Source organism: Macrotis lagotis, chromosome 1 (assembly GCF_037893015.1).
Source record: "Macrotis lagotis isolate mMagLag1 chromosome 1, bilby.v1.9.chrom.fasta, whole genome shotgun sequence".
Lineage (NCBI taxonomy): Eukaryota > Metazoa > Chordata > Mammalia > Peramelemorphia > Peramelidae > Macrotis > Macrotis lagotis.
The window spans coordinates 134,542,380-134,670,897 of NC_133658.1; the positions used below are offsets into that span (position 1 = coordinate 134,542,380).

The 128,518-nt window shown below is 33.6% G+C and overlaps 1 pseudogene; it reads right to left on the reverse strand.

The window, feature by feature from the left end:
- Nucleotides 1-58,602: 58,602 nt before the first annotated feature.
- On the reverse strand, nucleotides 58,603-99,938 carry LOC141516231 (small ribosomal subunit protein eS25-like; annotated as a pseudogene).
- Between the last annotated feature and the right edge of the window lie 28,580 nt (nucleotides 99,939-128,518).

The window sequence follows — 128,518 nt, forward strand, 5'->3', positions numbered from 1 at the left end:
TCAGACAAAGCAGCTGCAAAAATAGATAGCCTTAAAAGAGATAAGGAAGGAAATTGCATCCTCCTAAAAGGTACCATACACAATAAATTTATTTCAATACTAAATATGTACATATCCAATGGTATAGCATCCAAATTATTAGAGGAGAAGTTGAAGGAGTTACATGAAGACATAGATAGCAAAACTCTACTAGTGGGAGTCCTCAACCTCTCACTCTAAGATTTAGATAAATCTAAACATAAAATAAACAAGAAGGAAGTTATGGAGGTTTAGATTGTTAGAAAACCTAGACTGATAGTTTTATGGAGGAAACCGAATAGGGATAGAAAGGAATATACTATCTTTTCTGCAGTACATGGCACTTACACAAAAATTGAGTATGAACTATGGCATAAAACCCTAATGGATCATGGTTTCCATAGCCAATGCCTCTGTGGCTAATCCTAGGCTAGTCTGGCTCTCACCTGTCTGGGCAGTGTCTCTGCTCTCTGCACCCAGCTTAAGCATGATCCATGAAGACCAACCTTGACATAGATGGTCTTCTTCTAGTTTCTTTTTCTGGGCTTATTTTGATCGAATTTCTGTTAAGAGGTCTGTTTCATATTATATATGAAGGAAGATACAGAGACTTTAGCACAGTACCTGTCTTCTCTCTACCATCTTGGCTGGAAGTCACATAAGTGATAATATTTATAAAATATTCTTCAGATTCAGGAGAGTTGTGTGTGTATGTGTGTGTGTGTGTGTGTGTGTGTGTGTGTGTGTTTTGTATTGTTTTGTTTTTCTTCCTCTGGATGGGGATGATAAAGTCCATAGCCAGTCAAATACAGTAGCTCTCTGGACTGTTGAGAGAGCTGAATCCATCAAGGTTGTTCATCTGACAAAGTTGTTTTTGATGAGTACATTGTTCTCTTGGTTCTCTTTCCTTTGTTCAGCATCAGATCCTGTAAGTCATTCCATGGTTCTCTAGAGTCTGACCATTTATGGTTTCTTATACAACAATACTATTCTATAGTATTCAGGTACAAAACTTGGTTAGCCTTTCCTCAATTAATGGGCATCCCCTCAGTTTCCATTTCTTTGCCACTACAAAAAAAGATCTATGATGAATATTCTGGAACATGTGGGACTTTTCCCTTTTTGATATTTCCTTCTGGATATAGACCTTGAATTGGGATTGGTAGGTCAAAGGATACAAATAGTTTTATTGCTATTTGGGCATATTTCCATATTGCTTTCCAGAAAAGTTGTATCTGTTCACAACTCTACCAGGAATGAATAAATGTCCTACAAATGTTTTTCCTTGCATTTTATGTGAAATAACTTACCTCTATTCTCCCCTTTCTTTCCCTTTCCCCCAATAGATTCCTTTCTCATCCATTAACTCCATCTTTTTAATATATTACCACTGCAAATTAAACTCCCTATTGTGCCTTTTCCATATGTACATATGTGTGTGTATGTGTGTCTGTGTGTGTGAGCATGTGTATAATCCTTTCCATTGTACTAATAAATGAGAAGGTTCATATAAGTCAATAGTATTATCTTCTCATGCAGGAATACAGGCAGTTGAACATCATTAGTTTCTTTAATGATTTACTCTTTCTGTCTACCCTCTCTGTTTCACCAATCCTGTAATTGAAGATCAAACTTTCTGTTCATCTCTGGTCATTTCATCGGGAGATTTTGGAAAGTTCTCTATTTCACTGAATATTCATCTTTTCCCCCTAAAGAGTATATTTAGTGTTGGTGGGTAGTTTATTCTTGCTTGTAATCCAAAATGTTTTGCTTTTTAAGAATATCATATTCCATATTTTGCAGAACTTTTTACCAATACATTTGACAATCTAAGTGAAATGAACAAATGTTTATAAAAATATAAGTTGTCCACATTAAATGAAGAGGAAATTAAAAACTTAAATAATGCTATCTCAGAAAAAGAAATTCAACTATCCATTATTGAATTTCCTAAGAAAAATTCTCGGGTAAAATGGATTCACAAGTGAATTCTATCAAACATTTAAGGAAAGTTATTTTCAATTCTATATAAACTCTTTGGAAAAATAGGTGAAGACAGAACTCTGCCTAACTCTTTCTATAACACCAATATAGTGCTGTTACCTAAACCAGGAAGGTTTAAAATAGAGAAAGAAAATTATAGACATATCTCCCTGATGAATATAGATGTAAAAATCTAAAATCAAATCTTAGCAAAATGATTACAACATGTTAACACTAAGATAATACATTATAATCAAGTAGGATTTATCCTAGGAATGCAGGGTTGGTTCAAAAATAGGAAAACTATCAGTATAATTAATTATATCAATAACATACCTATCAGAAATCATATGATCATATCAATAGATGCTGAAAAAGCTTTTGATAAAATGCAGCACACATCCCTACTAAAAACACTAGAGAGTGTAGGAATAAATTGTTTGTTCCTTAGAATAATAAGCAGCGTGTATCTGAAACCATCAACAAGAAATATATACAATGTGTGCAGGCTAGAGGCATTCCCAATAAGATCAGGGGTGAAACAAGGATGTCCATTATCACCACTACTATTCAGCATCATATTAGAAATGTTAGCCTCAGCAATAAGAGAAGAAAAAGAAATTGAAGGAATTGGAATAGGCAAGGAGGAGACAAAACTCTAACTCTTTGCAGATGACATGATGGTATGCCTAAAGAATCCAAAAAAAGTCATCTAAAAAACTACTAGAAATAATTAGCAACTTTAGTAAAGTAGAATAATATAAAATGAACCATCATAAATCCTCACCATTTCTATATATGACTATCAAGATCCAGCAGAAAGAGTTAGAAATAGAAATTTCATTCAAAGTAGCCTGAGACAAAATACAATACCTGGGAATCTACCTGCCAAGAATGACTCAAAATCTTTTTTGTAAACAATTATAAAACTCTTCTCATGCAAACAAAATCAGATTTAAATAACTGGGCAAACAACAATTGTTCATGGATAGGTTGAGATAATATAATAAGAATGACAATTCTACCAAAACTACACTGCTTGTTTAGCACCTTTCCAAAAATTACTTTAATGAGTTAGAAAAAGTTGTAAATAAATTTATATGGAGAAAGAAAAACTCAAGAATTTCCAGGAATTCAATGAAAAAGTGCAAAAGAAGGTGGCTTAGCCTTACCAGATCTAAACTGATATTATAAAGCTTTGGGCCTCAAAACAGCCTGATATTGGGTAAGAAATATAATCATGCATCAGTGCAATAGACTAGGTGCAATAGCAGGAAAAGTTTATAATGATGTGCTGTTTGGTAAACTCAAAGAGTGCAACTATTGGGATAAAAACTCTCTCTTTGATAAAACCTGTTGGGAAAATGGGAAGTTAGTATAGAAGAAACTTAGATTAGACCAACACCTCACACCCTTTACCAAGATGAGATCCAAATGGATACAGGATTTAGACATAAAAAACAATATTATAAGCAAACTAGAAGATCAAGGAGTCAATTACCTGTCAGATCAATGGGAAGGGAAGCAGTTTATGACCAAGGAAGAGATAGAGAACATCATTAAAAACAAACTAGATAATTTTGACTACATTATATTAAAAACTTTTGCACAAAGAGAACAACTGTAACCAAGATCAAAGGAGACATAGAAAATTGGGAAACAATTGTTGCAACCAGTATTTCTGACAAAGGACTCAATTCTAAAATATATAGAGAACTGAATCAAATTTTCATAAAAAAGAAGCCATTCCTCAACTGACAAATGGTCAAAGGATATGTAAAGGCAATTTACAGCTGAGGAAATCAAAGTAATCCATAGCCATATCAAAAATTTCTCCAAATCATTTTTATTAGAGAAATGCAAATTAAAGCATCTTAGTGATACCACCTCACACCTCTCAGACTGGCCAATATGACCAGAAGGGACAATGATCCACATTGGAAAGGATGCGGGAAATCTGGGACAGTAATACATTGTTGGTGGAGCTGTGATCCCACCCAAACTTTCTGGAGAGCAATATGGGATTATACACAAATAGTAACAAAAATGTACATACCCTTTGAAGCAGCAATACCACTACTGGGTATATACCTTGAAAAGATGATAAAAATGGGTAAAAACATCACTTGTAAAAAAATATTTATAGCAGCCCTGTTTGTGGTGGCAAAAAATTGGAAATTAAGTGAATGTCCTTCAATTGGGAAATGGCTTAAGAAACTGTGGTATGTGTATGCCATGAAACACTATTGTTCTATTAGAAACCAGAAGGGATAGGAATTCAGGGAAGCCTGGAAAGTTTTGCATGGACTGATGCTGAGCAAGATGAGCAGGAACAGAATAGCATTGTATAACATAACAGCAACATGGAGGTGATGATCAAAACTGATGGAATTGCTCATCCCTTCAGTGCAGCAATCAGGTACAATTCTGAACTATCTGTAATAGAGAATACCATCTGCATCCAGACAAATAATTATGGACTTTGAAGAAAGATCAAAGACTATTACTGTCAAATTAGAAAAAAAAACTTATATTATTATATAATTAATCTATCTCATAATTTATTTTTCTTCCTTAAGGATATGATTTCCTCTGTCATCTCATTCAGCTGAGATCAATGTATAACATGGAACCAATGTAAACATGAACAGAATGCCTTCTGTGTAAAGAGGGGGGCAGGGAGGCAAGAATGGAGGAAAAATTGTAAAACTCAAGATAAAAATCTTTCTTTAAAAGAAAAGAAAGTGGAAAAAAGAATATCATATTCTGAGCCTTACAAGTTCTTTTTGCAGAAGCTGGTAAATCTTGTATTATCTTGACTGCAGCTCAATGATATTTGAATGGCTTCTTTCTGGCTGCTTGTAATATTTTCTCCTTGACTTGGGAACTCTGAAATGTGGCTATCATATTCATTCATGGCAGATTTCATTTTGGGAACTCTTTCATATTCATGGCAGATTTCATTTTGGGAACTCTTTCAGGCAGTGATTGGTAGATTCTTTCAGTTTCCTTTTACCCCTCTGCTTTTAGGCTATCAGGGAAATTTTCCTAGTAAATTTCTTGAAAAATGAATTCGAGGGACATTTATTTTGTCTTGACTTTCAGGTAATCCACTTATTTTAAAATTATCTCTTCTGGATCTATTTTCCTGTTCACCCTTTTGCAGTAGAGTTTACCAAATGTCCATCCTAACTGGACTGAATCCATGGGCTGAAATGTCTTGAAACCCTCACTGCTTCCATGCACCTAAGCAACCCCAGGGACCTAGGCATCTTGTTGGATGTTCCTGTATGATTCAAGCAAATTTACTCTGTGAGGCTGCTCTGTAGGCCCTTTCTAATAGTGGTGTAATAGACTTTTCCCATGGATCTTCTAAGTTCTCTTGTTCTAAAAAGTTGTTTGACTCAGTCTTTTTGTGGGCTTTGCCCATCTAGAATTCACTTAGAGTAATTATTTAAAGGTATTTGGAGTGGTCTGGATGAAGGACTTATGGGAACTCCTAAATTTACTCTGCCATATTGGCTTTTCCCAGAAGACCTATTTGTATAAGAATGATTTTTTTCGTGGTAACAGAGAATTGGAAATTAAAAGACTATCCATCAATTGAGTGATGACTGAACAAGCTGTTATATATGAACATATCGTGCTATAAAAAATGACAAACAATATGAGTTCAGAAAAATCTGGAAAGACTTACATACATTGAAGCATAGTGAAGTGAATAGAACCAGGAGAACATTGTATAAAGTAACAGCAATACTGTTTGATGAAGAACTATGAAAGTTTAATTATTCTCAGCAATACAACAATGTAAAATAATTCCAAGGTGTAATGATGAAAAATGCCATCTGGCTCCAGAGAAATAAATTATGTTGACTGAATAAAGACTGAAGCATGCTATTTTTTACTTTGTTTCTGTTATTTTTGTCTTCTTTTATGAAATGATTAATATGGAAATGTTTTACTAACTAAACATGTATATTCTATATCTGATTACTTTATCTCAGGGGAAAGGGAGAAAAGGAGGAAGGGATATAATTTAGACATTAAATCTGGAAATAAAAATGTTAAAAAAATGGAAAAATACGAAACACAAAACAGTAGCATTTTATGTAGAAAAAAATGAAAAATAGGGGGGATATGTCCTATTTAGAATGCACAATATAAGCATTTCATCTTCGAAGTAGGAAAGTAGGTCGTATTCTAGGTAAGGATGAAAAGAAAATTTAATAAAAGGAAAAAAATATGAAACCTGAATATTCAAGTCTGAAAGCCCTAGTATAATAAGTGCAATATTCAAATGGGAACTACTTCTGTAATAAGATTAATGTAAATACAAATATAAACATGCTTGGTTGCAAAAATCATAAGAATGCACACAATATAGATAAACTATCTTGCTCCTTAGCAATATATAAGTTGATAAATGTATGTAAACACTGCCTTCTTTCTGAAAGAATTTTATGAAAACACTGCATGCCATGGTTTTACTAATCATAGGTTTGATATAAAAGATATTTTTTTTCAAAAAATGAATTTTATCATAGTTCTGAGGATTTATAGGTGATCAATATATTATTTTGATTGCATTCTTGATCTGTGCATATTGCTATCAAATTTATTGAGTACCTAAATTATGCAAATCACAGTGGTAGAGTCAGAGTAATACACGATCTCTTCCTACCAAGAACATAGCCATATATATATATATATATATACATATATATGCATATATATATATACATATATATGTATATCAGAATATACTAATATACAAATTCCACCCCTAATTGTTTCCTCCTTCACACCATACTCTCATTTCAAATTATTGTCAGTTTCCATTGCTTCAGCAAGATTAACATTTCATTTAGACTTTTAAGGAATCTAAGTGCTTCCAAATGTCATTTAAACAATCAACAGAAATATTCGGTGACAAAACGAGGAAAAGAGAATAAGAAAGAAAAGAAGGCAAAAGTGAATACATAGGCTTGTATTTAATATATTGTTTGTTTTTATCCTTAATATCTTCAAGGAGAAGGCAGGTAACCCACCTGTCAGATATAATAAAGAATTTATCCCTGAAGTACAGTACGAAATAGAGAGCTTCTGAAATCCCTTTTTTGCATGATTCTGTGTAAGTGAAATTTGTCTAAAGGAAGATGACTAGGACCTTGAGTTGTCTTAAAAGCCTATTATGTGAGGAAAAATTGAAATAACTAGGGCGCTTTTGAGAAATTTAATATCTATATTCAGATATTTGAAAAAGAAATGTCATTTTTGAAATGTATGTGGCTTATTCCTTTTTTGTTCTATGGAGCAGAACTGGGACCAATAACATTTCTTCATCTTAAGATATAGATACCTAATGTCCTACCATTTTTATAATCTCAGATTCTAGGAATGACTATATTTAGAAATATAAAAATTTGCATTCTTTTCTACCCCAACAAAAACTGCATTTCCTTATTTTTAGATACACACACATACACCCCCACACACGTATATATGTGTGTGCATGTGTGTTTGTTTATGTTTATTTATTTGTTTCTGTAATTAAAAATCATTTGACAACAAAGTAGGTTCACAATTTATTCTTTACATTATAAACATGGAGCAATGATTTAGAATATTGTTTCATAATTTGACAAAAGCCACATTGAAAGAATTGTACATGTTTCCTTATTAGTGACTCCGTAAGTGTAAATGTAAGGTCTTCCTAGATATTCCTCACAGTGATGGGCCCATTAACATTCATTGTTTGCAAGTTTTTGGTGATTAAACCTATATCCTTAGGGAAATTTCTTGAACCACTTTTTTAGCCTCCCCCCACTCAGTTCCTCCATCAATGAAATGGGAGTGTTAATATTAACCTAGTAACTCTAGAAAACTATATTAACTATAAAACATTATCCTAGCAGGCAAGCTATGATGAGTACACAAAACAATTGCAAAACTAATGTGGGTTATACTGGGTCAAATTGCCAGCAAGAAAATGTTGTTTACTGTAGAACAAATTTCATTTGTTTTTGCTCAGTGCTAAAGACAATTTGTGTGGCATAACTTAGGGGATAAGATGGCCCTAATGATTTTAAGAGATACTCAAATTTTCTAGTAAAACTAAAGAAAGCAAGAAAAATAATAACATTTAAGAGATGAAATTAAATGTCCAGAGGGCATAGCTGCTACAGGATTCTTATCACAATTAATTCTTAAAATGCAGGAATTTTCTAGTATTCCTATTTCCTTGTCTACTCCTGTTAGATAGAACCATCTTAATATTTGCAAGAGAAACTGCCAACTGCTAATAAAATAAACCCTTCTGTATGAGTTCAAGTTCATAACTCCATCTCCAGCTGTATGTGTGACTTTGAGCAATTGTGTTATTGCTGAGCTTTAACTTCTCCCTCTATAAATTGGGGAAAGGGATGATTTCCCAGGTTCCTTGCTTTAATTATTTATGTTTCCAATTATATGTAATTATAATTCTCAAAAATTGTTTTGTAAAGTTATCTCCTTCCCAAATTTTCCTCCCCTTTCTAAATCCTAGGGTAGTACATATTTTGATATTGGTTATACATGTGCAATTTTGCTATACATATTCCCTTATTAGTCACTCTAAGAGAGGAGAATTATTTTTGATCACTGTCATCTCACAATGCTGCTGATAAGGTGGACAATCTATTGATCTGCTCACTTCATGAAGCTTCAGTTCATGACTTTCCACATTTATTTCTGAAATCTTCCTGCTCATCATTTCTTTTAAAGAAATAAATAAGCTATTTTATTCAGATACCACCGCTTGTTCAGCCATTCCCCAATTGCTGGATAACCCCATAGTTTCTGAATCTGTGCTACTGCAAAAAGAGCTGTTTCTCAAAATTCTTGTATATGGAGGTCTTTTACTCTTTTTTGTGATTTCTTTGGCAGACAAACCTAGTAGTGGGATTGCTGGTCATGGACAGTTTATTTGTCCTTTAGCTATAGTTCCAAATTGCTCTCCAGAATGGTTGAATCAGTTCACATTTCCACCAAAGTATATTAATGTTCTAATTTTTCTACATCATCTCCAATATTTATCATGTCCATTTTCTGTTATTTTAGTCAATCTTATAAGGTATAAGGTGATATCTCTGAGTTATTTTTAATTTGCATTTCTCTAAGCAATAATGATTTAGGGCATTTTAAAATGACTATACATAGTCTTTTCTTCATCTGAAAATGGCCAAGTAATACATTTATTAATTGAGGAATTACTTGTATCCATCTAAATTTAACTCAGTTCTCTAAATATTTTAGAAATAAATCCTTTATTAGAAACACGTGCTTAAAAATGTGGTTTCTCATTTTTTTGTGTGTTTCTGCTAATCCTGGTTGTATTGGTTTTGTTTCTACAAAATTTTTCAATTTAAATTATCAAAATTATTCTTTTTTTATTTCAAAATGTTTTCTTTGTCTTCTTTGGTTACAAATCCTCCTACTCTCCATTAATCTGACAGTTAAAAAATCCTTTTCTCCATTAATTGGTTTATGTTATGATATGACCCTTTAAATCTAAATCATGCACTACTTTTGACCTTATCTTTGTTTTGGGTGTGAGACATTGGTCGATGCCTAGTTTGTGCCATACTGTTTTCCACTTTTCCCAGGAGTTTTTGTTCAATAGTGAGATTATAGCCCAGAAGTTTGAGTGTTTGGATTTACCAAACAGCAGATTAGTATAATTATTTACTGCTATATCTTGTGAACTGAACCTATTCTACAAATTTACCACTCTATTTTCTTGGTCAACACAAAGTATTTTTGATAACTGCTGCTTTATAATGTAGTTTTAGATCTGGTACAGCTAGGTGACCATTAATTGCCTTTTTTTCATTGATTCCCTTGATATTATGGATCTTTTGTTATTCCAGATAAATTTTGGCATTTTTTTGAAGATGTAAACAAATCAGTAGTTTGATTGACATAGCAGTGATTTAAGTAAACTTGTCCTTTTTTCCATTAACTTTACCTACCAATGAAGATTTAATTTTTCCAGTTGTTAAAATCTGATGTTATTTGCTTGAAAAAGCTGTTTTTAATTATATCTGGATTTGTCTTAGATTGTAGACTCCCAAGTACTTTATGTTGTCAGAAGTTATTTTGAGTGAAATTTCTCTATTTCTTGTTGCTAGACATTGTTTGTAATGTGCAGAAATGTTGATTTCTATATATTTATTTTAAAACCTGCGAATTTGCTCTAGTTGTTAATTGCTTCAAGCATTTTTAATGGATACTCTAGGATTCCCAAAGCATAGCATCTTAACCTTTACAGAATAATAGTGTTATTTCTCATACTCTATTGTTATTCTTTTAAATTCTTTTTTTTCTTATTGCTAAAAGTAGCACTTTTGCACAATATTGAATTATAGCATTGATATCAATTATTCTTTTTTCATCCTTAATCATATTGAGAAAGATTCTAGCTTTGCCCTTTACATATGATGTTTGTTGATGGTTTAAAAAGATACAAATTATCCTTTTAAGGAACATTCCATTTGTTCCTATGCTCTCTAGCTTTGAAATATGAAAGGATAGTGTATTTTGTCCAAAGGTATTCAGCACCTATATACATTATCATATGATTTCTCAATAATTTTGCTAATGATATAATGAATTATTCTGATACATTTCCTAATATTAAAACATCCCAGCAATATTGTTATAATGTATTAACCTGATGATAAATTGCTGTAATTTCTTTGCTATTATTCTATTTAAAGTTTTATATCAATATTCACTAGAGAAATTGTTTTGTAATTTTCTTTATTTTTGATCCTACTTGTTCAAGTATCATCACCAAAGGCATATCACAAAATAAATTTGATAGTACTCCTTGCCCTAATGCTCCATATAGTCTATATAGTATTATATAATATAGTATAGTATTTTAGTATATATATATATATTTATACATATATTATATATAATATATGTATATATATATGTATATATATATATATATATATTATTTAAGTGTTTGAAGAATCTATCTGTCCATAGATATTTTCTCCTTATGTATTTCATTGATGATTTACTCAATTTATTTTCCTGAAATGGAGTTATTTAAGTATTTTCCTGACTCCTCTAATTCAGGCAATTTATATTCTTGTAAATTTTCATCCATTTTATTAGTTTGTCATATTTATTGGGATAGAGTTGGAAACAATAGCTCAATTTTTTTTATTTAATTACTCCTTCATTGTTGGTAAATTTACTCTTCATTTTTGATACTGGAAATTTGGTTTTTTAATCAAAATAACTGAGATTTATATATTTTGTTTTTTTATAAGACCGACTCAGTTTCATTTAACAATTCAAGTTTCCTATGACTTTTATTAATATGTTCTTTATTTTTGAGATTTCTAGCTTGCTGTTTAATTGGGGATTTTTAATTTTATTATTTTCTATTTTTTTAGTTGCATGTATAATTCATTGATTTCTTTAATTTATTCATATATTTATTAAGGTATATTAAATTCCCTTATAAATGGTTTTCACTGCATTCCAGATGTTTTGCTATGTTGTCTCATTATTGCCATTCCTTTGGATGAAATTACTGATTATTTCCATGATTTCTCTTTAGATTCACTCATTCTTTAAGATTAGGTTATTTAATTTGCAATTAATTTTGTTCTGTATTTCTATGGACCTTTGTTACCTAAAATTTTTATTACATCATGATCTGAGAAAATAGCATGTATTATTTCTTCCTTTCTGCATTTGATTGTGAGGTCTCATTATGCCTTAATCCATGATCAATTTTTGCATAAGTGCCATGTACAACTGAGGAAAAATTCATATTCCTTTCTATTTCCATTCAGTTTTCTTCAGAGGTCTAGCATAACTAATTTTTCTAAGATTCTATTCCCCTTCGCTTTATTTTTATTTCTGGGGTCCATAAAAATCTAAAATTTTATGCAAAATTTAAAATATTTATGTCCTTCTCCTATATATTTTGTGCTGAAACTCTTGATTTAATAGAAGCAGTGGGACTTCCAGCCAATATGGTGGAGATATGACAGGCACTGTGTTAAGTTCTCCTTGTTTCCCCTCAAAAATAACATGAAAGAACACCTACCAACAAGGTCTGTCTCAGGGGAATGTGGTTGAACTGTGAATGAAGAGTAGAGCGAGAGCACAGGGACAGCAGCAGGATGAAGCCAGAGCACCTAAGACCCTGGAGGCTTTGGTGAGTGGTGGGTCTGAGGAAGAACGTTAGCTGCGCAATCTTTGGTGGGAGGCAGAAGTCTGGTGAGTCCAATTCGAATGGAAGAACAAGTTCCAGCACAATGAGGTGCAGAGCATACCTGGAAATCAATCAACTGGGTGCGGGATATGAGCTCCATACTTCTACAAGAGCACTCTTCTCAGAACAAACCATAACTGCCCCTACCCCCCACTTCAGGATGAAGTGTGGGCAACAGAGCTCCCTCAGCTAAAAGGGAGATTAAATGCCTCCCCCAGGGTCCAGCACATTGTTCAAAGTCAACCCAGATTCTTTTGTACTTCCTCATTCCCTTCAGGAGAAGGGAGAGGGCCTCAAACATTCCAGAGAAAGCAACCACATACTGGCCAGTCCACTTGGAATTACTAAGCCATGTGAACAAAGCCTCCAAGGTTTTCAAAATAAATCCTTTAAGAGTCAGACCCTCCCCCAACACAAAATCCTAGGAAAATGAAGAAAGGCCAACAGGAAAGGGGACCCATGGAGAAATACTTAGAAGGGACAGATTCTAACCCAGATATATATGTAGATCTTCTGAGGAGAATAGAAATTTGTCTCCAGCCCAGAAAGACTTCCTTGAAGAAATCAGAAAGGTGTTTAAAAATTACTTGGACAAATTGGGAAAAGTAACTCAAGAGAAAATTAACATGTTGCATGAGAAAATTAACATCTTGTAACAAGAAAACCAAGCCTTAGAATATACAATTGGACAAATACGAAAAGAAAATAATTCTCTCAAAACTGCACCTGGGCAAATGGAAAGCACCATCAAAAATAGAATTGACCAATATGAAAAGGAATTGCAAAAGATAAAAAGTTAAAAAAATAGAATGGAGTCTGTGGAAACTAATGACATCATGAAACAATAAGATTCAATTAAACAAAAAAAGATAAAAAATAGCAGAAAATGTAAAATACCACATTAGCAAAAACACTAACCTTGAAAATAAATTGAGAAGGGATAAAATGAGAATTATAGGTCTTCCAGAAAACATTGAAGAGAAAAAAAAGTCAGGGCTTAATATAAGAGAGTTCATGATGGAAAATTGTCCTGAAAACAGGGAACCAGAGAGCAAAATAGTTATCAAAAGAATAGATGAATCCCCTCCAGAAAGGTATCCTAAATTGAAAACAGCACAGAAACTTGTGGACAAATTCCAGAACTATCAGAAAAAAGAGAAAATCGTGCAAGCAGCCAGAGAGAAACAATTTAAATACCAAGGAGCCACAGTAAGGATTTCACAAGACCTGGCTGCACCAACATTAAGGGATCAAAGGGCCTGGAATGAGATATTCTGAAGAGGAAGGGAGCTTAAAATGCAGTCAAGAATCCACTATCTGGCAAAGCTGAGGCTTATCTTCCAGAGGAAAAGATAGACATTTAACAAAATGCAAGAATTCCAAAATTGCCTGATGAAAATACCAGAGCTAAACAGAAAATTTGAAAATGAGGATTCTGGGCAATATGGTGGAGAGAAGACAGGCACAGAGCTAAAGATTCCTGATCTTCCTTCATATATAATATGAAAAAAATCTCTTAATAGAAATTCAATCTGCAAAATCCAGAAAGAGAAAGTAGGAGATGAGCATCTACCTCAAGGTTTGTTTTCTGGGATCATGGGTGAGCCCACATAGAAGTCAGACTCTGCTGGGAGCACAGCACAGGGTGAGAGCCTGAGAGCCTGAGGGCATGACTAGACTGATCAGTGGTGGGGCAAGAGCCTAAGAGACCAAGAGCAGGGTTATCCTGATCAGAGGCAAGGTAAGAGCCTGACTGCTGGACTGACCTGATTGGTCACAGGGGCATGGACCAACTATTGAGCAGAGGCATTGGTTGTGGCACTGACAGTCTGGAATTTGCTGGCAGGGCTCAAGAATGAATTCCAGTGCAGGAGAGTTGTGGACATGAATACCTGGGCTCCTCTGGTCTGGAGGAACTCAGAGTCCATAGCTCCATTTCAGTTAAATCCTCTTCTCAAAAGAAACACTATTACAGCCCACCTCTGCCCTAAGCTTGGGTTTGAGCAGCAGAGCTCCCTCAACTGTGAATAGAAGGAACAATAATCATAGCCAGAAGTGATGGACACTCATGACGCATTCGTGAGATTGTTATGCAATAAGATGAAACTGTCTACATTCCTACCTGAGAGAAAAACTCCAATAAGTCCCGAGAATTTGTAACTCTATTAGAGAAGAATGTACTTAGCCAGAAGTGAGTGACACTCATGAATTTTCTGTGACTCAGAATGATTTACAAACATTACCTCCTTAAAAAGTAGGACAGAAAGGAGACAGGAGGAGGGAGGAAATTGAATGTGGCAAATCTAAATGCATTAAGAGTTACAAAGGACATATTCAATGGGAGGGGAAGAAGGGAGGAGCTCAGAACCACCTAAATATTCCTCTCAGGAGATTTGGCTTAAAGTTAACTTAAACACACTCAGTTAAGTAACTTATGTTATCTTTCAAGAATTAAAAGGGAGACATGGAAAGGGGAGGAGGCAGAAGGGGAAGGAAGGAAAGGAAGAAGGGGAAAAGGGGAAAGAAAGGGGAGGTGGTGATATAGAAGGGCAAACACCCTGAAGATGGCAATATTCAGAAATAAAATACTGAGGAATAAGGATAAAGAGAACAGAGGGGAAAAGTACAAACAGAAGGAAGGTAGCATGGGGGGCAATAAAAAGTTAGTAATTATAACTTGAAATATAAATGGGATGAACTGTCCCTTAAAAGGAAAGTGAATAGCAGAGTGGATTTAAAAAAAAAACAGAATCCTCTAATACACTGCTTACAAGAAACTCATTTGGAGCAGAGAGATACACATGGAATAAAGGTAAAAGGTTGGAGCAAAATATATTTTGCTTCAGCTGAAGAGAAAGAAAGCACAGGCAGCAAAACTTATTTCAGACAAAGCACCTGCAAAAAATAGATATCACTAAAAGAGATAAGGAGGAAACTATGTCCTCCTAAATGGTACCATAAACAATGAAGTAATTTCAATAGGAAATTTATATGCACCCAATGTATAGAATCCACATTCTTAGAGGAGAAGTTGAAAGAGCTATAGGAAGACATAGACAACAAAACTCTACTAGTGGGAGACCTCAACTTCTGGATCTCAGATTTAGATGATTCTAATCATAAAATAACAAAGAAGGAAATTAAGAAGGTAAATATATTGATAGAAAACCAAGATATGATAGAGTTAAGGAGAAAATTGAATGGAGATAGAAAGGAATATACTTTTTTCTGTAGTACATGGCACTTATAAAAAATTGACCATGTACTATGGCATAAAAATCTAATGATCAATTACAAAAAGGCAGAAATAGTGAATACATCTTTCTTAGTTCATAATGCAATACAACCATATGCAATATTGGTTCAGGGAGATATAGACCCAAAACTAATTGGGAACTAAATATCCTCATTTTAAAAATGAATGGATCAAACAACAAATTACAGGAGGAATTTATTATTTCATCCTAGATAATTACAATAATGAAACAACATACCAAAACCTATGGGCTTCACTCAAGGAAGCTGTCAGGGGATATATCATATCTTTAAATACTTACATGAATAAATTAGAGAAAGAGGAAATCAATGAACTAAATATGCAACTAAAACACTAGAGAAAGAACAAATTAAATCCCCCCCAAGTAAATGCTAAATTAGAAATTATAAAAATTAAATGAGAAATTGAAATAATTGAAAGCAAGAAAATTATTAAACTTCTAAATAAAACCAAGAGTTGGTTTTATGGAAAAAACAATAAACCTGATAAACTTCTACTCAATATGATTTTAAAAAAAGGTGAAAACCAAATTTCTGGTATCATAAAGGAAAAAGGTGAACTAACCAGTAATGAGGAAGAAATTGAAGTAATAATTCAGAATTATTTTCCCCAACTCTATGACAATAAATTTCACAATCTAAATAAAGTGGACAAATATTAACAAAAATATAAGTTGTCTAGGTTAAATAAAGAGGAAGTTAAAAACATAAATAACCCTAACTCAGAAAAAGAAATTTAAGAAGCCATTACATTACTGAACTTGCCAAGAAAAACTCTCCAGGACCAGACTCATTCATAAGTGAATTCTTTCAAACATTTAAGGAATAATTAGTTCCAATTCTATATAAACTCTGAAAAAATAATAAATGAAACAGAACCCTGCCAAACTCTTTCTATGACATCAATATGGTGCTGATACCTAAACCAAGGAGAGTCAAAATAGAGAAAGGAAATTATAGACCTACCTCCCTAATGAATATAGATGCAAAAACCTTAAATAAAATATAAGCAAAATGACTGCAACAAGATATAACTATGATAATACATCATGACCACATAGGATTTATCTCAGGAATGCAGGGGGTGATTCAATATTTGTAATACTGTTAGTATAATTTTTTTATCAATAACAACCCTATCAGAAATCAAGATTATATCAATAGATGCTGAAAAACATTTTGACAAAATATAGCAAGTATTCATAATAAAACACTAGAGAGTGTAGGAATAAATGGATTGTTACTTAGAATAATAAGCAGCATCTATCTGAAGTTATCAAAAAGCATCATATTCAATGGGAATGGCCTAGAGGTATTCCCAATAAGATAAGGGATGAAATACAGATGTCCATTATCACCACTACTATTCAATATTTTTTGGAAATGATAGCTTCAGCAATCAGAAAAGGAAAAGAAATTGAAGCAATTAGAATTGGAAAGGAAGAGACAAAACTCTCACTCTTTAAATAGGACATGATGATAGAGATGGTAGAGAATTCCAAAAAATCTTCTAGAAAATTACTAGAAATAATTAGCATCTTTAGCAAAGTAGCAGAATATAAAATAAACCCTCATAAATCATCACCATTTCTGTATATGACTAGCAAGATACAGCAGAAAGAACTAGAAAGAGAAATCTCTTTAAAAAGTTACCTCCGACAATATAAAATACCTGAGGGTCTACCTGCCAAGGATGACTCAAAAATGTTTGGAAAACCATTACAAAACACTACTCATGCAAATAAAATCAGATTGCATTAACTGGGCAAAACATCAACTACTCATGGATAGGTCAATTTAATATAATAAAGATGACAATTCTAACAAGACTAAGCTAGTGGTTAGTGACCTACCAATCAAAATTCCAAAAAAATCCTTTAATGAGTTAAAAAATGTTATATGTAAATTCATATGGAGAAATAAAATGTTCAGAATTTACTGGTATTTAATAAATAAAAGTGCAAAAGAGGGTGGCTTAGCCTTACCAAATTTAAAATTATATTATAAACCAATTGTCCTCAAAACTGTGTAGTATTGGCTAAGAAATAGAGTGGTGGATCAGTGGAATAGATTAGGTGCAATATCAGGAAATGGCTATAGTAATCTGTTGTTTGATAAATCCAAAGAGTCCAGCTATTGAGACAAAATGTCTCTCTTTGATAAAAAATCGTTGGGAAAATTGGAAGTTACTATGGAAAAAACTTGGATTAGGCCAAAATCTCAAACTCTATAACAAGATAAGGGTAAAATGGATACAGGATCTAGCATAACCAAACTAGAAGATCAAGGAACAGATTATTTGTCAAATCTTTGGAAAGGGAAGAAGTTTATGACCAAGGAAGAGAGATTGAGAACATCATGAAAAAAGTAGATGATTTTGATTACATTAAATTAAAAGCTTTTTGCACCACTGTAGCCAAGACCCAAAGAAATGTAGTAAATTGGAAAACAAGTTTTGCAACTAGCATTTCTGATAAAGGACTCATTTCTAAAATGTACAAAGACTGAGTCAAATTTTCAAAAAAAAAAAATCAAACCATTCCCCAATTGATAAATGGTTAAAGGATATGAAAATTTTACAGAAGAGGTAATCAAACTATACATAGTCATATGAAAAATTGTTCTAAATCACTCCTTATTAGAAAAATTCAAATTTAAGCATCTCTGAGGTACCACCTCACACATATCTGACTGTTCATTATCACAAAAAGGGACAATGATCAATATTGGAAGGGTTGTGAGAAATCTGGAACACTGATACATTGTTGGTGGAGTTGTGAACTCATCCAACCTGTCTGGAGAGCAATTTGGAATTATGCCTATAGGGCAACAAAAATGTGCATACCCTTTGAACCAGCAATGTCAATACTGGGTCTATACCCTGAAGAGATGATGAAAAAGGGTAAAAATATTACTTGTACAAAAATATTCATAGTAACTCTGCTTGTGGCAGCAAAGAATTGGCAATTAACTTAATTTCCTTCAACTGGGGAATGGCTTAACAAACTGTGGTATATGTTTGTCATGGAACACTATTGTTCTATTAGAAACCAGGAGGGATGGGAATTCAGGGAAGCCTGGAAGGATTTGCATGAACTGATGCTGAGTGAGAAGAGTACAACCAGAAAAAAATATTTGTACACCCTAACAGCAACATGGGGGTTATGATCAACCTTGATGAACTTGCTCATTCCATCAGTGCAACAATCAGGGAAAATTTTGGGCTATCTGCAAGGGAGAATACCATCTGTATCCAGAGAAAGAATTGTGGAGTTTGAACAAAGACCAACGACTATTGCCTTTAATTTAGGGGGAAAATGGTTATCATGTTATACGATTTTGCTATTTCTTATATTTTATTTTTCTTCCTTAAGGATATGATTTCTCCTTCAACACATTCAAATTAGATCAGTATTTACCATTAAACAATGTAAACCCCAACAGATTGCCTTCCATGGGGGGGTGGAGGGAGGGAAACAAGATTAGGGAAAAAAATTGTAAAACTCAAAAAAAACCTTTCCTAAAAAATAATATAAGCAGAAATTTTCTTTCGCCCAGCTTCATGCTAAAGGAGGATTTTGCAAAAAGAGGAAAGATATATGATGTTCTCCTTTTAGGAAATGATTTTTCAAATAATATTTTAAAAGATCTAAAAATCACAATCTTATACATGTATTCTAAAAAGTCATTTAATCCTACCCACAAATTGACAAAGTGTACCCTCAACTATGTGTCTGAGTTTTAGTTTGTGTGATGAATTTTTTTATATGAATGCAGTGGAATTAAGAAGAATTCACTATCTATGAAGCAAACCATTAAACTTTTGAACAAATGTGATTATATTTCCTTTTTTCTTTCAAGTTGAAATGGGTGCACCTACAACTTCTAATTGCTGTCAATTCTGCCCTGTGGATCCAATAAAAATGTATTATGTGAAGGTTTTGAATACTCATTATTTGCTCTTATACCCTATAAATCTTCTATGATATAATTCCTTCAACCAACATTAAGTAAGTTGTGCTTTCATTTCTCTTATTCTTTTCTTTTATAAAATCCTAGTTTATTTATGTCCTTCCAAACTTATCACATACTAAAATATTATCTTTTGTCTATATCTCCTTTAAAGTTAAAATCTAACTATAAAATTAATGAGGACAAGGGTTTTATTATAAACTTCTTCAACTCAAGTGACTAGATATCGCTTCAGGCATTAAATACAAACTTCCCTATTTCTCATTTAAAATTTGTCACAATCCATCTCCTATTTATCTTTTGATTTAGTCATGCATTACTCCCCTTCTCTGAAATGTTAGTTCAGACAAACCAGTTGCTCTTTTCTTAAATTTTTTTAAATGTTTCTTCTTAAGCAGCAAAGATGGCAAACTATTTTAAATGAAGTTTCAAAATAGACCCTAAATCAACAGAAACCACAGAACAATAGTGAAATAACATTTCAAATCAATCTATCATGGAGGAACCTCAGAAAAGGTCAGTCTCACATTAATAGAAGGGGAATGCAGTCCAGCATATGGGACAGATGGGAAGCTAGTGGGAGATTTTTAGCCACAGTGCATCTCAAAGCCCTGCCTAATAGGCCAGCTATACAACAGGCCAGCAGTGTGGGTATCAATTCCAGTTCATAAAACAAAGTTCAAATCCAGCATTACTGGTACAGCAGTTGAGCTACCCTAACATGGGGGAAAAGCCATAAGCACTTGAGATAGCAGAATAGAAATCCAATGAATAGACACCAAGGTCCCAGGACAAAATGCTTGAGACAATGCATTCTGTATCCTAGGAACAAAGCTCACTATCAAAATGAGGGAAAAAAAAACAAAAAAAAGAGTACCAACCAAAGAGAATTATTATTCTGATAGGGACAATAAAATAGATTTCAAAATGACTATATATATGAAGCTCAAGGGAATTTATGAATTGGTTATCAAATTCAAACAATTTCTTAGGAGAGTAGAAAAAGGATTTTAAAAAATAAAGAAGAGAGAAGAAAAACTGAGAAAATAAATGAGTTGTTCAGGAGAATTTTGAAAAACTGAAGAACACAATCAATACTTTTTTAAAGGTTTTTTTGCAAGGCAATTGGGTTAAGTGGCTTGACCAAGACCACACAGCTAGGTAATTATTAAGTGTCTGAGACCAGATTTGAAATCAGTTACTTGTGATTCCTGGCACTATACTCTATCCACTGTACCACATAACTGCCCATTCAATAAAAACTTTTAAAAGATTGGACAGCCTTGTCCTATAACAAGAAGATAAAATATAGTCATGAAAGAATCCATCAATAAGCCCCCAGAATGAGATGCCTAAATAAAAACTCCATGGAATGTTGCAGGCAAATTTCAGAATTCCCAGATAATGGAGAAAATACTGCAAGTAGACAAAATGAAGCAACTTAAATAATATGTAGCCAAATTCAGGATGACTCAGGACATCTTAGTTTCAACATTAAAAGATTAGAGGATTTGAACTGTGATATTCCAGAAGGCAAGTCACCTTGAATTAAATCAACTACCCTTACTAGTCAAATTACCAAATAACTACTTTGCCAACCAAGAAAAAAATTATAACAAAATTCATCTGGAGCACCAAACTGATGAAAAAATGTAAAGGAGTTGGCATAGCTCTACCAGACCTCAAACTATACTATAAAGTGGCAGTCATAAATCCTGTCTGGTACTGGTCAACAAAAAGAAATCACAATAAATGACTAGAGAAATCTTTTATTTGACAAACTCAAAGACATCATTTTCTGAGATATGAACTAACTATTTGACAAAAATTGTTGAGAGAGCTGTAAAATAGAATGACAAAAACTCAGCGTATCCCCACATCTCAAATCCTATACTAAAATATGGTCAAAATAGGTATAAGATTTAGACATGAAAGAATGACACCATAGATAAATTAATAGATCAAGAAATACTTTATCAGATCCATGGAAAGGGAAGAAATTTGTGACCAAATAAGAATTAGAGTACATTATAAAATGCAAAATGAATGATTTTGACTATATTGCATTGAAAAGGTTTTGCACCAAAACAATCAATGCTGCCAAAATTAGAAGGAAAGCAGAAAATTGGGAAATAATTTTCACAATTAGGAATTCTGATAAAGGTTTCATTTCTAAAATATATAGAGAATTGCATTAAATTTTTAAGGTTCAAGTCATTTCCCAATTGATATATGGTCAAAGGATATGAACATATTTCAAATGAAGAAATTAAAGCTAAATATAATCCTATGAAAAACTTATTCAAATCATTATTTGTTTAGAGAAATGCAAATTAAAACAATGAGGTATCATGTGCCACCTATCAAATTGGCCAAGATGAGACAAAAGGGATAATGATCAATGTTGGAGAGGCTTTAGGAGGATTGGGACATTGATGAATGGCTGGTGGAGTTGTGAATGTGTCCATCCATTCTTGAGAGCAATCATACTATGCACAAAGAACAATAAACTGTTCATACCCCTTGACCCAACAATTCCAATTCAAGGTCTATACCCAGAAAAAATTATAAAAAATAGGGAAAAGTCAGGCATGATCCAAAATATTCATAGTAGCCATTTTTTGTAGTGGCAAAGAAGTGGAAATTGGGAATGGCTAAACAAGTTAGGGAACATGATCACTATGGAATATTATAAGAACAATAATTGTTAATATTATAAGAAATCATAAATGACCAGAGTCTAGAGAGAAGCATGGAATGAATTATGTTATCTCTTGCTGAGTGAAGGGAGTATAATCAAGAGAACAATATTCACATTAATATCAACATTGTGAGATAAACAATCTTGATGGAAGCAACTCTGCTCAGCAGTTCAGAGACCTAGGACAACAATATTAGACCTGCTATAAACAATGTTATCCCCATCCAGAGGGAAAAATCAAAACAGAACAAAACACATACACACACAGACACACAGCGAAAATAAAACAACCCTTCAGAATCCAATGAATACTTTATAAAAATTATACTTTATGTATCTCTTTTCCTTAATCCTAATTCCTCATACTGAAAATAACTAATCTATAAACATGTTTATCAAAAATATATGTATATTCCCCATTCAGCAGAAAAAAACAAAACACACACATACACACAAACAACTCTTGATGATCACTTGAATTTTTTTTTTAGGTTTTTGCAAGGCAAACGGGGTTAAGTGGCTTGCCCAGGGCCACAGAACTAGGTAATTATTAAGTGTCTGAGACCGGATTTGAACCCAGGTACTCCTGACTCCAGGGCCAGTGCTTTATCCACTGAGCCATCTAGCTGCCTGATGATCACTTTATAAAAATCATGTCTTATGTATCTCTTTCCCTTAATCCTAATTCCTCTTAAATTACTAATCTGTAAATTTATCAAAATATGTGTGTACAATGCTAACTTGACTGTTTGCTGCTGAGTGGAGTGTGCTAGGAAGTGAGAGTAGAAAGAAATTTTGTAACTTTAAAATATACATGTGCATATGAATGAAAATAATTAAATAAATAAAAACTACCCTTCAAAATCCATCATTTTCTTTCAGGAGGAATAAAGTATTTTCAATGAAATATAGGATTGTCAAATTTACCTGATAAGAAGACTAAAAATGATCAGAAAATTTGATGTTCACATACTAGATTCAAAAGATGCATTAAAAGTTTAAAAAAAGATAAACATGTTAATCAATATAACTATACTTTCTACATCCATACATCAGAAGACAATACTTATAACTCTTGAGATTTATATTACCCTTTGGATCATTAAAAGTAGCATACTTATGACATATGAGCATAAAATCATTATAATGCAATGACACTTTAGCTCATGGGAATTTTATTTCTATAGGGACATATGAGAGTAAGGTAATATACTTGGACAGTCTTATGAAATGATTATGATGTGTTGAAGCTTATAAGACTTGGGAATTGTGCTTCTATTATGGCATTTGAAAGGAGATAAAATATTTGGTATATGGTATGGGTATAAGACAGGTATAAAACATTTAAGATATAAAAAAAGGTTATGCTGGGAAAAAAGCAGAAGTCATAGAGAATGAATAACATCACATGAAATGGCACAAATGACTTATTATAATAAAGATACAGAAGGCATGGAGTGAACACTGAGTAAATCTTACTGTTGAATATTTGCTTCAAAGAGGGAATAACACATTCCCAATTGGAATTTGATTTAGATTATTGCAGGGAAGCAGGAAAGGAAAGGGACCAGGATGTGGAAAGAAGGACTAATAAAAGCTAGAGGAAAGTAAAAGTAAATACAAAGTAACAAAAAAGTTTTAAAAAAAAGGAAAAGGGGAAAGAGAAAGGAACAAGGAAGAGGATTGAAACAAGAAGGCAGATTGAGGGTAGAAACTGTAGTAAGTAAAATGTTGAAGAGGAGGGCTTAGGAGAAAGATAGGAAGTGGGGGAAGATAAGATAGAGTGAAATATATAATTAGTACAAATAACTTCAAAAGTGATTGATTTGAACTCTCCCATAAGAAGAAAGTAGATAGCAAAATGAATTAAAAACCAGAATTCTATTATATGAAGTTTATGAGAAACACACTTGAATCAGAGAGATATGCACAGGATAAAGGTAAAAGGCTAGAGCAGAATATATTATCCTTTAGATGAAGTTAAAAAAAGCAAGTCTAGCAATCTTGATCTCAGACAAAGAAAGGGCAAAATTCTGTATAATTAAAAATAATATGGAAGGAAATTATATATTCCTAAAATGTACCATAATCAATATTAAACATATATGAACAAATTGGCCCCTCACCCAAATTCTTAGATCAGAAGGTAAAGAAATGACAGAAAGACTGAGACAGTAATACTATATTGGTGAAGGAACTTCAAATTCTCTTCCTTAGAATTAGATAAATCCAATCACCAAATAAACAAGAAGGAAACTGAAAAGGTGAATAAAATTTTAGAAAATTGAAAATTATAGATTTCTGGAGGAAAACTGAGTGAAAATAGAAATGATTACACCTTCTTCTCTGCAATGCATGACACCAGACAAAAATTGACCATGTTTAAGTGTATAAACCATTAAATGAAGAAAAGCAGAAATCTTAAATTCAGATCATGATGAAATAAAATTCACAAGCAATAAAGGACTATAGAAAGATAAATTAAATTTATTTTCAATCTAATTACCTAATTTTAAAAATTGAATGAAATAACAAATAAGAAGAACAGATCAATGAATAGGCATGCAACTAAAAAAAGGTAGAACAAAGAACAAATTAAAATCTCTAATTAAATACCAAATTAGAAATTTTAAAAAAATCATAAGAGAAATTTATAGAAATGAAAGTAAGAACGTTATTAATTTGATTTACAAAATCAAGAGTTTGTTTTATGAAAAAATAGAAAAAACCTTTGGTTAATCTGATTTTAAAAAGTTAGAAAAAATCAAATTAACTATCAAAGTGAAAAGGATAAACTCGCTACCAATGAGTAGGAAGTTAAAGTAATAATCTGCAACTATTTTGCCGAAGTGTATGCCAATAAATCTGATAACATGATTTAAAAGGATGAATATTTACAAAAATTTAAATTTCAAAGATGAACAGAAGAAATAAAATACTTTAAAGTACATCATTCCTGAAAAAGAAATTTAACAAACCATCAATTAACTCCCTATGAAAAAATCTCCAAGTTCAGATAGATTTATAAGTGAACTCTATCAAATATTTACATAACAATTCCAATTCTATTTTATCTACTGGAAAAAAAATAGGTGAAGATGATGTTACTATTATGACACCAACATATGAGTCAAAACAGAAAAAGAAAATTATTATCTCTTTAATGAATGTTAACGCAAACATTTAAAAATATTCACAAAGTGATATGATTACAGCAAATAATCAATTGATTAATATATTATGTTTAGATAGCATTTATATTAGGTATGCAGAGATAGTTCAAAAAAAGGACAACAATTAGAATAATTTGCCATATCAGTAACAAACATAGCAAAAATCATATGATTATCTCAATATAGGCTCAAAAACGTTTGACAAAATATAGCACTATTCCAATTAAAAACACTAAAGAGTATAGGAATAAATGGAGTTTCCTTAAAGTGATAAGCAGTTTCTATCTAAAACATTCAGCAAGCATTAAATATAAGGGGATAAATTATAAGCTTTCTCAGTAAGACTGGGAGTGAAACAAGAATACCCATTATAACCATAATTATTCAATATTGAATTAGTAATGTCTGCTTTAGCAATAAGAAAAGAAAAGGAAGAAGTAGAAATTCGAATAGGCATGGAGAAAATAAAACTCTCACTCTTTGCAGATGATATAATGTAGTCTTAGGGAACCTTGTAAAATCAACTGAAAAACCACTCAAAATAATAACTTTAGCAAAATATACAAAATAAAATCACATAAATAATCAATATTTCTTTATACTACCAATAAAGCACACCTACAAGTGACTGAGAAAATTCATGTGAAGCAATTGCAAACTACATAAAACACTTGGAAATATATCTGTTAAGCCAACCCAGAAACTTTTTGAACACAATTACATAAAGTCACATCTAAAAAGATGAAAAAGTGTCAATTGCTTATTAGTTAGATCAGAGTAATATAAAAAATGAAAATTCTTAGTAATTTAATTCCTTATTTGTTTATTCAGTGTCATATTAAACAAACTACCAAAAATTAAATTATATAGAGCTAGAAAGATAGTAGAAAAAAAATCTTCTGGAGGAACAAAAGTTCAAGAATACCAAGGAAATAAAAAATGAAAAATAAATGCAAAGGAAAATGGCCTAGCTATACCAGACCTAAAACTATATTATTAAGTGATAGTCATCAAATTGTCTGCTACTCACTAAGAAATAGAGAAATTAATGAATGGAATAGATTAAGTACAAAAAATAGGAAATGATTATTGAAATCTATTGGTTGATAAATCCAAAGAATCTAGCTTTTGAGACAAGAACTCTCTCTTTGACAAAATATGCTTAGTAACCTGGAAAACAGTGTGATAAAATTTAGATTTAGACCAACATCTCACACACTATTTGATCATGAGATCTAAATAAGTATAGAATTTTGTCATAAATGATGATATTGTAAGTCAATTAGAACAACTTGGAATCATCTATGTGTGATTTGTACAACTGGGAGAAGTTTATGACCAAAGGACAGAAAACATTATAAATTACAAAATGATTAATTTCAAGTTGATTAAATTAAAATTTTTCCACAAATAAAACCAATGCAATAAATATTAGAAGGAATACAGAAAGCTGGAAAATAATTTCACATAGTTCCTCTCAGCAATTCAGTGATCAAGAACAATCCATAGAGACTTCTTATAGAAAATGCCATAAATATCTTGAGAAAAAAAAAATTATAGAGTCTGAATGCACAGCAAAGCATATTATCTTAACTTTGTAAAAATTCTTTTATGTTTTTCCCCTTAGTTCTAATTCTTCTTGACCAATGTAAAATATGTTAATATGCATATGTACAAAATAGGATTTTATATGTACAATCTACATCAGATTGCCCAACACTAATATGTAGGGTGGAATGAACATAGGGTGATATAAAAATAAGAAACTCAAAAGGTTGCAAAAGGATGAATATAAAAGGTTACCTCTACATGTAATTGGAAATAAAATAAAAGTGAAAAAATGTTTTAAAAAAAGAATATATTGGGGCAGCTAGGTGGCGCAGTGGATAGAGCACCAGTCCTGGTATCAGGAGTACCTGAGTTCAAATCTGACCTCAGTCACTTAATAATTACCTAGCTGTGTGGCCTTGGGCAAGCCATTTAACCCCATGTGCCTTGCAAAAATAAACCTAAAAAAAAGGAAAAAAAAAGAAAATATTTCTCAGAAAACTGAATGTAATTCTTCTTTTTCTCCAAAAAGATGAAGAGGAATGTTTTTTTCTCCAGCCATTATCTCTCTGTTGCTGAGAATTATCATTGTCTTTTCATAAAAGTTGACATTTTGTATTTAGGGATTCCCTGGGATGTGCTGAATGATAGATAATCAAATTCTAAATTTCCAGGAATTCCACTTTCTAATCTCAGTCCAGTATTCTTTTCCTTTCTTCCTTAATTATCTCGATTTTTTATGGGTAGAAATTATAGTCTTCAGTTTAAGTATAAGAGACCCGAAACAGTCAAATAATCACTAATGAAGTATGAATGGGTCATGAAGTATCTGTAGTAAGGTACTATTTTTCTCAAAGACTGTGATCTCAAAGTGCTAAATTACAGTGCCAAAGATCATATTCTTATCTAATTGAGAGAGTAAAGAATATTGTAAATAAATTTCTCACTCTAACTTTGTTAAGTTGTTCAATTTGCTTCTGATGATTAAATGGTTCAGAGTAGGAGGTGAAGAAACTTAGGAACACTTTTGAGGGCTCCTTAATCTTTCTTCAAAGTGTTTTTCTTTTATAAAAAATGTCTATTTTCTTAAATATTTCTTTTTTTTTGCAAGTCAATGGGGTTATGTGACTTGTCCAAGGTCACACAGCTAGGTAATTAGATTTGAACTCAGGTCCTCCTGACTCCAGGGTCAGTGCTGTATCCACTGCACTATCTAGCTGTTCCAATAGTTTCTTTTAATGCAATCCAGGCCTCAAACTAAAGTTGGTCTGCATAGACATAGACTTGAATTCTAAACCTTCATGAAAATACTTGTTAATCTCATGATGATACATTGTATGATAATAAACAGTGAGATCAGGATCCATCCTTTTTTAGGCAAGACCCGATCCAAACAGGACTGATATTCCAGGTTCATCTAATAGTCACCAAAAGCATATTTGGTTATCTTTGGTGAGGAAAGAATAAACAAAAAGATATCATAGTGGGTGTCTTCTCTCTGTGGGTCAATCAAGTCTCAGATATAAATTCTTTGCCTTTTAGGGAAAAAAGAAAATTAATACTTGTTTTCCTTACATGGTATGTGTCCCTGATTGAAAGCAGTCCTCTTTTTTAGGAATTCCATAGTATCTATGCCTAAACATTGTAACTATAGAGATTTGGCAAAACTGTTGACTCAAATTGTATCCTTATTAAAAAAAATTATTTATTTTTTAATCCATATGCACAACTTTATTTTTAAGTTACAAAATTTCCTTCCACCATCCATTCTCCTCCATCAGTGGCAAACTGACAAGTTTGCATTGTACATATATTTTATAAGCATGTTTACCAAATAGTCTTTCGCATTATGAATAATTAGGATTGAGTGAAAGACATACATAAGAGATAATTTTTTTATAAAATGTCCATCATATCCTGAAGGGTTTTTTTTGTATTTTTTTTTGTATTTTCTTCCTCTGGATGGGGATAACATTGTCCAAAGTCAATCTAATAGGGTTGTCCTAGCTCTCTGGACTGCTGAGAGAAGCTGCATTCATCAGGGATGATTATCTCATAGTGTTGTTGTTAATGTGTATATGGTTCTGCTTCCTTTGCTCAGCCTCAAATCCTCTAACTCATTTGATGCTTCTCTAGAGTCTGACCATTTATGGTTTCTTATAGAACAATAGTATTACACAGTATTCATGTACCATCACTTGTTTAGCCATTCCTCAATTGACTGGCGTGTCCTCAATTTTCCATTCCCTGCCAATATAAAACAAGCTGCTATGAATATTTTGGATCATTTGGGAATTTTCCAATTTTTTTATTATTTCTTCTGGATATTGGCCTAGAATTGGAAATGTTGGGTCAAATGGAAATTCCTTCTTACTGCATAATTTTTTCTTTACATTGTCAAGTTTTTGCTATGATTTTAAATTTAGTTTGAATTTTAATTCTGTAGTTGTTTTGTGTATGTTTAAATATTATTTTTTCTAGAAAAAAGTGCTCATTCATTACTGGAGAAATGGAATTATATGAATTTCTACTGAACTATGTTTGCTCTTTAAGATTAGGTCACTGCTAGACCCATTATTCATGCTAGTAGTGCTGGGCAAATGAGTTGATGCACTAAATTGACAAAATGCCCATGATTATTACAACTTTTACACATGGCACAGGTCAAAGCTCCAAACAGATTATATCAGTTTTGATTTATAAATGAAGAGACCATCCAAATAGAACTGGAAAACACAAATTTCATTGATTGGACTTGGGGATAGCTTACAGTTTTTGAATCTGTTTTATCTATAACTTATTGAGTTGTCTCAGTGACTGTAAGGTAAATCATAGGATGGGAGATTTATAATTAAAAGTATTGGAGAGTATATTTAGTTTTATCTTTTTGCTTGATAGCTGAAACATTCAAGGTGATGAGGGATAAGATGACTTACACAAATTTTCACAGATTAAAACAGAAATTCAAATCCTAAACTTCTTACCTTAAAATCCTGTCTTCATTTCATTATTCCAGTCATGACAAGTTTTGTTTTCCTAATTTTACTTGTAATGTAGGATTCAAGCCTGAGAATTTTCATAAAATTCCCTTCTTTAGTGGACAAAATTATTATAGCTAAGTATATGAGGGGAAAGCCTGTTGAGAGCTTATGAGATCTAACTTTTCTTTTGGATATAACTTTAGATAAGTATACATGAGCCTCTAGGATAATTTCAAAAAAAGACCACCTGAGGAATAGAAGGGATTTGGGAAGAAATTAGAATAGGTATCCTATCATGTTTATCAAAATCAGCTTGATGCAATATAGAGTTGATGGAATTTACCTTGAATGAAATCAGAGACTCTCTAACCTGTATAACTTCACACATTATTTTCTTATAGACCTAATTTCGATTAGTATTTGGGGGTAGGATTTTTGTGAAATTAGCATATGGCAACAAAGTAGTCAATCCTTTAAATACTATCTTGGGTCTACATTTAGATTGCATTTAAAAAAAAGATGGTATAATTAAAAGAAGAACAACCAAGCTCTATATCACAGCTATGCTACAAAAATACAGAAAATGTGTCAGACTGAGTTGTGATCAGAAAGTGCGATAAAAATATCACCAAAAGAGAATTTCCAATTTCAATGGACAGAAGGAGGCAAACAGAGAGATCTGCAGGGTCTTGTGATGGTGGTGGGGTTCTAGCCAGGAATAGGCATGAGGAGAATTCTATGGCAGCAGGAGACTATGCAGAAGAGCAAAAAGAGGTCTGAGAAATATCACATAAAATGCTTGTCCTTTTGCAGTGGGCAGGAATAGCTATCGATTGGCATCTATGTTGCTCCCTATACAATCACAGGTCATGGATACATGTACTAAGGAGAAGTCCTATACTTATTAATAGCATTCCATTACAAGAAGTGGCTGGAATCCTATACTATATTGAGTAAGGAACAAGTTTAGAAAGTAAGTAGAGGTATATGACTCTGAACATAGAATCAAAGGAAGGTTTAATTCCAGCCTCTAGTTTTATTTGAAACAAGCATAAAAAAAATACAAACAAAACAAAGCAAAAAACTAGGGCAGGAATTTCAAATAAAGGGGAGCCTGCAGTTCTATAATTCTGATGCTGTTGAACTTTCCACCTAATTAATAATGAATAAGTCCAGAATCAGTCTATTGGAATTCCAGGCAAGGCCAATTTCATGGACATTGTACTTGGATTCAGATCCATATGAGGGACTAAGAAAGACTAAAATTATTTCTAAATGTTGAAAAGGAAAACTGAAGACAGTATTTGGTATCTTATGATTAAAGCAACTGACATGCAAAACAGAGAGAGAGAGAGAGAGAGAGAGAGAGAGAGAGAGAGAGAGAGAGAGAGTATTTAAGAATCATTAGACTACATGAAAGTCAAAGTCAAAAAGGAAAAGCCTAGAAATCATATTTCAAGAAATCATAAAGTGGGGGGGGCAGCTAGGTGGTGCAGTGGATAAAGCACCTAGCTCTGGAGTCAGGAGTACTTGTTTCAAATCTGGCCTCAGATACTTAATAATTCCCTACCTATGTGACCGACCTTGGGAAAGTCACTTAACCCTATTTGCTTTGCAAAAACCTAAAAAAAAAGAAATCATAAGAGGAATTGAATCTTAGAATCAGAAACCATGGTAGAATTAAAATTAATCTACAGGTCACCTCCTGGAGAAAAACTGAAAACTCTCAGGAACATTATAACCAAAATCCAAAAAAAATCCAAAAATAAAACTTCTGAACCAGTCAAGTAAGCCTTAATAAAGAAAAAATAAAAAAAAAAAAACCTTGAGGAGTCACAGTGAGCATCAATAAGATTCAGCAGCCACCTACAAAGGAACAAAGAGTTTGAACCCATAAGGCAAATTTCCAAAAGACAAAATTCATATATGTTTACTATGAAATAACAATCTACTCAGATAAAATGAAATGTAATCCTATAAGGGAAATGAGACTTTATTGAACTGTATTTATAAGAACTCCTTAGGGGAAAAAAAACTTATATGAAAAGAGAATTGATAAATGAATTTTAAGCCTTAACACCAGTCAAGAAATAACATTAAAGGTATGAAATACAGCCTTAGAGAAGTTAAAGAAGATAATTTTGCTTTTTACATTATAATATGGAAAGTTGATACACATGTCACCACAGCACCCTATTATCCTCAAATGTGGATGAATGTAGTCTAATTAGGCAAGGTGTCATATTTTGATGAAAGAGGGAAAGAGGGAGGTAATATATACTGGAAGGAGAGGGAAAGGATTGTCAGGGGAAATTATTTCACAAAATGAAAATTTTACAGTAGACATTAATATAAGCAAGAAGGAAGAGGTGGAAGGTGTGTCTGACACTTGAATATTATCTCAATGAAAGTTAGCTGGCAGAGTAGATGGAGAAAAAGGCCTGGAGTAGATGGAGAAAAAGGCCTGGAGTCAGGAAGACTAGAATTTAAATCTAGGACAAACACTAACTGAGTGATCTTGAGGAAGTCATTTAACTTTTATTTGGTCTCAGTTTTCCCATCTGTAAAATGAAGATCTTAATGAAATATGTGTTGGGTTAATATGAGGGTCAAATGAATTAATGTCTGTAACAGTGGTCAGCACAGTGTCTAGGGCATGGTAAATACTATTTAAATATTGCTGATCATCATCATCAAAGGAGAGAAGAATACACATACAGAGAAGAGGAAAAATAGAGTTGGGGGAAAGGGAAAAGAGAAAGGGGAAATTGAAGCAACATAAATTATTTTTAATTTTTTTTATTAAAGCAACTTAATAAATAGCACACTTCTCTCAAGGGGGAGAGGGACAAAAATATTTATAGTAGTTCTCATGGTGGTAAAGACTGGAAACGGAGAGAGTGTCTAACAATTGGTAAATTCCTGAAATCATTATAGTATGTGATTGTTAGGAAATGCTATTACATTTTAGTTATTAAATGATGAAGAAATTATTTTAGAGCTACTGGAGCTAAGACTATTTAGCAATAAAAGGGGTGCCAGTAGATATAATTCTATTCCAGTGTCACTTCTATGAAGAGAGCATAAAGAGCTAGACTTTTTTCTAATTTATTGCTCTTCTAATAGGATTTAGTTTCCCTAGACAGGTTTGAAAAAGATTCACAAGATGTTTATTTATTTAAAACTCTCTGCAAGCCACATTTTGACACATCCATGTCAAACTATAAATGGTCTACATAGGCAGAATAAATTCCTGCCCCCTAACGTGTATGCACACACACACACACACACACACACACACACTCACTCATATTCTGAGATGGAGATGCTCAGAAATGGTGTAATGATGACTGGATCAAGGTCACACGCAATTACCAATGAAAGAGTCAAAACCAGAAACCTATACTTTCACCTCTAAACATAGTGTTTCCCAAGTTTTCCTCTCAACATATTTAGAGAACAATAAAAGTAGAAAATGTTCCCACCCAAATCATTTCAGAGGAAGAGGTCTCTGACTATTGTTATCTTTTATTCTCTATAGCATGTAAATTATAGATGTTTCTACATCATAAGATATCTGAAATAGTTGTGCTTTAAAAGATAATTTTGTTTTTTGAATACATTATTGTTATTAAAAGATTGAAATAATTACAGCTAAAGGAATAAAAAAGGTAAGAAAAATTTTCCTTTGAATTCTCCTAGTCTCCTTTTTTGTTTGCCTTCCTTCTCATGTCAGGTCCCCAAGAATATGTGTATTTTCTTTCTTTTCTAATACAAATCTATTAAGAGGAAAGGAGTTTGCTACTGTCATTTATGATTTAGCATGAATTTCACAGAATTTTAGAGTGGGAAGAGCCCTCAGAGTTTATCTAATTGAATCCTTACTTTTCAGTTTCACAATGATCCCCTCATTTAATAAGGTAAGGATTTTATTATTTCCCTTCTTGACCCATAGGTTTGGAGGAAAAAAAATGCCTTTGTGGATATAAAGACTTCTATTACTTCAGAGATAGTACTGTATAGCAAAAAGTGAAGAGAGGGGGCAGCTAGGTGGCGCAGTGGATAAAGCACCAGCCCTGGAGTCAGGAGTATCTGGGTTCAAATCCAGTCTCAGACACTTAATAATTACCTAGCTGTGTGGCTTTGGGCAAGCCACTTAACCCCGTTTGCCTTGCAAAAGCTTTTAAAAAAAAGAGGAGAAAGAACTAAAAATAAAGTTATCTGGATTATAGTCACAGCTATTTCATTATCTAGCAGCTGGGTCTAATTTAAGAGAAATAGACTCCCAGGTTTTTAATTACTCATTTATACCAATTTATAAAAAATATAATTTCTAAAATGAATAATACCCATTCTACCTGTCTCACAAACTCCTGTGAGACCAGAAAGAGCCAAGAGATGTCTAAACTTTTTGAGAATTTAAAAGCAAAATCTCAGACCTATTGAATGGAGGTCAAGATGGCAGAGACATTAGTGAATAATAATCACAAGAGGTTAGGGAGTTTGAGCTATTTTGCCATTGTACTTTCTCCAAACCAGGAGCAAAAAAAGACAAAGTGTAAAGCAAGGTTCTTTCTCCTGAAAAATATCATAATACAACACTTCTGATAAGACTTGCAATAATACTGGCTGTGGTTGCCTTGTATTTACATTCCTTCCTTTTGTTTATTTGCAGTATTTTCTCCATTAGATGAGAATTTTGAAATTTAGTTTCAATATTTCTCGAAGCTTTTATTCTGGAATCTCTTTTGAGGGGGAGTGTGATGGAGTCTTTCAAGGAATATTCTATCTTCTTGTTTAAGGATATATAAAAGCAGTTTTCCTTGATAATCATGTTTGATATTTTCCAGGCTAAAGTTAGAAAAACTGAGTTCAAACCTGGTCTTAGAGATTACTAGCTGCAAGTCATTCAATTTCTATTTTCCTCCGTTTCTTCATCTTCAAAATGGGAATAATAATAATACTTACCTCCAAGGGTTTTTTTAAATATTGACTGTAAAGAACTTAGCATTATGTCTGGCACAAAGTAAATACTTTTAAAATGTTATTATCATTACAATTATTATTATTTGGGAAATGTTTAGTGCTACTTTTCTTTTTTTTAGGTTTTTGCAAAGAAAATGGGGTTAAATGGCTTGCCCAAGACCACACAGCTAGGTAATTATTAAGTGCCTGAGACTGGATTTCAACCCAGGTACTCCTGTCTGCAGGGCTGGTGCTTTATCCACTATGCCACCTAGCTGCCCCACTATGCCACCTAGCCGCCCCTACCTTTCTTAATATGCTGTTTTACATTTTTGTTTTGATCTAATTGTTATAATTTACTAATAAAAATAAATGTCAGTGGGGGGTTCATCATTTATTTTAGTCAATGCACACTCACAAAATGCAAATAATCTGAGGTAATCTTACTGAAGATCACCTATGAAAATGGAGGAGGGATATCACACCTGCTTTAAGTACTGTCTATAGAGTTGATCATTCACATATTATTTTCTAGGGGCAATAGGAGTTTCTAGATAAGAGATAGGCAATCTTATTTTATAAATATTTTATATAAATATATTTATATTTATATAAATATTTTATGAATAATCAAATTAAATCCCAAAGAAATTTCTTCAAGATCACAAAATTGGTTGATAGCTATTTCAAAAAAAATTGACAAAATCTTTTAACTTCATACCCAGCCCTTTCATTAGACTGTGCCATGTTTTGTGTATCTGTGATTCAAGTTTAGAGAATAAATAAAATAAAGCTATTTCCTACGATATTCTATTAGATCATATTAAGTAAGTATGTATTGAACTAACCTCCTCCAAAGATTTATCCCAAATATGGGCACATAGGAATGGGCTTTGCTGTGATTAGGACAAGTTAGGATGTAGTTTAAGTAACTGGAAGTGTGGGTAGGAAATCTTTTGAAGCTAAGAACTTAGATAGGAAAAAGAGACAAAATGTAGATCAAATGTTTAATTTCTAGGGTCAGAAAAATAGTAAGAAAATATTTAATGTTAAACCTGCCTAGAATTCAAAATATAATTGACATTATATAAATAAATGCTGAGATGAGGACTTCTGGGGCAGAGCCAAAATGGCAGTGTGAAGATAGCATGCTCCCAGAGCTTTTCCCTATAAAATGTTAACTGAAGCATTTACATAGACATTATAACTACAGAGTCTACCAAAAAGAACATCAAAACAAGCTTTAAACTGTAGATATTGTGGCGGTCTTCAGTGAAAGTCAGCCTCTTCTGGGCTGGGGGAAACAGAAAGCAAAGTCCAGCTAGGTGGGGATAGGAAGAGACTTCTAGCCACAGTAAAGCCCAGTAGGGTGGGTCCCATCCCCAGACAAAGTTTGAACACTGGGAACACTGAGTAAGGACAAAACATTGTATAGGCAGAGTTTGGATATAAAAGTAGAACAAACTGCACAGGCATCATTTGTGCATCATAAGCAACATGATAGCAAGCAATAAGTCAAGCATCAGACCTCAGCCTTAACACACACACAGAAACACACAAGCCCTCAGGACTATATTCCCTAGGCTCCAGGTGCAGAAAATGACTATTCATATATAGATGATAAGAATGACATCTCAGTAGAAGAAAGCAATGACAAATTACCTATGTGGGAATTCTGAAAGTAGTTTATGAACTGGATTCAAGTCCAAAACCCCATGGAAGAGCTTTAAAATATTTTAAAAACCAAAGAAGAGGAAGAACTAAAATGGTAAAAAGGAATGAACACCATGCAGGGAAACTAATGAAAAATTGACCAAATAAATCAACTTTTTTAAAAAGAAAAAAAATCAATCAACTGGAACTCAACAACAATAAAATTCAACAAATAATATCTATTATCTGGAAAAGGAATGTAATTCATCTTAAAGACACGTCACCATCTGTAAAACTAAATGCAACTCATCTAAAGCTTCAACTGACCTAGTGGAAAAGAAGTACAACTCAGTGAAAGATAAAATTAACCAACTGGAAAAGGAAATGCAAAACTAACAAAGAAAAAATTCTAAAAATTATAGTCAGGCAAATAGAATCTAACATATCTATGTGACACCAAGATTCCCTCAAACAAAAGCAAAAGGTTGAGAAAATTGCAGAAAACATCAAGTAGTCTTGGAAAAAAAATGACCTGGGAAAATAGATTCAGGAGAGATAAATTGCAAAAGTTAGATCAAGTAAAGAGTCAAAAATATCTTTCAAGAAATTATTAGGGAAAGCTGTCCAAATGTAATAGACAAAGGAGACAAAATAGTACTTGAAAGAATAAATATATTAGCTCCTGAAAAGACCCCAATAAAACCTTCAAGGACTATCACTTTCAAATTCCAGGATATGCATATAAAAGGAGAAAATGCTAGAAACAGCCAAAAACAATGTATTCAAACACAAAAGAAGGAAAATAAGCATTACATCAATTTATCAACTTCAACATTAAAGAGATGTAACACTTGGAATATTATATTTCAGAAGGAAAAGGACCTTGAATTACAACCAAGAATTTACTACTCTGCAAAATTCAGCATATTCTGTAGAGAGAAAAGATGGATGTTCAGTGACATAGAGGACTTTCCAAATTTTCTGATAAAAAGACCAGAACTGAACATAAAAATTCAATATTAAAATAAAAGACTCAAGAGATGCATAAAAAAGGTAATTGGAAAGTGGAACAAAAAGAAATGCTAGTCAAGACTCTCAAATTGTGATTATTGGAGCCAAGAGGGCATTGTGAGGACAGGCTTTCCCAGGAGTTCTCTTAAAATATTCCAAAAACATTAAAATAATTATTCCAACTAAATTTTCAAGTGACAGAATCCACAGAAAGATACAGTGAGGTAATTCTCCAGTCCAAGGTAACCTGGAAGATCATGGGAAGATTCTGCTCCATAGAGTTGAAGGGGGCAGAAGCACAGCCAGGATTACCAGTCAGGAGTGAAGAGCTCCAACATTCTGGGAACAGCCCATGAGGTGACTGAGTCCCTGGAGGTGCTGGCTCATGGCAGCAGAAGCAGTTTCCAGACTTGCCAACCCACATTCTAAGCATAAATTGCAAGGTCAGCAGAAAAACCTCTGCCAGAGTGAGCACAGAGCCCAGTGCAGCCAAAGCCCTAAGCATAGTCCAGATCCCTGGAAACAGAAGGAGGCCTGTGGAACCACCCAGCAAGGAGTCTCCCAGCAACTGCTCCCAGAGTGCTAAGCCCATAGAAGGTAAGGAGGTGGTGGGGAGACAGTCAAGGTCTCTCCTCTATCCCTGGGAAAGAAATCTGGTGCTCTATCCATATTCAGGCCATGGTTGCAGTTTAGAGGCACCCACTGCCATAGAACAGGGACCCTCCTCACAGCTTCAAGATAGAGGGGAAAGTTTGCATACCTCCATAGACTAGAGTATAAGTAGGAGAGTAGTCAGAGCCCATCATAAGACTCTGTAGCAACTGAGGTACTTGCTGGGGTGCCCCAAGAATAATTTGAAAGTTCCAGAAGCATCTCAAAACAATGGTACATGTTGGGGAAATGAGTAAACAGAAAAAAAGAAACCTGACGAGGGACAGTCACTTTAGTTCCATAGAGGAACAAGACATATACAAAGTCCAATCTTCTGAATACAAAGCTTCCATGAAAAATAGGAACTGTGCTCAAGCTATGGAAGAACTCAAAAAATATTTTGAAAGTCAAGTAAGGAAGGTAGAGGGAAAAATTGGAAAGAGAAATGAGAGCAATGCAAGAAAACCATGAAAACCTAGTCGACATCTTCGGCAAGGAGATACAAAAAAAAAATGCCAAAGAAATCAACATGTTGAAAACCAAATTGTGTCAAATAGAAAAAAAAAGTGCAAAAAGTTAATGATGAGAATACCTTAAAAAATAGAATTGGCCAGATAGAAAGGGAGATAAGAAAACTCTTTGAAGAAAACACTTCCTTCAAATATAGAATGGAGCTTAAGGAAACTGATGACCTTGTGAGAATCAAGAAATAATAAAACTATACCAAAAGAATGAAAAACTAGAAGAAAATGTGAAATGTCTTATAGGAAAAACAAGTGACCTGGAAAACAGGTCCTGAAGAGACAATTTAAAAATTATCGCTATACCTGAAAGTCATGATCCAAAAAAGATCCTTGACTTCATTTTCAAATATTTTTTTACAGAAAAATTGTCCTGATGTCCTGGAAGTAGAGGGCAAAATATAAATTAGAGAACCCTCCAATCTTCTCCTGAAAGAAATCCAAAAAATAAACCCCAAAATCCAGATCTCCCAAATAAAGAAAAATATTATAAGCAGACAGAAGGAAATAATTCAAATATCGTGCCACTACAGTCAGGATTACACAGGTCTTAGCAGCATCCACATTAAGCGTTCATAGGGTTTGGTATATAATATTCCAGAAGGCAAAAGAAGGGAAAAGATGAAAATTGAATGAAAAGGGGATTTCAATCATCCTTGTTGAAATTGTCAAAGATGAACAGAAAGCTTGATCTTCAAGTACAACAACTCAGGTGAAGCATAGAGAGGGCAATCATGAAGGACTAATTATAAGCAACTTAATTATGTTGAACTAGGTGTGTTCCTTAATGGAAAAATGATACTGATAGTTCAGATTAGCCTTCTCATTTATTAGAGAAGAAGCATGGAAGGGGGAAAGTTAGGGGGAATAAGTGAATCTTTATTCTCATCAGAAAGGGTTCAGAGAGGAAACAACCTACATAATAGGTATAGGAATATTTTTCTCTAGAGGAAAAAGGAGAGGAAATGGATGAAAGAAAGAGGACAGGGGAGGGGAGGTGGGTGTAGGTGACAGAGGAGATGGTGGTCATATACAGCATACTTTTTTGTTTTTTTGAAAGCTGGTGGGGTTGAGTGGCCTTCCTGGACCATGGGGTTTTGTGGTTGATGGGTCTCTGGAGTGGGAGATGGACTTGGGTTCTCCTGGTCCCATGCCTGGTGCTCTGTCTCCATGCCACCTGGCTGCCCCATAGAACATTTTTGAAGAACAGAGTGAAAGGAGAGAAAAAAATAGAACGAATGGGATTGGGGAGGAATGGATCAAGGAATCAGCAATAGCAACTGTGGGAAAAATATGGAAGTAATTTGTATTTATCTGAAGATAAAGTATGCAATCCATCTCAGAGACAGAGCTGATGGTATATGAATACAGAATGAAGCACTTTTTTCTTTCTTTCACTTTCATTCTCATAAGGGTTTTTTGTGGTGGGAAGTAGACTATTTCAATAATGCACAAATAAAAAATGTAAATTAAAAAAAACAAAATGATTTGCCAATAAGAAGCTTTTTCAGTATCATCATGCTTATTCAGGTTTTAGCTGAGATTTTCTGAACCTATACTTTAGCATAATAATAAAATCTTTGGTTTTGCTGCATAAAAGTAATAATCCAGCAAAATAATCTGGAGGTACTGGAAACAGAAGAAATCCACAGATCACCCCTTCAAAAGAGATTCCCCCCCCAAAAAAAACCTCCCAGGAATATTACAGTCAAATTCTAGAATTGTTCATGAAATGATTTGACTTTGCATGATGATTTGGCTCAAGAAGACTGTTTGTCCATTGAGGGTACAAAAAAAAGGGTAAGGTATAAAGTGGTTATAATTGGATGTAATTTAGGAATCTTGCAAAGTATATTTCAAATGAGACAGAAGAGGGGAGGGCACTTAGCTATGAAACAAAGCTTTGAGAATAGAACTTCCTTCAGGCCTCATAAAAGGAGTATATTTTGACAAAGGTTCTATAGGTACAAGACAGGGTTAAAACAATAAAGACATAAAAAAGAAGTTCTATACAAGGAAAATTTAGGCTTTGGTGGTTGCATAACAGCAAGAGAAGAGGCACAACGACCTAATATAGTAAAGGGAAAGAAAGGAGGGTGTGAACAATGAGTAAATCCTACTCAATAGATTTGATCCAGAGAAGGAATAAGTACATTCCCAATTGGGTTTAAAAATTTATCCTAATCTATATGGAAGAAGGAGGGGGGGAAAGAAAATAAAGGCGAAGAGGGGATTGATATAAGGAAAGAGAAAGATAAAATTGAAAGTAAAGATATAAAGGGACTATTTGAAAGAAAAATTAAAGGGGGAAGGGAGAAATACATTGCTGAGGAGGAATAAGAGCAAAGGGAAAAGTATAAATAGGGAAAGAACAATGGAGGGAACTAAAGAATTAGAAATCTTAATTATTAATGTGAATGGGATGTCTCTGATAAAAAGGAGGCAGATAGTAGAACAGATTGAAAATCAGAATCCTATAATATGATGTTTATAAGAAACTCATTCATAGATTAGTGATACAAACAGGGTAAAGGTGAAAGTATGGAGAAAAATATATTGCATTTTAACAGAATTTAAAAAAAAATTGAGGCAGAGATCCTGATCTTAGACAATGCAAAAGCAAAAATAAGTTTCATTCAAAGGCATATGGGAGAATGCTATATCTTCTTAAAAGTCACCGTAGTCAATGAAGTTATGTCATTATTAAACATATATGCAACAAGTGGTATAGCAAACAAATTCCTAAAGGAGAAAATGAATGAATTATGAGAGACAGACAAAAACTTTAATAAAAAGGAACCTCAACCACTCTCAAACAAAATTAGATAAATCTAACCACAAAATAAACGGAAAAAAGTTAAGCTGAATAAAATTTTAGAGAACTTAAATAAGACAGACCTCTTGAAAAAACTGCAAGGGGAGAGAAAAGAACAAACCTTTTTCACTGTAGTAGTTGGTACCTATACCAAAATGGACCATATACTATGTCATGAAAACCTTAAAATCAAATGCAGAAAGACAGAAATAATAGATGCAATTTTTTTCAAATCAAGATGAAATAAAATTTAAATGTAATATAAAACCATGGAAAAAAACTAAAAAGTAATTGGAAAGTATATAACTTAATTTAAAAAAATGAATGGATTAAGCAGTAAATAATAGTAATGATCAGCCATTTCATATAAGAAAATGATAACAATAAGACATATCAAATTTTATGATACATAAATTTTATATGAAATTTCTCATTTATTAATTCATTTATTTATTCCCATCCATATGCACAAGTATATTTTGAAATTACAAAATTTTCTTCCACCCTCCCTTCCCAACCCCCTCCCCTCAGGGGCACACAGTCAGATTAACATTGTACATAAATATTTTTTGATAAACATGTTTACAGATTAGTTATTTTCAGTATGAGGAATTAGGATTAAGGGAGATAATTTTTTATATTGTCTTCTTCAGGTTCTGAAGGGTGTGTGTTATATTATCTTTTGCTTTTCTTCTTCTGAATGTGGATAACATCATCCATTGCTGCACTAATATCTTAGCTATTTTAACTGCTAAGTGATGCTGCTTCCATCAAGGCTGTTCAACTCATAATATTCTTATTAATGTGTCTTCTCTTGGTTCTACTCCTTTCCCTCAGCATGAGATCACATAAATCATTTCATGCTTCTCTAAAGTCCTACCATTTATGGCTTCTTATAGAACAAAAACATTTCATAAAACATTAGTGTTCCATATTATCCATGTACCATAACTTGCAGAATAGGAATTAATTGTTAAGTGTTTGGTAGAATTCACTTGTAAATCCATCTGGACCTGGAGACTTTTTCTTAGGGATTTTATTTATTTTTTATGGTTTCTTCAATTTCCTTTTTTCTGAAATGGGGTTATTTAAGTAATTTATTTTTTCTCTTAATCTAGGCAATTTGTATTTTTGTAAATATTCATCCATCCATTTCACTCAGTTTATGCAATTTATTGGCATACAGTTTGACAAAGTAGTTCTGAGTTATCTCTTTAATTTCCTTCTCATTGGTGGTTAATTTACCCTTCTGATTTTTGATACTGGTAATTAGGTTATCTTCTTTCTTTTTTAAAAACCAGATTAACCAATGCTTTCCTCTATTTTAATGGCTTTTTCATAAAGCCAGCTCTTAGTTGTATGTATTAGATCACTGGTTTTCTTGTTTTCAGTTTTATTAATCTCTCCCTTGATTTCCTGAAATTCTAATTTGGTATTTAAATGGGGATTTTTAATTTATTCTAATTTATCTTTTTTAATTGCATACCCAATTCATTGTTCTCCTTTTCCTCTTTCTCTATTTTTTCATATAGTCATTTAGAGAAGATATAAAGTTTCCCTTTAAAACTGCCTCAGCTGCATCCCATAAAATTTGGTATAATGTCTCACTAAGTATCATTTTACCAAATTACCAGAAGCAAAAATGATAGGGGTTAACTCACCACCAATGAGGAGGACATTGAAAATGGTAATTTGGATATATTTTGCCTATTAAACAAGGAAAAAGTTCTATGACAGGACTTCAGGACCGGGTTTATTCCTAGAATGAAAAGATTACTATAATATTTAAAGTAAAAAGTGTAACAAATATGTTTTTCACAATCATAATTTTCTCTAGCCTACAATATAATAAATGCTACCATAGCATATTGAAATATGCTAACTAAATTTCTGATTTTACAGAATCAGATAAGATGCATACTATACCTAAAAAGATATATAAATATTGAACTATTGAACTATTTTTCTCTACAATGCTTGAATATGAGGGAGCATTTCCCAAATTGCTTTGTGTGAGGCTGCCACATTTGTTCACTTGACAGTGTCTTCATGATTTTGGAAGTTTACCAATTTGGGCTTCACAAATTGTAGCAAGATCATGTATAAAATATTGCTTAGCAGTTACAAAAAAAGTCAAAATCATAATTCAGCAGACTTATATGAACTGATGCATAGTGAAATAAGAAGCAGAAAAACAAAAGTTACAATGACTACCCATGTTTCTAGAAAGGATAACAAGGGAATTCAAAAGTTATATAATTATGGTATATTATTAAACAGAATCTAAGAAGATAAGAGAAAATTCACACCAATTCTATATTTATAGAATATGAAAATACTGTCAGACTCAGTTGCTGGTTAGTTAGCTGCTGGATTGTCTTTTCTGTTTGCTTTTTTTTCATGTATTTACTATGATGGAAGAAACATTTATCAAGTACATTCTATTTGCTAAATGTTTTACAAATGTTTTTTCATTGAATATAATAACAACCCTGGAAGTAGGTGTGTTATTTTCTGTATTTTATAGTTTAAGAAACCAAGTCAAAAAGAGGTTAAGTGGGTTTCCTAGCATCACACAGTTAATATCTGAGACAGAATTTGAATACAGATCTTCCTCAGTAAGGTCCAGCACTCTATACCTGAACCACCTAAATGATAAGGGACAACTCACAACAGGTGTGAGGGAAGTGAGGCGGGAGAGATATGGATGAATGCATTTAGAAACTGAAGTAATATTAAAAGAAGAGATCTCACTCATTCTTTTTACATTCATTTTTCTTAAATCCAATTGTAAATTCTCTTCTTTCCTTCAACCCCTCCTCCATCATTTGAGAAGAACCATATGATATCCATGATATATGTTGTCATATTATATTTCCATATTAGCTATGTTGCAAATATATCAATTAAATTAAAAAATATGGGTATTAGCTATGACTGGTTAGCATTTATAAGACGATAATTAAAGCAAGTAGACACAGGATAGGGGAAGTATTGATCAAAGTAGGCAAAACAGTATATGCCCATGCAAAATCATTAGGTTTAGGCATACCTGATCCCTAAGGTCATTTCTGGACAATCCAGGAAAAAACCTCCAATGATAAAATTGGAAGATTTTAGTTATTCTCCAGCCTGTACCAAAGGAAAAGTAGGAAATACACAACAAGAATTAGTTACTCTAAGCTTCCACCAATGTAATCTGAAGTTGTTCTTCTATGCTCTTTCTGGAGAGTTGGGGGGGGGGCTGAAAAAAAGGATTATTTTAAGATAGTAAGTGGGATTCTCTACCACATGGTGTACAGATTAATAATGGTTCATTTAAGTTCCTTCCTTGTTAATTCTATACACTCATATCTTATTTTTCATATCTTTGCTATTGGATTTATGTGTTTCTAATATCTCTTTCAGTGGAAGCAAGGTGAGATGATGAGTTGAATCACTATTACCACAGGCAAAGTGGAAATTACAAAAACTAGTGCTTCACAGTAAAGAAAACTAAAATGGATTAATATTTGGTTATTCTAAGGGAACTCGCCATTGAACTAAATTCCATTCCATCCCCTCAAAATATTTTGAGTTTATTCCTCTCACACAAAGAGTTATCCTTCTGAAATAAGTGAAATTTTTATATGCCAGTATTTACAATGTTTTTACAAAGGCTCCAATTCTATTCTTATACTCAGAAATTTTAAGCTTTTCATCTTGCACAATAGTAAGGCTATGGTCAAGATAGTAAAGACAGATACTTGCCTGAGCTCTTCCCCAACCCCCCCCCACACCAAATACCTTTAAAAAATGACTATAATCAAATTCTAGAGCATAGAGAGGTATAGTGAAACAATTGTCCAACTAAAGATGATTTGGAAGGTTAGCAAAAAAAGGTCTTTTGTACCAGAATGAGAGAAGAATGCATTGTATCCATCCATCTCCAAAGCAAGAGCTGTTAGTTTCCAAAAAATAAATTGAAGCATTTTTTTTATTAAATTTCTTATTTTTCTTGATGTTTCTTTTTTCTTTGGGCCGGGTATTTATGTTTTCTTTCACATCATGAGGATTAAGGAAATTTTTTTGCATGTCTATACATTTATAACCCACATAAAATATCTCGTTTTATCAGTGAGGGGATGTGGGAAGGAAGGAAGGGACAGGATTTGGAACTTAAAATTTTAAAATGAACATTAAAATTGCTTTTACCTATAACTGAGTAAAATAACCAACTAAATATTTTTTTAAAAAAATTTAAACTCAGAAAATACTAAGGATATCATGTTTGTGGAATAACTAACTAAGAAGCATATCCTCCCTCTATACACAAAGCAGAAGAAAGGAAGAATGATTGGAACAGGGGGGAATGGGGGGACAAATAAGTAAGAATGAAAGGAAGATTGGGAGGAAGGGAAAAAAGGAAGAGAAGAAGGGAGAAATAAAGAACAAAAAGAAAAGGATAAAGAAGAAAGAAAAAGAAAAGATCAGGAACAAAAAGAGCAAGAGAAAATCAATTCACTTAAGGACACAAAATGGCTTCTCTTCAAATCTAGGTGCCTAATAAGATTACATTATTTGAGAGGAACATGGCTCAGTGAGTCAAGGTCAAGATAAATGATGTGATTCTGCACAATGTCTTTTTTTCCAAAAAATTCTATCTATTGCTGTCATGTTCAGTATTGACACATTTTGTATATTGCAAAGATCTTCAACAGATTCTACTGTCTTACAGGGCCACATAGTAGAGAAGCATGGCAGTAAAGAAAGCCAAGAGTAGAAAAGTTCGTGCTATTTTTCTTTTTTCTTTTTTAGTTTTTTGCAAGGCCATGGGGGTTAAGTGGCTTTCCCAAGGCCACACAGCTAGGTAATTATTAAGTGTCTAAGTCCGGATTTGAACCCCTGTACTCCTGACTCCAGGGCCAGTGCTTTATCCACTGCGCCACCTAGCTGCCCCAATTGTGCTATTTTTCCATGAAAGATATTCATTCTCATTCATATTCTCTCTCTCTCTCCACTCACTCACTCCCTCTCTCTCTCTCATATATACGTGCATACACACACACACACACACACACACACACACACACACACACACAAACAGACAAAGATCTGTGTGGGTGTCTGTCTCTGCCTATGTCCAATTTTCAAGGCTCGTTGACCTCTCTAAGGGTACTGGTCCCTGTTCAGGAAAGTAACAAAGAGAAATACTTTCAAAGGTGAGATGTTGAGATGAGTTTCTTCAATTTAAGAAAAAAATCAATACTGAATAAAAGGACCAAACAGACAAGAGCCAAGAGAAGTCCCAGTAAAGCTTTAAGAATGCCAAGCTGCCTATTCAAATGAAAACAGGTAACTAACATGAAGATCATGTAATGCTACCTTTCATTAAGAGAAGTGTTTTAAAGTAGCAGTTCATTTTGTCTACAAAGTGTAGAACAGGGGCAGTAGAATAGCAAGATAGGCATAGGGCTATTATTTTGAAAACATAAATGGCTTAGAAAGAGAAAGATGGATTTTTTTAAGCACATGTACTCTAGTGACCAGATTTGCTGAACGATTGTGCTCCCAGTCAATAGTACCCTTGTAGCTTGTTTGTTTAATTAATTGCAATGCTATGTCAACCTCCCCCATAGAAGCCTCAAATATTTGCAAACTGAAACACATAATGTTTGGCACAGCTTGATCTTTACTGCAATACTTATTGCAGCTGCTGCAGTTTACACAATGTATTGGGCTAGACTGGAAGCCAAATACACTAAATTAATTAGGGTTATGTCCATCGAATTCGTTCAGTTCCATCCAGTTTGCAGAGAATTGCAGAGTTTTATTCCTGGGGGTTCTGGCTCATTTCTTTTGCAAAGCAGTTGTTTTGATAGCTTACCCATGGTATTAAAAGAGACTATGAGGTGAGGATGTTTAATGGAGACAAATATTTGTTCTCTGTGTCTGAAGATTTCCTCCTCAGACCTGGTTTTACTACTAAGTATTACCCATCATGAGTTTATTTCATTTAAACCAAAATCATAGAACAGAAAATTGTTACAAATACTCTACTGATTTCACAACTTTGGCCCAGAGATCTAGGGCAAGTTGAGATTCTAAATATGTTTTCCCTATGACTTGCCACAAAATCTCAGGATCCTAAGGTGATCCTGCTAGTTTTCTTTCTTCATCAAGTCCCACAAACTCTATTTTTGGGGACTCAAAGACCTCCACAACTTGGCTCCAACCCATTTTTTCAGATTTACTAAGCATTACCCCTTCTCAAACAGAATATGCTGCAACAAAACAAAGGTTTTTTTTTTCAATCCATTAAACATTTCTTAATCCTCTACTAGGTGTCACACATTGTGCTACATATCAGTTGTAGTTAATAAAAAGAAAGGCAGTCTCTGCCTTCAAGGATCTTCCAATCTAATGGTAAGATATGGCACAATATGAGGTGGGATAGAGAGGGGATTGGGACATCTGGAATTAAGCCTTTGGGGGAATAGCTTGTTCCATGGAGTTGAAATAAGCAGAACAGCAGATGTAAAGTAAAACACGATTTTCTTATGGTTCCTAACACATGCCAATCCATCTCCTATCTCCATGTATTTGTGTAGAGAAAACAATTCTTTCCTAGAAGGACCAGCCTTATAATGTCACATAATTTCCACCAAAGATCAGCTCAAATAACATCTCCTACATAAGATCTTTCCTTACCTCCTCGATTAATACCATTACCTAAAAACTACCTTCTATTTCTCTTGTGCATTTTGAACCTGTGTATATCTCTCTACTCTCCTTGTCTCTCCCATCCTGTATAAATTAAGGATAGCAATTGTCTCCACCCACAAATTGTAAACTTTTTGAGAATAGGAATTGTTTCACTTTTGTTTTTGTGCTGACAGTTCACGTTTAATAAATGCTTGCTGGGTGATTGTCTTCCTGCAGCAAATTAGCTTTGTTATTGTTACCATTGTTGTTTTGCTACCATTACCTCTCCTCTGGTTCCCTGGGTTCTCTGTCACCCAGAATCATGAGTGAACATAATCACTTTTTCCTTTGACCCTTGGCAGCTTCTCAGCAAGAGCTCTTTATAACATTGTCCCTTTTCTATATTTTTAATCTTTTAATTGATTATTATGTTCATTCATTTAATATGAATTTCAACCACAGTTGTGTACTTCCTGTTCCTTACATAATGTTCCATTTCCTGTTACCATACTATCTTGCTGTTCTTACCTTTAATTTTCTTTTTTCTGATCACTGAATGTGATATTTCTTAACTTCCTTTAAGATTTATTTCAAGCACCACTTTCTGCAGGTCTTTCTCAGGCCCCACAACTACCAATAAGTTGCTTTTTAAAGCTACTATCTATCTGCTCTCTATCTTTATGAACTGATTCATGTATATAATCTCCCCAATTTAAATGTAAACCAATTGAAGGCAGTAGTTTTTTTGTTAGGGTTTTTTTTTTTTTTGGTTTATTGATTTCTATCTTCAGATCTTGAAAAATTAGGCAATTAATAAATAATTGTTTGTTGGCCCTTTGATTTTATTATAGAATCGAAGGAGCTATACCATAAACAGGGCAGGGTACAACAATAAATTAAAGGAGAATTTAGAAGCTTACTAGTGTCTTAAGAATGAATTCTGGTTCTATAAGCCCCCTGTAGGGATCCATAACTTTCTCTCTTCAGTTTCATTTTCCATATGCACTGTCTCCTTTTTTGGCTAGATCTTGTCCCCAGAGACTACCTTAGTTCTCTATGTGATGGGTATGATTTGTTAAAGCTTTTGATATTCTTCCAATTTTTAGCTCTGCTTATGGGAATTCTTTTCACCCTAGCTTCCTCTCTAGTCATAGTGACTGACCTCTGGATTTCCCAAAATATTGTTATAAGATATTATGAAATAAACACTTGTTAGAACTTTCATTTACTCCTTGTTATGGAGGTAATTGATGGGGAAAATGTGTCGATCCTCTCTTGGACCAAGACAACATTAAAAACCACCCAAACCCCTTCAGGAGTCATCTCAAATTTCTCTTAATCCAGGCCCTTTGACCTCTAGCCCACCTTTTGTTACTTCCATCAAAGTCCTTTTTACACAGACTAAAATCCAAGACTTGGGATTCCAGTGGCATAAGTTGTGATTTTCTTAGTTTCCCACATTTGTGAGTGAAGTTCCAGTCAGGTTTCCTTCTCTCCCAGATTCTCACTTTCTCATGCTGTCATATGAGTACTCTCCCCACCTTAGTCCTCTCTATTGCTTTTGAATAGTGTGTCAGTATCCTCCACTCTTAGCATACTATCTTTCCCTGGCCAGTAGTTCCCTAGATGTACGAATAATTCTCCCTATCTTTTCTTAATAGAAGATGCATGAGGATAGAAACTGTATACCCAGGCCTTAGTACAATTTTTGTATGTAGTAATTATTTAATAAATGCTTTTTAAAAAGATATTCATGTATTCATTCATACTATCCTCTCCCACCCTGTGTTTTTGGGTTTTTTTTCTAAATTGGTTTGTAGAAGCTTAGTCCATTCTTAATTTTCCTTAAACTCAACCATCCCTTTAACTAGGAAAGTCTCAATTAATGTTTATTTATAAATGATTTTTTTTTTACCTTTACATTGAAAATTTGCAGCTACCGAAGAGTATTAGCAGATAGAGCACTGAAATTAGCTGCTGGAACTTGGGTTGCTATCTACTGACTGGACCTGGACTGCTATTTAGTTGAGCCAGAACTAGGGTTGTGGTGTGGTTAAGCTCCTCCCACTGACTTTCTAGCTCTCTCACCTATGCTGGGTTATACTTTCCCCTTACCCCAGAACAGAAAGATCCTCACAGAAGATCCTCTATGATTTCTTGAGTTGAGAAATTTCTGTTTATATGTCTTTGGTGCGATTTGTAGCTTTAAAGTCTGTGTGGAGGTTTCATTTAAAGTTGTGTAGGAAAAGGTTCTGTGAGCAATCTAGCTTTGTGCTGCCATCTTTCTCTGCTCTGTAATACCTCAATTTCAATTTTTACTATAGTTGTATGAACCTAAGCAAGCTTAACCCTGCTTTCTTCAATATTCTCATCTGTAAAATGAACTGGAGAAAGAAATGTCAACTCATGTCAGTACCATTGCCAAGAAAAAGCTAAATGGAATCACAAAATATTGGAAACTACTAAAATGAGTGAAAAACAATGTACCAAATGTTTATTCAATGAACCCTTACAGAAGATAAAGTCTTTAAAGGAGTATATGTCTTCTACAGTTTGCCTTATATAAATAACTCATGGGATTCATGGCTGTGCTCAATTCACCCTAAACTAATTAGATTGCTAAATCTTGATAATTCTACATCTTCAGAATTCCTTATATTTCTCTCTTCTTTCCCCACACAAGATCCATACTAGGTTAATCTCTCAGAACTTTTCATCTGCTTTAATACAATAACTTTCAGATTATTCTATTTACATCAAATTTCTTCCACTTTCCAATCTACCCTCCACCTAGCTGCAAAATTGACAAACATAAAGTATATGACTAATCAGGGCATACCAAATGTTGAGAAAGCCTCAAAGATCGAATGGAAATTCCTCTTTTTGGCATATAAAGCCCTTCAAAGTCTCACTTTACTTTAACTTTTCAGTATATTTATGTGTTCATCTTCACTCACTTTACATCTTAGCAAAATGGACCTCATTACATTTCCTCATGTATGACATTCATCCTTTTGTAGATTTCCCTTCTTCTTTACCATCCGTGTGATGTAATGTTCTCACTCCTTACTTTTATTTCTAAGAACAATAATTATCCTTCCGGTCTTATGTCAAGTGTTGGATACTTTAACAGACCTTTCTGATTATCTTATGGCTTCCTTTTTAATCTATTATTTCATTGAGATAAAGAAAACATAGAAAACCCTCTCTGTCCCAATGCAAATCAATACTCAGAACAATCAGCAAAGACCTCTTAAAGAAGGTAGCACTTTGGGCTGAATCTTGAAAGAAGTAAATTTAACTATGTGAGACTTCTGCTGGCCAATACATATTTTATCATTGTGGCTGTATTTACAAATAATGCTCACATGCAAAGTAAAAATAAAGCAACACAAAACAACAAGAAACTTTGTATCGACATGAATTGCCTATCAATGGGTATCTATTGATAGATCATTTCCCTGAAGATGCCATCATATCATAACCAAGAATCACCTTGTGAGAGTGGAGTCTTCAAGTTTTAAGACAAAGACTCTATCTGAAAAATTCTGGAGACTGAATCAGTATTCTCTGGAAATATATGCTGTTTTATTGTATGAAACATCAAATGAAACTAGGGATACTATATCTAAAGGTGATATTTTCTAATTGTTTTGAACTTCAGCATTATAACTCAGATACAAAGCTTGATTGTAGCACTCATATGAAAGTCAGTCAAGAGATATCCATATATAATAGAATTTCCTGTAAACAAAACAAACAAACAAAATCCTCTTCATGGCACAGAAGAAAAAGGGAGGGTACCATGAAACAGGAATTCAATCACTAAATTCTAGTCCTGGAAAAAGGATCAAGAAACACCCCATTTCTACCGACATCAGCAGCTTCAAATTAATCAATTTATTCAGTCAGTCTGTTTTATTATTTATGTGCATCTCTGTCTCTCTGTCTCTCTATGTCTACATACATAGATATAGGGAAAATATATTTTTACATATACATATTTAAAACTATTTTCTTGGACTTCTGACCAAGATCCTGGAGAGAATTCAGGCACTATTTTCAATTCTTCTGTCTTTCCCTTTTAATCAACCAGAATCAAATCTCTTAATTGATCTTATAGTGACAGAATTGGCAAAAGAAGAGAATGTAACATCTTCAAACAAGGTCTGTCAATATGGGAATGGGGGAACATAAGTGTACCAATAGCAGAAATCAGAGACCCAGTGAACAGGTGGCAGAGTGAGGTGGGGGATTAACCTGAGAACCTTGGTAGTAGGAGAGGAAGAGGAAGGCTTTGCATTATGCAGAGGAGTTGGACTTGGAGAACTCCAATATGGCTCTCCATGATACCCACAGACCAGTGAGGCTGGTCTGGATTCCCAAATGTGCAAGACCCCTAGTACTCACAGAGGATCGCTGTGGAGGGGCTGGGAAGGGTGGCAAACTTTCCCTAATACAAACACAGAAACAACCCCACGTCTTCTTACCTTCCCTGCAGGCCCAGGTATTGCTGGTGACTTTCACCATTTTGACTAACCAGAGAAACCCTCTGGCATTTCCAGCCCTGTTAGTCTAGTCCACTGAATAGGCTGGTAAGAATAGTCAAAATCCAGTTCCAGGCTTAGGGAGTGGGCTACCAACACCCTTAACACAGACAATTCAGTGAAAGATTCTGGAGTTTCTTACTGATTGGTACACTGAATTATCGCCTTTAGGTCCTAACTTTAGTAAGCAAGGCCTCTAGGGTTCTCAATACCAAAGGTGAGCAAGCAGGCCCCTCTCTCAATACAAGACCCTGGGAAAGCTAACATCCCAAAATGAAAAAAAAAAAGGTTAGCACAAAGCAGGATCTATTAATTTCCATTGGAGATAAGGATACTAACTCAGAAGAAGAGGGAAGAAGGGGCACTATTTATGATGTTGCAGAGCAGAATATGAATTGATCTACAATACTTCTTAGAAGAGAGGAGAAAGGAATTTAAAAATTAAATCTAGGGGCAGCTAGGTAGCACAGTGGATAGAGCATCGGCCCTGTAATCAGTAGTACCTGAGTTCAAATCCAAACTCAGACAATTAATAATTGCCTAACTGTGTGACCCTAGGCTTAACCCCACTGCCTTACATAAAAAAATTAAAATTAAGTAGAAAATTTTGGAAAAGAAATACAAGAGAATATTAACACCTTTCAAGAGAAAATTAACATCTTGCAACAAAATAATTATAGAAAAAACAAATCCTTTAAAAATACAATTGGGGGCAGCTAGGTGGCACAGTGTATAGAGGACCAACCTTAGAGTCAGGAGTACCTGAGTTCAAATCTGGCCTCAGTCACTTAATAATTAACTAGCTATGTGGCCTTGGGCAAGCCACTTAAACTCATTTGCCATGCAAAACCCTAAAGAAATACAATTAGACAAATACATCGATCAAAAACACAATTAGGCAAATGGAAAAATAATTCCTTTAAAGGTAGAATTGATCAAATGGGAAAGGTGGAAAAAGCTAAATGGAGAAAATACTTCTCTGAAAAACAGAATGGTTACAGTGTAGGTTAATGACTTTACAAAACACCAAGAATATGTTAAATATATTTAAAAGCAACAACAACAGCAATAACAAAAATAACATAAAAATAGAAGAAAATGCAAAATAACTCATTGATAAAACAACTAAACTGAAAAATAGATCCAGGAGAGACAATTTAAGAAGCAAAGAAATTTTTTTGGATCAAAACAAAAGCAGGGACTTTATTCTTTAGGATGCAGTTAAGGAGAATTGACTTGATATTTTTGAAGCAGAAAGCAAAATATTCATTGAATGAATCCATTGTTTCCCTTCCTGTAGGACCACAAAATGAAAACACCAAGGAATATTGTGGCCAAACTCCAGAAGTATCAAGTCAAGGAGAAAATCCTGCAAGAGCCAGGAAGAATAATTTCAAACACAAAGTAGCGAATATCAGGATTACACAGGTCCTGGCTGCATCAACATAAAAGAATCCAAGGGTCTGGAATATGATATTCAGGAGATCAAAGGAGCTTGGATTACCACTTAGAATCAATTATTCATCAGAAATGAGTACTCCCTTTAATGGGAAAACATGGATTTTTAATGAAATAGATGACTTGTAAACTTTCCTAATGAAAAGACCAGAGGTGACCAAAAAAATTGATCATTAAAAGGAAGACTCAAGAGATACATGAAATGGTAACCAGGGGAAAGGAAAAAAAATGTGTTATTCAATAAAATTAAACTAATTACATCATCACCTGGAAAGAATATTCTCATAAATCCTGAGAATCACTACTCTATTGAAAAGAATAAATAGTCTAAAGTTATGGACATTCATGGCATAGCCATACTTTGAATATTTTTTTAAAAAATCATTAAAAGGGGAGATTGTAAAGAGATTGGAGGAAGGGGGTTTGAATTGGGAAAATTTCATCACATGATGAGGTGCTAAGGCCCTATTGGAATGGAGGGAAAGAAGGGAGGAGGTGAAAGCCACCTGAATTTAACTCTCATCAGATTTAGATCAATGATGAATTAACATGCACACTCAGTTGATTTTAGAAATTTATCTTACCTTTAAAGTATAAGGAGGGGAAAAGGAGGATGAAAGGAGGAATTGATAGAAGGGAGGGGAAAAATGGAGGCATAAAGGGAAAGGGGGAAGAAAATGAAGGTTGGTGGATAGAAGGGATAAATACAATGAAAGAGGAAATATTCAGAAGCAAAACACTGGGAAGGAGGGGTAAGAAGGGGGGAGGAAGTACAAATGGAAGGTAAATAGCATAGAAGGCAATAAAGAGCTAGTAACTGTAATTGTGAATGTGAATAGGATGGATTCTCCCATAAAACAAAAGTGGATAGTAAAATGAGTTAAAAACCAGAATCCTACAATATATTGTTTACATACAAAACAGAGATACACACACAGAGTAAAGGTGAAAGGCTGGAGAAGAAAAATTATACTTCATTTGAAGTGAAAAAAAACAAGTATAGTAACCCTTAACTCAGACCAATTAGATGTAAAATGTATGTCTCATTAAAAGAGAGAAGGAAGGACACAATATCCTCCTAAAAGATACCATAGACAATGATATAATTTTGATATTAAATGTGTATACACCAAGTGGTTTAACATTCAGATTCTTAGAGGAGAAGGTAAATGAGTTAGAGGAAGACATAGACACCAAAATACTCCTGATGGGAGACCTTAACATCCCTCTCACAGAATTAGATATATGTAATGAGAAAATAAACTAGAAGGAAGATAAGGATTTGAATAGAATATTAGACAACTTAGATATGATAGCCCTCTGGAGAAAACTGAATGGGAATAGAAAGGAATATTCCTTTTCTTCACCTATACAAAAATGACCATGCATTAGGGCACAAAAACCTCATAATCAAAGGCAGAAAGACAGAAATATGGAATGACCCTTTTCAGATCATAATTCAATAAAAATGATATGCAACAAAGGGCTATGGAGATATGAACCTAAAATTAATTGAAATTTAAATAATTTAATTTTAAAGATTGAATGGATCAAACAACAAATCATGAAAAGGATTAAAGATTTCATCCAAGACAATGTCACTAATGAGACAGAATACCAAAACTTATGGGATACAGCAAAAGTTATTATTAAGGGAGACACTATATTTATAAATGCTTGAATAAAATGTAGGTTGTAATTTTAAATGTGAATGGGATGAACTCTACTATAAAATATAAACAAATAGCAGAGTGGACTAAAAACTAGACTCCTACAATATGCTGCTTACAAGAAACTCATTTGAAGCAGAGATATACATATAGAGGAAAAGTAAAAGGTTGGAGAAAAAATAAATTTTGCTTCAGCAGAAGTGAAAAAAGCAGGGGTAAAAATCTGTATCTCAGACAAAGAAGCTACAAAAATGAATATCAAAAAGAGATAAGGAAGGAAACTATATCCTCCTCAAAGGTACCATGGACAATATAGTAATTTCAATCTAAATATGCATGCACCTAAAGGTATAGCATCTAAATTCTTAGAGAAGTAGTTGAAATGGTGACATGACAGGAAGACATAGACAGCAAAACTGTACTAGTGGGAGACCTCAACCTCCTAAATATCATATTTAGATAAATCTAATCATAAAATAAACAAGAAGGAAGTTAAGGACGTAAATAGTTTTTAGAAAACCTAGATATGATACACTTATGGAGGAAATTGAATGAGGAAAGGAATATACTTTTTTTCTGTAGTACAATGGCACTTACACAAAAATTGAACCATGCACTAGGGGATAAAACCTAATAATCAATTTCATAAGGGCAGAAATAGTGAAAACATCTTACTCAGATCATAATGCAATAAAAATCAAATGCAAGATTGGGCCAGGGAGATACAGACCCAAAACTAATTGGAAACTAAATAACTTCATTTTAAAGAATCAGTGGATCAAACAACAAATTATAGAAAGAATTAATTATTTTATCCTAGATAGTGACAATAATGAAACAAAGTACCAAAACCTATGGGATACACTCAAGGCAGACTCAAAAACCTTTGGAAATATAATTACATATCACGTCTCAGAAAAATAAAATCAGATTTAAATAACTGGGCAAATATCAACTGCTCATGGATAGGTTTAGCTAATGTAATAAAATGATAGCTCTACTAAAACTAAACTACTTGTTTAGCACTCTAACAATCAAAATTCCAAAAAATCACTTTAATGAGTTAGAAAATATTGTACGTAAATTCATATGGAGAAATAAAAAGTCAAGTATTTCCAGGGATTCAATGAAAAAAAGTACAAAGCTTAAATTTACCAAATCTAAAATTATATTATAAAGCATCAGTCATCTCAATTCTGTGGTATTGGCAAAGAAATACTGTGGTGGATCAGTGGAATAGACTAGGTGCAATAGCAAGAAATGATTATAGTAATTTGCTGTTTGATAAACCCAAAGAGTCCAGGTATTGAGATTTAAAACTCTCTCTTCAATAAAAACTGTTAGGAAAATTTGAAGTTATTATGGAAGAAACTTGGATTAGACCAACACTGCACACTCTATACCAAGATGTCAAAATGGATACAGTTTAGAGATAAAAAAAAGCAATATTCCAGATTGCTCTCCAGAAAGGTTGGCTGAGTTTGCAGCTCTACCAACCATGTATTAGTGTCCCAGATTTCCCACATCCCTTCCAAAATTGAACATGATCCTTTCTGGTCATATTGGCCAATCTGATTGGTAAGAGATTGTACATCAGAGCTGCTTTAATCTCTATTTATCTAATCAGTAATGATTTAGAGCAATTTTTATATTAATGTGGATAGTTTTGACTTCCTTATCTGTAAATTGCCTTTGCATATCTTATGACCTTTTTTCAATTGGGGAATGGCTTTTTTTTATAAATTATACTCAGTTCTGTATTTAAGAAATGAGTCCTTTGTCAGAAATATTAGGTGTAAAAATTATTTCCCATTTCTACATTTCTTTTGATCCTGGTTACAGTAATTTTGTTTGTTCAAATTTTTTTTTAATGTAATGTAAGTAAAATTATCTAGTTTATTTTTAATGATATTCTTCATCTCTTCCTGGGTCATAAATTGCTTCCCTTTCCACTGATTTGACTGACAAAGTATTCTTTGATCTCCTAGTTTGCTTATAATATTGTCTTTTATTTCTAAATCCTGTATCCATTTTGACTTTATTTTTGTATAGGGTGTGAGAGGGTGGTCTAATCCAAGTTTCTGCCATAGTAACTTCCAATTTTCCTAACAGTTTTATCAAAAAGAGAGTTCTTTTCCCAGAAGCTGGACTCTTTAGGTTTATCAAACATCAGATTACTATAATTGGTTCTTGCTGTCTTTGTACCTAATCTATTCCACTGATCTCGCAACCTATATCTTAGCCAATACCAGGCAGTTTTGATGAGTGATGCTTTATAATATAAATTCAGAACTGGTAAAGTTAAGCTTCCTTTAGCAGTTTTTCATTAAATCCCATTATATTCTTGACTTTCGTTCTGCATATTAATTTGATTACAATTTTTTTCTAGTTCACTAAAGAAATTTTTTGGAACTTTGGTAAGGCATTAAATAAATAGAATAATAGGTAGAATTGGGTAGAATAATATTTTTATTATATGAGTTTGACCTATCCATGAGCAGATGCTATGTTTTCCAATTATTTAGATCTGATTTAATTTGTGTGAGAAGTGTTTTATAGTTATTTTCATAGAGTTTCTGAGTCTGATTTAGCAGGTAGACTCCCAATTATTTTATATTTTTTGAAGTTTCTTTATTTTTTTAGTCAAATAAGTTTATTTTTGAAAATGTACACAAAAACGTTGAACCATTTCATGCATCCCCAGCAGCTGGAGCATCTCCACCCTTGGTGTTCTTAGTATATATCACTTGAGCTCTGTGTTTGGGAACCAGCTTAATCAGACCTTTACTAAGCAGTTCCTGGAGGGCTGCTCCAGCTAAAGAACCCTGAAACTTCAGCCTCTCTGAGACTACTGCAGGGGTGATAAGTTTATAATTGGGAACCTCCTTGCAGAGTTTTTCATACATTACTTTCTCAGAACCAGATTGTTCAGCTTGTCTTGAACTTTTCCCTTGGACCACTTCTTCTTCTTGGCTTTGCCCCCAGACTTGTTCACAGGACTTTTGTCCTTCTTGGCCAATTTGTCAGCATCTTTCTTCTTCTTGTCAGCCTTGGGCAGTATGGCAAGGCTTCAGGAACTCTTACTGCAACTGCCTCTGAGCTAAGATGTTCAACAGAAAGGAAGTGGATGGTCCAGGTGGCCGCAGAAATGCCATCTGTCTCATAAGTTCTTCCAGGGTTACATGAAGTTTCTTTAAATGGAAATTCTATTTCTAGCTCTTACTAATTTATTTTCTAGTAATACACATAACTGCTTAAGATTTATGTGGGTTTTTTTAATATCCTGTTACTGTGCTAAGATTAGTAATTGTTTCTAGTAGTTTTTAGATGATTTTTTAGGATTCTAAAGGTATACTATCATATCAGCTGCAAAGAGTGAGAATTTTGTTTCTTCCTTCTCAATTCCACTTCCTTCAATTTATTTTTCTTCTCTTATTGCTGTAGCTAACATTTCTAATACAATACTAAATGATAGTGGTGATAAAGCACATCCTAATTTCACCCCTAATTTTATTGGGAATGCCTCTAGCTTATCCCTTTATTGTTTGTTTATGGTTTTAGATAGATACTGCTTATTATTCTAAGGAACAAATCATTTATTTGTAAACTCTTTAGTGTTTTTAATAGGAATAGGTGCCATATTTTGGCAAAGGCTTTTTTAGCATATTTTGAGATAAGCATATGATTTCTGTTAGGTTTCTTAATGATATAGTTAATTATACTAACTAATTATACTAATATTGAACCAATCCTGAATTCTTAGGATAAATCCTGCTTGGTCATAGTGTATTATACTAGTGATAATTTGCTGTGAACACTTAGCTAAGATTTTATTTAAGAATTTTACATCCATATTTATTTGCGAAATTGGTCTATAATTTTCTTTCTATGTTTTGATTGTTCTTGCTTTAAGTATCAGCACCATAAAGATGTCATAGAAGGAGTTAGGCAGATTCCATCTTCTTCTATTTTTCCAAAGAGTTTATGTAGATTTGGATCCAATTATTCCTTAAATTCTTGATAGAAGTCATTTTTGCATCATCTGGCCATGGAGATTTTTTTCTTTGGGAGTTCAATGATAGCTTGCTGGATGTCTTTTGTTGAGATATGGTTATTTAAGTATTTAATTTGCTCTTCATTTAACCTTGGCAACTTATATTTTGTTAATATTCATCCATTCCACTTAGATTATTACATTTATTTGAATACAATCAGTTGAAATAATACTGAATTGTTATTTTAATTTCTTCCTCACTGTTGTTAGGTTCACCTTTTCCATTTACAGTACTGTAATTAGGTTTTCTTCTTTCTTTTTTGATCAAATTAACCCAAAGTTTACCAATTTTATTGTATTTTTTCATAAAACCAATATGGTTGTATTTATTACTTCAATAATTTTCTTGATTTTGATTATATTAATTTCTCATTTAATTTTTAGAATTTCTAATTTGGTATTTAGTTGGAGGTTTTAATTTATTCTTTTTTCTATTTTTTTTAGTTGCATGCTTACTTCATTGATTTCCTCTTTCTCTATTTTATTCATATAAGTAATTAAAGATATAATATATCCCCTAATAACTGCCTTGGCTGTATCCTGTAAGTTTTGGTGTGTTGATTTGTTATTGTCATTATGTAGGATGAAATCATTAATTATATCTAAAATTAGTTGTTTGATCCATTCATTCTTTAAAATGAAGTTATTTAGTTTCCAATTAGATTTAGATCTGTCTCTCCATGGCCCATTATTGCATATGATTTTTATGGCATTATGATCTGAGAAGGAAGTATTCACTATTTCTGACTTTCTGCTTTTCAATGTAAGTTTTTTAATGCCCTAGTACATGATCTATTTTTTTTGTAAATGCCATGTACTACAGAAAAAATTACTTTATATCCCCTTTCACTTTTCTCCAAAGGTTTATCATGTCTAGCTTTTGAAAAATTCTATTTACCTCCTTAACTTCCTTCAAGTTTATTTTATAGTTATATTTATCCAAATCTGAGAGAGTAGTGTTGAGATCTCCCACCGGTAGAGTTTTGCTATCTATGTCTTCCTGTAACTTGTTCAGCTTCTCCTCTAAGAATCTGAATGTTATACCACTTGGTATATACATATTTAGTATTGAAATTGCCTCATTGTCTATTGTACCTTTTGGGAGGATATAGATTCCTTTGTTATGAGATCTATTTTAGTAGCTGCTTTGTCTGAGATAAGGATTGCTACCCCTGCCTTCTTCATTTTTGGTTGAAGCAAAACTTGCTCTGCTCTAACCCTATATGTTCATATGTAACTCTCTGCTTCAAATCAGTTTTTTGTAAGCAGAATATTGTATGATTTTAGTTTTTAATCCACTGCTATTTGCCTACATTTTATGGGAGAGTTCATCTCATTCACATTCAAAGTTATAATTACTCTTTATTGCATTCCATGCTATTTTCCCTCTGTTTGTATTTCCCCCTTATTTCACTTTATCTGTATTCCCCAGTATAGTACTTCTGAATACCACCTCCTTCAATGTGCTTGCTACCTTGTATCTACCCCTCCCCTACCTTTCCCCTTTCCCTTTGCCCCTTCTTCCTTCCCTTCCTTCTGTTAGTTCCTCTTTTCCTCCCCCTTCCACTTTCCCCTTTTAATATTTGAAAGGTAGTAAGTTTCTTAACTTAACTGAATATGTTTATATTAATCGTGGTTTGAACCAAATCTGATAAGAGTAAGATATCAGGCAGTTATCATTTCCTCCCTTATTCTCCTCTATTGCAATAGGTCCTTTGAAGCTCTTCTTGTAATATGATTTACCTCATTCAATCTCCTCCATCCTCCTAAATCCTTATTCACAGTCCTTTTTTTTTTTGCAAGGCAAACAGGGTTAAGTGGCTTGCCCAAGGCCACAAAGCCAGGTAATTTTTAAGTGTCTGAGAACAGATTTGAACCCAGGTACTCCTGACTCCAGGGCTGGTACTTTATCCACTATGCCACCTAGCCTCCCCTTGACCCTCCTTTTTAAGGAGATATTGTTTTCATATCATTTCATCAGCATCACAAACAAGTAATGATTGCCCATTAATTCTGGCTAAATATATTCTCCCTAATAGAGTTACAATTCTCAAGTTATGAGAATCTTTCTCTCAAGTGTGAATATAGCCAGTTCAAATTATTGGATAGCAATTTTTCTTTTCCCTTTTTTACCTTTTCATGTGTCTCTTGAGTCTCCTGTTTGAAGTCCAAATTTTCTGTTTAGTTATGGTCTTTTCATCAGGAAAAGTTAGAAGTATCAAAGAAGGCTCAGTTTTGCAGGATACTGAGTTCTTGGCTGCATTTCAATCTCCTTTACTCTTTGGAATATCATATTCGAGGCCCTTCAATCCCTTGATGTTGATACATCCAGATTCGAGGTAATCCTTACTGTGGCTCCTTGGTATCTAAATTGTTTCTTTCTGGTTGCTTAAAGTATTTTCTCTTTTATCTGATAATTCTGATAATTTCAATATCTACTTTGTGACACTTCTCGCCAAGATGATGGAGAGAAGATAGGCATTGTGATAGGTGCTCTCTCTCTTTCCCCTCAGAAACAGTAGGAGAGAAACCTCTTAACAGAAATTCAATCAACAAAACCCAGAAAGAGAAGTTAGGAGAAGGACACTTACCAAGGTATATCTCAGGGTACCATGTGTAAACTGGGACACAAGAAAAGAGGATCAGCATGGGGAAGGCAGCTGGGTGAAGCCAGAGAGCTAGCCTCAGAAATAGAGATTTCAGTGAGTGGAGGATGTGAGATCCAACTTTACCTGCAGAGTCTTTGGCCAGGGGGTGAGGAGCTTAGCGAGGGTGAGTTCCAGCACAGAGTCTCAGAGCACACCTGGAGAGCAACTGGCTGGACCAGGGACCTGAGTCTAATATTTTTCAGCAAAGCCTTTTACCCTGAACAAACAATAAAGAATAACCCCCCCCCACACACACACACACACCCTCTCAGGGCAACAGATTCCATTCAAAAGGAAGAGATTAACTCCCTCTCCCATGGCCCAGCCCAGTGTTCAAGGTCTACTCAAACACTGCTGCTGAGGACCTCACTACAGAGAAAGCAAGGAGCAACCCCCCTACTGGTTGGCCCCTGGAATTACTAAGCCAAGTGAACAAAGTCTCTAGGATTTTCAAAAGCAAACCTGTGAGAGCCAGCTCTGAACCCCCATCACAAGATGAAAAATTACCAGATAAAAGAGGGGGGGTCCTATGGAGAAATACTTAGACAGATTCTAATCCAGGGAGATTTAGCACTGCTGAGGAGAATAGGAATTGGTCTCTAGTCCAAAATGTCTTCCTTGAAAAATCAAGAAGGTAGTTAAAAATCAATTGGAAAAATTGGGAAAATAAATTCAAGATTAAATTACCACATTGCAAGAGAAAATTAACAACATGAAGAAATAAAACAAAATACCTGGAAAACACAATTGGACAAATAAAAATGAGAATAACTATCTCAGATCTTCAATTGGGTAAGTGCAAAAAGAAAGTGATTTCCTCAAATCCTCAATTGGACAAATGGAAACAAGAAAATGATTCTCTCAAATCCTCAATTGGGCAAATGCGAAAAAGAAATTATTCTCTCCAATCTACACTTGGGCAAATAGGAAAGATCTTCAAAAATAGAATGGGCCAACTGAAAAAGGAACTTCAAGAGAAAATGAAGAAGAATCTTCTCCTCGAAAACAAAAGAATAGAATCAACTGAAACTAATGACTGCATGACACAACAAGATTGTGTTAAACAAAACCAAAAGATCAAAAAACTAGAAAAAATGTAAAATACCTCATAAGCAAAATCACTGAACTTGAGAATAGATCAAGAAGGGAGAATCTGAAAATTATCAGCTTTCCTGAAACAATTGAAGAGAAAATAGCCTGGACTTGATATTACAGGATTGAGTGATGGAAAATTGTCCTGATATCATGGAACCAGAGGGCAAAATAGTTATTGAAATAATACATCAATGCCATCCAGAAAGAGATCCTAAAATGGAAACACTAAGGAATGTTGTGGTCAAATTCCAGGACTAAAATTTAAAAGAAAAAATCCTACAGGCATCCAGAAAGAAAAAAAAAAATTAAATACCGAGAAGCCAGTAATGATTATGCAGGAGCTGGCTGCTGCAAATCTGCAAATTTAAGGGATTAAAGAGCCTGGAATGAGATATTCCAAAGAGCAATGGAGCTTGGAATGAAGTCAAGAATCCACTAACAAACAAAGCTAAGTCTTCTCTTCCAGGGAAAATGATGGACATTTAAAGAAATGGGAGATTTCCAAGATGTCATGATGAAAAGAGCAGAGCTAAATAAAAAATTTGGACATTAAACAGGAGGATCAAGAGACACGTCAAAAGGTTAAGAAAACTGCTATACAATAAGATGAAACTGGCTATATAACCACTTCAGAGAAGGATTCTCACAATTCTTGATAACTGTAACTCTATTAGAGAGAATATATATAGCCAAAAGTGATGAACACTCATAAATTTTCTGTGGCTCAGATAGAAAGATTTAAAAAAATACCTCCTTAAAAAGGGGGTCAATAAGGAGAAGGAGGGTTGGAGGGAGACTGAATGGGGTAAATCTCATTACATCAAGAGGTACAAAAGACTTATTGTAATTGAGGTGAAGAAGCGAAGAGGTAAGAACCACCTGAATCTTCATCTCATTAGAATTGGCATAAAGTTAACTTAGACACACTTAACCAAGTTAAGAATCTTATCTTACCTTTCAAGAATTAAAAGAGGAAAATGGGAGGGGGGGATGGGGATGGGGAGAAAAAGGGGAACTAACAGAAGGAAGCGAAGAAGGGGAAGAGGGAAAGGGGATAAAAGGGAGAGGGGTAGATTTAAGAGTACAAAAACACTGAAGGTGGCATCATTCACAAACAAATCACTTGGAAAAATGGATAAAGGGGAAAAAGGAAGAAAATACAAACAGAAGGAAGATAGCATTGAGGGAAATAAAGATTTAGTAATTATGACTTTGAATGTGAATGGTATGAATTCTCCCTTAAGACATAAATGAATAGCAGAATAGATTAAAAAACAGAAACCTACAATATACTGCTTACAAGAAACTCATTTGAAGCAGAGAGATACATAGAGAGAAAAGGCAAAAGGTTGGAGTGAAATATATTTTGCTTCAGCTGAGGTGAAAAAAGCAGAGGAAACAATCCTTACTTCAGACAAAGCAGCTGCAAAAAATGATAGTGCTAAAAGAGATTAAGGAAGGAAAATATATTCTCCTCAAAGGTACCATAGACAATAAAGTAATTTCAATACTAAATATGTATGCACCTAATGGGCCAGAATCCAGATTCTTAGAGGAGAAGTAGAAAGAGCTACAGAAAGACAAAGACAACAAAATTCTGCTAGCGGGAAAACTCAACATACCACTCTCAAATTTAGAAAAATCGAATGAAAAAATGAACAAGAATGAAGTTAAGTAGGTAAACAGATTGTTAGAAAACCTACATATGATAGACCTAAGGAGGAAATTGAAAGGGGATAGAAAGGAATATACTTTTTTTCTATAGTACATGGCACTTGCACAAAAATAGACCATGTATGAAGAAATAAATACCTAATGATCAATTGAAGAACGGCAGAAATATTGACTACATATTTCTCAGAATATAATGAAATAAAAATTATATGCAATACTGGTCTAGGGCAATATAGAGCCAGAAATAATTGGAAACTAATTAACCTCATTTTAAAGAATGAGTGGATCAAGCAACAAATTATAGAAAGTATTAAGTACTTCATCCTAGTTAATGACAATAACAATACAACATACCAAAACCTATGGGATACACTCAAGGCAACCTTTAGGGGATATATTATGTCTTTAAATGCTTACATGAAAAAAAAAATTAGAGAAAGAAGAAATCAATGGATTAAAAATGTAACTAAAAAATTAGTGAAAGTACCAATTAAAAACCCTCTATTAAATACCAAATTAGAAATTCTAAAAATTAAAGGAGAAATTAATACATTCAAAAGCAAGAAAACTATGGGACTAACAAATAAAAACAACAGCTGGTTTTATGAGAAAGCCAATAAAATTGATAAACCTCTGGTCAATTTTATCAAAACTAAAAGAAAACCAAATTGCTTGTATCATAAATGAGGAAGAAATTAAAGTAATAATTCAGAATTATTTTGCCCAATAATATGCAAATAAATTGGGCAATCTAAGAGAAATGGATTAATATTTACAAAAATATAAATTGCCGAGATTAAATGAAGAGGAAATTAAAAACCTAAAGCCCTATTTCAGAAAAAGAAATCCAACAAATAATTATTGAACTCCCTAAGAAAAAATCTCCAGGGCCAGATGTATTCACAAGTGAATTCTCTCAAACATTTAAGGAACAATTGGTTCCAATTCTATATAATCTTTTTAGAAAAATAGATGAAAACAGAATTCTCCCTATCTCTTTTTATGAAACCAGGATGAGTTAAAACAGAGAAAGAAAATTATATATCTATGCCCCTGAAGAATATAGATGCAAAAATCTTAAATAAATTCTTAGCAAAATGATTACAAGTTATCACTAAGATAATACATTATGATCAAGTAGGATTTATCCCAGGAATGCAGGGTTGGTTCAATATTATGAAAACTTTTAGTATAACTAATTGTATTAATAACATACCTGTCAGAAATCATATGATCATATCAATAGATGCTGACAAAGCTTTTGATAAAATACAGCACCCATTCCTAAAACAAACACCAGAGAGTTTATGAATAAATGGTTTGTTCCTTAGAATAATAAGCAGTATGTATCTATCTAAAACCAGCAACAAGCATTATATGCAATGGCAATATTTGAGGCATTCCAAGGAAAATCAGGGGTGAAACAAGGATGCCCATTATCACCACTACTATTCAATATCCAATTAGTGATGTTAGCCTCAGCAATAAGAGAAGAAAAAGAATTTGAAGGAATTAGAATAGGGAACGAGGAGACAAAACACTGACTCTTTGCAGATGACATGATGGTATAACTAGAGAATTCCAAAAAGTCATCTAAATAACTACTAGAAATAATTACCAACTTTAGCAAAGTAGCAAGATATAAAATAAACCCTTATAAATCTTCAACATTTCTATATATGACTAGCAAGATACAGCAGAAAGCTAGAAAGAAAAAGCCCATTCAAAGTAACCTTAGACAAAATAAAATACCTGGGAGTCTACATGCCAAGGTGGACTCAAAAACCTTCTGAAAACAATTACAAAACTCTTCTCATGCAAATAAAATCAGATTTAAATACCTGGGCAAAGATCGATAAAATCAGATTTAAATACCTGGGCAAAGATCAAGATAATATAATAAAAATGACAATTCTACTAAAACTAAAGTATTTGTTTAGTGTCCTACCAATCATAATTCCAAAACATTACTTTAATAATTTAGGAAAAAGTTGTAAGTAAGTATATATGGGGAGAAATACTAATTCAAGAATTTCCAGGGATTCAATCAAAGAAGGCAGCTTAGCATTACCAGATCTAAAATTATAGTATAAATCATCAGTCCTCAAAACTGTCTACTATTGGCTAAAAATAGAGCCATGGGGAGCAGCTAGGTGGTGTAGTAGATAGAGAGCTGGCCCTGGAGTCAGGAGAACCTGAGTTCAAATCCAGCCTCAGATACTTAATAATGACCTAGCTATGTGAACTTGGGCAAGTCACTTAACCCCATTGCCTTGAAATAAAAACCAAAAAAAGCCTTTTTTTAGGGGCAGTTAGGTAGTGCAGTTGCTAGAGTACCAGCCCTGGAGTGAGGAGTACCTGAGTTCTAATCCGGCCTCAGATACTAACCAGTTTCTGAGCTGTGTGGCCTTGGACAAGCCACTTAACCCCATTCCCTTGGGAAAAAAAAAACAAAAAATAAAGAAATAGAGTTGTGGATGAGTGGAATAGACTAGGTGCAATAATAGGAAATGATTAGAGTAATCTGCTGTTAGACAAATCCAAAGAGTCCACATATTGGGATAAAAACTCTGTCTCCTATAAAAACTGTTGGGAAAATTGGAAGTTAGTATGGAAGAAACTTAAATTATATCAATCCCTCACACCTTTTACCAAGATAAGATCCAAATGGATGAAGGATTTAGACAAAAATATTATAAGCAAACTAGAAGATCAAGAAGTAGTTTATCTGTCAGATCTATGGAAAGGGAAACAGTTTGTGACCAAGGAAGAGATAGAGAACATCGTTTAAAACATACTAGATAATTTTGATTACATTAAATTAAAAAGCTTTTACACAGACAAAACCCACTGTAACCAAGATCAAAAGAAATGTAGTAGATTGGGAAACAATTTTTTCAACTAATATTTTTGACAAAGGACTCATTTCTAAAGTATAAAGAGAACTGATTCAAATTAAAAAAAAAAAAAACCCAAGCTATTTCCCAATTGACAAGTGGTCACAGGATATGCAATGGCAAATTTCAGCTGAGGAAATCAAAGCAATACATAGTCATATGAAAAATTGCTCCAAATAATTACTTATAAGAAAAATTCAAATTAAAGTATCTCTGAGATACCACCTCACACCTCTCTGACTTACCAATATGAACAGAAAGGACAATGATCAATGTTGGCAGGGATGTGGGAAATCTGGGACACTAATATATTGTTGAGGGAGCTGTGAACTCATCCAACCTTTCTGGAGAGCAATTTGGAATTATGCCCAAAGGCAAGAAGCATGTGCATACCCTTTGCCTCAGCAATACCACTACTGGGTCTCTACCCTGAAGAGATGATGAAAAAGGGCAAAAACATCACTTGTTAAAAATTATTCATAGCAGCCCTGTTTTGTGGGTTGCAAAAAAAATTGGAAATTAAGTGAATGTCCTTCATTTGGGGAGTCACTTAACAAACTGTGGTATATGTATATCATGGAACACTAGTGTTCTTTTAGAAATCAAGAGGGATGGTAATTCCAGGAAGCGTGGAAGTATTTGAATGAACTGATGCTGAGCGAGATGAGCAGAACCCAAAAAACACTGTATACCCTAACAGAAACATGGTGGTGATGATAAACCTTGATGGACTTCAGTGCAACAACCAAGGACAGTGTGGAGCTATCTGCAATGGAGAATACCATCTGTATCCAGAGAAAGAATTATGGACTTTGAATAAAGACCAAAGACTATCACCATCAAATTAGGGAAAAAATGCTATATTATTATATAATTTTACTATCTCATACTTTATTTTTCTTCCTAAAGGATATGATTTTTCTGTCATAAATTCAACTGTGATCAATGCCCAGCTTAGAACCAATGGAAAGACTAACAGAATGCCTTCTGTGGGAGGTGGGGGGAGAGAAGCAAGAATGAGGTAAAATTTGTCAAACTCAAAATAAATAAAATCTTTCTTAAAAAAATAACTATTTTGCCCTCTGGTTCCATGGTTTCATTGCATTTTTTCTTTAATAGAACATGAAGTATTGATCCAGACTTTTTTCATCCTCAAGGTTTTCCTGGAAGCCTACTATTCTTAAGTTGTTTCTTCTGGATCTATTCTCTAGGTCAGTGCTTTTGCCATTGAGGTATTTTACACATTCTATTTTTTTGATTTTTTGTCTTTGTTTAGCAGATATTTGTTGTTTCATGAAGTCATTCGTTTCCACAGACTCGATTTTTTTTAGAGAAGTATTTTCTTCATTTACCTCTTTTTTCCATTTGGTCATTTCTATTTTTAAAGGAATTTTCCATTTGCCCAATTGTGGTTTTGAGAGAATTATTTTATTTTTGCATTTGTCCAATTTTATTTTCTAAGGATTTGTTCTCTTGTTTTATGGTATTAATTTTATCTTGCAATGTATTAATTTTCTCTTGGGTTTCTTTTAATTTTTTTTCAGTTTTTGCAAGGCAAATGGGGTCAAATGCCTTGTCCAAGGCCATACAGCTAGGTAATAATTAAGTGTCTGAGGCCAGATTTGAACTCAGGTACTCCTGACTCCAGGGCTGGTGCTCTATCCATTGCACCACTTAGCCACCCCTTGGGTTTCTTTTCCTAATTTTTCTAATTTATTTTTAAACACCTTCCTGATCTTTTCTACGTTTTTCTAGGCTGGAGACCAATTCATATTATTCTCAGGACTTCTATCTCTCTCTGAGCTAGGGTCTTTGTATGTGTGGTAGCTTTCAGTGGACCGAACATTTCTGCTGGTCTTTCTTCATTTTCCTAGGGCATCATGTTGGGGGAGGGGCTGGTTTACAGAACTTTGGATTTGAAATTCCTTGAGGCTTTGCTCATTGGACTTAGTAACTTCAAGTGGACCAACCAGCAGGGGGAGCTAGAGGATTTCTCTGGAGTGTCTGTGAGGATGATATTTGGCCTTCTCCCTAGGTCTTGGGGTGGGGGAGCAATGTTGCCTGAATTATCCTTGATCAATATGTTCTGGGCCTTCAGATTACAAAATTAATCTCTTTATTCACTCAGTAATGAGAGAGATCTGATACTCATAAATGAGCCTGGGGGTGGGGGGTAGGGGTTGTTACTTTGTTTGTTCTGGGAAGAGTACTGGGGAGGAAGAAACCTGAAACACCAGGATTCTGCTGAAAATATGGGTCTTGGGGCCCTGGTCTTCCAGACCAGTGGAGCTGACTGGATTGATATCCTGCCTCTGCTCTGGAGCTTTCATACCATCTCCAACCCCGCTGGAGCTTTCTTGCCCACTCACAAAGCCAAAGAAAGCTTCAGTGGCTGTTCTCATGTTCTACCAGGGTCTCACCCTGCCACTCCTGTCCTGACTTTCTGCTCTCTGCCCCTACTCACGCAAGTTCCCCTGAGACAGACCTTGTTGGTAGATGTTCGTTGCATTTGCTCCTCTCTGGATTTTGTGGAACTAAATTCTTTTGAGGCTTGATTCATTTTAGTTCTAAGGGAAAGTCAGGAGACCTTTAGGACAGTGCCTGGCTTCTCTCTGCCATCTTGGCCAAAAGTTATCCACTTTTTATTTTCATTAATTCCCTTGACATTCTTGACCTTTTCTTCTTCCAGATAAATTTTGTTGCTATTTTTCTAGGTTTTTAAAATAATTTTTGCTACTTTGATTGGTATGACACTGGATAAGTAATTTAATTTGGATAGAATTCTCATTATTATTTTAATAACTTGGTCTAGCTCTGAGGAATTGATGTTTTTCCATGTGTTTAAGTCTGACTTTACTTTTGTGAATTTATTTTGCAATTTTATTCATATAATTCCTGTGTTTGTCTTGGGAGGTATTGTACCAATTATTTTATGTTATGTTGTCTACAATTATTTTCAGTGGAATCTCTCATACTATTTCTGGCTTCTGGCTTTGCTGGTAATGCACAAAAATATTGATGATTTATGTGTGTTTATTTTCTATCCACCAACTATACTAAAATTAGTAATTGTGTCAAGCAAGTTTTTACTTAGTTTTGTATGTTCTCTAATTCTTTGCAAAGATAATTTTCTTCCCTCATTACCTTTTCTAATTCCTTCTGTTTCTTTTTCTTTTCGTATTATAAAAGCTAACATTTCTAATACAATATTGAATAACAGTGGTGATAATAGGCATCCTTGTTCCCACCCCCACCCCCAAACTTACTGGCAAAGCTTCTAAATAATCCCCACAATTCATGATATTTGTTATTGATTTTAGAAAAATAATGCTTGTCATTTTAAGGAAAATTCTATTTATTACTGTACTTTCAAGCATTTTAAATAGGAATGAATGTGATATTTTGACAAAGTGGTTTTTAATATCTATTAAGACAATTATATAATTTTTGTTATTTTTTATTGACATGGTCAATTATGCTGATAGCTGTCCTAATATTAAACCATCCTTGCATACCTGACTTAAATTCTATCTTATCATAATGTATTGTTCTAATGATAACTTGATATTATCTCTTTTTTAAAATTTAGTTTAAAATTTTTGCATTAATACTCATTAGGAATATTGGGAGATAATTTTCTTTGTTTGTATTGCTCATCCTTGTTTAGACATCAGCACCATGTTAGTCTTGAAAAGGTATTTGGCAGCACTCTTTCTTCATCTGTTTTTACAAATATTTTATATAATTTTGGAGGTAATTGTTTTAATACTTGGTAGAATTCACTAGGAAATCTGATTCTGGAGATATTTTCTGTTTTTTTAATATTATATATTTAAGGCAATTGGATCAAGTGACTTGCTCAGGGTCACACAGCTAGGCAATTTTTAAGAATTTGATTCCAGATTTGAACTCAGTTCCTCCTCACTACACAGCTGGTGCTCTACCCACTAGATACTCCATGGAGACATTTTCTTAGTGATTTCATTGGCAGCTTGTTCAATTTCTTATTCTAAGTACTTTTTAAAGTATTTTATATTTAATTATTATATATTATATTTAAATATTTAAGTATTTTATAAACTCATCTGGAAATCTGGGCAATTTATTCTTTTTTTAAATGTCCATCTGTTCCATTTAAATTGTCAAATCTATTGGCAAAAAGTTGGGTAAAAAAAGAACTGAATTGTTACTTTAATTTTCTTCTCATTGCTGGTGAATTCATCCTTTTCATTTTTGATGCTGGAAATAGGACTTTTTCTTTCTGTTTTTTTAAATTGGAGTAATCAAAGTTTCTTTTTCATAAAAAAAACTCAGTTTTATTTTTGGTTTATTAATTTCTTGTATGATTTTTAAAATTTGTTATTTGGGAACTAATTGGAAACATTTATTTTTCTCTACCTTTTTAGTTATATGCACAATTCATTGATCTCCTTTTCCAATTCATTCATTTAGGCATTTAGAGATATAAAATATTTCTTAATATCTCTTTGATAAATTTTGCTATGCTGCCAGATTATTGTCTTTGTCTTGAATTAAATTAAAAAATTATTTCTTTTATTCATTGGGAGATGCATTCATTCTTTGAAATTAGTTTATTTAGTTTTGAATTAAATTTTCATCTGGCTTTTTATGGTCCATTTTATTTTATTTTATTGCATCACAAGAAGTATGCATTTAATATTTTTATATATTTTTTTGCATTTCTTTTCCTTTTCTATTTGGTTAATTTTACTTTTATATTAGTCTCCTTTTTTCCCAGTTTCTCAGTTTTGCTTTTAAAGAGTTGATTTCTTTTTTCCATTTGTCCAATTTTACTTTTAAAGGCATTGTTTCTTCTATTAAGTTTCCATATTTCTTCTACATTTGTCTCATTTCTTTTTTTTTTTCTGCCTCACTTATTTGATTTTTACAACTTTTTTTGAGCTCTTCCAAGACGACTTTCTGGACATGAGACCAATTCATGAACCACTTTGAGGATTTACATGTAGGCATTTTGTCACTGCTTTCCTCTTCCTGAGATGACATTTTTGTCATCCATGGTTGTCAATAGTTCACTTTTTTAAGATCTTTTTGGTCATATTGATAATTGTTCTCTGCTCCTGTGTTAAAGGGTTACTTCACTTTTTTGTCGGGGTTCTGCTGCTTTATGATCTGTTTAGAGGATTCATTCAAAATTTTTTCAGGAAAAGGTCCAGTAATTTCCTAAGTTTTCAACTATATTCTTTTAGCCAGTTTCAACATAAAACACCCAATTCAAATCCAGACAACTCTATTCTTAAGAATTCTTTGTGATTGGTTATGTTATTATCACAGGTATACATTTTCCATCTCAATCTTGGTACTTGTAATAAAACCTGGCACTCTGACTCAGGCATTCAGTAAATTATGCTTTCATCACTGATTCTATCATTAAGCACTAATTTTATGACCAACAGTGAATCTTTTGACAAGACTGTAAATACTATGTCATGCAAACAAAATAACAGAAAACCTTAAAGAACTCTGATTCTTTCACTATCATTTGACCTATTAAAAGTGTCTACCTCTCTATTCTAATTGTTTTGTTGTTTAAGTTGAGGGAAGACAAAAATGATTTCTAAAGTCTCTTCAATTTCTTAATTACTTTATTCAAAATTTGTAATTGCTTCATGGACTTCTGATTTCTGCCCAAACATTCTTTAATGAAAAATTGTACTATCAGCATATTGCTCCTGTAATGCATGGATTTGCCATTACCTGGAGGACCTTTGTGGTTTACCATATGGTATTCTGAGACAGCTTTTCAATATGCCTTTCAATAGACAAGATATACTTGGAGCAAAATGTCTCTACAGTATATAATCAACTGGCAGGTATTTATGTCTCTGTCTCGCTTTTCTTCAATCTCTACTTATCAATTCATTTCCTACTGACCATAAATATGTCCAATTCTGTTGCATATTAAAATATGTTATAAGATGATAATATCTGTTCATTCTATATTCTTCAATATATTTTTCTCCCTCAGACAATTCCTTCAAAATTTAAATTGTCTTTTCTTGATCTCTTTTAAATCTTCTTATCATTTGATTTCTGATCTTATCACTCAATTAAAATTGTCTTTCCTTCATTCAGCAGTGAAATTTTCTCAGTTCTTATTCTTTTAGAGAGCTAGGTGGCACAGAAGAAGTTGGAATCAGGTCAACCTGAGTTCTACACAGGTAGGTGGATCTTTGAGTCAGGAAGATCTAATTTCAAATCCAGCTCAGAAACCATCTGTGAAATCCTAGGTAAGTCACACAACCTCTTTCTGCCTTAGCTTTCTCATCTGAAATATGTTGATAATAATGGCAACTTTCTGTAAGGGTTGTGAAAATAAAATTTGAGAATGTTAGTAAAGCACTTTGATCACCTTAAAACATATAAGTGCTGTCTTTCTATCATTATTAAATCATCTCATATGCATATATATATATATATATATTTATACACACTCACCCTGAGAAAGTCACTTAGCCATAATTTTCACAGTTTCAGCTTTGTCATTTATAAAATAAATATAAGAATAGTATGTACTTCACAAGGGTGATTGGGAAGACAAAATGAAATAACATGTAAGAATTTTGCAAAACTTCCTCTTACTGATCTATGGTATATGAATGTTATGAAGTACAATTTTTCTGTAAGTGGCTGTTCTGTAAGCTCATGAGTGGCTTAACTTCAGAAAAGCCTGGAAAGGCTCATATAAACCGATGATGAGTGAAATGAGTAGAATTAGGACACTGTATACATTAATGATGACATTGTGGAATGATCAACCATGATGGACCCAGGTTTCTCTCAACAGATTAGTGATCAAGGAAAATCCTCAGAGGGATCTGTTGTAGAAAATGCCTTTCACATCCAGAAAAAAACAAAAGCAAACAACATATCAACAAAAGCAATTATGGATTCTGAATTCAGGTCAAAGCATACTATGTTCACTTTTTAAAAATTCTTTTGTTTTTTCATTCTTTCTCATTTTTTCTCCCCAGTTCTAAGTTCTCTTTCAAATGATTAATATGGAAATATGTTTAAAATGGTTGTACATATATATATATATATATGTGTGTGTGTGTGTGTGTGTGTGTGTGTATGTGTATGTGTGTGTATGCATACACATATACATGTAAACAACTTATGCCAGATTGCTGCCATGGTGAGGGGGAAGGGGAAGTGGTAGAAAACTACAGAACTCATAAATTTGAAATGAATGAATGTTGAAAATTACTTTTTTATGTATTTGAGAAAAAAATAAAGTGTATAAAAGCAAAACAAAATAACAACAGTCTTCCAGGCAAGATTGCTGGGAGAAACCAGGCCCTATTTGAAGCTCTCCTGGCTTTCCCTCAGAACTAACATAAATCAAGCCTCTTAACACATTTTGGATCCACAAAACCCAGAGAAGAATCTAGGGGAACATCACCCAATAAGGTCTGTCATAGCGGAGCATGGGTGAGCAGGGGGGCAGAGACTTAATGTGGGGAGGGGAACAGGGTGAGTCCAAGGGACTGACCTGAGAATAGCAGCAGAAGTATTTGCTGTATGCCTGGCAAGTCAGAGAGTGCCAGTTCTGCTACTCAGATATCTATCTGTTCAGTGTGGCTGGTCTGGAGGACGTAGACTGTGAACCTCCATGATTTCAACTGAGCCTCCCTCCATCCTGTGGGATGTTCTTCAGACCAAACACAGTAACAACACCCAGGTGTTTGTACCTTGCTCCAAGGCTCAGCTGTGGCAGATCTACCTCAGTGTTGATTGCAGATTATGTTGATCAACTGTCTGGCCCCAGTTCCCCCAGCCCACAAATTGTGAGGACAGCCCAGATCTTGACACCCCTCAATGCCCCCCCCCCCACACACAATGTGGGACATTAATCAACATCACAGACTATCAAGAGAAAGCTTCTGGCATCCCTTATAGGCCAACCCACTGAGTAACTGCCTGAAAGGGAAAAAGCCCCTAGGGATGTCAACACCAAAGATTTGTGAACACTCCTCCCACAAGACAAGACCTTAGGGAAAATGTCAAAAATGAACACAGACCAAAGTAAAGCAGGGTCCATTTTAAGACAAGCATCCTAGCTCAGAGAGGAGTAGAGGTTCAGAAGAGATTATGAATTGGTCTCCAGACCAGAAATACTTCTTAGAAGAGATCAAAAGGGAATTAAAATCAAATGAAAAAATTGGGAAAAGAAATATGAGAGAAAATTAACATTACACAATAAGAAAAGAAACCCTTTGAAAATACAATTAGAGAAGAGCAAAAATAAAATAATTCTCTCAAAAACACAATTGCTTCCCTGGTTGATAAATGGTCAAAGGATATGAACAGACAGTTTTCAAATGAAGAAACCAAAGCTATATATAATGATATGAAAAAATTCATCAAATAATTATTGATTAGAGAAATACAAATTAAAACAATAATGAGATATCATCTCACACAGATCAGATTGGTCAAGATGAGACAAAGGGGAAATTATCAATGTTGGGCAGGTTGTGGGAGAAATCGGACACTGATGGGTGCATTGCTGGTGGAGTTGTGAACAAAACCAACCTTTCTACAGAGCAATATGGAACTATGCCCAAAGAGTAATAAAACTGTTTATATCCTTTGATCCAGCATTTTAATTATAATTGCATATCCAGAACAAATTATACAAAAGGGGAAATGTCCTACATGTTCCAAAATATCCATAGCAATACTTCTTTAGTGGCAAAGAATAGGGAATTGAGGGAATGCCCATAAATTAGGTAATGGCTAAATAAGTTATCATACAAGAATACTATGGAATACTATTTTTCTATAAGAAATTCTAAATGGCTGAAATGTAGAGAATCATGGAATGCCTTAGGATGGATGATGCTGAGTGAAGGGAGTAGAACCAAGAGAACAATGTATATATCAACAACAGCATTGTGATATGAACAACCTTGATGGAAGTAACTCCTCTGAGGACTTCAGAGAGCTAGGTTATTAGCTTGGTTATGGACTATATCATTCCCATCCAGAGGAAGAAAGATAAAACAATACACAACACACATTCAAAATACACCAACCCTTCAGAATCTGATGAACACTTTATAATAATTATCTCTTATGTATTTTTTGCCTTAATCTTCATTTCTTTTAACAAATTACTAATCTGTAAACATGAATATCAAAATATGTATTTACAATATTAACCTGACTGCTACTGAGGGGAAGGGGGCGGGAAGGGAGGGTGGAAGGAAATTTTATCACTTAAAAATATACAGGTACATATGGATGCAAATAAATAAACAAAAACATAATTGGGGAAATAGAAAAAGACAACAACAGCTTCAAAAATAGATTGATTGGACAATTTGGAAATTGAGATACCAAAGGTAACTGGAAAAAATTTTCTTTTAAAAGAAATTGGAATTTGTGGGAAATAATGACTTCCTGGCACAAAGAATCTGTTAAATAATATCAAACATAGAAGAAAATGCAAAATACTTTATTTACAATACAATAGACCTGGAAAATAGATCCAGGAGATGCAATTTAAGAATCCCAGACTTTCTGAATACCTTGAAGAGAAAAAAATCCTGGATCCATAATTCAGGATATAATGTAGGAGAATTACTAAATTGCCCTGATATTCTAGAAGCAGAGAGCACAACAGAAATGGAGAGAATCCACTGATTCACCAGAGAAAGAGATCACAAAAAAACCAACCCCTTGGAATATTATAGCCAAATTCCAGAGCTCCCAAGTCAAAGAGAAAATATTACAAGCAGCCATAAGGACATAGTTCAAATATTGTGGAGCTGCAGTCAGAATCACACAGGACTTAGCAGCAACTACATTAAAAGCTCATAGGCTTGGAATATAATATACCAGAAGGCAAAAGAGCTTAGAATGCAGCCAAGAATCAACTACCCGGCAAGGCTTAATGTCCTCTTCCAGGAAAAAGATGGACTTTCAATGAACCAAGGGAATTTCAAAAGTTCCTGTTGGAATGGCCAGAGCTGGACAGAAGGTTTGATCTTCAGATACAGTACTCGGGTGAAGCATAGAGATTGGAGGAGAAGGGGAAAATATGAGGGATTTGATGATGAACTGCATGTATTCCTGCATAGAAAAATGACACTGATAATACTCTCATGAACCTTCTCAGTTAATAGTGCAGGTAGAGGGAGCTTTTATAGTTGAATCACAGGAGAAAGCTGAATGTGAAGATAAAATATGGCGTAAAAATGGATTCAATAGAAAAAAATGGAAATGTAATGGTAGAAAGAAAAAGGAGAGGGGGAATAGGTCAAGATATTTCATATAATAAAATTTTTCTTTATTACAATGAGCTATTGTAATGATATGGAAGGGGGGAAGGCAAGGGGGAATGAGGGAATCTTTGCTCTCATCAGAGGTGGTTAAGAGAGGAAACAGCATATATACTCAATGGGGTATAGGCATCTGGAGTAAGAAGGGGGGACAGGGGGAAGGGGGCTGATGTGAGTGATGGAGGAGAGGATGGACCATGTGGGGGGGGGAGGTCAGATATAACACATTTTCTTTTTTACTTATTGCAAGGGGCTGGGATTGGAAGGCCTGTCCGGGACCATGGGGTCAGGTGGATGCAGGGCCTAAGGGGTGGTATGGGGGTTCTGGGCCTCTTGGCCCCAGAGACAGGGATCTGTCTGCTGTGCCACTCAGCTACCCTACAGCAGAGTCAGAGTGAACGGAGAGAGAACATATAGTACATGGTAGTGGAGAAATATGAAAGGAGGGAGTTGCGATCAGCAATGGAAATGGTGGAAAAATGTGGAAGTAACTTTTGCCATGGACTTATCATAAAGAATGTGATCCACCTGTGACAGAGTTGTTGGTGTTGGAAATAAGACACAAGCATATTTTTTATTATTATTGTTTTGTGGGGTGCAGGGCAAATGGGGTTGGGTGGACTGCCTGGGGCCACATAGCAGGGTGATCCTTGGTTGTCTGAGGCCACATTTGGACCCCGGTGTTTCTAGCTCAAGGGCCAATGCTCTGTCCACCACCAGCCACCTCTACTATTATTATTTTTTTTTATTTGGGGTCTTTTTTCCCTTTTGGGGGTTTTTTCCAGGGCAGTGGTGTTTGGGTGGCTTGCATGTCACACAGCTGGGTGATTGTTGAGTGTATGGGGCTTGGGGCTGGATGTGGGCTCGGGTGCTCCTGGCTTCAGGGCTGGTGCTCCATCCATTACACCACCTGACCATACCAACAATTATTACTATTATTTTTTTAATTTTAATTTTTTTCTCTCCCTTTTACTTTATTGCTGAAGAAAGACTATATTTATAGGGGGAGGGGGTATTTTATTTACTCTCAAACAAGAATATTTTATTAATGTAAAAAAAACATTATTTGTACAAAATGAGAATAAATAGTAAATGAAAAATTAAAAAAAAAAGAAAATGATGTCAAGACTCTTTTCCTTATCATTACTTTCAGGTATTCCAATAATTTTTAAATTATTTTTTCCGAAGTCTGTTTTTCATGTCAGTTGTTTTTTCAATGAGATATTTCACATTTTCTTCTAATTTTCCATTTTTTTGGTTTTGAAGTATTGAGTCCTGGTTTCTCATAAATTCATCAATCTCCCTGAGTTCCATTCTTTGTCGAAAGGTTTTGTTTTCCTCAGAGAGTTTTCTTATTCCTTTTTCCATATGGCCCATTTTGCTTTTTAAAGCATTCTTCTCCTCAATAAATTTTTGAACTGTTTTATCCATTTGACCTAAGCTGGTTTTTAGCATGCTATTTTCTTCAGCATCTTTTTGGATTTCCTTGACTAAGCCGCTGACTTCATTTTCATGTTTTTCCTGCATCTCTCTCACTTCTTTTCCCAGTTTTTCTTCTAACTCCCTCATTTGATTTTCAAAGTCCTTTTTGAGCTCTGTCATAGCCTGAGCCCAATTTCTGTTTTTCTTGGAGTCTTTAGATGCAGGAGCTTGTGCTTCCTCATTTTCAGACTGAATATTTTGATCCTTCTTGGACTCATATGTAAAATATTTCTCAATATTCTTCCTCTTTTTTCTCTGCTTGTTCATTTTCCCAGCCTGAGCCTGGTTTTGGGGTGCTCCCTGAGCTTTTGGGACACTCTCACAAGGGTTTCAGTGTGTGAGGCTCGTTCCTCCCTCCTGATCTGTGAATTTTCATATGCGTCCCCCTCTACAATGTGGCTGAGGTGGAGGGGGCCACTGCTGCTCTATGGTGGGGCCTAGAAAGAGATCAGGATCTGAATGTGGTCAGAGCCCCAGAGTCCTGTTCCAGGGGCAGAGCTCCTCTCTTCACTCCTCTCCCTAGGTTCAATGGGCTCATGCCCTGGAGGCTCCTGCTTACAGGCTCTGCCTGCTTCTGCTTCCTGGAAGTCAGCTGCACCAGCCACTGCTCTTGCTCTCTGTGTGTCCTGAGGGCTCGGCTACACATGCTTGCTCTGGCAGAGGTCCCCCCACTGTTCCCCCAATCTGTGCCAGGTGCTCCCTGGGGCATAGGTCAGGAAACTCCCACTCTGCTGTGAGATGTGGCTCTCAGCACGCCGGGGCTGCCTGCAGGAGGCTGAAGTTCTTTCACTCTGATGGGCTTCCCCTCCAACCCTGGGGAGAAGAGACCTTGAGAAGGAGAAATCACTCCCTGTGTCCCTCTGTTGGTTCTCTCTCTCAAAAATTTAGTTAGAGTCCTTAGCTTATGAGTTTTATGAGAAAGCGCATAAGACAAGATCCATTCTTGTCTCCATCTTGGCTCTGCCTCCCCCATCCTCGTTATTTCTATATATTACTAACAAGATACAGAAGCAAGAGTTAGAAAGAGAAATCCCATTTAAAATGACTATGACAGTATAAAATGCTTGGGAGACTCATGAACTCTATGAAAACAACAATAAAACACTTCTCACTCAAATAAAATCAGATCTAAATAAATGGGCAAATAGCATCTACTCATGGAGAGGTCAAATGCTTATAACAAAAATTACAATTCTACCTAAATTAAACTACTTATTTAGTACCTTATCAATCAAACTTCCAACAAAATTACTTGCAGAAACAAAAAAGTCAAGAATATCAAGGGATTTACTGTGAAAAAAAAATGCTAAAGAAGGCGGCTTAGTCTTACCAGATCTAAAATTATATTATAAAGCATCAATAATCAGAACTCTCTGGTGCTGGTGTTAAGAAATGGAATGGTGGATCAGTGGAATAGATTAGGTACAAAAGAGACTGCAAGAAATAATAATGATAATCTGCTGTTTGATAAACCCAAAGAATCCAGCTTCTAGTATAAGAACCCACTCTTCACAAAAACTGCTGGCAATACTGGAAGATAATAGGTCAGAAACTAGGATTACAGCAGCATCTCACACCCTATACCAAGATAAGATCAAAATGAATGGAGGATTTCAATCTAAAAGACAATATTATAAGCTAATTAGGAGAAAAGAAAGGAATAGTTTACCTGTCAGAGCTATGGAAACGGAAGCAATTTATGTCCAAGGAAGAGACAGAGAACATTATAAAGAGACAAATTGTATAATTTTCATTTCATTAAATTACAAGGGTTTTACACAAACAAAACCATTGTAAACAAGATCAAAAGAAATGTAGTATATTGGGAAACAATTTTTACAGCTAGTGTTTCTGACAAAGGCCTCATTTCTAAAATATATAAAGAACTTTTTCAAATGTAGGAAAAAAACCCATAATTCCCCAATTGACAAATGGTGAAAAGGTATGCAAAGGCAGTTTTCAGATGAGGAAAACAAAGCAATTTATAGTTTTATGAAAAATTGCCCTAAATCATTACTGATTAGAGAAATGTAAATTACAGCACCTCTGATGTAGCTCCTCACATCCCTCAGACTGGCCAATAAGATCAGAAAGAATAATGATTAATGTTAGTATGGATGTGAGAAATCTGGAACACTAATGCATTGCTGATGGAGCTTTGAACTGATGCAACCTTTCGGGAGAGACATTTGGAATTATGCTCAAATGGCAATAATAATGTTCATACCCTTTGATCCAACAACTGGTTCTTTATTCTGAAGAGATTATGAAAAAGGATTAAAAACTCCACATGTACAAAAATATTGATAGTAGCTCTGTCTCTGCTGTTTGTAGTGGCAAAGAATTGATAATCGAGGGTATGTCCATCAAGGGGGAATGACTGAACAAATTGTGATTATAGACAGATAGATAGATGATAGATTGATAGATAGATAGATAGATAGATAGATAGATAGATAGATAGATAGATGTGTTGCATGTGTGTGTGAGAGAGATATAACAGTGATGGAATAATGATCAATTTGAAATCAGGAGGGATGGAATTTCTGAGAAACCTGGAAAAAACTTGAATGAATTGATGCTGAGTGAGATGAGCAAAACCAGAAGAATATTGTACACCTTAACAACAACATGGGATGAAGATCAGCCTCGATGGACATGGTCACTCCATCAGTGCAACAATCAGGGACAATTTTAGGGCATCTGTGACAGAATACAGTCTCTATCCAGATTAGAAACTATGGAGTTTAAACGAAGACCCAAGATTATTATGTTCAATTTTTAAAAAGTTGTCATATAATACATAATTTGGATCTATGCATATCATGGAAATAAATATAAACACCATATCAGACTGGCTTCTGTTGAGGGTAGAGGGGAAGGAAGGGAGGGAGTCTCAGAAGTTACAAAATTCAAACTCCTTCAAAAAATTATTTTAGAAACTACTATTGTATATAATTAGAAAACAAATAAAATATTTATATAATTTAAAATGACAACCACAAAAAAGTCCTGGCATGAGCCTACATTTCTATCCTTACTATAAATTATTATTCTCCTCTATACACATTGTAGTCCTGCCAAACCACACTTTCTCCTCACCCCCTCACATAATTCCTATCTTCCTTCCTCCCTCCCTCCCTCCCTCCCTCCCTCCCTTCCTTCCTTCCTTCCTTCCTTCCTTCCTTCCTTCCTTCCTTCCTTCCTTCCTTCCTTCCTTCCTTCCTTCCTTCCTTCCTTCCTTCCTTCCGTCCTTCCATTGGTGAGAAGAGGTACAAGAAATGGAGAACTGTGAGCTGAAGCAAAATGTTATAGCAAAACAGTTGAAGAGCTCGGATTTGAATCAAGGTTTTTGCTGTTTGTTTGTTTTTCTTTGATTCCAGGATTGTTTAAATAAACTTGCTTCAGTTCAAGAACTATTGTACTTCAGCTATATTGATACATGGAAGTCACAGAAACACTTATTCATTTTTTATTTCATTATAAAACAATTCAACAACAACATAACAACAAAAAGAACCAAGGACAAGCTCTGTGATACTCAGACCCTCATATTACCAAACTTTGAATCTAGTGAATAAGTAGAATTTTGTTGCTGCTATGGTGAATTCTAGTGAATCTTGGTCATCTTCTTATGACTGATTTTATCCAAAAGAAATGAGAGACTAAGATTGTGTTTATACATAGAATGATAGTGACATCTACAACATGGCACTTAAGGATTTTTAATTATTAGGAGGGTCACTTTGCTCCTGAATGATGAAAATTGGGATGCTGATATTGTTAGTAATAATAATAATAATAATAATAATAATAATAATAATAATAATAATGATAATATGAAAAATTTCTATCACCCTTAAATTTAAGAAACTATTTCAAGTGCCTCCTATATGTCAGCACCATTCTAGGTGTTAGAGAATCAATGATAAAAATCAAAATACTCCTGTCTTCATGGAGTTTTCATTATATTAAGTTTCAGACCATATTTTTTCTCAAATATGCAAAACATGGACTGAAAATGTCCACTTCTATTTATACATGGGAAAACTGAATCTCTGATTCTTTAAATTACTTGTTATTGGTAATGCAGTAGTATCAGGTCTTTTGAATCCAAGACCAATATTCACTCTACTGGCTTTGCTGACAATAAATTCTAAATATTTTCTATAGTTTTAATTATCTGGGACATTTAATTCCTAGCCAAGAGGGCAAATCCTGAAACTTTTATTGCCAAAGTCCAAAGAGATCACTAATAAATATCTTATAATCATATGCAAAAATAATACACACACACATACACACACACATATACACACAAATATAATTACGCACTCAAAATAAGAACGTTTCAGGACAGCTAGGTGGTGCAGTGGATAGAGCACTGGCCTTGGAGTCAGGAGTACCTGAGCTCAAATCTGGCCTCAGACACAATAATTACCTAGCTGTGTGACCTTGGGCAAGCCACTTAAACCCATTTGCCTTGCAAACACCTGAAAACACACACACACGCACACACACACACACACACACACACACACACACACACACACACACACACAAAGTCCCTTTAAGTTTGACACATATCCAAGATTCAACCCAGAAAAACATCAACATAAAATCTTCGATTTGAATTTTCTATAGAGCCTTAAATAACTCCAGTGATAGTCAGTTTCTTTTTTCTTACCTTTTTTTGTGGCAGCTAAAAAGGCTGCCCTTAGCCTGAACCAATTTATCAGTTTCAAAAGAAGGGATAATAAAACTGTCATTTCTGGCCTTAGCACCAAGGGTGTTGTTGATATCCTGATATTAAAGCTTATTAAGAGTAGAGCTGTCTCTTGGTTTTTGATATCAAAATTGCTTCCAAGTCTTGTTAAGACCCTATGTTCTCCTGGGTGGAAGGATAGAGAAAAACCACAGTGACCTCAGTGGTGTATTGAAGTTACTGAGCTTTTAAACACCTACCTGTGTGGATGGGCTTGTGCAATTCTTCAATTTATCTCAGACATAACCTGCCAGGGAAAAGGAAAAAAAAATGAAGCTAAAACTCATTCTTCACTAGGATGCTGCTCAAAAAACTCAAAACAGTGGGAAAGCTTTGCAAAAAAGTCACAAAAATGGCTAGTGACCATCTAGAGACTTTGCTGGTTTTGTTCTCCTCCAATTACTTTCACCTCCAGACAGTCCTTTCCCAGCATGTCCCCTGCATAAAGTAAGGCAAGGAAATTCAGTGCTAGTGAGTGATGGAGAATAATCCAAAGATAGTTATTTTAGCCCTAGGTAGGATTATAGGATTTTGAACTGGGAGGGATATGAGAAATTATCTTCTTCAAGCTCCTCATTTTAGAGATGAGGAAACTATAGCCAAGGGAAAATGACTTGACTATAATTACTTTGGTTAGAGAACTGGAATTCAGTCTCAGATATTTTGACTATCTCTTCATGATTCTTTGTACTGCCAATTGCAGCCTCTACAGCACTCCCAGATAAGAACATATCTTTTCTTTCTTCAGAATATACTGAATAATCTGAATATCATGACTTTTCTAAGGTGGGAACAATGGGATGGTAAAGGTAGGAGAGATCTTATGGGACAATGAAAGTGTGGAACTGGTCTGATACTGTTTATATGACCTTTGTGCAATCAGTCTGGATCTCTGTCTTCTTCCTCTGTAAAATAGGGGTTGAGAGTGAAGCAAATGATTTCCGGGGTGCTTCCGACTCAAACTTTTGTATTCTTTCTACATATGTATTGCTGATGGTAACTTTTCTAAACTGAGCAAACTCTTCAAAGACAGGAATGAATTTCTGGCAGAGTTAGTTAAAGGGGATTGATAATAGCAGAATGATAATGGCAGAAGGCCACACAGTTACTGTGGAATCTTTTTCTTCATCCTTGATTTCTCTTAAAAGGTCAGTGGAGGCAGCAAAATGGTGCCCATTGCTTTGAGGTGTAATTGAGACTTCTATCTCCCATATTTCAGTTCTTCCTCTGTGTTATATTATCACTATGTCTTCTTGGACAAAAGTTATGCTTAAACTCCACTTAGAGGGAACTATAGTTTCATCAGTGTGCCCAATCCTTCCTCCAGTAGAGACAAAAAGCCCTTAATGCTACTTCATTATTAACTTTATCCATGATTTTACCACCATAAATAATTGAAAAAAATTTGCCTAGTTTAGCTTGATTCTTTTGTGTTATTTTTCATTTGTAGTTGTCATGGGGTTAGTAATGTCCTCCTAAATTTGTGTTTGAGTGATATCTTATTCTTTATATATAAGCTTCTGTTTTTCCAGTCATTTGTGACCTTCATAATATTTTAAATCATGTCACTCATGCAAGTTGTCACTGAAAAAATGTCTCAATTTGCTTTCATGCCCCATTCATATTTTCATTTCCTCTAGCAATTTGCAATTATCATCATTAAATCCAAAGGTAGGGTGCTGTCATTATGTATACCAGATGTAATTCTGGGAGTAATATTTACAAATTTCTTTTAATCAGTTTTTCTCTCATTCATGATTTTTTTGAAGAATATCAGAATTTGATCTTTGTCTAGAACTTTAAATAAAATGAAAAAGACCTTTGTTTCTTAATCCAATGTTCAGGAAAATAAGACATTATAAATAAAACAGACTTTATTTAGCCTGAGAAAAAGTCAAAGGATTCACCTGAAACATTAGAGACAAAGCAATTCTCCTTTTTCTTTGGTGGACCTTCATTTTCCCTAATTAACTAAATATAATATCAACTTTTTCCTTGTTCCCTCTATCTTCTTATCCTTTATCAATTGTGTAAATGAAAACAACACTAAACTAAAAGTAAAACATTTACAACCAATGAAGATTCATTTCCTTTTGGTGTAACCCCTCAGAATTTGGGGAGAAACCCCTTTCACATTTCTTGAACATTGATTCTTAAAGCAAACAATTATCCCTGAATAATGCAGTCTATACCTCTAGTCTCTAGATTTCTTTTCATCTTACAAAGGTCCTCCAAATGTAATACCAGGGACATCTATTACAAACACAATAAATACATATATATTTCTACATAGATAAACATACTCTCTCTTTCTCTCTCTCTCTCTCTCTCTATATATATATATATATATATATATATATATATATATATATATATATATATACATCTCTATGCATGGAAAAAGGAAGCTAGATAGATACTGATGGATAATGGATTGATACTGGAGTATTCCTTGTCTCTTGTTTCTTATCACAACCCACAAATATCCTAATGATTCCAAAACCCCTCTTTTAAGGAAGGGATTATTCTTTGGTTTCTTTCCTTTTTGTAATAGCATAGGCCAGAAGGACATAGTTTTGTTAAGAAAGGAGTTTTGAATCTGGCTGCGTGATCCATTGTAGGATAAACAGCAGCAGTCTTTCATTCATGGTTGATCAAACCATGGATACATTATTAGTTATTTTTGAGCTGCCTGGGTTTAGCAAAAAATTGCTGACTGCATGGGGACCCAGCATTTCAGCTCCAAATCCAGCTGCGCCATAATACAATGCACTGTGCTTAATGGTATTGTCAGCTGCTTAACATAAAAAGAACAGGCTGTAATCAAGTGTGGACTGTACAACTGTGTCACTCTTGGTGACCTATTATGAAAAGCCTAAGAAACCTATCATTTTCTTCAGAAAAAGAAGAAAAGACAAAGAAAAATTCTCCCTTAATATGAGCATATGATAAAAGAATAATTACACAATGACAGAATTTTTTTTTCTGAAAAGATCAAAATAGCCATCTTATTCAATGTTTTTCCTATAAGATTCCCTACTAAAAACTATTGACAAATGATAACTCAGCTTTACATGAAGATCTCCAATGAGAAAGAATCTGCTACTTTGCAAAGCATCTCATTCTACTTTTTTCTACCTCTTATTTTCAAGAAATATTTCCTCACATTAAGAATAAATATTCATCTTTTTAAAATTCTGCCTAAGGTTCCTAGCTCTTTATCATGGAAACAAGAAGAATGAGAGTAATCCCACTTACATATTATAATCTTTCAAGGACATACATACAATTATTATGTCATTTTCAATTCTTCTTTCTACCAAACCGAATATCTCTAGTATTTTTCAAATAAAGAATGGACTCTACTTTTCTTCCTTCAGTTTTAAATGCATGAATTGGAAGTTAGATATCAGAGAATGAACATGCATTGACGCAAATTTTTAATAATAGATTAATTTTCTTTAACACTTTAAGGCTTTCATAACACTTTTGCAAAAAAAAAACAGCTAGGAAATAGTTAATGAAAATATAATTCTCATCTTACAGATAATTTAAACTCTGAGAAGATAAGTATTTCTTGGATAGTCATAAAGCTAGTAAATGTCAAAGCTTGTATTTGAACTCAAATCTCTTGAATTCAATTATAGCAGTACTGCCACTTCTGTCTCTTACAAATTCTATTCATAAAGAATGGCTAAGGAACTACCAATAGTGTCAGGCAAACAGTAGTGAATTCATTCATGTTCGTTGACAGATTAGCCAGGTGAAATATTCTATAAAATGTTTTCTGTTCAGATAGGCTGCTACCAAAGACCTTATAGGGAGAATTCGGCTAAGCATGACTTTGTAGGTTTAAATCAATTTCAGTTGGAATCATATGACATACAAAATGGAGGACTAAATATTTTTTCTAGTCTTCATTAACTATTAAAAATATCCTAAAATAAGAATTATGTTCAAGGTACAGTGTTTACAGCTGCCTTTGGAGATCAAGATACTAAAAGGCTAACAAGTTTTATTTCATTAATTAAGAGCAAAAAGTAATAATCACTAACCCAATCACACTAGTCTCTACATGCTCTCAGAGAGCACCAACTAACCGATAGACATATATTCTGAGATCTGCTCAAAAATGTCTTTGCTATTTTTTGCAATATTTTCCAGCAAACCTTATTCCTGCCCTATCTTTACCATTCTTAGGCTAAACGAGCAGACCACCATTCTACTTATTTAAGCAGGGGAATGGTATAATATATTCTTCCCGTAGTGACACATTCTGTCTAGGTTAGCATCTTGAATCAGTGGTGCCTAGCAAGAGAACTGAATAACAAAGTGATCTGGAATACATGACAACCTGACAAGAGGGGATGCAATAAAGTTGATAGAAACTTATCTGGGATAAAGCAGGAGTAGTCTTTTATACTTGGGAGATTGAAGTGCTAAGTGAATTCCACAAAATGAGATCACATTGGAATAAAATAATATTAAGTACTCTGGGATCATGATCAAGAGAAAGAAGCTTGTTAAATATTTAGAACACAAGCAAATAGACAGGAGTGTATTCTTAGCTTCCATGACATCATCAGTCTTATTCTCTGTCATAGTCTTTCTTTTTTCTTCAATCTTTCCTAATATCAGGGTCTGTTCCAATGAATTCTGTTTTCTTACTATGTGGCCAAAGTATTCAAGTTTCAAATTCTGTATTTGATCTTCCAGGAACATTCATAATGTATTAAGAGCATGAACCAGAGAAAAGATTTCATGGCAGTGTCATTAATGGATATGAATTCAAAAAATTTAAATAAAATACCAGCAAACAATTCAGTCAAGAAATCATTCATTATAACTAATTTGGAATATGCAGTAGGGATAACAAGCTTTATTCAACATTAATATGATATCATATTAAAAAGCATAGGATTTCAATACCACATTATTATGTTAATAAATCAAAATAAAGACAATGACAAAATATATCACTCATTAATCCTAAAATACTTGTGAATTAGAAGCATAGAATGATCTTTTATATATATGATCAAATTTCTCTGTAAAACTATAAACAAAAACAATAAGGATATACTAGGAACTTTTCCAGTGAAACTAGAAGTACAGAATGGATGACCACTCTCTCTACCTTTATTTAATATAGTTCTAAAATTGCTAGCCAAGACAATAAAACAAAATAAATAAATTGAAAGTGCAAGTATAGACAAGGAGGATTATAAAACTATATATACCTGCAGGTGACATTTTGATTTACTTGGAAAATCCTAGAAAATAAGCAAAGATATTGAGAAAATTAATAGCTTCAGAAAAATTGCTGTCTATAAAACATACTCACAAACTCACTAGTATTGAAATATGATAATAAAAAAATTCAAGAGGGAACAATAGAAAGCTAAATCCATTCCAAATATATGCAAGGTACATAAATTATTTGTGGCTTAATCTATCAAAGTACACAAAATACTTTTATAGATTCAATTACAAATTGTTTCTTAATATAATAAACAGCAATTTAGTTGAAGAAGTATTCAGTGATCATGGTAAGGCCATGCTAATAAAACAAAATGACAATTCTTCCAAGTTTAGCATACTGTTTTTATGCTGCACTGTTTAAACCCATTAAAGGGATAGTTAAGAAAACTCAATAAAATGAAGCTTTGAGAGAAAGATAATAATAAAACATGGAAGGAAACAACAAAACAAAAATAGGACTGAAGGGGAAAAAGCACTTGAACTTTATGGGTTTTATTAAATAAATATTTTATTTGCTTTTCCAATTGTATGCAATGATCATTTCTACCAATATTTTTTTGGCAAAGTTTGGAATTTAAAATTTTTTCTCCTTACCTTTCTCCCCACCCAACAAAGGCATTTTGATATAGGTTTTACATAAGCAATCATGATAAGCATAGACCAAAATTGAATGTATTGTGAAATAAGAATTAAATCCAAAAGGAATAAAGAGAATATTAGAGATAGCAAAATTATAAAATAAATGAGATAATGTTTTTTAGGTTTTTGCAAGGCAAACAGGGTTAAATGGCTTGCCCAAGGCCACACAGCTGGGTAATTATTAAGTGTCTGAGACCGGATTTGAACCCAGTTACTCCTGACTCCATGGCTGGTGCTTTATCCACTATGCCACGGAGCCACCCTGAGATAATTTTTAAAATTGGAGATAATATGCTTTGATCTTCATTTAAATTCCACAATTCCTTCTCTGGATTTGACTGTTATTACTCCTTTACAAATTCCCTAAAATTGTTCATGATTATTGCACTGCTGTCATAAACAAATCTTTCATGGATTATCGTGACCCCATGTTGCTGCAAGTGTGTATAATATTCTCTTGGTCCTACTCATTTCATTCAGCATCAATTCATGCAAGTCATCCAGGCTTATATGAAATCCCATCCCTAAGGCTATCTTATAGAAAATAGTGTTCCATTGCAACATCCAACAATTTGTTCATCTGTTCCCCAGGTGATGGGCATCCCCTCAGTTTTCAATTCTTTGCCACCATCAAAAGAGTGGCAATAAATATTTTGTACATTTTTACCCTTTTTCATGATCTCTTCAGAATATATAACCAGTAGTGGAATTGCTGGATTAAAGGGTATGCACAGTTTTTTGCTCTTTGGGCATAATTCCAAATTGCTCTCCTGAAAGATTGAATCAGTTCACAACTGCACTATCAATGCATTAGTGTCTCAGATTTCCTGCATCCTTCCAACACTGATTATTATTCATTCGTTCTGGTGATGTTGGCTGTCTGAGAGGTGTGAGCAGTACCTCAGAGATGCTTTAATTTGCATTTCTCTATTAAAATTATTTAGAGCAATTTTTTTCATATGAATATAGATAGTTTTGATTTCTTTGAGACATGTTTTCTGTTGAACAAGTTATTGCATCTGAATTTTATGAAATACTACTGTTCTATAAGAAACCATAAAAGGTTAGACTCTGGAGAAGTATGGAATGAATTACAGGATCTGATACTGAGTGAAGAGAGAAGAACAAAAAGAACATTCTACACACTGATCAACCTTGATTGATGCAGCTCCTCTCAACAATTCAGAGAGCTAGGGCAATCCTATTACCTTTGGAAAATGCTATCCCCATCTATAGGAAGAAAAACAAAAGAAAACAAACAAATGAACAAAATAAATCCTTCAGAATCTGAGGAACTTTAAAAAAAATTCTCTTATATACTTCTTTCCCTTAATCCTAATTCCTCATACTGAAAATGATTAATCTGTAAAAATGCTTTATACAAATGGATATGTACAATAGTTACCTGACTGTTCACTGCTGAGAGAAGGGTGGTGGGATGGGAGGATAGAAGGAAATTTTCTAACTTAAAATATCCATATACATATGGATGAATGTTGAAAAACTTTGAAAACACATATTTGTTATGAAACATTTTTTCAAAATGAAATATTAAATTATTTAAAAAGTATTAATCTATTTCACTAAGATTATTAAATTTATTGTCATACAGTTTGACAAAAGAGTTCCAAATTATTATTATAACTTTTTCCTCATTTTGGTCAATTCACCTTTTTTCATTATTGATAGTAGCAATTTTTTTCTTCTGTCCTTTTAAAAAATAAAATTAACAAAGGGTTCATTTATTTTATTGGGTTTTTCTTAAAACTAATTCTTGGTTTTCTTTATTATTTCAATAGTTGTCATGCTTTTGATTTAATAAATTTAAAATTTCAGTATTTTAGAATTTGATATTTGGGGATTTTCAATTTATTTTTTCTCTAAACTTTTTAGTTCCTTGCTCAGTTCATTGATCTCCTCTTTCTCTATTTTATTCATATAAACATTTAGAGATATAATATATTCCCTAATGACTACTTTTGTTGTCTCATTACTATCATTGTCTTTGATGAAATCATTTATTCTTTATAAGAATTGTTGTTTGATCCACTCATTTTTCTAAATTAGTTTATTTAGTTTCCAATTAGTTTTAGCTCTATATCTCTATGGCCCTTTACTGCATATAATTTTTTAAAATTTTATTTATTTAAGGCAATGGGGTTGTGTCTTGCACAGGGTCACACAGTGCTTGCTCAAGGTCACACAGCTAAGGTAATTATTAAGTGTCCGAGGTCAAATTATTAAGTGTCTGAGGTCACATCTGAACTCAAGTTCTCCTGACTCCAGGGCCGGTGTTCTATCCACTACACCACCTAATTGCCCCCAATGCATATGATTTATATTGCCTCATGCTCTGAAAAGGATGCATTCAATATTTTTGAATTTGATTATGAGGTTTTTATGCCTTAAAATATGGTCAAATTTTTCAGGTGCCACATACTGCAGAAAAAAAAAAAGGAATTTTCCTTCCTATCCCAATTTAATTTTCTCCAGAGGTCTATCATATCTATGTTTTCTAACATTCTAATCACTTCTTAACTTCTTTCTTTTTTTATTTTCTGGTAAGATTTATCTAATTATGAGAGAGGGAGACAGAATTTCTCACCAGTAGAGTTTAGCTGTCTTTGTCTTGCTGTAACTCATTTAGCTTCACCTTTAAGAATTTAGATGCTGGGCCAAAGTCTTCTGTGACCTGTGTTCCAGCCAAAGCTGTTTTACTGTTCTTTTATCTCTCTCCCTCTCCTTCTCTCTCACTACTTATCCCTACCTATGTGTTGTAACTTCTTTTAATAATTTTTTTTTTGCTTTATTTACACCCTTGCTTTCCTGAGTATCAATAATGATTCCTCATAGGCAGAACCGAACTCAAGTAGCCAGTGGCTACATAATGGTGAGTGAGACGAGCAAAATTCTCTGCACAGACTTGGGAAATTGGATCAAACTCCATAGGTAAGAAGCATACCCCCTTTTTTAAAATTCTAGATTTTTAGAAAAGTAGGAAAATTATTGTACCTAGTCTTCATTCTATGTTTCCCTTTTTCCGGAAAATGCAAAAAGGTTGAGTTTTGTGGGGAGTCAGCTAAGCTGATTCCATGTGGTATTTCACATTGGTCTTGGCATGGACCTGCCCCTGTTATTCAGACTGACAAGATCAGGCTGTTCTGAGATGTGTTTGGTTTGGACCCCACTGTGGAGTAAGGATTGTTAAGGAAGGATCACTGGCATATGTTCAATTGACATGTTTGCCTATCCAAAATTGATGGAGAAAAGACCCCACCCCCACCCCAGCTATGTGATTGCCTCTTGGAAGGAATTTAGATTTGACAAAAGCAACAACACACCTGAGCTCCTGGAAATTCTCTTTGGGTGGAACCCTATCTCTCTTTGAAATGCTCTCATTCTCTGCTGACCCTACTCTTTGCAGAGGGTGGGGGAGGGAGATGAAAATCTTACTTTTGAGAAATTTGAAACTCAAACCTATGATTCGGAAGGAATGCATCCTTTGGTGCAGGAAGGGTAAGAGCCCCCAAAACTTGTTTTAGAAAAAAGGGGACCCCCCATGTCTTCTTCATTTTGGGGGGAGGAGGGGAGGTTGGGCAATGACCATGTTTTCAATGCCAAGCCCCATTCCCTAGAAATATTAGCTGGGTTGAGATAGTCCCACTCTTGGGAAAGGGAAGGGGAAATAGGCAGGGGTTTTGTGGTCAATTAGTTAAGAAAAAACGGGGAAGATAACTTTTTTCTGTGACTAGAAAATTCAGATTTCATCTTTTAATTGAACCTGTGCTAATAACTATTATCTTTGAAATTGAATAACGGGATTTGAACTTTATAAAATCACTTAAAATGCATTCAATTTTAACTATTGGTTGGATATTTTCAAATCTTAATGAATATAGTAGAGGTTCCTCAAGAAATTCTGATTGATTTTAAAAATTATTTTCTGACTGGTCTTAATTGGTACATTCCAAAAATAATATGAATATATGTGTGTATATGTGGGATGTTTTCACATCTTTCTATTGGTCTGGAGAGGTGGAAAAATGTTGCTATATTCTAAGATTGGGAACCAGATAGGGTATTCAATCTCACCTGGGTAAATTTGAAACCTTTATACAAAAGAGTTGTTTCTATTGTTTGTGCAGTATGTGATTGTATTCTTAGCCTATCCCCTTATACCATTTGAAAGTTTGTAAGTGGCAAAGTTTGGGAAATGATTTCAGCTGTGAGCTGTTTTTGTTAAACTAATATTGATTGAAGGCTGTATTTTACTTAGGTTAATTGAGACTTTAAAGTTTGGTAAATATATACTTCCTGTTTGAAAAGAGGGTGGTAAGGGCTTTGATTGGAAAAGGTCAACACCTTTTGTTTAAAAAAAATTATCAGAGCTAAAGGAGAGCAATTTAGTCACCTAAGTTCTTGAGAATTTGCGTGTTATTAATATGAAAATATAATTGGGATAAATTGTATGTAATTTGGGAATATTGAATCATACATAATATATATTTACTGATTTCCTTTGGATAAGAGAAATATACTAAATTTTGTAATCTGATTTGTTTTGATATTAAATTGATATACATTGTCAATCTCACAAGGTCTTTTGTTGGTAAAGGAACAAAGTTTGTTTTCTGTCTCTTATCTATCATTACATGTGTATGGAAGGGAGTATATAAATATATATATATATATGTATATGTATTTATCAGTTATGTGATATTCTCTTGTAACTTTAAAGAAATAATATTCAGTGTTTGATTTTCTTGTGAACATGTAAGCTATTTGAATACTGTAATGTTAAAGCCTGGGATCAACATGAGATGCCTGTGAAGGAGTGGTAAGGGAAAGTTCACAAATTATGACCCCTTCTGGGATATATCTTGGAATTCAAGCATAATATAATGATGGAAATATTATTTTGTAAAATTTAATGACTCATGTTGCTGATTAACTTGAATACCTGATTAATTTTACTATTGTTTAATTGTACTAGAGTCAATAACACATGTTAGAAATTTAAGATTACTTAAGATGTTCTAATTTTTTTTAAGAATTATGAACATCATAATTTATATTTTGAAGATGGCTAGTAGTTAAGGTTTATGTATGGATATTTCTAGCTATATATGTTACCTGGGACTAAACTGTGGTTATTTGCTTTGAGGGAAAAGCACCTATATAACATGAGGAAGATAAAATAATGATGATGGTTTGAGGCAGGAAACGTTTTGTTGTTTTAAACATGGTTAATAACTAAATGGGTTCATTGCAAAAAGTTGATTTTATAAAACATATGAATTAGGATTATTGTGGTTTTTTTTTTACATTTCAAAATCTGTTTCTTGCACTTCATTTACAGCACTGTCCTTAGGTACATCAGAAACAATTTAATTTTTTTCCCTGCATCTCTTATACCAAATTACAGCTTGGTTCTCCTTAATGCTCAAGTCACCTGAAGCTCTGATTATGGTAATTGCTATATTACAACGTATTGATAATTAATCGTGCCTAACATCAAGTATGTTAAAATAGAAAGACAATATGCCAATTAAGCCATTTAACCTAATGGAGTTTGATGTGAAATGCTGCAGATGGAGTAAGTGATCTTTGAATGAACAATCCTAGCCTCAACTAGTGTAGGATTATCTTAAAGGAGTCCCTTATCTGGCTCATTGAAAAGCATTGTCTGTATGACTTCATGAGGGAACATGTCCTCGTGTCCCTCTCTGCTCAATAATAGCAAAATGCCATGAACATTCTAGGTGCATCATAATTAAGTATGAGTGAGCCAGTGGATCAGGATAATGCCTATTGGTATTTTTTAACTGCTTTAAAGAGAGATCCATTCTTCAACTGGAATTTTTGTTCATTCTAAACAAGGCCAAAGCAAAGTAGAAAATTTTGTGGCAAATTATGTTTTTGTACATGTGTAGTATTAAAATGCTATTTCAGTACATTTTTATACTAATGTTGAGATTTTGTTTACAACTTATGTGGCATTCATCAATGAATCTATGTTATATTGGAACCAATGTTCTTATAAAAAGGTATTTTGATACTGGCCTTCTAGTATTTTTCCTAATTAATGGACCTATGTTAAATAGCCTTCTCTGTTACAATATCTCTTGTTTTTGCTTGCTCAATTTTTTTTCCCTTGAGTTTTGTTTCTCTACCTATAGAGCTCTGAGACCAGCCTCTGCAAGATGCCAGTCAATTTGGCCAGCTGATCATTCTCTGGACCCATCCTCAATGAAGTCCTCACTGTAATATATTCAACTCCAAATGGACTCTGAAAGGCACAGAAGAATCTGGGTCCCAAACAATTTTGAGGGGGGAATGATGCAAGGGGAAAAAATGAAGAGAATTTTGAATTGTAACAGAAATGATTTGTAATCTGCTCAAATTGGGTGGAGATCCCTATTACCATTGATTCATTGTTTAATGTAAAATGCATCATGATTACTTAGGTTTTACCCTCGACAGAATTACTGGTCCAGTAAGAGAAAGGGAGTTCACCTTTAGCCCTCTGGATGACGGGCAAGACATAAAAACCTGAGTTGAATTCCAACTCAGGGCTGCAGTCTTCTCTGATTGGTCCAATGCTGCTCTCGCTCTCTCTCTCTCTCTCTCTCTCTCTCTCTCTCTCTCTCTCTCTCTCTCTCTCTCTCTCTCTCCCTCTCCCCTCCCTCCCCCCTCCCTCCTTCCCTATCCCTTCCTATGTGCTTTAATTCTTTTAATAAATTTTTATTTTATTTCCAAAACAAGAAAGAATTTAGATGTTATACTGCTTGGTGCATACATATATATTTTATTGAAATTATTTCATTGTCAATGTTGCCTTTTAAGAAGGTATAGTTTCCTTCCTTATCTATTTAAATGAGATATATTTTTATAACTGCTTTGTCTAATAAAAGGCTTTCTAACCCTGCTTTTTTGTACTTCAGTTGTTGCATAATATAGTCTACTCTTGCTTTTTTATTCTGTATGTATCTCTCTGTATTTTCCCCTTCTTTTGCCTTATCCCTCCTCCCCACAAATTTTGCTTCTGAAGCCCATGCCTTTCAATGTATTTTCTCCCTTCTATTCAAATCCTCCTTTTCTTCCCCCTTTCCCTTTTCCCCTTACTACATTTCCTCCCTTGTGTCAGTCTCTCCTTTCTTCCCCCATCACTTACTTTTACTTGAACCATAAAATAAATTTCTAAATTCAATTGAGTGTTTGTGTTAATCTCTCTTTGAACCAAATCTGATGTGAGTAAGATTCAGGTAGTTCACTTCTCCTCCCTTTTTCTCCACTATTGCAGTAGGTCCTTTGCTCCTTTTCATCTGATGTGATTTAACCGATTCAATCTCCTCTTTCCTCCCTTCTCTTTGCTGTTGAATCTTTTCAATGAATTGTTTGTTTTTGTTAAATCATTCCATCAAAGTCATTGGCATATCATTAATGTCCATTCCTTCTGCCTAAGTACATTCCTTCTAATAGAGTTACCATTCTTAAGAGTTATGAGAATATCTCTCCTAAGTAGGGATATAAACAATTTAATCTTATTGGTCAGCAGTATTTTTCTTTTCCCCTGTTTACCTTTTCATATATCTCTTGAATCTCCTATATAAAGACCAAAGTTTCTGTTTAACTTTTGTCTTCCATCAGGAAAGACTGAAAGCCATCTTTTTCATTGAATGTCTATCTTTTCTCCTGAAAGAGAAGACTCAGTTTTACTGAATAGTGAATTCTTGGTTGTAATCTGATTTCCTTTGGTATCTGAAATATCATATTCCAGGTCCTTCTATCCCTTAATATTGATGAATTTAGGCCCTTTGTAATCCTGACTGTGGTTCCTTGGTATTTTAATTGTTTCTTTCTGCTTGCTTGTAGGATTTTTTTCCTTGATCTGATAATTCTGGAGTTTGACCACAATGATCCTTGGGGTTTTCATTTGGGGATCCCTTTCAGGAGGGGATCAAAGTATTATTTCAATGACTATTGTGTTCTCTTGTTCCAGGATATCAGGATAGTTCTTCTTAACTATAATCTGAAGTATGAAGTCCAAGTTTTTCAAGTAGTCCTATGATTCTTAAAATATCTTTTCTGTATGTATTTTATAGGTCACTTGCTTTGCCAATGAGATTTTATATTTTCTTCCATTTTTTTTTGACTGAATCTTTTTTTTTTTGGTTGTTTCCTTTGCAAGGCAGTGAAGTTAGTTGACTTGCCCAAGGTTACACAGCTAGGTAATTCTTAAGTTTCTGAGCCTGGATTTGAACTCAGGTCGTTTTGATTCCAGGACCAGTGCTTTATCCACTGTGTCAATTAGCTGCTCCAATTTTTTTTCATTTTTCAAAATTTTATTTAACAGATTCTTGGTGTTATTTAAAATCATTAGTTTCTACAGATTCCAATCTTTCCTTTTCCTGTAAGGTCAATCCTATTTTAAAGGAGTTGTTATACTCTTCCAATTGCCCAATTGTGTTTTTTAAGGAAATCATTTTCTTTTTGCATTTGAATCATTTTCTTTTGCATAGTGTGAATTTTCTCCAGCATTTCTTTCCCCAGTTTTTCCATTTAATTTTTTTTGATTTTTAAATTCCCTACTGATCTCTTCAAAAATGTCTCTTGGGGCTGGAGACCAATTCATATTCTCTTCTGAAGCATCACCCCTTCTATTCTCCTCTTCTGAGTGATTATTCTTATCTTCAAGGTAAAATTCAATAGAAACTACTTTCAGTTGACCTTTTTTTATTTTGCACCCTTTCCCTAAGGCCTTGTATTGAAGGATGGGTTGGTTTGCAGACCTTCAGATGTTGAGATTCCTATAGGCCTTGCTCACTGGAGTTAGGAACTCCAGGGTTTTCTCATTGGGCTATCCAGTAAGGAATTTCAGAAGCTTTCTCTGGATTTTCTTTTCAGGTGGCATCGTGTGGCCCACTCTCTAGACCTGAGGATGGATCTGAGCTGTCCTTACATAATCTGAACTGGGTCCTCAGGTTAGAAAAGTAACAGGTTCTCTCCCTGGGTAATCAGAACTGGGGAAGATCAGCTGCCCATACACTGACCTTGGGGCAAGGTGTGGACACCTGGGGCTTTTTCTTTATTTGTGCTTGAGAAAAGTCAGGTGCTCCCACAGGAACAAGGCGGTGGGGGCTCCCAGTTGAGCTTATGAGATAGGTGTCCTGGGCAACCATGTTGGATCTCTTCCTGTTCACACATTTTGTAAATAGCAAAGGCTTATGCCACCACAGTTCTCAGATAAGCCCTGGCCTCACCCCAGCCCCCCTTCACTGAGTTTCTGTTCTCTGCTCTGGGCACATCTGCACTCCTCCTTGACAGACCTTGCTGAGAGATGTTCCCTTCTTCTGTGGATCCTATGGATACAAAATAAGAGGTTTGATTCCTTTTGGTTCTGAGGGAAAGCCAGGAGAGCTTAAACAACACCTGGCTTCTCTCTGCCATCTTGGTGAGAATGACCTTCATGTTTTAAATGGCAGTGATGAAAACCATGTAATTTTAGTTAAAAAATAGATTAATAGAAAAGACTAAACAAAGAATAATGAGTAATGGAACTCAATAATATCTTACTCTGTATGATGACTGGTGACTAAGCTTCTAAGCTTTACAGTGTATAAATGGGCATATTTCCATGAAGTCAGGAAAATCTATTCTCAAATCCTGTCTGAAGTATTTATTAACTGTATCTCTTTGGACAAGTCATTTAACCTTTTTTTGCATCTGTTTCTTTACATGGAAAATGAGTTGGAGAAGTGAATGCAACCTACCCCAGTGTCTTTTTCAAGAAATCCCCAGATGTGGTCACAAACATTTGTCAATGCCTGAAATGACTGAACAGTTATAAATCTGAAAACAAATTACTTAACAAAGAACTCCCTTCTTCATAAAAGGAACTGAAAAACTGGAAAGTATTGCTGCAGAAATTAGACTGAGATCATCATGTCACATATCATAAATTCAAAACAGATACATGACCTAAATATTAAAGTTCATAATAAAAACTCTGAAAAGTAACATCATATAAATTATGGATATGAGATATATATATTCTTAGTCAAACAAAAAATAAAAGACAATTTAGAAGACAAAAGTGTTGATTTTGATTACATCCCGTTCTGCTATAAAACTTGTTTTGAAAATATGAATTTGTACCAAAGTAATTAACATATTAGGGAACATTTTTATCATAACATGAATTTCAAGTTTGCTTCTGCACAATTTCTTCCAAAAAATAAAAACAAAATAAATCATTGAGAAAGCAAATAACTGCTCCACTTGAAAATAACCCAGAATCCTCAGCCCTTGTAATACACATTTCCACAAGCAAATTTCAGGCCTTCTTCATGGAAATTATATTATCTTCTGTTATAATAAGACCTCTGGGGTAGAGAAGGACTGGTCTAGAACACCAGAACTGAATTTTCCCATGACCTCTGACAATGAGGCCTGGAGTTTGGACCTGTCCAAGTTATGTTAAATTTTACTGCCAGGCAGACGCTATGGGAGCCCCAGGTTGAACAGGTACAGTTTGAACTGATGTCCAAGGTTGTGTATCTTGCCACTATTTACACTGTGAAATTTATACACAATATTGTAGTATTGGAGCAATTAAATGGCACATTGGGATATAGTGCTGAGTCTAGAGTTAGAAAGTCCCTAAGTTCAAATTAAATCATATTCTTACTAGACTTAACTGGGCAAGTCACAACAAAATTTGCCACAGTTTCCTCATCTGTAATTTAAAGAAAGAGAAAGGAGGAAATTGCGAACTACTTAGACATCTTTTTTAAGCAAATCCCAAATGGGGTTACAAATAATTGGTCACAGTATTTTTCTGAGTATTAGCCATTTAACATGTATGACACTGTTTCACTATTTTTATTAGATTCCTTATTTTTATGAGTCACTTATGAAGTTTTTGATCAATGAAACTATGATTTTCCAATTAGTCTGTAATTTTTACATTGTGATTTTCAATAATCAAATGTGTTTTGGAATCACATATGTTCATTATAGCAGAACTGACTATATGAAATTGAAAAGTTTAGGTTTGGAAAAGAAGCAATTGAATAAAAAAAATCCTAACAAATGTTCTCAATAACATTTTTTGTATCTAAAAAATGTAGACAACTAAAAGATGTAAATATATAGAGTCTAATGTAATAAAGAATATGTGATACATGTGATTATTAAAAAAATGTAAATACCAAAATTGAACTTGAACTCAGGAATAATGTGAGCTTAAATCTGCCCAGATACTTAATCACTGTGTGATCCTGTATAAGTCCCTTAACCTGACTCAGTTTCTTTTTCTGTAAAATGGGATAACAGAACATACCTTGCAGGAATGTTGAAGAATTGAATTAGATGTCAGTAAATCACTTCAAAATTCAAAAAATTATATACATATTAGCTATTATTTACAATAATAATGGGCTGTGAGTATATGAGCAAACTAGTCATTGTTGGTGGAATTGTGAATTAGCACAATAAATTTTGAATATAATGTTGGATGATGCAAATAAAGTTTAGCTTCCATACTCTTTGATTAAATTTGTAGATGCATAGCATAGGTGGTTAAAAGTATTTACATATTAAAAAACCAAAGTATTTATAGGAGCACTTTTTTGATAGCTAAGAACTTGCCCACCAATAGTAGAATAGTTAAACATATTTTATATTTAATTGTAATAGGAAAATATGTTTTAAAATTATAAGTAATATTAAGACAGAAAAGCCTGAAAAGCTTTCTATGAATAAATATAGAATGAAGTAAAGAGAGTTGATTAAACAATATATTCAATAACTTCAATAACCTAAATGGAAAGGACAACTGCAACCAAAACCAATGTTGCAAAATTGTAACTTGAACTCCCAAAAGAGATAAGAAGTGATTTTTTTTATAGAAGTAGGATGAAGAATATTGCATATATTTTCAGATGTCATGAAAATATTGATCAATTTTGTTAATTTTTTAAAAACCTATCCTATTTTTCTCTATCTTTGTTGTATATAATGTCTCTATGAGAAAGAGTTGGAAGAGATAGAAAAGTCATTTTAGGTGATATAAAAATAAGTTAAATACAATTTTATTTAAAAGCTTCTGATGAAATGATAATTGAAGAATCTTTTAAAAACTCACTAGATCTGCATCCTAGACTAATCTTTGATTTTTTCAAATTACTTTTGGCTTCCTTTTATTTTTTCTTCTGATTTATCTTCCCATTTTTTTCTAATTAAAATTTTCCTTTCCCCTGCTATTGCACACTGATCTCTTGGCAGAAATCTTGGAGCAGAACTTGACCATATCCCAGTTTCTATGAAACTAGTAGATTTTATGTTCATTGTATTCGTTGTTTCATCCCTCCCTCTCCAATCCATCTTCCACACAGCTGCCAAATTGTTTGTCCTAAAGCTCAGTTCTGCTCATATTATTGACCCCACTCCACTTCATTAAAGTCCATGTCTCCCTTTTGCCTCTGAAATCAGATAGAGTCTTCTGTTCGAGATTTAACACACTTCATAACCAGGCCTCTTCTTGCTTTTCTAGTATCCTCATATTTTGCTTTTTTTCTTCACATACTCAGTGATCTTCCAATGCTAGTTGTTCCATAAGCCTGAATTGAGAATGTTCCTAATTGCTGATATAATTGGCTTCCTACAAGAGATAAATAAAATATTACATTCTTCAATTGACCTTTCTGGTCTCTTCTCCCTCATTCGACTTTTTCTGTGTTTGTGTTTGTGTTTGTGCGTGTGTGTGTGTGTGTGTGTGTGTGTGTTTGTGTGTAACAAATGAGAAGGAGGGAGGAGAAAAATAAGATAAAGTACAAGGTTGAATCCTTATCTTCAGTAAGAAACCAGATTTACAATAATAATGTTATCATATAAACAAATGAATGGAAGGAAGGAAGGAAGGAAAGAAGAAAGAAAAGAAAGAAAGAAAGAAAGAAAGAAAGAAAGAAAGAAAGAAAGAAAGAAAGAAAGAAAGAAAGAAAGAAAAAGAAAGGAAAGAAAGAAAGAAAGAGAAAAGAAAGAAAGAAAGAAAAAGAAAATGTCATAGGCCTGATAGAACAATAATTGATTAAACAATAAATATTTATCAAGTATTTGCTATGTGCTAACTACTATGGTAGATTATGGATATAAAAAGAAAGGCAAAAATACAAAAACAGTTCCCCTCTGGGGGCATCTAGGTTGTATAATAGAGTCAGGAGGACTTGAATTCAAATCCAGCCTCAGACATTTAATAATTACCTAGCTGTGTGACCCTGGGCAAGTCAATTATACTTGCTATCTTGCAAAAAAAAAAATAACAAAGCAAAAAGGGCCCCCTCCAAGTAAATAAATGCATATTCACACAAATGAGGGGATATTGTTTAATAACAGGATCTCTAGTAGAAAATATATCAATTAAACTCCTATGGTATATAGGCCTTATTGACATTTTATTCACCACTTTATTTAGTCTAGACAATCAGTGAATTAATAAATTTAGCCCTCATTTGTAGTACCTGCTGATTTTTGAGGTAAAAATGCTCACACTGAAAATTTAAAAATCAACATCAGAGTAGGTAGAAGAATAAATGGTGGTTGAAATCAGTGAGAAGTAGATCTTCTGATTTCTGTGTTCTCTTGAATGTTGATCTTAGTAAGGAGATAGGCTGAAAAAGTCTTCACTCTTCTCTGGGATGCAGATCCTTCACTTGGAAAATGAGGAGTTTAACCTTTCTTTTTTCCCCCTCATAGACCAGTTCGTCAATCAGTCTAGTACAACCTCACAATTATGAGTTTTTTAAATACAGAGAATAAGTCATGGGAATGTCATTGTGTGGCTTGAAGGGAGGCAGAATAGACTCAATGATTTCAGTCTCTCCTCTCTAAAGGACCTTCTCTAAGATATTTTATTTTCTGCCAAAAGGGAAAGCAAGAGATTAAAGCCAAAAAGCGACCACTCCGTTCTCCTTAGAGAGAGCACTAAGCTTGAATCATATCTTTCTCTTTCCTTAAATGTTGTTATTCTAAGGAATGTGATTTTCAGGCTCAGCAAAACTTCTGATTACTGTTTTTATTAGAGGAAGTAGAATTTCAAGCTTTATTTCTCACAAAATACAACAAAATGATATAAGATAAATATATAAAAACAAAATATAAGATATATAAAATATAAGATTTTATATAAATATAAGATAAATAAAAAAGAAATCCATTTATCCTAGTCCAAACCAAAACAGAAATCTGAGTTTGTAAACAGAGGAGAATATGTATCAGACAATGTAGAATGAAGGAGATAGTCCATTAGGAGTATAGGTACCCATCTCAATCAAGAAAGGCTTAAATCTTACTCAAAGAAAATTCTTTGAAGCTTAGAATATAGCAAATTGGGGACAAAATATATAAAGGAGATTGACAACACTTCACATGTCTTCTCAGAATACTTTTTCTTGAGTAAGGAGAAAAATTAATATTTTAATATTATATTAATAACCAAATTGTATACAGGCTTTTCTTTTTTTTTTCATTGAGGCCTAGTTCTTATGGAAGGTCAAACCATGAATGCTAAGATTACCCCAATCCTCAAACAATATATTTTTCCTTAACAGACTCCACCTAAGATACTTTACTTTGTTTAAAATGCAAATAAAACCTAGTCTAGGTGATTTCTTATACCAAGATAGAGCCCTTGTCTTTGTGCCCTTCCATTAGAGTTTCATGATCTAGTTCATAAAAAAGAAAAGCAATGTTGAAGGTGTCTGAGTCTCATAATCAAGTCCTCTTCTAAGAAGGAGGAACTGAAGATTCTAGCCCAGCTTGTTCATCTTTGAGATTGTTTTTATTTATCAAGGGAATTCCCTTTCAAGGATTATTTAAACTTTTCAGACTTTTCATGTCTTTTCTTTTTGGTACCTAGAGAAACCACTGATCATCAATTTATTGATCATCAGTTTAGCTAATTAATAATTTTTCACAGTAACTTGAAGTGGGGTTAACATGTACCATGTTTTATCTTGATGTTGAAAGTCAAAAGAACCTGAAAAACCTTGGGAAGAAAATCCAAAATGAACAGATCTATCTTTTCTCCCATTCACACTAACTCTGCCCCACTCCCTCAAATAGGCTTAGGATTTTGATTCCACCAAGGACAATAGGGTGCTATAGCAATGGTGTTTGGGATTTGGGTATAGAAAGAAATCCAATTCTAGTGAAATACTACTATGAATATAGTTTTGAAATTATTTCTTGAACTTCATGTTAAGAACCTCTGGATGAGATATTCTTTTAGATCTCTTCTGATAGTATTCTCTTTCACTATCTCTTTTTCACTGTGTCTCTCTTTGTCTCTGATTCTATGTTTCTTTGCATTTGTCCTTCTGCTCCCCCACTCACTGTTCTATTCACATATAGTCTTTGAATAAGGTTCTTGATGATTCAATGTTGCAGAAACCTAAATATATCTCCATAAGCAGCCCACCTGAAAAGAGATAAGAAAAAAAATGGCAGGAGAGTATCTTAAAGAGCATTATTTTCCTCTGTACCTGGAAAAATCAGGTTCCCTGGGTCAGAAAAAGAATAAAATGCAGTAAACTCAAGGAAACCAGCACATTTAAATGTTTATTATGTATACAATGCTAGTTTAATTCCAGAGATACAATAAGCAGCCCACCTGAAAAGAGATAAGAAAAAAAATGGCAGGAGAGTATCTTAAAGAGCATTATTTTCCTCTGTACCTGGAAAAATCAGGTTCCCTGGGTCAGAAAAAGAATAAAATGCAGTAAACTCAAGGAAACCAGCACATTTAAATGTTTATTATGTATACAATGCTAGTTTAATTCCAGAGATACAAAGAAAGATGTAAAAGACATTTAATCAAAAATCTTATAGTATAATAGAGAGAAATGGTATATATGATCTAATATGATCCAAGGACAAGTGTGATAAATATAAAGGCAATGCCATGTTTTATGGAAAATTTGAGAAAGAAGACGTTACTTTAAGAGTCCTGTGGCAATCAAGGATCTTGGGATGGCACATTTGAATCTAAAGAGGACCTGAGAGGACATTTATATTACAACCCACCAATTATACAGAGTAGAAGACTGAAGTCTAGTTATAACATTACTTATCCTAGGTCATAGAATAAGTGGCAGAGTTTATTAAAATTAAGTTGCATGCTGCCTTTCACAGTAAAACCATTATATAGGGAAAAAAATGTAATAGGTTATGGAGAATTTGAGAACTGATTTGGGCTTTGGAATCAAGAAATGCCTTTTTGTACAACAATAGAGTTATATGTGTATGTTTGTGCATATGTGTGTGCATGTATGTGTTTGTCTCTATGTATGTATGTATGTATGTATGTATGTATGTATGTGTATGTATATAATTTTAATTTTGATGACCATAGGCTTAAAAACAAAAGTCCAGGATGAGATCAGGAGACTGAGGAAAATCCATTATACTTGGACCCAAGAGAATATAACTTAATATAGATAGTATGAGAAATTCCTGAAAAAGTAGTTTTAATTCTAACTGAAAGATATCAAATCCTAGAATCAGTAGTTTATATTTTCAGGAGCCATTAGGGAGTCACTGAAGGTTTTAAAGAAGAGGAGCCATATGATTACAATAGTGTCTTAAGAAGTTTTCTTGGCCACTTGTGTAAAGGTTGGAACTGAAAGACATAACAGTAGCCAGTGGAGAGATACTAAGGAATTGAATTAGGAGATGTAAATTAGATTGTAAAGGAGGGGATGCTTATTTGATATCTTATAGAGGCAGAAATGATCAGAAATAGAATTTTTTTTAGGTTTTTGCAAGGCAAATGGGGTTAAGTGGCTTGCCCAAGGCCACATAGCTAGGTAATTATTAAATTTCCGAGGGCAGATTTGAACTTAAATCCTCCTGACTCCAGGGCAAGTGCTCTATCCACAGTGACACCTAGCTGCCTGCAGAAATAGAAATTGGTCCGATATGAGATGGGTATGAAAGAGAACAGATGATTCAAAAGTTTTAGTTGAGGTGACAGGGAGGCTGATCATGCCATTAAAAAATATGAAAATATTATGTAGTGACTTAGGTTTAGGAAAAAGTTGAATCAAACCAAATGAATATTCTGTAATATGAAACTAATTAGTATAGTCCTTGAGGCCTACTAAGGCTTAAAATAAATAATTCCTAATATAAATCAAGCTGAGAGCAATTACAGATTTTAATTAAAACTTAAAATGGTGAAGCACATTAACTATGCTTATCTAGGACACTATTCTTTACTATCATCAAATTTATATGTTGTTTTGTATTTATAAAGAGTTTTCCTCACTTTCTATTTGACCTATGGCAAGTCATTTAGCTTCCTTGGTCCTCAGTTAATTCAACTATAAAAATAAGAGGTTGAATTAGATTGAATCTAAGGACCTGGTTCTAGACTTTATTAATGACAGACCTGAGATGGTTGAAGAGGTGCAACTCAAACATGCTTTATCCTTCTATAATCAATTTTCATAGCAGTTGATTCATCTCTGTTCATTTGCCCATTAATACAATTCTACTTCTTTCATAGGTTATAACAAAATCAATTTACCATTGTGAAGCGCATGTAACATAAGTTCAAATTTTAATTCCTAGTTACTCTAAGGCATAGATTATCAGGGCTGAAACTCCTTTCACTGAACTCTGCTCCTTGGTTCTTCAAACACATTCTTATCAGCTCCATCTTTCCATTATCCATTTGCCACTTTTCCATATTTATTCCATTGTGTTTTTTAATACCCTTACTTTCTTGGCTACCTTCACTTTAGCCCTATACTTTCCCCTGAAATTATCTTGAATATATAACATTTAGCTATTTGAGTACATTTCAGCAGTTACCAAATCCATGCTGAGATAACAATTCCAATAGATCCATTAAATTTTATGTGCACCCAGCACTGCTATTTTGATTTTAACTCCAAACAACGCAATCTAAGTATATCAAATACTTCTCTCCCATTTGCCTAATAGATCCCATCCCCACCCCAACCATGCCCCAATTCTTCATCTGAAACCCTCCCTCAAGTACTGCAGTTTCATACCTTAGTTTCACTCCCTACTCCTAGACTTTTCCCTTTGATTAGATGGTTTAATATAATCTCTTCATTTATCATTTCGATATAGACATTACTTAAAACTTGCTTCACTGGCTTTTCCTCCCTCCTCTCCCCTCACCATTTTCAGCTTCCTTTAGGTATTGGTCAGTCTCATTAGAATGAAATGTTATTAAGGTCCAGGGATTTCTTATTGATTATATTTGTATTTCAGGGACTTAGGAAAATGCCTAATATACAGTAAGTAATAAATAAATGCTTTTTGACTAAAAAAAGTATCATACTTAGGTGTATAACTTTTTTCAAATATATGTGAACACTTTTGTTTTGATTAATCAAATGCAAATTCATTTAGAAGTATTTCCTAAATTTATAGTTTCTTTTAGTAATCATTTCTTTTACTTAATTTTAGATATTATTAGGACAATGATATAGGTCAGTTATGGAAAAACAAAGAAATCTGACTCCTGTTTCAGTAAGACCTGTTTACAAGTTTTTGCCTCTGATACTACTGGTTTAGCAAATGACATAACTTATCAGACGAGAAGCAACTTTCTTAGATTCTAAGTTGTACACCTACTGATGGTTGGATGCATAGGTAGAGAACATTTATTTGCTGAAAGTTACAATAGCAATGAATTCCACAGCTTCAGTACATATAATGCATATATTATCTTAAAAATGGAAATTCAGGCTAGAAAAAGTTAGAACCTTTTCAACTAGATATTCCTCAAATAACTCTTCTTGATCTACCAATTATTGATACTGGAAAGATAATAGCCTCTATTTAATTCAGAAGTGGTGCAGACCTCAGTTAATTTATTTAGTATTTTTAAAGAAAGGAATTTGGTCTATGAATTTCCAGTATAAACAAATATGAAGATAAGCATATTTGAACCACATAAGAAATTCTGCAATTTTCTAGGACCCTCAGACAACTTTAGAAGTAGGAATTTTAGGCAAGTAATTGATATATTAATTATAAATCATTGTTTCATATTCATGAAAATCATATTTCCTAGGCAATCTTAACTATTATGGTTCTAGTCTCCATATGTATGAAGACAACCAAACTGAATTTCCTTTTTAAAATAGTCCATAAATCAATTTTTCCACACTACTTCAAAAGTTCTTTGTATTGGCCTGAGTGAATGAGAACTGGCTGCATTTCTTCTTTAAAAATCACTTGCAAAGAAAAGAATTAGGCATTGGTATGGAATATACTAATGTGATGTTATTGCTTGTTTATAGTAGTTTGTGAAGTTTAAATAAACAAACATATGCAATGTTTACAAATAAACACATGAGTATATGTATTTCAGAACAAATGTATACATGCATGAACACATGTTTGTATGAGCATTATTTAGTCACACATGCATATATATATATACATACCTCCCCATATATATGTTTGACTATAAAAATCTTTGAATATGATAATATAGACGAATATTGCATAAGCACAAAACATGCACAGATATGTATACATATGCATATACACATGCATGAATACATATACATGTACTTGGGTTTTAAATATTGAGAATATTGAATCTCCTGAAGCAGTCATATATTCACATGTTTTACTTTGAAATTTATAGTATATGTGTATATTTCTACACTCTTAGGATTCACATCTGTCTATTAGAATAGTTGCATAAAGGGAAACATGGTACAGTGGATAGAGGGCTGGGGCTGGAATCACTATGTGTTCAAATCAATATGTGTTCAAATTTGGTATCAGACACTTACTAGCTGTGTGATGTGGGGCAAATATCTAAATCTATAGCTACCTTGGAACTATCAGCTTTAAAATGGGGATTTTAGCAGCAACTACCTCCCAGCATTCTGGGAATTAAAGAAGATGATATTTGATGTTTAGCAAAATTCCTGCCATAGAATAGGTACATAATATATATTTCCTTCCTTCCCTCCTTCCTTCCTTCCTTCCTTCCTTCCTTCCTTCCTTCCTTCCTTCCTTCCTTCCTTCCTTCCATCCTTCCATTTCATTGTGAACCTTTATACTCAAGTCCTCACACAGTATCTGATCCATGGAGGCATTAAACAATATTTTGCTGATTGCTTTATTATGGTTGCAAAGTACACTATAGCTAATTTCTCATTGACTTTTCCATTCAGTCTGTGACAGAGCAAATATGACTATTTTCAAATATCTGTTTTACAGATTAAACCACTGAGGCTCAAAACTGTTATATCCAGAATGAAATCAAGTAATAGATAATATAGTATGTCTGAACCCTAATGGGAATGATAGAATATGAACTAACCAAAGTTGCACAATCAGGATGCAGGTCTCCTAGATCCTAATCCAATTTGTTCCACCAACTGATTAGCTGACAGGTCTTTGGAGAGTTCAGTTCTATCCAGCATAGCTTCCCCAAGGAGAAAGGATATAGCTCCTTCTGTAGTGTTGTTCTCTCAGTAATTTCTACTTGGGTTTTTCCTGGAGAGGCAGAAACCGAGCCTGGCAAAATGACAAGACCATTTTTCAATTAGGATGGGTTGCAAATGCTGTTCTATTTGAACAAAAAACTTGGTGAAATGTCTAATTGATTGGGTTGCCTGATTTTTATGATTATAGTAGTATAAAGTCAAGGAAAGTTTATTATTTTAATAGTCTAAAGTCAATGAAACTATAGGAAAGCATTTTCATAGCATATGAGCACATGTCAACCTAAAAGTAATTGTGCATATAAATTTAGAGGGTCTTATTTGTTATGCCAACACCAAGTAAAGGTAGAAAACAGCTCTATCTGCCTTATTGAAATATGACAGCAGGAGAAATCTTATGGAATCACAGTAGAATGTAGAAGTCACAATGAACAAATGAGTAATTATACAATTTTCATTTGGTCACAAATGGCTGCTTAAAACTACTCTACTATCATTTCTACCCTAATTAATAACAGAAGATGACATACTATGATCATTTTAGCATGGTGTTAAGTTATCCTGTTGTCCAAAGAAAAGATTTATCCATTGTCTGACCTAGAAACATTAATCCTAGTGTATACAGTAAGAAAACACCAAGTGATCAGAAAAAATTCTCATTAACTTGTTCTTGTTAAATTAACATATGTTAAATAACTAATCAACTATTAATAATATTTTGTGAATTTATATAAATATTATATTAGCTTGCTTTTATTTTGGTTTGTATATTTGATTTTTTTTTTTGTATTTGTGGATGGCTTCTAAGATTATAGCATTTTTTTAAACACCAAAAATTAGATTTATAAAAATTTGACAAAGTGTTGAAATCCTAGGATTTATCTTGCAAATTAATTCTTCCCTTTGTAAAAAGTGCAAAGATAATAATATCATAACTTTCTTTTTGCCTAAGAGGAAAATAAGGTTCAGAAAAGTTATGACTTGTTTAAGATTTCTACAATTAATGAGCTACAGTGCTGACTTGGACCTTCTAATTCTAAGCACATTACTCTTTGCCCGGTATTCTACTAACTCTCAAGAGAAATGTACAGGAGAAATAAGGAAGGAATTTAAAAATCAATTGGAAAAATTGGGAAAAGAAACTCAAGAGAAAATTAACATCTCACAACAAGAAAACAAATCCTTGGAAAATAAAATTGGACAAATACAAAATGAGAATAATTCTCTCAGATCCTCAATTGGGCAAATTCAAAAAGAAAATAATTCTCTCAAAGCTACACTTGGGCAAATGAAAAACTCCTTCAAATTTAGAATTGACCAACTTGAAAAGGAGTTGCAAAAGGGAAATGAAGAAAATTCTTCACTAAAAAAAGAATAGAATCAGTGGAAACTAATGGCTTCATAAGACAACAAGATTCTATGAAACAAAATCAAAAGATTGAAAAATAGAAGAAAACATAAAATACCTCATCTGAAAAACCAGTGACCTCATAGATGAAGAAAGGACAAGCTGGGTGGCTAGGTGGCGTAGTGGATAAAGTACCGGCCTTGGAGTCAGGAGTACCTGGGTTCAAATCTGGTCTCAGACACTTAATAATTACCTATCTGTGTGGCCTTGGGCAAGCCACTTAACCCCATTTGCCTTGCAAAAAAAAAAAACCTAAAAAAAAAAGAAGGGACAAGCTGTGAATTATAGGTTTTCCTGAAAACACTGAAGAGAAAAAATGCCTGGACTTAATGTTACAGGATTTAGTGATTGGAAAATTGCCCAGATATCATGGAACCAGAGGGCAAAAATAAATATTGAAAGAATACAACAATCCCCTCTTGAAAGAGATCCTAAAATGGAAACACAAAGGTATGTTGTGGTCAAATTCCAGAACTATCAAATACAAGAGAAAATCATACAAATAACCAGAAAGAAACAATTTAGATACCAAGGATCCACAGTAAAGATTATGCAGGACATGGCCACATCAACATTAAGAGATCAAAGGATCTGGAATGAGATATTCCAAAGAGCAAGGGAGCTTGAAATGCAGCCAAGAGTCTACTATCTGGCAAAGCTGAGCCTTCTCTTCTAGGGGAAATGATGGACATTTAACAAATTGGGAGACTTCCAACATTTCCTGATGAAAACAGAAAAGATACATAGAAAATTTGGACATCAAACAGGAGGCTCAAGAGACACATGAAACTGTCTATATATCCACTTGGGAGAAAGATTCTCATAACCCTTGAGAATTGTAACTCTGTTAGAGAGATTATACTTAGCCAGAAGTGATGGACACAAATTATGTTTCTGTGACTCAGATAGAATGATTTTAATTAAAACAATACCTCCTTAAAAATGGGGACAATAAAGAGACTGGAGGATAGAGTCAGTTGAATGGAGTAAATTTCATTACATTAAGAGGTACAAAAGATCTATTGTAATGGAGGGGAAGAAGGAAGGAGGAGAGAACCACCTGAATAGTCATCTCATCAGTCTTGGTTTAAAGTTAGCTTACATACACTCAGTTAATGTAAGAAACTTATTTTACCATTCAAGTATTATAAGGGGGAAAGGGGAAGGGGATGGAGAGGGGGAGAAAAGGGGAACTAACAGAAGTAAAGGATGAAAGAAGGTAAAAAGGAAAGGGGAAAGAAAGGATAGGGGTTTGATATAGGAAGACAAATACACTGAAGGTGGCAGTATTGAGAAAAAATTACTGGGGAACAAGGATAAAGAAAAATGGGGAAAATCCAAACAGAGGGAAGATAGCATGGAGTGCAATAAAGAGTTAATAATTATGACTTTGGATGTGAATGGGATGAACTCTCCCTTAAAATGTAAGTGAATAGGCGAATGTATTAAAAACGAGAATCCTACTATATGCTGCTTACAAGAAACTTATCTGAAGCTGAGAGATATACATAAAGTAAAGCTGAAAGGTTGGAGCAAAATTTATTTTGCTTCAGCTGAAGTGAAAAAGGCACACAATGCTATATAACATCTAAATTCTTAGAGAAGTAGAAAGAGCTTCAGGAAGACATAGACAGTAAAACTCTACTAGTAGGAGACCTCAACCTCGCACTCTCAGATTTAGATAAATCAAATCATAAAATAAACAAGAAGGAAATTAAGAAGGTAAATAGATTTTTATAAAACCAAGATATGATATATTTATGGAGGAAATTGAATAGGGATAGAAAGGAATATACCTTTTTTCTTCAGTACATGTCATGTACTCAAAATTGATCATGTACTAGGAACTAAAAATCTAACGATCAAATGCAGAAAACAGAAATTGTGAATACGAATTTCTCAGATCATAATGCAATAAAAATCATATGCAATATTGGGATAGGGAGATATAGACCTAGACTTAAATGGGAACTAAATTAGCTCATTTTAAATAATCAAGCATCAAGTTACAGAAATAATTATTTCATCCTAGATAATGACAATAATTAAACAAAATAACAAAATCCATGTAATACACTCAAGGAGACTGTCAGGGGATATATTATATCTTTAAATGCTTACGTGAATAAATTAGAGAAAAAGGAAATCAATGAATTAAATATGCGGCTAAAACATTAGGGAATGAACAAAATAAACCCCCCAATTAAATACTAATAAGAAATTCTAAAAAAAAATTAAAGGAGAAATTAATAAAATCAAAAGGAAGAACACTATGGAACTAATAAATAAAACCAAGAGCTGGTTTTTTTGAAAATACCAAAAAATTGATAAACCTCTAGTCGATTTGATTAAAGAAAAGGAAGAACAAATCCAAATTTCTAGTATCATAAATGGAAAAAGGTGAACTCACCACCAATGAGGAGGAAATTAAAGTAATAATTCAGAATTATTTTGCCCAAATCTATTCCAATAAATTTGACAATCAAAGTGAAATGGATGAATATTTACAAAAATATAAATTGCCCAGATTAAATGAAGAGGAAATTAAAAACCTAAATAACCCTATTTCAGAAAAAGAAATTCAACAAGCCATTATTGAATTCCCTAGGAAAAAAATTTCCAGAATCAAAAGGATTTACAAATGAATTCTATTAAACACTTGAGAAATAATTGGCTACAAATCTATATAAACTCTTCGGAAAAGTAGGTGAAGATGGAACTCTGTTTAACTCTTTCTCTGACAGCAATCTGTTGATTGTAAATAAATCAGGAAGAGTTAATACAGAGAGAGAAAATTATAAAACTAACTCCTTGATGAATATAGATGCAAAAATATTAAATAAAATCTTAGCAAAACGATTACAACAAGTGATCACTAAGATAATACATTTTGACCAAGTAGAATTCATCCCAGGAATGCAGCATTGGTTCAATATTAGGAAAACTGTTAGTATAAACAATTATATCAATAACTTACCTATCAGAAATTATATGATTTTATCAATAGATGCTGAAAAAGTTTTTGACTAAATACAGCACCCATTCCTACTAAAAGCACCAGAAAGTTTAGCAATAAATGGAATGTTCCTTAGAATAATGAGTAATATCTATCTTATCCCATCTACAAGCATTATATGCAATGGGGATAGGTTTGAGGCATTGCCAATAAGATCAGGGGTGAAAGAAAGATGCCCATTATCTTTTTTTGAGGTTTTTTTCATGGCAAATGGGTTTAAGTGGCTTGCCCAAGGCCCCACGGCTAGGTAATTGTTAAGTGTCTGAGGCCGGATTTGAACCCCTGTACTCCTGACTCCAAGGCCGGTGCTTTATCCACTGTGTCACCTAGCCACCCCTGAAAGATGTCCGTTATTAATCACTACTATGCAATATTGTATTAGAAATTAGCTTCATCAGTAAGAGAAGAAAAAGAAATTAGAATTGGGAAGAGACTAATGTCTCACTCTTTGCAGATGACATAATGGTATACCTAGAGAATCCCAAAAAATCATCTAGAAAACTACTACAAATAATTAGTAACTTTAGCAAAGTCACAGGACATAAAATAAACTCTCATAAATCCTCAACATTTATATATATATATATATATTTATATATATATATATATATATATGTATATGTATATATGACTAGCAAGATACAGCAGAAAGAGCTAGAAAGAGAAACTCCAAAGTAACCTCAGACAATATAAAATACTTGGGAGTCTACCTGCCAAGGCAGACTCAAAAAACTTTTTGAAAATAATTACAAAACACTTCTCACACAAATAAAATCAGATTTAAATAACTTGGCAAATAACAACTACTCATGGATAGGTCAAGCTAATATAATAAAAATGACAATTCTACCAAAACTAAATTACTTGTTTACTGCCCTACCAAACAAAATTCTAAAACAATTACTTTAATGAGTTAGAAAACATTGTAAGTAAATTCATATGGAGAAATAAAAAGTCAATAATTTCCAGGGATTCAATGAAAAAAAGTACAAAAAAATGTGCCTTAGCCTTACCAGAACTAACATTTTATTATAGAGTATCAGTCATCAAAACTGTCTGGTATTGGCTAAGAAATAGAGTGGTGGATCAGTGGAATAGACTAGGTGCAATAGCAGGAAATGATTATGGTAATCTGCTATTTGATAAACCAAAAACGTCCAGCTATTGGGATAAATACTCTCTCTTCAATAAATACTGTGGGATAATTTGAAGTTAATATAGAAGAAACTTGGATTAGACCAACACCTCACACCCTATACCAAGATACGATCAAAATGGATGCAGGATTAGAAATAAGCAACAATATTATAAGTCACCTAGATGATCAAGGAGTAGTGTACTTTTCAGATCTATGGAAAGGGAAGCAATTCATGACCAAGGAAGAGATGGAGTACATCATTTAAAAAATTAAATAATTTTGATTACATTAAATTTAAAAACATTTTGCACAGACAAAACCACTGTAACCAAGATCAACAGAAATGTAGTAAATTGGGAAACAATTTATGCAACTAGTATTTCCGATAAAGGACTCATTTCCAAAATATACAGAGAACTGACTCAAATTTTCAAAAAAACAAGCCATTCCTCAATTGAGAACTGACCAAAAGTTATGCAAATGCAATTTATAGATGAGCAAATAACAGCAATCAATAGTCATAAGAAAAAATTGCTCTAAATCACTCTTTATTAGAGAAATGCAAGTTTATTCATTTCTATGGTACCACCTCAGTTTTCTCAGACTGGCCAATATGATCAGAAAGGGCAATGATCAATGTTGGAAGGAATCTGGGAAATCTGGGACACTAATACATTGTTGTTGGAGCTGTGAACTCATCCAACCTTTCTGTAGAGCAATTTAGAATTACACCCAAAGCGCAACAAAAATTTGAATACTCTTTGATCCTACTGGGTCTATACCCTGAAGAGATTATGAAAAAGGGTAAAAATATCACTTGTACAATAATATTCATAGTAGCCCTCTTTGTGGTGGCAAAAAATTGGAAATTAAGTGAATATCCTTCAATTGTGGCAATGGCTTAACAAACTGTGATATATGTATGTCATGGAACACTATTGTTCCATTAGAAATTAGGAGGGATGGGAATTCAGAGAAGCCTGGAAGGACTGCATGAACTGATGCTGAACGAAATGAGCAGAACCAAAAAAAATATTGTATACACCAAAAGCAACATGGGCGCAATAATCAACCTGGAAGGACTTCTTCATTCCTTCAGTGCAACAATCAGGGACAATTTTGGGCTATCTGATATGGAGAATACCATCTGTATCCAGAGAAAGAATTGTGAGGTGTGAACAAAGACCAAAACTATTACCTTCAATTTAGAAAAAAAGTTATCTTATTATGTAATTTTGCTCCCTCTTGTACTTTATTTTTCTTCCTTAAGGCTATGATTTCTCTCTCATCACATTCAACTTAGATCAATGGAAATAATGTAAAGGCTTCTGTTGGGGAAGCTGGGAGTGAAGCACGAATAGGAGAAAAATTGTAAAACAAGTTAAAAAAGAATAAGCTACACATAAAAACTGATCCATGTGCAAGTAGTTTTGAGACAGCTACAGCTTAAGATTCAGCAATTGAAGGGGCATCATTATTTATGTAGTACAATTCTACTTTACAGCTGAGAATGCCAAGGACCAGAATAGTTAGGTGACTAATCCAAAGTTCACAACAAGCAAACACAGGATTAAAATTCATCATTTCGGTACCAGATTACATGTAATTTTTAATTTGTGTAAAAATTAAATGTAAATTTTCATAAGAGGGCCACTTTCAGAAAGATCCTAGCTTCCAATTTCTTAAGCATATTTCACAAACTTTAAATTATCTCCTTTTTTGGAAGGAAAGGTATTCAAACCCTAAGACAGAACCTAAAATTCCGTGTTCTCTGTAATCCAGAAATGTTGATTTGCTTGTATTACCTCTCATAGGATATTCTTTCGCCTATAGTCAGATATTTTCACTGACTGCTTCCTATGTGAAATATTATCCCACTTTTTCTCCATATGCTGACTTCAAATGTCTTCAGGGATGCCATCTTCTGTTGGAGGTCTTTTATGATCCATCCTGATTGAAAAGCCTTCTTTGGAATGTTTGCTATATTTTCCCTTTAGACTTTTTGTCCATAGTGTTGTCATATTCTCTGACTCACAAGACTGAGATCTTTGAGAGCAGAGGCTGTCTTTTGCCCTTCTTTGTTTCCTTTTAACTTGGCAAAGTGTGCTTTTGTTGGTCTATTATATTAGTATAAAATGTGAGTTAAAATCTAGCTTCTATAGCACCTAGCTATCAAATATTTTGTATTATATAAGTAATAGCGTCTTTTAGTTAATTAAGAAGAATTATTATTTGATAAGATCCATAAATGCAAGTAATATGTTATACTAATGATTATATCTTCTTTAAAACCTGGATCATTTTAATAAAATCATTGCTTATGAAATATATACTGGGTGTGTTAGTGAATGACTGAGGCAGTGTATTAAAATGGGGAAATAATATCTTCGATGTCAAAAGGACTGAGGTTTTATCACTGTTCTGTTACCAACTGCCACTTTTTCTCTCTGAAACTTTGTTTTCTCCTCTCTAAAATGAAAAGTTTGACTTGGATTATCACTAAGAACACTTCAAAGTCTCTAATTCTATGACTGTTACATACCTATATATATATATATATATATATATATATACATACATACATATATATAATATATATATATGTGTGTGTGTATGTGTGTGTATATTATATATATATATACATATATATATATATATATATATATATATATATATATATGTTATGATTTGTAAATTTGACAAGAAGAGCCTCAGAGAAGAGAAAGTCATGAATGGATCATAGACTGAGATCAAATTACTGGGGTCAATATATCTCTAAAAATTTTCAAATGAGGAAGTTTTATGATGTCATTCATATTCTCAAGGACAGCATTGTACTTGGCATGAGTACAGGGCTGAATTCTAAGATTCTATTCTTACCTCCATAATTAATTTCTAGACTAGAGTAGCTCTTAGGCTTGATCTGTTCATCTCTTTCTCTCCCCCTCCCTTGTCTCTCTCTCTCTCTGTCTCTCCCTTCTATTTCTATCTTTGAAAACACAGAAACTTTGTAATTTTTGTCAACTGTATCTTAACACAAATATTCTAGAAAATCCTCTGAGTTTAATTTTCTTCATCAAGTAGGACTAATAATATCTGCAGTAGCTATTAGGATTGTATTAAGAATAAGAGAGATAAATAAATATAAAAAGATCTTGATAAAGAGTTAAAAGAGCAATGAAAATGGGTTCATGTAACATTAGGTCCAGAGTTCCTTGACCACTCTACACAAAGACTCCTCTGATATTTTATTACCTGTGAGCCACCATTGAGTAAGACAGAACCTCTCTGTGCCTCAAATTCCTCAGCTATAAAATGAGGGGCTTGTGCTAGATGGATTTTGAACTCATATATATATATATATATGTAAACATAAGGCATATATATACATGTGTCCATATACATATATTTGTATAATACAAACATGCATGTATGCATATGCATAAGTGCAATTTAATATATGCACATACTCACATATGCATGTGCAGATATCTATAAAATATGTTTTTGCATACATGGACATGCACATGCTCATATAGCCATATATACATAATGGATATGCACATGTTTATATTTCTTTGTCTCTGGGCTCCTAGCAATATAGTTATTGAGCATTGATCTCTGAACAATGATTTTTTTCTTTTTAGTTTCTATTTCTATTCAACTCAGAATAAAACTTGGATTAATCTTAATAAATCTTAGTTATGGCTCATGATTAGGTTAACCTGAATATGAATAACAAGATACTCTCCCTCAAAGCTAATGAGTGTAGTGGAAGAGAGCTAGTTTTTACTTCACTCACTACAAAAAAGTATTTAAGAAGTCTAGCATTAAGCAGAATATATAACCTAATAACAGAAAAATAAAACATACAATCTTATTCCTTTCAACCAAGGGAACTGCTAAATACTCCTTTCTACGCCACCTGTGTAACCAAGTTTTTATTTTTGTCTTCATCTGCTTTCAACCATTAATAAAAAAAGCACTTAGCCCTCCTCAGATTGATTAAACATTAGTTTACATTTAGTTTACCTCCTTGATGAACCACTTTTATTCTGTTATTGGAGCTGTGGGTTATTACTTTAATTGAGATGGGGTACAAAATCCTGACACATTATTGAATTTGTGAAATGCCAGTCTTTTTTATTTTCTTTCTTTCAGATGAAATAAAGACATTTAAACGAGAAAACATTTAATGGAGGAAACAGATTTTTTTTTCCATTTGTGAAGACAATGGAAGGAAGATATAGTGATAATTCTCATAACTAACTGGTAAGGTCAAGCAGATGTTAGAATTAGATATGGAAATTAGAAAGTCTAAATAAATCATTTTACATACGATGAAACTTGAGGATTAGATACATTTAGTGATTTACCCAACATCCAAAAGTTGAGATTAAACCCTTCTGGGGTACCTGATTTAAGAAATAAATTTTTTTTTGCCTCTATGCCTTGATATGTCCATGAAACTATAATTAAGTTTTTTAGAACACTTGATGTAGCACCAAAAGTGGAAATATGAGTATTTCTCAGAAAATCTTTGAATATTAGTCATAGAACCAAATTATAATTGTTAAATCTCAAAACTCTCAGAGGTAGATATAATTATTGGATCATAGTTTTTTATGGTAAAACATCATAAATAGCAACTTCATCATTTTACAGTTCAGAAAACTCTATCCCAAGAAGGTTAAGTAATTATTCAGAAGTCAAGGTCATGAAGCTAGTTGGGAGCAGAGATCACATTTCCTACCTCCAATTTAAATTCCTTTTTCATTTTTTTCCTACAATACTATGCTTGTTTTCATATTTTACTCTACCGCCCACAAAATCAGGGAGTTACAGTATATAATTAGTGAAAATGTACTCTTAACTTAAAATTTTTGACTAAAATAAATTATTTTTCAAATATTCCATTTAAATATTTTCTGTTGATCTAAAACTAGTGTAATAAATTCAAAGGCACATGTAAGTAAATTATTTCCTATCACTATCATTGCTCTACATTTGAATAGATATGCTTTACAGGTTGGATTGATTACAATCACCTATGTCTCTTTAAAAAGTCTTATAAATTAGTAAAGATATATATATATATATAAAATATATATATATATATATATTTAATATCTATGTGAACTTTACATTTTAAAATTTTATTGATTTTTTTGTTTTTATGCAGGTCTTTTCCTGATAACACAGATCCTTTTACAATCAATCAACAAAGGCTTATTAAGTGCCTACTTTCTACCAGGCACCATGTTAAAAATTAGAGTTACAAAAAGAGGCAAAAGACAGCCCCTACCCTCACCCTCACCTGTGAAAAAGAAAAGATCTTAAGTGAAAAAACCTAGCACAGCCACCAGAGCTAAGAGTGTGTGCAGCATATCTTTGCTGGAGGGGGTATTCCTACAACTATGAGAAGGTGAAGTAATGAGAAGAGAAGCATGTTTCATCCTTTGTCTTCTGATCATAAAGTTGTCAATTATTTGTGTTTATTTTCTTAGAAAGTATTATTAATAGAAGGTGTCTAGTTAATTAGAAAAATGAGCAGTTAAATTTTCTTTACTCAGTCATTATTATAGATGATGAATCTAATCATTTGGTCTAAGCACAGAAATCTCAATCACCACCATTCTCTTAGAGTTAAGTACCTATATTTTAGGTATCAACATCATCAGCATCAGCATCATAGATAACATAATAATTTAAGATTGACAAAGCCCTTTTACATATTATCTCTTTTGACCCAGATCACAGGGTGTTGAAAAAAATGAAAAATATATAGTTCAGCACTAATAACTGATGACAAATAAATTTGATGATATAGACAATAGCTATTATGCATATTCCTCAACCTCTATAATAAAGGTAAGCGTCATATTTCTTCTCTGGGACCAAACTTGGTAATTATAACTATGTTATATTTTGTTTTATTCTGTTGTTGCTGTTGCTATTCTTTCTAATGACAATGATGTCATTATTCATTTCTGTCTGGTTTATTTACTTGAACCTGTATCAGTCTATATAGCTTCACAGATTTCTCTGAATTTTTCATGGGATTTATTTCAATATAGTGGTATTTCATCACATTTATATAATCGTAATTGTTTTTATCCATCACACCAATCAATGGTAATCCATTTGGCTTCTATTTCTTATTACTATAAAAATGCTGCAAGAATTAATTTCCTCTATACATGTCCTTGCTGTGTTTTATTGGGATCTCTGGGTGAAAGGGTATGGCCACTTTAGTTACTTTCTGAACACAATTCAAGGTTATATTCCAGAATTGTTGGACCAATCAAAGCTCCATTTAAAATTTATAGGAATTATTATCTTTCTGCATTCCCTCCAGCATTAAATATTTCTATCTTTTGTGGCATTTACTATTTGATGAATGATAGAAGACTATTCAAGGTTGTTTCGATTTTTTCTGTTATTATTAGTGATTTAGCATTACCTTTCATATGATAATTAATAGTTAGCAATTTTTCTTCTGATGAATCTTTATTTAAATTATTTGACCATAAACTTGTGGGGGGACACATTGTGATATTACATATTAATGTAACTTCTTTAGTCAATTTAGATATCAGACTCTTATCAGAAATATTTGATGTAAAACAGTGGTGTGCATATTTTCAAGAGAAATTTCAGGAATGTGAATTACATTGATCTACTCCAAACCAACAAAGATTATTTAAACATACATAATATATAAAGAAAATTTTAGTAACTTTATGAATACCATTTAAAATTGATTTCCAGAATAGTTGGACCAATCATAACTCCATCAAAAATTTCTAAAAATTCTTATATTACTGCATTCCCTCTATGTAATACCAAGGTAAATTCATAAATGGTCTCTCTGACCTCATGGAGTTGAAACTCCTGGATTCAACACATAAGCAAAACTTTATATCAGTATAACTTGAGGATCTAGAGAAGTCTGGAAAGATGATGAAATGCTTCCCATATTATGTGGTACATAAAATAATACTTGCATATATCTATAAAATCTAGGAAGCAGAGTCAAGAAAAGAATACATTGCAGGTAGCAAATCAGTCCCTATAAAATCGTAGTGTCAGAGAGTGATTCTTCCATTTTCTGATGGAAGATATAACAAATTGAACCTCTCAACCCTGTGTATTGGCTTGATCTCTTATGTGAAGATTTGTATCTGAGTAAAACAATACATAATATTACATGAATTTTGAAATGTGTTACTGAACAGAAGTGGAAATATTATAGAAGGTTTAGAATAGAAGCTAGATGTCTTTGACTTTTTGGTCAAAGAAAAATATGAGTTATCTTTGTCTCAGTTTCTCAGTAAGTGAATGATACTCATGTTATCACTTAACATGACTTCCTTGCAGACCTTGCTGACCAAGCTTAGCTATTTAACACTTTGAAATTCAATGGTGCAAACCATTATTTTGGATGACTGCTATCAGAAACTTAAAATCTATCATTTCAATTCAGTTCAACCACAGTTTATTAAATCTCTACTATGTGCCTAGGCAGAAAAAAAGGAGAAACAGTACCTGTCTTCAAAAGATCAATTTTCTATTAATCACAATTAAAGGTTATTTTAAAAACTGAAAATCCTTAAACAAGTGTTTATAACAAATAATAGTTGTTGCTGTTTTTTCTTTTGGTTCTTTGTAGTGCTCTGTGTTAATTTTTTTCATATGACAAGTTCAGTGGTACAACTGGAAATTGTGAACCAATCATTCAAGAGCACAGAAGCTTTATTTATCAGGTCTCTGTGGATAATTAAAGCTTTAGATATCTAATAGTTCAATTTGAGTGGCTCTACTTAGAAGAATTTATTTAAAGGCAAAGACAAGACTCACAAAGCCTTGAAAAGAAAAAAAAAGCTTAGCAACTTTAAAAATAAAGAGAGCAGATGCACATGTAAAATCGGGATAATAGTAGTATTTGCCTCTCAAGATTCTTGTCAGGACAGCTAGGTGGTACAGTGGACAGACCACCAATCCTGGAGTCAGGAAGACCTGTGTCCTTGTGCAAATCATTTAACCCTGATTATCTTCCATCTAAGGTCATCTCTAGTAGCCCGATTCATATCTGGCCACTGGACCCAAGTGGTTCTGGAGGAGAAAATGAGGCTAGTGACTTAGCACAGCACCTCCTTAATCAACTCCAGTTCATATGTGTGTCATGGCATCATCTCCCTAATGTCATGCTCTTCTTCAAGAATGAAGGACATATATCATCATCATCATCTTCATCAAATAGATAATGTTTGTGAAGCCTGGCACAGAACTGAATAAATACTTATTTTCTTCCTTTCTGTCTTGATAAATAGATTCAAATAACTAGGATAGATTTTCTGCCACAAACTTGGGATCAGTTTACAATAAAGAAACTTTGAGGATTTAAATACTACTTTTGGTATCTCTTTGAAATGTTTGTAATCACTTAGTAAATGGGAAGCTAAGCTTGGAATCAGGAAAACTTAGGTTTCAATCTAATGTCTGCAACTATGCTAGCTGTTTGACTCTTGGTAAATCACTTAGTTGCTTTCATTCTCATTTTCTTCATCTGTTAGATGAGCTTGATACTAATACCTGTCTCCAAGAATTTTTGGGAGAATCAAATGAAAATATCTATATATTATTTGTGAAACTTTAAGTATCATCTATCTACCAATCTATCAACTAAGATAATAGAGAGAGAGAGAAAGAGAGAGAGAGAGAGAGAGAGAGAGAGAGAGAGAGAGAGAGATTGAGATTGAGAGGTATCTAGATGAAAAGCCTGTACAACACACACAACAGGAAGTTGAAGGATGGAAAAACAAGGAAATCCTAAATTCTAAGGGTTATTTAATGACACTGATGTAAAAGTTTTTATAAAATTTCAAACATTAATAACTCATGTTTTAGTAGTTTTCAAGTAGTAGTTTAAAGTTTTTAAAGTAATAGTTTACAGAGTTCTTTGTTCAAAATCCTAGGTATAAATATTATTATTTTCATTTTACAGATGAGCAAACTGAGAATCATACAACAGAAATGACTTCTCTATTTCCACAATGCCTTTTGCAATATTTGGAGGATGTTCTGGAGATGTGTGTACAGTTGCTCCTTTCTGTCATTCCAACTCCACCTCTCCAGAGCAGTCCAGATGAGATTTAATCTTCAGGTTCTTGGCAGGCTAACTGAGCTCTCACAATCATACCCAACTAATTTTTAATCATGGACTTAACTTACTAATTTGCTGAGGTATGTTCTACTTTTCCCCTCATATTATGAGGGATAAGGCAGTCATTTTCATCTCCATCACCAAACTCAGGGTACCTTGGAACACTACTCTACAAGCTAGTAAGTGGGTTAGATTAATTAAAGTGTTCAGCCTTCCCAGGTTCACACAATTTAATTTAATTAGTAAATGCTTTTCTTTCCAAGTCTTTATCTCTCTCCCCTCCCTAAGGAAAAAATATGCCGTTGGGTTTTAAAACTATCTCATAATCTTCCATTTAGTTCTATATTACCTAAGTTAATGTGTCTGTCACACACTGAGAGTCCGGTTGAGCAATTCATGAACACAAAAAGATTAGCCTGAGGCTGCTATGGTGATGACAATGGGGTTCAAAATTCTGCTATTGAAATTGAGGAGAAAAAAATTGTAAAAACTTGAAGACCATCTGCTTAAATGTGTGAAAAGTGGATAAAATGCACAATGCAAACAAAAAACCTGAAGTGTGCATGCTAAAAATGTATGTGGAAATTTAATGTAAACTAATGCCTTCTGTCTCTTGCTTTAGTTTATATTATGCCCACCTTGAATAAAGGGACTATCTTTTACCTTTCTCAGTGCTTAGCACAGTGCTTGTTAGGTGTTTAATAAATGTTTATTGACTTAACAGAAAGAGGCACTGACATGGACTTTGAAGGTCAAAAACTGTTTCATTTACTGATTTATAATTATCATTAACATACAAAATTCTTCCTGTGGAGGACTCCATTCACAGTTATAAACGTTAGTTCCAGATGAGGTGGGTTGAAATCCTACCCTGGTGCTTGTTAGATTAATGATTTAGCCTCTTTGGAATCTCTTCAAAAATAAAATAAAAGGGTTGGATTAGCTGGTCACTGGTAACCCTTTTTGATTTATACCCGTGGTCCTACAATCCCTCACTTGCTTGTAATGTAGTCTTAGAAAATTACCTGGATATGGAAAGGTTAAATGATTTGGCCATGAGCACATAGTCAATGTGTCAGAAAGAGAGGTCTTTCTGCCTCTGAGGTCAGATCTTTATCTTTTATGCCACACTGCCTCTGGATAAAAAATAAACCCAAATCAAATAAAGCTAGTATGGGGGTCATTTAAGTGCTTGCAAAATTATCCAACCTTTGAACTTTTCATTGGGGGAAAAAATACACAAGTGAACCAGAATTTACTGTAGTTTGGAAAGAGCATGATCTTGAGCTAGAAAAATTGAGTTCTGATTTAACTCTTGCTATTCCCCAGATAGGGCACTATAGGGCAAAACTCAAATCATGGAAACTGTTTCCTTATATGAAGAAATCTTAATATTTCAACTTCCTACTTAACAAATTGAGGAAAATTGCTTTATAAGGTATAGAGTACTTTAGAAAGGGGAGCAATATATAATAATCATTTATTAGACATCTATATAGATCTTAAAGTTTTACAAAGAAACTTTAAACACTTTGTCATTTAATTAAAAAATAATTATCTATGATGTACATCCTTTGTAAACTTTTAAATTCTATATAAATGTACATTGATGTTTTTTTATTGTTAGCAAAATTTTTTATTATGGATAACCTATAATCCAGTCCTGCCTACCAGAAAAATCTTTGTTTATACCTATTTGGGTTGATCCAGATTTGATCAAAATTATAATTATCACATTCTGTGTTTCACTGTTGCAATTTGAAATTTTTCCTGGGGAAATCCTTTCAACCTGACAATAATCATAATACCACCACCACAAGCAACAAAAGTAATGACAGCAAAAGCATATGTTTAGCCTATGTCCAGATTTCCCATAATACTGATTAAAAATATTTTTGAATTCCATGAAATACATTCAAGGGTAAAATAAAAAATCAGGTATTGGGAAGCCTTGATTTTACCTCATTTTAGAATACTAAAAAAACTCATGAGAATTGTGCAAACAGGAACATAAAACATATAGGATACTCATATATGCCATTAGTGCCTGTCACCTCCAAGAAACTCAAGCTTTTTAAGTGCATTGATTTGGAATTGAGTCTATTGTCCTACAGAGTTCATATTGCCACACTCAAAAAAAATCACATAACAAAGCTTTTCTTTTTGTAATTTTATAAACATAGTTTATAAATTTAGAAGTAAGATGGGTTGGCAGATATTATTGTGAATCAACAAACTGATTAATCACCTAAATGATGTATATATATATATTGGGTTCAAACAAGACCAGTGCCCAGGTGTGAAGTCTGATGAGCCCTTTTCAGAGCAGCTTTCTACTTTTAATGTCCAACTGAGCCACCTAACTCTGACCTGTGACTCTAAGAAGCTGCAGCATGCACAGTGGCCATAGCCCAGTAAACTGGAAGGCTGGCTAAAGCAGGGTAATTAAGGGAGTCTCAAATTCATTGGTGAGTTGTGGGAGGTATCTATCTCAAACCTGTGAGGTCTTCCACTGAAGGAACTGGTGGAT